Below are 143,449 nucleotides of genomic sequence, written 5' to 3' on the forward strand. Positions count from 1 at the left end.
GCGCCTTATGGTCGTGAAATTACTGTATATCTGTTTTGTTTATGAGAACTGGTGTTGGATGCTTTTTAGCCCAAATTTTTTGATTCATGCAGATATAAAAATTCAGGATCATATTCTGTAGCACATGCCTTTTTTTTTTCATTAATTTCTTATTTTAGAAGAATAAGATATAAGATTTATTACCCATCTGAATTATTTTATTTATATTTTCTCTTCATAATTATGTTTAAATAAATTCTTCAAAAATTACTTTTCACTGAGATTTTTTCACAACAATGAATGTATTTAGAGGGGCATTTCTGAACTGCCTGAAGCAACCCTCCCTTTGTAGAGGGCAGATCTGCTCTGGTGACCTCAGCAATGCAGATGAGATCCACATATCACAGCTCCAGCATGTTTTCAAGCCTGTGCTTATACATCATCCAGTACCCTGATTTTCAAGGGTGCTTCATGCCTTGCTATCAGAAAGTCAAGGGTGCTCAGCTCCTGCAGCAAATAAGCACAAAACTATACAACAAAAGTGTAATTAGTGAATGAGTCATTATTTCTCATTATTCTGTAGCAGAATCAGAGCTATTCCATCAGGGGGTAGCAGGTAGCTCTGACTGTTAGTAATGTAAAACACATCCATCACAGTCACTTCACTCCCTCGGGGCAGCATCAAGGAAAGAAAGACAAGGATGCTGGAGCAGATCAGCACTGTGATCATTCTGCAAAACACTGAAATATGGGCAATTGGTCATGCTGACTTCAGCAGGCAGGGAAAAAAGCATGGCCTTAGACAGCATCAGCAAAATGCCAATTTATTAAGATAAAAAGGCCTAAGGGAAAAAAAACCCCCTAAATTCCTTTAACTTCTTACATGTATAATCCCCTGCTGCCTTTTGGTTGTGACTGTGGTCACAACAGTCACAGTGTCATAATTCTGTGGCTTTTAATGGAGCTGGTCCTCATCCACCACGGGTGAGGTCAGGGCTAGCCCGTGAAAGGAACTCTGTGCCAACACCAGAACTTTTGCATATGGTTTCATAATCAGCTCTTTATTAATTCCTTCTTCAAGGTGCTTAGTTTAAAATAAAATGATTTTTTATTTTCTAGCACATTGAATATCAGGAGGATGAGAGATGTTTTTTCTGCTAATGCCTGGTACTAAGAGCTGATCCAACAAACATGCTGGCTCTGGGCATTTTCAAAGGCTCCAAAAATGTTTAGAAAATATTGTATCAAAATCACTCCTGTTGGTTAGGATACACACTGGCTGTGGGAAATCAGATTAATCCCTGGGTTTACTTTGGCCCTGTCAGTGGTCTAATTCCTGGAATTACTTTAATCTACTACCTTTGCTTTCATTTTCTATTCGTAAAAAAAGATCAATGGGGGGAAAATGATGCACAGATAAAGCAGACACAGAAGCAGAACTAAGAATAACCCACTGAACTGCTCTCACTGGACAGTATAAATATTCCTTTCAGGTTAAAAATATTTCTTTGAGGATATAGAGCCCTTTAACACCAGAATAGATTTTGGACAATGACACTTCCTCACAACCAAGGGAGTAACATGTTTTTGCCAGTAAAGGATATGCTCTGCTTTGCAAAGGAAACTCCTGTTGCCTAATTTCACCATGGATACTCCAGGTCTGACTATAAAAAGACCATCTTATCTCCTGATAAATATCCTTATGCTGGGAATAGCAAAAAACTAAGAGCAGCTGCTGTGAACCCCAAGCACAGGGGTAGCAGCTGATGTGGAACAACCATGGGTACATCCTGGATTAGGCTGGTCTGCCTGCAAACCAGCACAGAGCACCAGACATCTCCATGGCAAGAATAAAGCCTAGACTAAAACTGGCCTTAGTGTCCCTCTGCCCAAATCTCCCATCCCAAAAACGACTGATGCATTTCCCTTTCACTTTTGGGACAAACATGAATTGGCCAGATGTAAAAAAAAAAAAAAAAAAATCCAGAGTTTTCAGCTTCGAAGGAACCTCTGACCAAGAGGTTTCTCCTGCTGCTCCCTTGGTCAGTGACTGTCAGGCTGCTTTGTGTGGGGTGGTGGCACAGCAGTGGTGTGAGGGTCTGAGCTGGGTGCTGGAGGAGCTCTGATTTTATTGGATTCATTTGGAGAGTTTGGGGTTGCTGTTTGCTCCTGGGACAGCTGCCTGCTTTGATGCATCTTTAACACAGACATTTTAAATTCCCCCAAAAGAGCAAATATAGAATTATCTAACACAAATATAAGAATATTAATTTTAATAATAACCAATAATACACACATACATACACAACATAAATATCAAATACACTTGATGATGGTAGCTGAACAGGACCAATGTGGTCACTAGAACACTTACCATGAATCCTTTTACAGGTTTCCAGGTTTAATTATGAGCTCTGTCCTTCTGTTTCTGTCAGACTGAGCACTGTTGAGCACTGTGGGTGACAGTCTGATGGCTGATGACTGAACACACAGCTAAAATGAGTACAGGTAGGGAAAAGGCTGGTGCAAATAATCAGAAAGCAGACAAACTCGCGATAAGAGGAGACAAAAATAATTCACTGTTTTTCCTGTTTAATCACAATCACCACAGTGACTTACAGAAACCAAAGGCAGTTTTATACAGGTTTTATCTTTCTTCTCTACCAGTAGAGAATTTACATTGTAAATAGCCATGATTTTACTTCCTATTGCACCAGATGCTGCCACAACACCTCTGAATGACCTGAACAGAGACAGGATGACCAGCAGGACTAGCTGGTCTCCACCACCCCTCAGTGAAAGAAGAGGCAGCATTTAGGAAGAAGGAGGCCTGTAGCCCACAGTACTCTGCACCATTAAGCAGACAGATATATTGTACCTCTTGTTTTTATGTATCAGAAAATCCAGAAAAAAGATGCTTTTTAAAATTCTTTAAATTAAAAACCCCAAACAATCCCAAACCAAAGAAAACAAATGATTTGCAAGTGTTCAGGAGTGTTGAAAATTATTTTGGAAAGTGCTCTAGGCTCATTTTGTAAACCACAACAGAGCTGTAACGGGTACAAACACACTTTCATCTTATTTATTTCTCTCCATCTCTAAATGTTGGGTTTGTTAGGGTAAGTTTTTCTTTCAAATCTGCTCAGCATGACATACATTTTCTGGTTATGAAGTGTCTGGCCACACAAGTACAGACACAGACACGCCCAATAAGCTTATGATCTTTCTGTCCCATATTAACATTGAGCCAAATTTGGCTTCACTTTTCCGCCAAGCTTTTCCCTTCCAGTGGTGTAAAAATCAACAGGGCTGATTTTCCCTACACCTGGGACTGATTTTTTCTGTGTGCCTGTAGCAAGACAAGTAAATGCATGTCAAAATGAGGAGGAATGTGCTGTATCCAGCACAGAGGCTGGATGATACACCTGTGCTTGACTGGGCTGAGGATCACATGGGTCATCAGCATCTTTGAAAGCAGGTGAAACCCCACCTCATGCAGCTGTGGGTCTCTAATCACAGCAACCCCCTCTGTTGTGACCACCTCCAATGTCTCCTGTGAGTCCTCCTATGCCAAAGAAGCACAAGCAGGGACTTGTAACCTTTGAGGTTTCAGCCACTGTACTTTTTTTTGTGACCAAAAGTGGCCAGCAGGTTTAGAAACCTCAGCCTTTTCCCTCCTCTCCTGGTCATCCTCCCAGCTTAGAGAATTTGTGGGAATTTCTTCTGGTTCTGCCTGCAGCAGTGTGCATGCCCCTGGCTGCCTCTGTGCACGCTGCAGAGATGAGCACCTCCAGAGGGAGCATTCGCCCCATCTTAAAATCCATCCTCACCAGGGCAGGAATCTCCTCTCACAGTTTTAGCTGGTGAAAAACACGTGAAATGCTCTCACCCCAGCTTGTAAGTGCCAAGCTCTGGTTGACTTTTGCATGTCAGAGCACGCAGAATTGGGGGTGAGAAATTGCTCTTTCCATACTGCCAGAAGGGAAAGCAGTCCAGGAGGGACTGTAGACACCTGGGTGCATTTACAGGCAAGAGAAAGAGCTCAGCCCCTGCTCACCACTGACAGATTTCTCACTGTGTAACACATGAGTGGAGTTTTGAGCAGTAACCGAGTCCTGAGGTGCAGAGTGAAACACCTGAGATTCGCCTGTGTTGAGTAGCTGCTGAAGCACAGACTTGAGAAGATTTGCAGGTCCAAGAGGCAAAGGAATCCCTCCACACGAGGCATAGAGCTGCCCCACATAATCTCTTGGCATTTTGGGATGAGCTGCAGGTGGATTGCAGATGACCAGGACCCTGAGAGATACCAGCAGGAGGACAGAGGTGCTCTGCCAGATGTGAAAGCAGTTCCTCCTCAGCTGGCAGGAATTGTTTGGATGTGGTGCTCACTTAGTCCCTCATACCTGTGGCACACTGTTAAGTTTACAGTGATGCCTTACAGAGCTGTAAAACATGACCTTCAGCTTCTCACTTTAGATTGATTTATGTTCCGGGCATTTTGTGCTTTATGGGAAGTATGTCAGGAAATTGTGATTCATCATTTTACTGTTTGTCTCCAGTTGATACCATATCTTATTTTTGTACATTTATGGATGGGGGGAAAGGAAGACAAGACTGAGATTGAGTTATTTCTGCAGGTGAGCTGGAATCCTTCTTTTAGAGGGGAAGCATCTTTCTGGCCTGCTTTCTTGCTTTCCTTTGAGACCCATCTCTTCCCCTCTAAAAGACAGAACCACAAGATGCTTTACTGGGCTCAGAGCTTGCTCAGAAATCCCTGGAACATTAATTCCCTCTTTGTCAGACCACTTTTGCTAAGAGACTTCCATGGGAGAAGGGCGCTTGCACAGGGCAGCATCACATCTCTCATAAGAGCTCTGTGAAACACTTTGGGAGAATGCATTAAAACATCCCTGGGGTACTGTCACAGAACTAATAGCACCAACTCCCTTCCTTTTCCCATCATCTGCCCATCCACAAACCTTCCCTGTATTATAAAAAGAAGGTAGGTACTCCTTACAGTTTCTGATTATGTTTTATAATTTAATTGGAAGTAATATCCTTCTCCTAATAGAATCTAACAGCCTTGTTCAAAAATATCGACCCCAAAAATGTCCTACAGTAATTTCTATAAAAGTTCTGAGGCTTCTTCAATTAATCTTTAAAGAAATCCTGAAGTTCTCGTGGAGTGGGCACTTCCAGAGAATTATGGAAAAATAATCACCATCTTGTAATTGAAAGTCAAAAAGCTCACAGATGCTCATGAAACCCTCATTTGTGCCTCTATAAATTGTGTGATTCTGGGAAGTTGAGTAGAATCAGGTAGGATAGTCCTTATAGCAGGGTAGGGGCAGGAAATATGTAATTTTGGAAATTTATCAATTAATTTTCTTTTTTTTACAGAAACTGGTCCTGATCATGTTGACATTCTTTTAAAATCCCATCCTAATGCATTAGATAATGCTGATTTCCCTGCAGATTTGACCACATGTCCACTACACAGACATGTAAGTACATTATAACCTACTTTCCCATCAACTCTGCTTCTACTTAGATTACTTCTTTCTCACCCATGCTGCACACAATAATTTTCAAAACAAAGTGAATAAACTAGCATAAGCATTTAAGTGTGTTTCCACTGATTCCCATACTTAAATTAAACATGCAAATGCAAACATTAAAAGGAATGACTTATTCATGTTCTTAGGCAAAGCATACATATTAAATTAATGTATGTGTATCAAAGAAGACACTAAGTGCTGACTCTTGGAAAGCCTGTGTAAGAAACTGTACTACAGACTGTTCATTTAATATTTTTTATTGCTTAATATGAAACTTAGAAAGACTAACTGTATTGATTCTATCTTAAATATTTGTCAATATATTCTCATTTAGAGCAACCTCCTCATTTCCAAATATATATTTAATGAAGCATTATTATACTCTTAAACATTTTAAGAGTATATTTCACATTAACATCTATACAAGGGAACAACTTTGATGTAGTATGTCAGATGGGAAGTTATCAGGAATACAAAGTAGCTAGGTAGGATTGCATGTACCAAGCTTCACCAATACAGAAAAACATATTTTTAAGAATGGCAGAGATTGGTTTTAATTTTCACCTTTTTTTGAATCTCATTTTTATTTGTTGCTTTGGTAAATATTTCATGTATGTGCATTTTTAAATCTCTTTCTGCCACAAGAGAAGACTGGGAGGGGAAATCATCTGGTGATGTTTTTTGTGAAGTTACTTCTTTTGTCTGCCAAACAGGTGAAGGCTTAAGTGATCTGCAGTTTAAGTCTCAGAGTTCCTTGCAAGAAAAGGTGAAAGCTTGTCAAACTTACAAAACCAACAAATAGCTCAAGGACAGAGCTGGAAAGGATGGTTTTGGCACATTCAATTACTGGAAAGCTTTCACATGAGGAAAATTGTCTTCAGTGGCTGAACTGCCTTTGTACATGGAGAATTAAAGTGCCAAGGTTAAGGCTGGAACAGACTCAAGTTATCTCACCCAAGTTAATAGGTAGGAAACGCAAAATGGAATAAGTGAAGAAGAAGGAAAAAACCAACATAGCTAAGATAGGAATCTGCAAAGCAAGGAGAAAACACAAAGTTATATTCACAAGATGGGTGGCCAGGTAAGCAAAAGGCAGTGGAACAACTTCACTTGCAAGGAAATTGAGGGAGGTTGGGATGCAAGAGCTGATTGCTTGGACACTTGCAATGAGCCCATGCAGTGAGGTGCAGGAGCCAAATCTGGTGCAGGACCTGAAACCAGGCATTTACAACATAGTGGGAAGTTCCTTCTGGCTGGAATACAGCATTGAGAGCAAGGCAGAACTCAGGGAGGGAGGTAGGGTGTGACAGAAAAGCACTGATGTGATAGTGCGTGCAGAAGGAAAAGCACGATACGATAAAATTAATCAGAGTCAATTGGCTTCTTCAAAAGCACTATAAACCTTCATGTTACTACAGCAGTGACATAGATCCACTAAACCCTCTAGATAAAATGTGACTGTGGTTATGGGACGGTGGAATAGTGTTAGACAGTCAACAGAACTGTGGGGGACCACCTGCTCCTGGAGATGCATCAGAGCAGAATGATAACAGAAATAAAACTCGGGCTACAGGTGACGACAGCTCCGTTCTTCCTGATTCTGGACTCCTGGCAGACATTTTTAAGAACATATTTATTGAGCTTTCAGGAGGCAGTGCTAATGCAAACACAGTGAGGATGTTATTGAAGAGGTGGCTGTAGAAAAGGCCCTGATCTAGCAGATCACAGCACTTTCTGAACAGACAGAGAAAAAACCCTGTGCTTTTCTGCCTCCTTGTGCTTGGCTTTTTTTAATCTCAGAGGAGTGATGGAACTTTGAAACTTGGCTGCAAAGGAGATCCTTGAAGTCAAAAACATATAACTGTGTCTGCATTTTGGGAAGGAGAAAAAAACCATATGAAGAACTCCAGACCCAACTGGTGACAATCCAACCAGAAAGGGATATGAGGAGCAGGCAAAGAGCCTACAAGAAATGGAAAAAAGGGGCTAACATGGAAAATTGTATCTTATAGGTCAGAAAGTATGGGTGAAAAGTGAGATCTGTCAAAAGCTGGTCTGTGTTACACCTTGTAAAGGAAATTAAAACACATTGTAAAATATTCTTTAGTCATATAAACAAATAGAGAGCAAAAAGAGGAATTTGAGGCTGTTATGCAGTAAAAATTGGTGGTTGGGATAAAAGATAACCCAAGTATGGGCCAAAAAATGATATGAAAACTTTGCTTCAGTTTTTAGTCAGCACAGTGACATGCCAAGATGGTGTGACTCAGGTGAATGAGAGAGCATCTGGAGCAGAAAAAAATCCAAGGGCTTAATATTTTCCAACAAAGGCAGCAATCCCATCTCTATCCAAAACCCTGACACAACCAACACAGGAACCTGCCCAGACTAGTAAATTCAGATGTTACCTCAGGGACAGATATTGGGAGAAAAACAAGAGTATATTCTATATTTTAGAAAATATGAAAAATTTTGATCTAGCTAAACACCAACTGTGAGTTTGATTTCAATAGCTGGCAGAGATAGGCAAAAGACTCAGTTTAGCTCAGCTTAATCCAAGGTAGGTGTCTAACCTACTCTCTAATAAACTTATTCAGCTCTTAGCAGAGAAAATCCCAATGTTTCTCTCATCCTCAGTATTTCATATGATGTCACCTTAGAAACAACTAAATGAGAAAGAGACCAAAGGCATGTGAAGAAATGGCTAATATTGGAAATAGGAGCTAAAAAACTGTTAGGGTAGAAGACAACTATTTAGGGTGCTACTATCTGATCTTGGAATCAACTTTGTTTTTTATTAGTGAGCTCAACAAAAAACAATGACAATGCTAATGACAGTTGTCATTGACAAAGACAGAAGAATCAAAATACAGCTCAGAAAACCTGAAGCACTTTCAGGATTAGAAGAATAAGTAAACAATGGACTTTCAAGGACAGAGCCATGCACTAAAAATTTTTTGTGGTCTTGCTGTAAGCTTGGAATTAATCTGTTGGTGGGCAAGAAACTCTTGTGGATTAGCTGACCACTGGTGCCTTTAAGCCAGTTAACTATGGTGAAGAAAAATGCAAACTTGGTGTTTGCAAGCTTAGATTTCCCTAATAGTCAGTGAAATGAGACACTGTGAATTCTTATTATAAAAAGAGAATGGCCTGTGTATAGAACTTACCTTCAACTTAGACTACAAAGTTTGGATGTCTAAAGTTAGATTAGGTGAATGTCCCCAAGAAATATTTGGCATGAAAGCCCTACTTCATGCAGTATTTCATCCTGTGTGGTGTTGACTTTTTTTTTTTTTTAATGATTGATGGGAAGTAAGCAAAGCTGTAAAAGCCAGATGCCTAAAGTTTCAATTATTTTTTAATGGATGAAGTGCCTCAGCCCTGTCTTTGAAACATTTCTGCTGTCTGCCTGTTAAAATCAGTGGTGGTGGTGGTGGTGGTGGTGGTGAGCTCAGCCCCAGCAGTGATGCTGTGGGTGGGAACCTTCCTACAGTGACATTCCCTGGGTAAGCGTGACCGCACGGATTCAGGCCATGAACAGCAGCTGAACACTCAGCAAACACGGGGAGCCACACCAACAAGGTTTGGGGCACATTTTTATGCAGCTGTGGCTGCATTGTAAAGATGAAGGCACTGGATTTAGCTGAAGTCCAAGGAGGTGGGTTGGACACAAGCATAAATGCTCTCGTTTATTTTGTGTCCTCTTTTCCTAGAGAAAACCAAGGCAAAGAGGACACAGAACAGAGGTGCTGCCAGCTTTCCTTATCTCCATGCAAGGGGGCCCACTGGGTGTGGGGAGGTCAGTTCAGGTTGCAGGAAAAACTGGGGTACATCACCCTCCTCTGCCATTAGCAAAGATTCTGGAACTAGCAGAGGAAAGGTCTGGGCACCACTGCAGAACAAAAAAATTAGTTTCCAGGAGAAGGTTTATGGATGAGGAGGAAACACACAGCATCCTCCAGTGGAAAGCAATCATTTGGGACTGCAAGTCAGCCACAGCTGCTAGACTGAGAGGACAGAAAAACTGTTTGGCGTATACCACAGAGACTTGGGAATAAAGTCATCCTGCACCAAATTCCCCTGGCAAAGTGAAAACCCCTCCTGAAGATTGCTTTCAGGAGAGGCTGGATCTCCATTGCAGTGTTCTGGTGCCTCTTGGAGCACCTGCCCTCGTGATTAGGCACTAAATCCTGCCTTGCCATCTCTCATCAGGCCAACTAAGACCAACAGGGGCAATTAAACCCTGGAGGAAAAGATAAGGATCACTAATCAACTTGCAAATCGTCTAATCAAACCACGCTGTTCACATCCCACTGTTCCAGTGGATTTATAACTATAATTATCCTATTTTAATTTTTTCCCAATCAATTTTACATGAGTATTTATTTTTGTGCACTAAACATATTGTCCTCCATAGACTCAAGGAGTTTTTTATAGTCATGCTTCTTAAACAGCCACCTTGCGTGGCAAATCTTAACCTTGATGCATATATAGCCAGAGACAAAAAAAACATTTCTAGGGTATGGCTCTTTGCTAAACTGAAGCATTTTTTGTTGTGTGTATATATATGTCTTGCTTACATATATATATTTTCTTTTCATATGGGATTTTATAAAAAATCTGAATATTAGTAGATAATTTATCTGCACTATAAGAGACGACAGATTAAAAGACATTATTATAAAAGATTGCATTAATTTTTTTAGAGTGGTTTGATTTTCAGAACAACTAAAATCCTTACATCTTCAGTGGTTTAGTTAGATCCAGTGCAGGCCTTCCCTTTTCACATCAGCTAGACCTAATACATTACATATTGCAAGAACAGTGTTAATGAGGAGACCAGTAGCATATACTTAGGTTACCTAATATTTTATATTTTAGAAGTTTTTAGAAGGACTTTTGGAAGAGCTCTTTCATGTCGAACATCTCCAACAGCATTGCAGCAATTACCATGAGATCTCCCTTAGACCTCTGAAAAATCTCTTTTGACCTGAGGATGTTGAAAAAAAATCAAGGGCCCTTTCGTTTTGTGTGTTCCTCAGGGCAGAGCCCCTTCATGTCTCAGAGATGCCATTTCAGGTGGATCCTGTCAGGTGGGATAGTTAGAAATGGAGCCCCTTCCTCATCAATTCCACTCCCCAGCTGTGAGAGCATATTGGGTATGCAGAAAAAGTGAGGCATGTATAGGTTTTATATGTCAGCTAACTCACCCTTATAGCAGTGTGGTTTAATGACTTTTGATAGGATCTTGAAGATTACATGAGCTGTTGAATCCTGGCATGAGTTTTCTTAGGTAAGCACTGAAATTCTTGGCAAGAAATTAAGAAGATTCACAATCAAAAATGGGATGGAAGCCAGTGAGTTTCTGAATTACCCTTGTAGGAAAATGTAGTCCTGCCCATTATACTGAGCCAATGTACTAAGGACAAAAATAGAATGAAAATTATTTCTATACTTACAGCTTGTCCAAAATAATATTAATGCCAGAACACTTATCAGGCTTGCATTGTGTACAGAGGCATGGAAAATTTTAGTTGTTCTAAGCATATAGGTTTGGAGTAAAGAAAGGGAACTATTTGCCACAGCTGTAAATGAGTCTTCACCTTTATGGTGCACTATTCAACCTGCTCTGACAATTCCCCCCATGAAAGCCCTTGTATTGATCTAACAGCTTCAATCCCCAGCCAAGGCTTTCTTCATTGCAATAAGCAAAGCAAGGGTCAACATAGCAAATATCTGACACTCAGGAAATTACAGAGCTTTAGTAAAAAGGAAATAAATCCCACCTTTTAAATCAAGAACCTTTTGTGACCATTTGTGTTTTCCATATGTGCTGATACTGTATGCTGAGCCAAAAACATCTTTACATCCCCAGTCTTAGAGCTGAAGAGGTAGCTGTAACACATCAAGCACAGCTCTGTGTTGCTACTGGAATAAAACCTTCACCAGGCTGCCAAAAATAAAAATAAAACAAACCCCTACTCTAAAATGTATTTCTGTATTCCAAACGGTAGTGAGAGATGACAAATAGCTGGCAAAGGCAGCAATTCATTCGATCAATAGACAAACTACACAAATTCCAGCAGAAGCCAGGAGAATGCCATTACTGAAAAATAAAGCACAGTCACTGAGTCACCTCCTGCAGTCAATCATACCCCACGTTTAAGGCAATTCTGCTCTTCGTGGGTTCAGGGAAAGTTAACTAGGAATAAAAAAATACGTGGAAGACATACAAAACAGCAGCCTCTGCAAGCCAGATTTTGGGGCTTGACTGGGGGTTAATCCAGAGCAGTGCTTATGGGACAGAGTTTTATGGTGGGGCTCCTCTGCCGCAGCTTTACAAGCAGTAAATCCAGAAATACAAAATAAATGTGGAGACTGTGTAGCCCATAGCTCCCCATTGACTCATGGCCACAGAGTTGCCTGGTTCATGGGATTTACCATGTGTGGATTCAGCTGTCAGAGGAGGCTGAATATATTTAGGAGATGGGAGCAGGTAAACCTCCCCCAGGGACCCTGGGAACCCCCAGGGCTGGCTGCTGCGTGCTGGGCACGCTTGTTCTGGCAGCTAAAGCACACCAAGCTCCCAGGTGGATAATGGGATTTTTAAATCTGCTCAAACAGTAACAGTATGTAGTCCTGGACACATTTTAAAGAAATATTTGTTTCTCTGAGCTCCGCTTAGAAAGGAGTGTTCCAAACCTACCTGGTTGGGCAAAGTTTTTTTTCCCTGGGAGAATGATCATGGTCCCTTCTTGATGTTTGCTTCAAGAAAACAATGTGTAAACTGGAAACCATCAAAAATCCTAACACTTCCAAACTCACAAAGCAAATCAATGTAATAATAAGAAGTGGAAATCTCAGACTGATAAAAACACTGGGAAGCCAAATATATTAAAGAAGTGGCTGTTTATAGTCCAGTATTGAAACAGCAGGTACATACCCACAGTATTTAAAATGTGTGATGAATTATCTACTCTCAGTCACTGCAGTGCAATCCAGATAAACCAATGATGTGTTTAAAGGGACAGCGACATGAAAGCAATATTGGAATTCAACTAAAGAAAAAACTGGAAAGCACAGGAGAGAGTCACATTTTCATTGATACTTCATTCATCAATGATTGGGGTAGCTGCACCCCAGTAGGCCCCTGAGCTATTTATATGCCAGAAATCTGAACCCTTAGAAACACAGAATTTGAAACCCCTTTTTCTACAGAAAGGTCTTTGTTAAAGGACAAGCTACAAAATTTTCCAGAACGGGGATGTAAAACTGTACATACACCTCAAGAGGATTCTAAAATGTTTTGTCAAGTGCAAGTAACAAATTATCTAAGTACAACAAGACAAACAGGGTGTTCTGAAGACAGTGGCATTGCATTACTTAGGAGTTCAGACCAGTTTTATTATTTAGAAACATGGCAAATAATTTATTACTGTAACCATTTGCTTAGAGGCTCAATTAATAAATATTTATGCAGCTGTTTCTGCTAAATGTGGTTTATCAGTAGAATGTCTGTGAGTATGAATGATGTAATTTTAAATCATTATATATTTAATGCTCTGTTCAAGGATAAATTAATCTGTATAATACAATATATGTTACTAACATGATTTGTTGATTTTTTACTAGGAGGCATCCAGATGTATACATTTATTGGAAATGTGAGAATTTGTTTATTTGATAGTTTAACTGCCTCAGATTAAAAAGCAGGATTATTATGAAAATGCTTTGAAGAACACATTAGTACTTTGTCATCTATTAGGTGCACAATTTGATGTGAAAAAAATTTATTTCTAAAAACAATAGCCCATAAGCATCTTTATTTGCATTACTTGGAAGTAACACAGTTTATAACACATTTTATATTGAAGTGTATGCTAGGAAACCTCCACCTGCATCTCTCTTGCCAGGTGCAGCTTCCACCTCCAGAAGAGGTTCACTTTGAGAATAACCCCCATGTTATAGCCCCCACAATGTCCTGGGATCTCTCTGAGGAAGTCACTCGAGCAGAAAGGAGGACATTGCCTTTGCCATTCCCATTGGCTAAGATGCTGGAAAGGATTTTTGCAAGACCTGGAAAGGATCTGGACCCTGTTTCAAGTCTGGTTTCCTTGCTATCTGACCTTACTATCTGAACCAAAGGCAGCTGTGAAGGGAAGAACTGAAGCTCTCCTCCTGATTCAAATTTTGCACATCTTCTCCAAATGCTGCTTCTGCCCACCATATATTCCCCTGCTGAACGCTGGAATCTTACCTTAATGAGACAGCACAATTTTCTACCTAATTCATTGTCTCACCATAACACAAAGGTTCTTGTCTGCAGACTGGATCCACGTGAGATGACACAGCTCCAGCCAGCAGTAAATGCAGGAGCTGCTGCATGCACATGGCTTAGTCACTCTGTCAGTATTTCAGAAGGATAAAGGATTCTCCATAATGCAAAAATGCTGGAGTCAAAAGTTCCACCATTGCTAATAGTTGAGGCTGCAACCTTTTTTCCCAGCATGGAGAAAATACTGTATCTTATATTTATCTTATATTGCTCACATAGTAGGTGCTCACATACAGACTCTTCCTCACTGCTTCTCCCTCTCTGAATTATTTTTTATTTTTCTTACTTTTCATAAGGCAAATTCTCTGATTTCCATTTAGCTTTTGCTTCAAGAGTGTCACCACCAGACCTCCCATGGCTGTTATTTATTCAGGACACAGAAAACACAGGTTGTATTTACAGCTCTGATAGATAGCCAACAGCCAGCCTTGCAGCTCCACTCCAGGGCTGGGCACAGCTGCACAACCTCTGCAAACCAGGGCTGTATTTGAAAGCCTGAAAACTCCTTTGCACTGTTTGTATTTGTTTCAACATATTTATTGTTTCTAACTTGGCAACCAACCATGTAAATGTGTAGAAGTATTGACTTTACTGGCAGGCAATCTGTGTTAAACAAGGCAACAAAACGATACCAGCCTCGCTGCGATGCAGCAGCCAAACCTAACTTCTGCCACAGCATAGAGAGCTTCCTAGCTGTTTTATTCTTGAAAATCACTGATAAGTGGTTTAAAAGTGTGTGTCCATACCGATGCTTTATAAACTGTGATATGAGAAGATGTACCAGTGTAGGGGATGGGAAAGGGGAACAGGGTTTCCTTAGGGCAAGTTTGACAGCAGCTACTGCAGCAAGGGAAGGTGCATCAGCAACACCCTGGGCTGTAGCAAACCTCCACAGAACCTTGCTTTCATCTATCCAGCACTAAGGGTGGGTAGAAAAGGAAATGGGAACAGATATGAAAATCTTTTCCTCTTTTTTCAGACAGGAACTGCCAACTGTAGTATTTTTTTAACTATTATAGGCCCTACAGTACACACATGAACGCATGCAATTTTGGGAGTATGGGTATAGTGTTTCAGTGGCTTCTGTCACTTTGGGAGTAAGGCATATTTGTTTGTCACACTGCTCACTTCAGGTATGTAACCCAGGTATGATCCAAATGATTGAAATTAGGAGCTTTATTATAGATGCTCCTAATAAGCTGAAATTAGAGGACTGGAATGTACTTCCTGAGTGTGGGTGCTATTGGCAGCACCAAGAGCCTACACTGCAGAAACCCAAGCACGAGGGAATTTGGATAGACCTATATCACAGAATAATAGAATGTCCTGAGTTGGAAGGGACCCCCAAGGGTCATTGAAGTCCAACTCCTGGTCCTGAAAAGGACAAACCCGAGAGTCACACCATGTGCCCAAGAGCATTTTCTAAACACTTCTTGAGCTCTGTCAGGCTTGGTGTTGTGACCACTTCCCTGGGGAGCCTGTTCCAGTGCCCAACCACCCTCTGGGTGAAGAACCTTTTCCTGATATCTAACCTTAGCCTCTCCTGATACAACTTCATGCTATTCATCATGTGAGATCCTAAACACACCTGACACCTCAGTGCAGCTGGATGAGTGATTTCCTGCCTCAGCAGCCTCCATGCCAGAGCACCCACCAGAGCATCCCCAGCACTGGGATACTGGTGGCTGTCACCATTGCTTCTCAGCCACCAATAGCTTTCCCTTTCAGCAATACCTGAGATTAGATAAAAGAGTAAGAAGGTAACTGCAAAGGGTTGTCAGCTGCTCCCAAAGGGCCCTGTAGTGAAAATCCTCACTTCAGATATTGTCTCCTTCAGGTGCTTCACTTTGTGTGTTTGGGGTTAAAAGGCTACTGATAAGACAGACTAGGAGACAAAAGGAGTTAACACTCCTGAGGAGGGCAGGGAAGGTGAATGGAAAAGAGGACCCAGTTTGCCATAGACATTCTGTAAACAAGAGTTTCCTGCCCGATTGCTGTGTCCTGACCACAGCAACCACAACCCCAATGAACCCCATGCTCTCCTCATGATAAACATCCCAGACAGAGAAAACGTGACAGACCCTGAGGTTCAGTAACAATGAAATCGTGATTAATAAATAGTTTCATAAAGAAGTAGCAAATATGACTTTTTAAAATATCTTACTGCCTCAGAAAAAGACTGAGAAACATATTCCGTCTTTTCTGGTTCTAGTGGGAATGTTCTTCATTATACTACTCTGAGCTAGGCCCAGAGAATGTTTGAACTGTGTGTAAATCCATCCTCAATGCCTCCTTCTTAATACAAGACATTCCCAGAACGTGACGTTTGAGTGGAGAGCTATGACAATTGCAGCTACATATTAAATATTGAGAGATATAAATAGTTAATTTTACTTCTTCTCAGTCTCCTCACGTATTACTTTACCTTCCTTAATGATGAGCCAGGAGTGCATAGCAGCATTTGTGTGGAAAGTGCCAGGCAAACCCAGGGAGAATCAATGTCATGGCTCTGCCAGCTCAGCACACCCCAGCAGCATGTCCCCCAACACTGGGGAGTGCTCTGCAGCTGCTGGTCAGCACCTGCCTGGGACACCCAGACCATTGACCCATTGACATCAGGGGGTGCTCTGAATACCTGGATCATATTTTGCACCTTGGGCTGTTTTTTTTTTAAGAGTGATAATGTGTATAAATTTTAGCTGTTCTTTCTCTTGGTGGTTACACCCTGCCCAAGGAGTGATGAAGACATAAGGATGGAGAGTTCAGACATGGGTGCAGGTCTCTGATCTGTTTGCCAGGCTGGAAGCTCTCTGCTACCCAGCAGAGAGCACTTTTTCCTTCACAAGGATCATTCTGGGCTAGGCTGTTTTGTTTCCCTGTGTGCTACAGAGCTACTCCGCCATGTATGTTCCCCTGTGTGGGTGGAGATAATCTCTGTGCCGCTGCCAGCACATTCTTAACTCTTTTGAAGCTAAGGGTCACATACAAGTACCTTCTGTCATTGTCAGCCCATGCTTCAAAGTTATTTCAGACTTGCTTTGTGAATGGATTATTTTAACATACTTGACTATATAATTTTGTTGAAAGGACCTTCCTGCAAGTTTAGAAATAACAAAGCAAACTAGTAAACCATGTGTTGTTTTTTCTCATGGGTTTGAGAATGAGTAAGTGTGGAAAGTGGGCAGATTTTCACTTCAGATGTTATTTCTGCACCAGTTTCATGTATTCACCTTGCATATGCAGATCTTTTGTTTGCCAGGAAAAAGGTTGCACTGGGCTGCAGTAGAGAACAAAATATAGACAATTTCTCACTACCTTGGCAAAGTCTGAGGTATCTCAAAGACCATCACCCTGAAATTTCAAAGCTCGTGTGCCAGGCCCTAAGTTTCACGGAACTATCTCAAATTTCTTTGAAGATGATGTGGATTTTGAAGATGTTTCCAAGACTCTCTTGTCCTTAGGAATAGATAGGGGCAAACTGTGGTAGCCCCACATTTGGAATGTAGTTGCTGATACAGAAGTTCTCATCCTAGGTCTGTTTTCCTTTCCATTCTCCTTCCATTTCCTTACCCAGCACTGCTCTGCACACCTCTCCAGCCTCAGGTGTGCTCCTTGGCCTGAACAGGGAGACCACAAAACTCCAGAGAAGGGGGGAAAGAACACAGGCTCCCTTATCCCACCCTCCCAGGTCTGTGTTTGCACAGACAGACAAGAAGGAAGACAGATAAAGGCGACCTGAAACAGATGGGCTCTTCCGGCTGAGTTCCTATACCCGGAGGTTAACCAAGGCATGGCTCAGCAGGACTGACAGCAAGAGCAGCCTCCAGTATCCAGGCCAGCAGCACCACACAAGATGAGCCATTGCCTAATACTGTATGTTTTCACAGGAAATTGAAAAAGATTGAAATGTATATGAGCTAGGGAAAAACATTTTGACAACGCAACACGTTTACAATTTTGAACCAGATAAGTATCTCACTGTGGATTTAAAAAAAAAAAAATCACACAAAAGCTATTCTTATCTTTTTTCCCTCACCACTTCCATTGTCCAGGAGAAGAAAATTTATGAAAATAAGAAAAACATATCCCTATCATCATCTCCCAATCTATTTTTTCAAACTTTTATGTATCTACTTCAGCCTTATCTCTTCTTCCCGCATTTTCCTGCTTCTCGAGACAGAAATGCTGATCAGATGGGGTTTCCCTTCCAGACTGAGCCTTGTAGGACTTCTCTCATTTCAAAGATCAGCTCTAGTCCCAGCTAAATGCTATGAGCTACAGGGAAAAGAACCCAACCAGCTAACAAATGTTGGCGAGACCACAAAATACAGATTGTGTCTGTAGGAGGAATATATTCTCATGCTGGGGAAATACTGAATTTTCACAACATTGAAGCAGATAATCTGGAGGAGGATGGAATTTTTTCCCTAGCACTCCCTTATACAAATAAACACTGCTGAGAAAACAAACTTGTTTAGGTGAGAGAGGGTTGAATTAAACAGCGGTATCCATTTGTGGTCACCTAAAGCTGCTTCTATGCAGATTGCTTATCTGTGTTTACTGCTCTAAATTGCCTAAATGGTGTGAGCAATTCTGGGGATGGGTGGATGTTGTTTATGCAGTTGTTTAGGTTTGTTTGCCCTTGTCTTATGGACAGGGATAGACGAAAATAAGATTCCTGGTCAGACTTTGAAATCTCCTTTTTCTTCCTTTCGGATGACTGTGAAGGATGCTTAGAGAACATTAGAATTTTAAAACCAGCAAATTCTCCCTTCCCTATTTTGAATTAGCATGTAGTGCCTTATGTGCATGGCTAAAAAGCAGAAATGGAATAAAAATGGCGAAGGCACCAGTAATTTGGGCACGTGGCTTTTTGACCACACATTATATTCATGTGAGAAAGCACCATTGGGAAAAAAAAATCCCTGAGTAACGTCAAGACCCAAATCCCTACTCCATGAGGCCACATGATTCCCCACAGTACCTTCAGACTGTGAGCAGACTACTAAGCAAAGGTGACCTTATTACACAGAAATGTGCTGGATTTTCCTCTGAGCGAGGGTGGGCTTCCTAGAACATGTATGTTGGGGATTTGCATCTCACCTTCCTGTTTTCAAAGTATCTTCTGAGTAGAACTCATTTGAAGAGGTGTTTTGGGTAGGCAGTGGGGACAGGGAAAGAGAATTACTATTATTTTTAAAGCTGTATAGCCAAAGTAAAACATCTTCTGTGTGTGGACTGAACCAAGAAGGGGAGACTGTAAGGAAATTATTGCTTAAAAGTTTTTCACCTGCCATGAACAGAAAAGCAGGTATAAATAAAAACAAAACCAAAAAACAAAACAAAAAATCCCAACAACAAAGACATGGCAGGGAGTGAAATCCCTGATGCAATACTAAGCTATTGCTCCAGAATAACGTGCTCCAGGATTATGCATTGATCTGACTAAGACAACTCGTGGTGTGCAGATCTACAGATCCATCTGCAAGTGGTGACAGTGATACTTCTGTTTCCCAAGGGTGAGCTAAGGCTAAATACAATCTTCTGTGATAATTGCTGCCATGTGCATTCATACACCTAGCCTGGGTTAGTGTCCAAGTGGACATGATCAAAAATCCACTGAAATGGGTGAGAAAATTTCCACTGTCTTTTAACAAGTTTTGTGTGGGATCTTGAAGCTTATACTTTAATGAAGAGCCAAACAGCTTTATGATTAAAAACAGAAAAACAACTACTTGCAGGGATACAGTCAGTACTTTTAATGGCATTAAAAGGCCACCAGATGGACAACTTTCAATCATAATTAAATTACTGTCCTCAAGTAGAAACAACACTTTCCAAAAACCATTAAGTTTTAAGACGAAACATAAAAAGCTGAAAATATTATGACTCATCCCTAGCTTTCTTCTTCTCATCCTCATTGCACAAAAGCTCTTGAAATTTGGCTTTAGCACTTTTCTCCTAATTATAATGCATGATCCCTTTGTCACTGTGAATTGCACCCTCTTAAGCTAAAAATTTGCTAGAATTGTACTGACAAAACAGGGCTGAAACACAATTTGCAGTACTCTAACAGGTTCTCACAGAGAACAATCAGATGCATCCTGACTTTCTGTGCTTTTGATGTCGCTATCATATAATTAATAATTAAAACAAAGATGTGCAGAAATAGGTTTATATTAGAAATTAGGAAGAAATTATTTCCTGTGAGGATGTTGAGACACTGGAACAGGTTGCCCAGAGAAAGCTGCGGATACCTCATCGCTAAAAATGTTCAAAGCCAGGTTGGATGGGGCTCTGAGCAAACTGACCTAGTGAAAGGGGAAGTTGGAACTGGATGGCCTTTAAAGTCTGTTCCAACCCAAACCATTCTGTGATTCTATAATAATTTTATGATTCATCATTGAAGGAGCAAAGCTTTCCTCTGTGACCTTTCTGTGTATCTACAGAAAAAAGTTCTTTAATTATATCTAGTGGTGAGACAAAAAAAGAACCATCACAGCTCTGTCCCTTAGTCATTAAGGTCTATTTAGTAATGCCACCACCACAAACACCCTAATGCACTGGTGAGCTCAAAACAGCACTGAGTCTTGCTGAGACACAATATGTTCTAGGTCCCACAGCATGCTGTAACTTACAGACTTAATGAAGTTTTGAATAGGGATGGTGACCTTTCCTTTCTTCAGAAAGAAAGGGACAGAAAAATAGATTGTGAGAAATAGAGGGCAAAAACCATTGGGGAAATGAGACCGTAAATCAAAGCAGAGCTATGGCTCAACTTTACTGTATTTTCATTTTTATTAATAGCACCCACTACTATGTTTTATAGCCCACCCTTTAAAAAATAGTTCATGAATGTCAGGGGGGTGCTATAAATTTAATTGCAATTTTTTAAAATAGCACAGTTAAAACAGAAAATTTATCTTTCTAAACTCTACTCTTAAACTCCACTAACCTGCATATGTATTTACAATAAAACTATAATAAAAGCTGTGTATTGTGGGTGGGGAATAGAAATTGAGAAACAATATTCTATTCTTTATCTTAAGGGTGTATTAAATACTACCCTTGGTTTAATTTTCTTCACAGAAAATTCACTTTGCCAGGACCATGCCTAGTGTAGAACAGTATTTATCAAACATCCTTTGTAACCTTAACATGCATGTTGGTTTTGAAGAGTACAGCACCCTGGCTAGGGTGATCCTACTGGTTCTTCTGGATTCTCCTGAATGCTGCTATATTCCTTTCTCGACAGAGACAACTTAAAAAGTGCAGACTTGAGACCAAAGCTTGGGAACATTCTGAAAATGGCGGGTTGCGTTGTACTTATTTCTGTTTCCTCTAGATTTGGCTCTCCTTCACCTCTACTTATTATAATGTGGAATCATCTATCATAGTTATTTTGGAACAAACATTGAAAACCTGCTCCCAGTGCTCTTTGCATCCATGTACCATGGCCTCTTGGAACCATGGTGGAATGAAGTGCAACAGGAAAAGTTGCAGAGTTTTTTTTGAGATTTCCATAGTTTTGAAACCAGAAGTGGTTGACTCCTCGCCACAGCCTTGTGGTGTCTTTTTATGAATTTTCTCCTACTACCACATGTCATCTTATAAGTGGTTACATTTAAATTACTGGGGGAAAAATTAATCCAGTCTGAAGCAACCCTTAATGATACACATAGATATCTCCTGTTTACCAAAACAACATTTGAACAAAGGGGAAAACTGGACTCTATTAAGCATAAAGGATATGCTGGGTTTGTCTTTTGAGACTTGGTCTAAAAAGAATGACTTCTCAGGTTGCTTTGACATTCTACCTGTTTTGTACTGTGCTTTTGGATATTAGTGACTGTTTGGCTAACAGAGATTTTGAAAGGGGCATCTGTTCTGAAATTTAACTTAACTTTGAGCTCTGCTAGTGTGTAACTCATTTTAAAAGCTTCGGGAACTTAAAATTCACTCAGCAGAAAATGGGTAAATCACAAAGGACAGGTGTACCATGATTCAATAACCAGACCAATTATCAGTGGACTACCAACAATTTGCCTCAGTGCTGGCTTCTCCAGCACCTGGAGAATGACTTGAGCATCACAGTCCTCTTTGTTGGTTTTTTGGTGGGTTTTTTCTAAAGTTTCTTCAGATACTTAAGGTCTGCTACTCAGAGAGACGTTTAAAATTTTGTCCTTACATAAAATACATCTTTAAGGTATCATCTAATGTGCTGAGAATAAAGTTGCTGCTGCATGAAGTTCTGGGAAAAGACCAAGAATATTTGAAAAAAAGCAAGTATCTTTTTTCTTTGGCAAGATCATGTGCTGATATTCACGTATCAGTACAGACAAGCAGCTCAGAGTCCATCATGAGGAGTGATGGGAGAGAAATGGTAAATGAAACACTTCATAGTCCCTGCTGCAACCTCAGAGACTGAGAAGACTGCTCCTTACTTCTCTGAAGAAACAAGTCTCACATAAGTGACCCCATTTTGCTACTTCCCTGGTTATAGAGTATTTGAGCTCTGGCAATCCTAATTCTCTATGTTAATAAATGACTGCAGAAGAAAATAAGCCTATGACAGAAATCTACACATAATGATTCCAAAACTTATCAGCATTTTTGAGGGTTTAATTAATTATATGGTAAAAAATGCCCTGTGAGCAACACCCCACACACACCAAGGCTGTGTAGGTTATAATGAGTATGTTACTTTGCTTCCCTGATTCTGCTGCTTTCTGCATTTTTTCTGATAGTTTTACATTCCTGCCTGCCACTGCCCACAAATACATTTCTTTGCTACCCAGTCTTAGTCAGCAGAGGAGTTCTGAGCTGCACTGTGCACTGAGTATGTGCACAGCGCATGTTTCCCAGACTGGCCATCTCCAGGATCATGCTGGATCTGAATTTGTAGCAGTGAGTTGTTCCCAGCCGTATTATTTGGAACTCCTTTGTTAATATTATTTGGAACTCCTTTGTTAATCCCAGCTCCACAAGGTGGCTCTCGATTCCTTTAAAAATATCAATGCTTTTGTGGATTAAATAGACCCCAGAATGATCTTGAGAACAATCATCATGGCTCTATGGATGTACAATGCTACAGCGGAAGCCAAGATCCCCTTTAGTACGTGGCATATTTTCCTTTCAGTAAAGATGAAACTAGAATGTCTGACACTACTGAAGTATTACAATTTGAGCGAAGGTTTCATGTCAACTGCTCAATAAAATCTGAAAAACAAGAAAATAAAGACATTATAGATGCCTTTGTGGAATGGGACATTCAAATGCTCACTGCCTGCTCTGTTCTGTGTGACTTCCCTCCTACGTGTCCTTCCCCTGCTCATAACTCTGTAGGATCAGGTTAACAGAGTTACCAGGTACTGAGGGGAACAATCTCTGACAGTATGGACAGCAGGATGGCAGTGTGGTGCTCCTAAGGAAAGACATCCCGCCTTTGAAGGCCAGGACACTCCAGCCAGGACTTCGGCATCCCCAGACAGACCTCCCAAATCCCTCTGTGGCTGGCCATGTGCTAGCACGGCCTCCCAGAGTTTTACCTGCTAGAGCACCTCATCTGAATGCGAGGTCCTGCCCTGAGGGCTGTGTCTCCAAACCCCGTGGCTGGGTGACCCTGCAGCTGATTACCAGCTCTCTGTGGCAGGGAGACCACAGCTGAAACTGGGGCACCAGAGTGTAACTGCATGAGATGGGCTGGGCTGCAGCACATGGGCAAAGCAAAGGCTGATGGTGTGAACCCCAAACTTAGTGCCTAAGATTGTTTGCTCTTCCCCTTGGGTACAACATTGCTGCTTTTGTAGTCAAAAATTCAAATTTCTGTTGCTTACTTCCTAGGAAAATGTTAAGAAAACCTGAGTAAATTTTGGGAGAAAATATTATTTGCTTTCTGTTGATTTGTATGTTAGAGGTCATATTTTCAGGTTGTCCACAACAGGGATAGAAATTTATTTAACCAATAAAATTTGAAAGTTGAAGCTGTATAACAAACACTATCGCAAGGCAATGCTGGGTGTGTCTGAGCTGTAACGTTAAATTCATTCTTCTTGTCGCTTCCTTCAAAGCTCTGCTGAGCTCAGCCCCTCCCTGGTTATCCTTCCCTGCCGAGCTTGCTGTAACCCCTACGCCTTGCTGCTGTTCCCACCTTTGTCCTTGCACAACTTGCTGCACCTTTGCTTCCACTGCTGGCCCAGCTTCTCCCCCGACCCTTTCTACACAGCGTGGTCTCTAAAGATCAGTTGGAGTGAGGCCACCTGCTTCTTGTTCTCCTAATTCCTCTTTTGTTTTCCATCTGCCTTTAAACGTGTGCTCTTCCGTGGAGAGATGATGCAAAGATGAAATGTTGTGTGTTAACAACTGCGTGCATTTTCTATAAACTTGAATCTGGTAGATCTGCCCTGTGTTCATGTGCACAAACCTTGGGGCAGCTGAGGTTGCTGTTATGCTCTAACTCTTTGTAGCAGGTGTCTGACAATGGATAAAGACTCTGGGGAGAATCTCTGCTACAGAAGTTTGTATCCTGGAGCTAGCACAATTTCATGAACAATAACCCAAAGGACAGGCCAAGGGACATGTCTTTCAGTCCAATATGTAGTTTTTACATTTTCACATGCAGAAAGTCTGCAGTCAAGAACCAGAAATGTGATATCAGCAATGGAACTCAGTTCATTAAAAATTCAAATCAATGGAAACAACAGGACGTATTATTTATCTAAGCCTTGAATCAATCTGACTACTATGCATAATGATCTTAATTAGAAAAGTGAGCTGAAGCAGGAAGACAGTCTGTCTCCTGGCTTTGAAATTATCATACCCCTATCAGTATGCTTGGGTAACTTGTAATTAGGGACAAAGGTTACACATAATTTTATATGCTGAAAAACCAGTTTTATACGTGTCATTTCAAAAAATATTTAAGAAATAGTTATAAGACTTGGTAATCCTATTATACTTTGATTTTTCTTCTACAAGATTAATGGTCTGCATTAATTAATTGATGGACTTCAGAAATACCAATAGAAACTTCACATTTATAGAGCCTGAACACTAGTAAGTAACTAGCAATATCAGCATCAGTTTTTGTACAAATTCCTTTCCAAAATTTGGTACCTTTTCACATCTGTTTCACCCGCATGGAAAATACAGCTTGGAGAAGCAGTGTTGGCTGTCCAGCAGCAGAGAGTAAGGGCTTTCCTGTTCAAAAACTTTACTGGCATTTGCACCAGTATGGCCTCAATTATACCTACACAGTTCCTTGTGCAGTCCCCCACATCTTCTTTTCTTGCTTATCTCCAATTACTGCCATTGAATATGAAGTGTTCATGTTTTGACAAAATGGTTCAAGTTTTGACAAAATGGCAGTCCTGTGTAATCACTTCCTTCAATATTTTATTGACCAGCTGTAATTAGAAAACAGAAGACCTAACTCCAAGGTCCTGCCTCATCAAAGCGATCAGTTCCACACCTAATTCAAACAAATTCTTCAATTTAGTTACATCCACTGGGCAGGGCCACTGCCTGCTCACAGCGTCGAGTCACACGAGCACTGCTCTCAGCAGGAGCAATCTCTTATCTTCTGCATTGGAACACACCTCTTCCTCTCTTATCACAGGTACAGATGTCCTGATTTTTTTCTTCAAGGTAGTATTTAATCTCAAAAATACATTAGAAAAAGATCAAACCTTCTCTGTCACACAAAATGGCCTTGCTTTCCCAGAACAGTATTTCCACAAACAAACAATATGGAAATTAAAAACACAAGTAGGATCTGTTTCATCAAAGTATTAGCTACATTTCTGTGAGGTTGACAATCACCTTTTTAACATGGCAGGAATTACATGCGTAATTCTCTTTAATGGGTGTTACAAATGTTCAGCCCACACTGAAAAAAGATCACAGTTGGTATGAGTAATAACTTTTTTCTTAAACATAAACAGTTCCCCTCTAGCTCTCTACATATCCTCCAACATCAATGTAACCACAGCTGTCAAGGCAGCCTCACCTCTTTCTATGTATATTTTAACTTTAATTTTTTCCCATGCTTTCACTTAGTGGACTTTTTTTTTTTTTTAAGGGCTTAAACCTGTTCTCCAATTTTGTGGGCAAATTCACTGCAATAACAGATCTTGGTGTTTAGACATCTTTAAACGTTATTATTAGCATGCAAGAAATTAGAGACCTACATCAAGATCTGGAGGTTTGGGTGTTGTTTTTTAATTGAAAGTGGATTTTGGATTGTAGTTTCCCTCATTCAAGGATCTCCAAACACTTTTACATAGTTAAATTAGTTCTTTCGCCTCCTCCTTTTCAGGCAGCAGCAGCCCCCTTCCCACAGCTTTGGCACAGCCGTGGTGGTCACCAGCTGGGCCAGCGAGACGATCCGAGAGTGAGGATGCAGGAGCTCTGTGGAGAGGATGGCGATGGGCTGAGACTCGGAGGGCACACTTATTCTCAGTCTTAAGCTGCACATGTAGTCTTAGCCCTAAAATGTGCCAGGGGAGGTTTAGGCTGGACATCAGGAAGAATTTATTCACAGAAGTGGTGATTAGGCTTTGGAACAGGCAGCCCAGGGATCTGGCAAGTCACCATCCCTGGAGGTCTCTAAGGAAAGACTGGACATGGTCTGGTTGACATGGTGGTGGACTCCATGATCTCAGGAGATCTTTTCCAACCCAACTGATCCTGTGATTCTGCGATGAAATGTACCCTGCAGCCCTTGGGACACCCCACATCCCCTTGAAGCTGCCACGTCCCCTCTGTGGCTGAAGCACAGAAGTCACAGAACTACAGAATATTAAGGGGTGGGAAGGGACCCAGCGATCACCGACCCCGGCCCCGCTGCCGTGGGCAGGGACACCTCCCACCGGCCCAGGGCCCCATCCGACCCGGCCTCGAACACTTCCAAAGCTGGCATCCAGCCTCCCTGAACAACCTGCGGCAGTGTCTCACACCCTCACAGGAAGGAATTTCTTCCTCCCATCCGATGTCTAACACCGGATCTCTGTCCCCTCAGTGACGCAGCAGTGACCCCTGGCAGTGCCCGTGTCCCCGCGGTGCCGCAGGCCCGGAACGCAATCGCGGGGCCGCGGTTTCCAGGCGGGCCCAGCGCGCGGCGCGGTTGCCGTGGTGCTGCCCCGGGCGCGGCCGCCATGGACGAGGAGGACACGGTGGGACCGGCGGGGTTGGCTGGGCCGGGGGCGCTTCCCCGCCGGGCGGGCAGCGGCTGCGGGCGGCGGGGGGAGAGGGGGAGGCGGCGGCGGGCGCTGCCTGGCCCGGCCCGGCCCGGCCCGGCCCGGCCCGGTCCTGCCCTGCCCACCCCGGGGCCCGGAGCGGCGGGCGAGGCCGTGCCCGGCCCCTCGGCGCTGGCCGGTGCTCGGTCTCGGCCGGGATGTGCCGCCGGCCGGGCCCGGCGGAGCTGCCCCTCCCCAGCACGCACGTGGGCGTCTCTGGAAACCACTTTGTTTTAATCTGTGGGTTTCCGTCTTCTCTTTCCCTCTCCGGTGTCTCCGGGAAGCACTGCCTCGTGCGGGCTTTCTCCCAGCCCGTGTGTTTCTTTACAGTTTTAGAAACCTATTTTTCCTTTCGCCTCCCCCTCCAGTTTTTATCTTCTTTTTAATTTGTGATGGCTGGGGGTTTTTTTATTTTTTTAAAGCCTCGCCACGTGTGTGCGAGGCGTGGATCACCATTCCCTTGTTCTGACGCTCACACACACGGGAGCTGGCGCTTGACAGCTACAATTACGTGTTCAGAGTTACCTGATGGCAAGTGATGATCACTTGTTACCAACCAGAGCTGACACAAAGGGTGTAAATACTCTCCTCTAGAAATAATCTCAGAAACTGTGCAGTAGCCTAGTAATAATGCCATTTGTTTTACCTGAGCAATTGTGAAAGTCTGTTTTTTCTTCCTTTCAGAGAGATTTTAATGAGCGCTGTGCTCAGTGTTCAGAAGTGAACTGGGGTCTCACTGATGGAGGTGGATTTTATTGTAGGTCTTGTCACAACGTTATTGAGGTAAAAAGATGAGTTGCTGCCTTGGAAAAGTTTATTGTGATTGCTTCTTGACTTTAAGAAAATGACAAATCTTCCTTCTTGGCATTGAGGGCAGTATTTTTATTCTTCCTTCTTCATGCTTTAGTTGACACTGCTTAAACCTAATGTTCCTTGAAATCACAACATTTGGAATGAGCCATCTTGGCCTGCTGTGTTGCTGTAGCTGTGGTGTCGGAGTGTGCTGTAGATGCCTTAAAGCATTGCCAGGATGTTGCTGTGTTTCATTCAGTCTAGATCTGATGCATGCCACCTCTATGTCCATGATAATAATTGTCTGTTTTTGAAATTCATTAATGAAAAGTTCAGACTGTCTCATCTCCTGTTAGTGTAGGAATTTTCGGTAAATTCCTCCATTTGTTTTATGATGGGGCAATGTGTGCAAGTTAGATGTGGGTCTTTTTCTTGCTAAGATGTATTCTTGTTTTGCAGAGAACTAGAGAAGTTGTAAACACTGATTTTATCACAAATTCAAGAGTCCAAACAATCTCCAAAGGTTCAAAAAAGCAGGAAAAAAATGGTATGTATGAGTTTCTGTCTCCACTTTGCGAAACAGCCACTGTTCACCCAGGCCATTATGTCTTTGGTGAAGAGCAAAAGCGGATAGGCAGGAAAGACTGTAGGAGTGGGAGCAAAATGCACCTCCCTGATGCTGTCACAACCTTCAGAGATCACACTTGGTGACTTCCTGAGCCACAGATGACCTCTGTGAGCCCAGTGGTAGGGTTTTTTTGATTGAATAGAGCTGTGTGTTACTGCTGCTTTGATTTGTGGAGGCAAATACTCACTGAAGGTGCTGGTGGCATTCAGATGTGGTGATCCTTTGTTCCTTCCCTGTGATGGCTATCACAAAACCAGAGAGGTTGTTTACCTTGGCAGGTGAGATGTGATGGTGGTCCAGCTATTAGTGTCAGTCTGGCCTGTGTTACAGGTACCTGGCCCTGCACCCTGCGCACAAACTGCACGGGAGAGGTTTCATGCAGTTCCAATAGCTGAACCAGTGCTGCATCTTTCTTCCAGAGTCACTTTTTTACTTTTGATTTCCTGACTGTTCAGAAGAATAGTGGTCATTACATATGAGGATCTGTGCCATAAGGATGTAGTGGTAAAGCTGCTGCTAGAGCTGTTTGTGTGTTCAGTGTGGCTGGGTACATCTCTTACTGCTGTTGCCACTTTCAGAAAACAAAACTGCATTAAAATGCCAAATAAAGCAAGGGGTTATCTGTCTTTTCTGATATAATGATCCACCTTTGCTCTGCTGCAGAAGCAGTGGATTGCTACATTCTTTTGAAGAGAGCAATTATGTGGAAGTGAAGGGAGGTGTGAAAAGGACCCCTCCACTTTTCCTTGTCCTGTATTGATTCTAAAGTCTGGGCCTGTACCACTCATGCTTTTAATTTATCCTGTTGAGAAGGTCATTAGCTAACTCCCAGGCTTCTTAAGAAAGAAATCCTTATCTTCACACAGTCCCTTCTGTGAATGCAGTCATGTTACACTATTCCATGGATGTATAGGAGTAAGCTGTGTCTCTTACTTCACTGGTTAGCAGTTAAGAGCAGCATCATTATAGCAGGGCAGAAGCTTTGTGCAGATAACTTCTAAGGTGGTGAGATGCAAGGTGTGTTTCAGAGCAAAAGTAGTGAAGAACAGGTGTGGAAGGAATGAAAAGGGAGTTGAAAAATGGAGAGAAAATTTCTAAAACCAAAAGCCTGTAGAAAAGCTTAGTAGTAAATTTATAGAGGTAAGGGCGAAAAGTAATTCTAATGCAGCCTGAAGAAATAGTCAGTAGGTTTGAGCAGGCCCACTCCCTGTGAAATTCATGTTGTACTAGGATTTTTTAGAAGTTGGGATATTCTTTTATTTAAACATGTATGATTCTGTGTGAGAGAATGGTAAAGCACATGGATGCTATTGGTTGTTTTTTGCCTGACTTACTACTGTAATGTTCCAGTTTTCTGTGTCAGGGGTGGGAAAGAAATGTTCATATTTCATTTTTAATGGCAGGTTCTCAGTTATTTTTAAACTGGTGATTAAATAATGCTCTGCTCAATTACAAGTGCCACACTAGACATTATAATGAATTATATTATTCTTGGGAAATATGTGAAGTTCTTGTTTAGTAACTTTTCTTCACGTTTAAGGCTGTGAATAAATAGAAGTTAGTGGAGTGTTCAGTGTAGCTGGTTTATGCATTAGGATCTGAAATTATTAGCTAGTGATATGGGGATAAGTGTGCATAAGGTTAAAGAAACCAAAACAGTACAAACAAAAACAGCCTCCCTTTTTTTCCCTTAGAGGGAGGCTGTGAATGGTATGTTTGTGAAGGCTTTCAGCTTGTCCTCAAGAAACAGGTGGAAGCTTTAGAAGCATTAGGAGTACATCCACAAATGAAGGTATGTAGATGTCAGTATTGTACACTCTGTGTGTGTGTTACAGAAGGTGGGATTTTAAAAATTTTTAATTTTTTAAGTGAATCACACAAGTCCCCGTTTAAAATCATTAAGCATATGAAATCAAAATCTGTTTCTCTTGTAATTTCAAAATGTATTTTATAAATCACAGCTAATAAAATTAGAGATGGAATATTATTCAGATTCCTGAGTTAGAAATTATGCTCTGTTCTCTCAGCAATTTATGATCTTGTAAACACTGTACTAATTACCATCCATTTGTGTTTATCAGGATGAAATTCTGTGCAATTTTTGGAGGTGTTACCTTCAGAAGAGCAAGCAGGCATATTGCAAGAGACCAGCTGCGGAAGCTGTCAAAGCATTATCAGTAAGTGAAAGCTCAAATCCCATGAGATGTTTGGTATCTTTTTAAAAGATACCAAAAGAGAAATCTTGTTTGTTTTGACTACATATCTTACTGGTAATAACTCCAGAATGAATGGTCACTTCAGAATGAAGAAGATCAAATAAACAGGCTTGCACATGTCCATTTTATTCGGTTTTGGAGTTTTTTACTTATTTCAAGGGATGGATATTTCTGTGACTATTTGAAACTGCTTATTTAGAAGTACTGCTTTGTCTTGACATAGATAATCAGCATATATGAATCACAATGCAAAATGTATCATCAGCTACCATTCTTTCCTTCCTGTCCTCTTGAAGTTAGTGATTTGGTTGAGCTTTGATTCTGTGTTGCCAGCTTTCTGGTTGTTGTAGCAGATTAAAATATAGTCCCTACAAGTTGTTTAATCTTGAGAAATCCTTAAAAAATGCTTCCTTTTCTTTTTTTTTCCACTTGCTGGTGATTCATAGAGTAAAAATGTGAACAGTTTGGGTTTTAACTTTTACTGTTAATTTTGCATCTGTCATGCTGTATGTGGTTTGTTGAGATTGAAACCGTAAAGAAGAGTGGCTAATCCAAACATTTATTTACAAACCCCAGGTATGTGAGAGCAGTACTGATGTGGACAGTGATCCAGAGAGACCCAGCCTTCTGGACTTGCTGTCTCTCTCTGAAAGTGAGGGGGATCTGCAGACTGACTGCAGCTTTGCCTCATCAGTGAGCAAGGTCTCAGGTAGGAGCAGTGAGCTGAACTACCTGAAAACCAGTTTTTCTGTAGTTTTAAAGTATAAATAGATTTGAAGTGTATTTGTGTACAGTGAATTGAAGGAAGTGGTTTGAAGGTGTAAAGTTTTCAGTCTTGTTTGACACTTTATATTCTACCAGAAATAGAAGACTTCCTCCCCCAACCCCCACCCATGGAGATAAAAGTTGAACAGGACCTGGAAATACAGTGGGAAATGCAGGAGGAAGTTCTGTTTTATAGCAAATTTGCTCCATGCCTCCTGTTTGGAGTAGGAAAAAAATTGCTGTTACAGCTGCCAAGCTAGATGTTCACAAACACAGCAGCTTTGAAGAATAAGCACTTATTTAACCAATAGCAGAGCTGTCTTTTATGACTTTGATGTTAGAAAACATGAGTTTGTTCTTTAAGGGGGTGTATTTTTTTCTATCCCATAGATATATTTAGCATTTTAATTTTTTTTACGTTATTTTAGTATTTCTGTGTCTTTTGTCTCCACAGTCTTTTTACTGCTTTCCCAATGACCCGTTCTATGAAAAATCATATTTTAGTTTCATATATCAGTTTCTCATTTCTGCTAACAATAGCATCTGGAAAATATTTACAGAATGCTGAAGTTTTTTAATTAAAATATTGTAGAAAATTGGTGTGTAAGGTTCTACTGGGCAAGCTTAATACCAGACAATGCTGCATTGCCTGATACTGGAAATGCATTGCAAGGCCCAGTTGAAAGCTTTTGCTTCTGTTTTAAAGTTGTGATGGCTTTTTTTTTTTATTTATTCTTTGCTTGCTTTTTCCTTCTTTATCTGTTTCTGTGTTTCTTATTCCCCTGTTATGTACTCCCTTCCTTGTGTCATGTTTCAGTTCTTCTGTGATATTGCCTCTTCTGCCCTCAGAAGCATGCATTACACTATTTTGCACAGTTCAGAAGTGATAATAGAGAGAGAAATTTGATCAGCAGCAATAAGAAAACTCCAGACAGAATGAGGGAGGGGGGAAAAGGTATAAAAATGGTGATGCAATTTTTTTTTTAATATTATGGTGGAACCTTTAATCTTTATATATTAAAAGGACAACATTTTGAGGTAAAGAGTTGCTGTATGTTTGTCATATAGAATCTTGGGTGTTATACAAATATAATATGAAAAGGAAAGAATTGAATGAAGAATTTCTAGTGAAAGTATTCAATTGAATTTTTTTTCTCCTTTTTGATGTCTAGGAACTCCTTTCTTCCTTGATACTTGTGTCTTTCATAGGTCAGTTGCTTAAAGTTTTAGAACAGCCAGGTAATCCTAAATAGGTCATAATTTATTGTCTTGGCTGGTTGTTTCAGAGATTGAATTCAGCATCCAGTAGTCATCACTTTCACTGAAATCACTTGAAATTTCTTAAGAGTTCAGTGATACTTAAAGTAAATTTTGGTGAAATCAGACAAACCTAGAAGTTGTTTTGTCCATTGAAATGTAACATAAGTAAGTGTGTTCTAGTCTATCGTAAACTCTTGTGAAGATTCATAATTATTTTCTTTGGTGTCGTTTGTGCTGAGCTGTTACTGCTACAGACTAGAAACCTCAACACCCTTCTTTCCCTAAGAGACTTGTCCAGACAGCAGCTGGGTGTTTTTTGTTATTTTCGTGTAGGGTTAATAGCAAATTCCACTGAGTATAGCACTGAGATATTGCTAGAGAAGCCTATAAAACTCTTAAATTATTAGCTGCACGTAACTGTGTGTTGTCACGCCTTGCATAAACTGGAAGAAATAAAAGGAAATTGTGTGCCATCATTAAGGCCACAAATATAATGAGGATTATTTTAAATTGAGTCAAATGTGAAATTAACAATGAAGCTTCGGTCATGGAGCTGCCTTTAAGCACAGGTATCCATGTGAAAGGTGAAGCAGTTGACTTCCAGGGATTAAGCCGAGTTTCCAGCCTTTGTTCCCTGACGCACCTGTGCGTGTTGGGATGCTCTGGCAGTTCGGGCCGGCTCTGAGCGCCTGTGCCGGGGCTGTGCCGTGCCCGTGCTGGATCTGTGCCGTGCCCGTGCGGTATCTGTGCCGTGCCCGTGCCCGTGCCGTGCCCGTGCCGTGCCCGCAGCTCCGGCTCCGGTGCCGGTAGGTGGCAGCGCAGCCCGGCCCTGGGGCGCTGTGTGCGCTGTCCCATCCTGCGGGCACCGCCGCTGGGGCGGCCCCGCTGACCCTGCCCCGCTGACCCTGCACCCTCGGCCGCGGGGCTCTCGGGCTCTCGGAAAGGTCCAAATTGTTTTCAGCGGGCTTTTTGCCCTAGCCCTGCAGCTCCCAGCTGGGCAGCTGTGGATCCAGCTCTTGCCATTCCTGTCTGAGTAGGTGAACAGTTTGTGGGGAAGTGAAGTGAGGAAAGTCTCTGCAGAGTCAGTGCTGACATTTTGTGCCAGTATGCTTTAAATACATTTTCCTTCATCCTGGCTCGGTCATGATGTAGGGAAGAGAGGCTTACAGGTTTTTTTGGGTTTTGTTTTGTTTTGTTTTGTTTTTTTTTTGGTCCTCTTTCCCTGAACTTGCAGGTTTCGCTGCTGAAAAGGTTCCAAACTCATAAATCACTCTACTAAACAAAATTTTCTCTGTTTTTCTTCGTTTTTGGTGATTCACCTCAGTAAGGAAGTATGGATGTTAATTTATTTGGGTTTTTTTTCACCCTCTTCACCATTTTCCTACATTCTTGTTCTGAAGTTGTTTCTTTGACATTGAATTTATACACATTTTTTAAAGAATACCTGTGTTTCCACAGTTAGAGATTATAGGATAGATGGATTCAGGACAGACTTTTAACATTAGAGAAGTTTCCACAGTGTAATTGACTTTTTCAATAAGTCCTGCATGTTGAAATTTCAAGTTGTGTTTTGATCCCAAACTCAGTCATTGATTTAAGTACATCCAATTTTCCTTTGTTTCTTCTAGAGTTCCTTTATCTCTCAACTGGAAAACAGTATTTCCAGCTCATAAGTACTATTAGCTGTATGTTACATGGGAGTTAATGTCCTAGTCAAGTGGAATAGCACTTTATGAAACAGGTTCTCATCTCATATTATGGTAGATGAATAAATCAGGGTTAAACTATTTCATAGAAAAGTACACAAACGAGCAAAAACTCAAAGTAATTTCCTAATGTTATGAGTTGCTGAACAAGTCTTGTATGTTCCTTTATCTTGCTTTCTGTATGCCATGGTTCATGTATCTATCATATCAATTGCTTTTTTTCTTTTCTGTTTTTAACATAAACCCAAGAAAGCACCTCTGTGTGCTCTGGATCAGTAGATGGCAGCTTGTATTTAATGAAGAACCAAAAGGAGAAACTGAGGATGACAATGCCAATGACCCTTTCATTTTGTTACATGGCATTACTCTGGATGAGAGAACCAATCACATTGTCTGAGTTCTTAAGGTATGAATAGACTAATTAAGAATTCTTGCTTTTATAAATAATAATTTTTTATAAAATAGGTCTGTACTATTGCCCTCTTATGAATTTGCTCAGTTATAGTGAGTTCTTTATATTTAGTTGTCTTGTCTTTCCTTTGTCATAACCATTTGTGCAGCTGCTGTTGGAGGACAATCTCTGTTGATTGCAATGAATTTCAAAGACGTGTAATGAAGGAGGTTTTGAAGTAAGAGAAGCTTTTTATTCTTCTCCTTCAAAAATTCTTAAGATTTGCTGGAGGTGTGTATGGCCACACTTCCGTGATATTTGCTGTTGTCAGCATGTCAGAATTAAATGAGTAAACATTCTCCAGGACTTACATCAGTGTCATCCTGCAAACAATACCAGCAGTGTGCAGTGATCTGAAATGTAGCAAAATAACTTCATGCAATGGAGTTGAAATTAATATAGGAAGATCATTTTGTCTTCATATCTTTGTATCTGTAATTATCAGAGTTCAGAATAATACCTTTTAATATGGTAGAAATAAATTGTTGTAATAATAGGGTTTGATGCTAAATGGAGACTGTCAGGCTACTGCTGACAATGCAGTTCCCTTCTCTCCCCTACAACAAGGCCATGAACACTTTCTTTATTTACTTCAGGAATGAAAAATAATTCGTCATTCATATTCATCAAATAACTCTTCTTGTTGGCAATAAGTATTTAAAATCAGGCCCGAATAAGTTCAGGAATTCCTAGATTTTCCTTGGAAGACCTTTTGTATTCTGACACCCTTTTTTAAATAACTGTTGAAATACTGGGTATTTCTAAACAGATGGTAAAAAACATTACTTGGTTGAAATTTAAGGAATAGAAATGCTTAAGTATATACACTGGCAAATCAAATTGAAAACTCAGACAAAATAAGGGGAAAACTGATTAAAAATTCAGTGCTTTTATTTTTATTTTTCAAATATGTAACCTGTGGATTAAAAGGCAAGGCAGCGGGTACATTGTCCCCCACCTGTGGTGTAGCTGCTGAAAGTGTGATGAATGCAAGGGGATTTTTTCCCCCAGAGCCTGATGTTCCATCATGGCCTCTCTCCCCTGGCAGGTTCCACCTGCACGTCTCTAGCTTTGTACAAGCTTTCCAAGTGGAATGGGTATGCCAGAACACTTTCTTGCAAGTGCTTTCAAAAAGGAGAGGGTTTTATGTCTTGAAGTACAGTAGTTACTACTAGATAATCAGTTGCTATGCAAAGCAATTTGACCCTTTGATTTTGCTTTAGGAGTGGCTGTTGCCTTCATTGATCAGAATTGCACAAACCATTGTATTTTTGCGTAACTGAATATGCTATTGCATAAAAGATGCTTGTAAAATTTTCAGTAAAATGCCATAATATTCAGAACTCAAACTAGTACCCTGCAATGCAAAAGTATTTGTTGAGTAGATTAAGAAATAGTAGAACTCGAAAGTAGTGCTCAATAACAAGATTTTTACTGGCCACGTTCTTCCTTAGGAAATTTTGTACAAATCAGAATTACCATAACATACTCTGTATTTTTGTGAATGATCAGCAAATAAATAATGTAGAAACTGTCTGATAGTGTTTGTATCTGGCCAAAATCCAAGTAGTGAATTGCAATTTCTGGGACAGAGCAACTGTTTCACACTGAAGAATTATTAGTTATCCCATCTTGTTTGGAGAGAAAAGTTAATAATTACAATAACCAAAGAATATATATTTATCTTGGAAACTGTCTCTGGAAGCATTGTTGGCTCATACCAGACAAAGACATCTTCACATGTTTCTGTCTTAGTACAATGGTGTGGTTGGAAGAAAACCCAACCAAACAACAACTGTTGAAGTCAGCTGTCAAGGGGGAAGATAGATTGTTTTGTTTGCATATGAATGGTAAATTATTGTATTTGGCACTTTAAGAATTGGAAACTGCAGAAAAGATCCTGGAAAATTATTCAGAACCTGGAGACTATCCTTTGGACTAATATCCTTAAGAGATGAGCAGACTTGAACAGATTTAGAGAAAACATAAATGCAATAAAAGGGTTGGGAAAATATTTTAAAAATCAAGTAGCAAATATAGCACAGAAAGGCATAATCTGAAACTAATAATTGGAAATTGAAATGAGATTATTTGAATGAGAAGATATAATTTAATTAGATGCAATTGATGTGTGTAAGACTATAAATCATAATGATTCAGTAACTTTAAATGCACTGAACATATGAACTGGATTGAGTACAGAAAGTGAAGTTGAAAAGAATGTTATTTGTATTGCAAAGTTTTACCATGATACGATAGTTATATAAGACTGTAATTACGTTATCATGGTTCCCTCCCTACCCTTGAGGTCCTTGCCTTTCAACAAGTTTGATGAAGAAGTAGAAAGCATTTTAAATTGCATGAACTACCATAAAATACTTGTTTTCTGACTTCTGAATATTGAAGTTTAAAAAACCAGACAATGTTCGCATTTTTGCATGCATTAAGATACAAAATAACGACAGACGGAAGATGAAAACTATGCAGAGAAAGCATTAAGTATTCAGCATTACCTTTTAAGTCTTTGTAGGCAAATTGTTTTATTTAAACCAGCTGAATTAGAGTTCTGTTTAAAGTTCTGCCTTGTTTTTTCCTCAGTTTGGTTTTCTCTGTACCCTGAAGTCAGCTGACTACCACTCCTCCCTTGTGATACATGCTTAGGCACTGGGGTTGGGCAATCTGCCAGCTTTTAAAGGCTTTACAACACCAAAAATATACTCCTCTTTGCTACTTGACACACTTAGCAGAAAAACACTACAATTACCTACTCAGACAGGAACATTTTGGTTTAAAAATAACACTTTGAACAATGTTCTACTCAAGTCTATGCTACACATTAAATCCTTTTTTATTGTGAGTAGTCTTACAATACTCCATATGATGTATATTATTCATCTATGTAATAAAATAGTTGAGTTTTGGAAAAAGTTTCAAGATGCTAGACTTTTGAGATTCTGAGAAATAATGCCTTTCAAATGAGGTTATACCTACTTGTGGTGGCAAGACTAAACTTATAATCAGTTTGTGGCGTTACTGTGGCTTTAACAGATGCATCACTTCCTTGTAGCATGCTGAGGACCTAGGATTTCTTTCATACTTGGGCCCTATTAATGTATGTTACTGCTGTAATTAAAAGAACATGGACTGTGTACTGTATCTGCCAATCAAGTTTTCAAGCACCTCCCTGATAGAACATAGTCCTACAGGTGTTTTGACCATCTCTCTGTTAAATGAAAGGTTTGGAGGAACAACAGACAAAAGAAATTGTTCTAAAGTGCTATTCCAAATCTGGACTTTTGGATTAAGTGTTAAAACTTGAATCATCAGCACTTTCTATTCGTAACAGTGTATTTGTGCAATATTTTTAAATTGTAAAAACAACTTTTAACCTGAAGGAAAAGAACATTCTTTTTTTTTTTTTCTGGAGACAATAATTTTAAGCTAGAAAAGATATTATAAAAAGATATATAAAAAGATATTATTTTAGACGGTTGAAGTTCTTTGACTTGGTGCAGCCAAACTGAAAACTTTAAAAAAAAAAAAAGACGTGGTGGACACTGCTTGTCTCTTGCAGTGTAGGGATGTGGTTCCAGCATCAGTTTAAGCTGTTCCAAGTTTTTGTTGCTGTGATCTTGCATAAACATTCCTGTTCTTTCTCTTGCCATGGGTACTAGCATTCATCCAGTTTGTGGTTCATTAGTTGAAAGTAGATCTATAGATCTGTAGAAGATATATTTTGTAAAAGAAAGTTTCACTGGACATTTTAGGCTCGTTGATGTGCTTCACTGCTGTCCCTTTCTGCCTTGTGCTGACGGTGATGTTCCTGTGGTCACCTGAGTCTGTTGGAGTGAAACCCTGAAGAGTCTTGTTCCCCATCTGATCCTCTGTGACTTCTCAGAGTGCTTTTGTCAGCAGGGAGGAGTGTGTGGCAGGGGACTGAAGGAGGGTGGGATTTCCCATCTCGGAGGCAGCAAGCTGTGTGTGTGGTTTGGCTGCATCACCCCTACACCACACCCGAAACAAGGTCCTGATTGTCTGTCCTTTTCCAGCTGCTGCTGTGCTGGCTCAGGTGTTCGCTGCTCTCGGTGTCTTGGTTCCAGGCCTTCCCATCTGACAGCTCATGATGTGATTGTGCCTTAACTGTGTCAGCCAAAGCTTATCATCAGCTGAGCCAGTAATGCATCGCTGTTGCTGAAGGGGGAAGGTCCTGCTTCCCTTTTTTCTCTTCTCCTGCCTGCGTTATACACCCCCTTCCCTCTGGCAGCTTGTAGAGCCACCTGTGAGCCTCTTCACAATTTGTTAGATGATGAAAGAAACTTTGCTTGCAATAGGGTAACAGGTGGTTTTCTGCTGCTGTTGTGACTTACATTTGGGGAAGAAATGAGCAGCTCACAGCTAGATCACAGGGAGGGAGGTCCTGCTGAGCTTTTAGTTTGGCTCAATCAACTTTGTGAAACCATACCTCAAGCTTATGTTCCTCAGTTTAGTGGATGACTAAAATGAGCTGAGGAACTGAAGTGCCAGCTCCTCAGCAGGTCAGGCAGGATGGTGAGGACCAGCAATGGGGGCTGGATTTGGAGAATGGCAGCCCCCCATCTCCACTCAGGGTGGGGAAATGCTGGTAGAGGAAAGCTACTGAAATTTCATTAGCAAAATGATCATTACACAATTTGATTAGAAAAGACTGTTCACCACCTGTTACTTCTTCACTTAAAGAGCCTAATAAGGAGAGCTTTGGAGCAAAGGCTATTGGGCAATATGATTTTTAATATTGCTGTTATTTTTCAGGAACCATTATAAATTACTCTGAGACAGTTTTGATCATGAAATGTACTTTTTATTTTAATCCTGGGTTTAACTCATTTTTTTCAATTAAACTGAAAATTCAGGTAGGACTGCTTTAAAAAAGGTAGACTATAACTAAACTTTGGAGTAACTAACTTTTAAACAGAGTTTTAATCAACTTCAATAGATATGCTCTACTTACGTGGAACAAATAGTGATGAGGGTACAGAACTGGGATGTAGCAGGCGAGCTTGTGAATTGCTGTAGTCTCAGAAGGAACATGAAATGTTTGTAGACCAAGAAGTTACTAATCTATGTAGGAAGATCAGAGAGGTTCTGTGCAGATAACACTTATCAGCAGGAGAGAAAATTGTTTTCAGTCCTGATATTAGTTAAGGAACAGAGTCTTCTCTGTAATGTTCACTTATTCAGGTTTAATGTGGTCTTAACAAAATTGGTTTGGAGAAGAGGAGACAGGAAGGCGTTTCTAGCTCAGTCCTGTGGGAGACTGCCAGTGTGCCTTAGTGTGGAATGAGTGTGTTGCCTTGTGAGGATCTGTGCTTGTTCAGTGCTTGCTTGGCCTATTGTGGGTGTCTGTTAAGATGCTGGATAAGAGGAGAGGTTTGGTGTAGTGGTGGCTTTTTATTGGTATCTGTTGTTAAGTCTCATCTTTTATACATATATATATGTGTGTGTGTATTCAAGAAAAATATCAACTAATACTGTCAACCGCTTACCAAAATCAGTTTTTAACAGCAAAGGTACATTATTTCTGTGCAAATAAAAATTGAACTATTTTTATTTATTAGTATGCAAAACAATTTCTATTCATACTTCAGTAATACTTCTTTGAAAAGTATCATCATAGAGCTGTAATTAGTATGGTTTCAGTTCTGTGTATCTGCTCATCGTTCTGTGATTTTCTTCCCTATCACATTACCTGGTTCAAACTCCTCCACTAGAAGGTCTGTGTTTTAAAAGTAAAATTTACTTAAAGCTTTAGAATTTGGAAAAAAAGCATCCATATCATTCAAAGGAGGCTGAAAGTAGTTCAAGAAATGCAGTAGTTGAAGAATGTGCAGAACAAACTCTGTGTAAGCTTGTTGATTGTATACTTACTGCCGTAACGTTATCATTTGTCAGTCACATCTGAGCTTGAACTTAAAAGCTGTTAAATGATTGAACTGGTTTTTGTTCTGTGGAGCATTTTGGGTGTGTTACATCAGGTTGTATTGCTTAAGTAGCACAATACTGATATTATTTCAAATAAGAAGTTGATTTGTATATTAATTTTCTAATAAAAATACGACTTTGTCATCCTATAAATTGTTCTGATTTGGTCTTCATTTTTTTATTTAATGCAGGTTTGTTGTTGAAGGGCATATTCCATACTTGAATGTGTTTCAGCATTTTCCGGAGAAGATGAAGTTGTGTGGACTTGATCTTAAGATCTTTTGTGTAGAGGTAATTTTTTTATTAAAGGAAAAGTTAAAAAAAAAAACCCAACCAAAACGTAGTTATTTAGTGGTATTTTGATTATTTTGGTCACTGTGCTAATAAATTGATTAAATCTTATTGTTATGTAGTAAGGTTCATGTTTCACAGTATTGGAGCCTGGCAGAAACTAGTGCATGCTGTGACTTGGAGTGCTTTAATCTTTAACCAGTCTTATTAAACTGATTACCTAAGTTAGAATGAAATCAGTAAGTACTTGTGAAGAAAAGGGTATTTAGAACTGCTCTCAAAACACTCAGAAATAGGATTTAGCTTCAAGTCTAAGGGCAATATATTATTCCTTCTGGTGCTTATTTGAAATCTCTTTTGAATTTGTTTGTAATTACATATTCTTTTAATATAATATGGTTTAGATGCTCTCTCTTGTTCTGTTCCTTGCTGTAGTGATTGAAATATATCAAACCTGAAATCTGTGTAAGGGGGTACAACTTAATAGTAATGGAGTCTTGAGTAAAATTTAAATTTCCCTCATTTAAGATTCTTATGTATTGTGGTAACAATTGCCCAATGACATTTCTGTTCAAGATAAAAATTTAGTATGGATTTTTGAAGTGTGCAAATAAAATTTTAGCTTTTAAGAGTAGAAAGCAGCAATTCTTCCAAGCCCTCACTGATGATGTTGCAAGTAACATTACCATTCTCCAATGTGTTGCTTATATTCACAGGTCATAAGTTGTTCAGGAGTTGTACCTTCAGAAGTTTTAGCTTTTCTATTATTTTTGGTTTTATATTACTGCTTTCCTGTCTGGATAAATGAGAATTATGACCTCAACTTCTAAAAATCAGGAGATAAATTAATTATAAAATCTCTTGGTTTCTTTGTCTTAGATATTTCCCTAACAGAAAAGATGTTAGGTTGAAATATGAGTATAAACTTGGTTTTAAGTCTTTGTCCTTCTTTACCTCCATCTTCTGGATGAGTTTTTGTTTTATGAATTACAACTGTAAGGCTTGTACCATACCTCAGAGTGGGAGAACTGGTTTATAGAGAGGAGTTGACAGCCTCCTTTGGAGGATCCTGCTGTTTCCTTTTGGGATAGGGCTGCTCCTGTCACTTCCAAAGCATAAGTAAATATACACACTAATCAAGTAATCTCTTAACTGTGTTTTCACTGAGATATAACTGAGGTACAGTTCTGTAAGCTTACTGTACCATTTGTTTTCCAGCTACTCCAGTATTATTGCGGCTCCCTCTTTTTAGAACCATCTGCCCCTTACTCTACCTTCAATATTACTTTAGTAAGAGAGCTTCAGTTTCATTTAGCTTTAATGATTTTTTTACTACATCATGAGGCTGATAATTGCAAAATCCTTACCAGCTCTTTCCTGCATCCGTGTTTCTTGCTGCAGCACTGTGATTACCAATGACTTACTGTGTCTAGTTTTGGCATCTGAGTTTTGAGAAATTCGAGAGATGAGGTTATTGTACTGGAGCAGGAAATGAAATTGTGTTATACTCCATTCTGAAAATATAGCTTGCATTCTTTTCTGCTTTGTGCTCTGTATAGAATATTTCGTAGACAATTATCTTAAAAACCTTTATGATATTATGGCTGTTACAACCGGGTGTGTAAGTTGCTGTAATGCCATTATTTCTTGTGCTTCAAGTCTGGTGAGTACAAGCTGCAAACAGGTTCCAAAATATTGATAACTGACAGGACTATTCAGTTTTTAAATTTTGAGCAGATTTTTAGTGCATTTAGTTGTCCTATGCAGCCCAAATTTCAGTCAAGAAGTAATTATGTTACAGTAACTTGAAGGATTTGAAATCATACTAAATATATCACTTTATCAGTTAAGTGCAGATGAAGCCTAACTTGATGAAGCTTATCTTGTATATAAACATTCTCAGTGGCTTAAAGACATTTTTAGTAACAATTTCCCACATACCCAAAATATGCTTAATTTGTACAAGGTTGAAGTTGTTACAGGTGTTAGAAAAGTAAATGCAACATTATTACCTGGTGAGTCATGTCTACTTTCTGTGTAGTGGCATGTGTATGTATACATGCACAAAGGGTTTTCTATGACTTGTCATTTAGTAATGATTTTCCATATGCAAGGAGCGGTAGTTTCAGGCTTCCCAGCTGTGATAAATTTCTGTGCTGTGTAATTTAGGAATGGAGTCTGTATCACTGACAATTTTTCCCTCTGTTGCATACTATTTAGCAATTAGAGGTGATTGCAGTGTCTGCTGTACCGGGAGAGTCTGAGAGAGCTGGGGGTTTTATCACTGAGAAGGGAAGGCTGGGGAGATTTCAGTAATGTGTATAAATGTCTGTCAGGGAGGAGTGAGGATGGCATCAGGCTTTCTTCTTGGTAGTGTGCATTGGAAGGACAGGAGACAACTGAAATACCAGGCAAAAACTGAAAAACCAAGAATTCCATTTAAATATAGAACTTTTTCACTGTATAAGGGTGACTGAGTGCTGGAACAGGCAACCCTGGACCACTGTGGAGTCCCTTTCTTCAGAGGTACACAAAACCTGATGGGACACAGCAGCTTGCTGTAGTTGATCACCAGAGATCCCTTCCAACCTCAAGTATGCCTTGTATTCTGTTTCACATTTTCAGTGTAGGTAGCAGATAGGCCCTTCATATTTTGGTAATGGAACAGTTAACAAGAAGGGCATAATTCCTTGTTCTGCTGAGACTGAACTTTATTTAAAATACCTGCCACAAAGATATTGTATCTGAACACTTCTGTCCAGAGGTCTGGGAGCTCTGGGCATGACTGTCCCATAAATAAAAAGAAAAGGAGCTTCCAGCTCTCTGTATCATCTTCAGTCATTATGTGTAACTGTTAGACAGGTGTTAGGGCATAGCTGAAGACAAGTACTACTCAAAAGTGTTTTATAAAGGATAAAAGTACTTTATAGAAGATCTTTAAGAAAAATGAGTTATCTTCCATATGTATTTATCTTTCCATTGCTCCATGTCAGTTTTCTAAGCATTTACTTTGTCATCTTATTTATCCGTTCTTCTATTAAATCATGTGTGTATTAGAAATTATCCCTTGGAAAATAGGTTTTACCTAAATATGGTAGGTATATATGGTATGGTACACTGAGAGGGTTTACAGGGCAAGCAGCAGCAGCAGTAAGATGCTCCTGGTTTTTTTCAGAAGTTCTAACTTCCCAGTACAAGGAAGGAAAAGCAACATTTTCTAAAACAAGTATTCTTATTCCATTTGATTAAAATCTTTTTGTAGGTATGAAGAAAGAATAACATATATAAGTTTTTTGTTTGTTCTGTGCAGGAGGTCAAGGGGGTTTTTTTTGTATTTGCAAATTGTTTGTTTACTGCAGTAAATCTCTGCTCATCCAAAGGCATGTGTCAGTAACCAATACATCTTTGATAAGTGCAGTCATCTTTTCTCCTTTAGTTGGAAGTCATCTTTCTTCCCTTTTTAATGCACATAGGATATCTAGGATTTTTATTTCTTTTAAAATCCTTTAATGTAGGATTTAAATGTATTTGTAAATTATATATAAAGTTCACTGGATAATTTGTTTTCAGCTTGTATTATTTTATTGATATTATCTGTCCTTCAGCTGCATGCAAATTCCCTCTTTTATTTCTGCAAGAAGTAGGGATACATCTTTAAGATACACATCCTCTATTTTGCTTTTATGGATTTATCTTTATCCTTATAAAAATTGATTAAAGCATCCCTTTTGTCTTGAAATATCAACACCTTGTCTTTGCCATAGGTCTATCTTGCCATACATTCTTGACTTGGGACTGTATACCAAATTATCTTCTAAGTGTTATTTTGCTTGTGCTTAGAAGTTGTTTGTGATTTGCTGCCTCAAATTTACATTTAGCTTTCATTACTTTTTATAAAACACACTTTCTGTGTATTTTACCTTTAATGCATTATAAGTGGATTTTTTTTTAATTTGCAAAAGTAATACTTGGTTTTGATTCTCATGTTCTTCACACACACACAGATTTAAATGTATGTGTATATATAGGTAAGCAGGTCACTCCCATGGATGTTGGGCAACATGATTTACTGAAGTACTGGAGATAACAAACACGGAGTATGTGCTGTGTGCAACAGGATAGGTGTAGTCTCATAAGCATCTTTCAGATCCTGTTGTGCTGAAGAGCTTTGGAAGTAGTTGTCTCTCGATGCACAACTGTGTGGACTTGCAAGGAGTGTGATGTGTGACCTCAGACAAGTTCCCTTCTCTCAGTCTCTTCTCCAAATTTAAAAGAAAATTAGGAAGAAACTAGTTAAAAATATTTTCTTTTTTTTTCTCCACGGATGTGGGGGAGGCTGGAGAAGGTTGAGCTTGGTGTGTTAGTTGAATTCTTTTCAGACCTATCTGCTAACTTGCTCCTGAACACAAAAGGAATGGGTACTTACTGAATTATCCTTGCTACTTCTTCTGCCCTGGGGTGTGGTCAGGGAATGGCTTCTCTGTAAGCCTTTCTCCATTCCCCCTTCCCTTACTCTTAGGTAGAAATAGCTGCACAATTCTAAATCTGCATGTTTTACAAGGCCATTGAATATTTTAGTTTTGACAGTGTTGTTGATACACCTTCTAGGAAACTGTATCTTTAAAATACTTTGGTTTTTATTTTGTAATTCAATTCCATCCTCTCTTTTTTCATTATTTTTGTTTGTTTGTTTTTTATAATCCAGAGTATTGCTGCCTATAACAAGGAATGTACTTGCTTTAAAATATTTGACCTTGCCAACATGATAAAGTTACCATCTCTACTACTTCCTGATTATCTTAGTATAGCTTTTTTTTGTTTGTTTCTTTTTCTACATCCAACTTTCAACTTAGATTATTAGAAGCACTCTTTAGTTTGACTTCTGCTCTAATTTGCCTCTTTCCATCCCTGGATGTCTTGATTCTTAAATGACTCCTAGTGTTACTCCTCAGAATTTTCCATGATACAGAAGTGCTTTCCAAACTTACAGCTGAGAATGGTGTTAACATTCTTCCTTACTGTTGCCTATGGAAAATTCTTGAATACATCCTGGTAAAGCAGCAGAAATCTACTTTGCTAGTTGTAAATCACTGTTGTGGACAAGAGAGAGGAATCATGAAGCTCAAAATCACATGTAAAGATTTTATCCCTTTTATGCCACTGAACTGAAAAGCTTCTTGTTCTTACCTTCTTGCTCATACCTTGTTTCCTTCACGTTTAATGGCTTGTCTTTCTACCTTAAAATTATGTTTCTTTCTGTCTTTGTTGGATTAGGCCAGTAGCTCTGGGCAGCTCAGCTGTGTTCAGTTAAATAAGGGTTTTTAATTAGTGCTCCATTATGAACTGATGCTGGCTTTGATGGAAAATTGAAGAGTTTGTAAACAAATGTTTGCTGCTCTATAATTCATCCACAGCTTTCCTTTCCCTAAAGGTAACCTGTGATAGGTGTTGAAGTAGATGCTATAATGTATTTATAAAGTAGACTGGAAATCTTCAGCTCTTTTGAGAATATGCCACTTGAGCATGGAGTGTTTTATTCTGTATGATGCTTTGGCTTTATTTTATTTGTGTTGGAGGAGTACATACCTTGCACTTATGCATTCACACACACACCCTCCTTAGCTCAGATTAGTAGATTTCTTTCCTCTTTTATTTATGAGTGAAAGGTTTCCTTGAAAAATTGAGATGATCATTCTTCTTTATTCTGCCTGGAAACTTTCCAACTCTTTAGTTTCTTGTATTACAGTATTCTATAGTTTGTATTTTCTTTTTGTTCTTCTTCTCTGCCATTTTTTAAAAATGTTGCTTGGTTTTGTTCTTGGCAGCACTTTGATTTCCATATTTCTCTAGCACTAATCCTTCTGTCACCCATCTTTCTGTGTTGAGTCTCACTTCTGAAGATCTGAGAGATGTGATTTCTGAGATTAGTTTGCCAGGCTGCTCCTCTGCTATCAAATCAAGCATGCTTCTGTTTTGCACCTTTGTTCTTCATGCTTCACTCTACTGTGGAGCAGTTCTTGATGGATTAAATTATGAGTTACATTCTTCCAGTGAGACTTAGTGGTGATTTTGATTTGGTTCCCCTTTAACTTTCCCGTGAAAAAGGAAAAAACAGTTTTTCAGATCAGCTTCTTGTGGGAGCTGGAGCTTCAGTCCACTTTCTCCTCTCCTGACCTTACAAAGGTTGCTTGACTGACAGGATATTTTTAGATTCTGTTTTTCCCATTGCCCTAGTATTAATTTGGTCAGGATCCATGCCAAGCTAATCATTCTATAGTTCCTGAATCTCCCCTTTTACATTTTTTTAAATACTGCATATTAAAGTGGAGAGTCCTTTGATGTTTCGTATTTCTTAAGATTATTTAAAAAACAACATTTGTGTTTCAGAGAACTCGTCAGTTATTTCCTTGAAGCTTCTTGTGTGTAAATTATCTGGGCCTCTCCTTTGTGAAATACTCCATTTTATCAGATAGTGGTTTACTTTTTCACAGACATATTTTTTCTCTTCCTTACATGTGATTTTAATGCAATGGATTCATATTCTTTGTCCAGTTATAGCACAGTCTTGTTTTTCTTCCTATTTCATGACTTACCTATTTACCTATGGCATTGAAATTCAGTATTTTTTTTGCTTGTTTGGGTTTTTAAGTTTCCTTGCTGCTTACAGCTGAGCCACCTTTACATTGTTCTTCATTGCAGAATATCTATAGTTTCTTGTCCTTTATTTTTCATCTAGGAGATTGTCTCTGAGCATTGCAATCAAATGCCCCTTCCCCCTGCCATGCTTCAAAAGGGGGATAATTTTTGGTGGTTTTCCCTGTATCCAATAATCCCACAATAAAAAGAGGAATATGACAGATCTGTCTGGGAGTGTAGTGACCTACCAGGCCTGTATTTGGAGAGGTCTACTTGAGAACAAGTTTTAAACTCAGGCCTTGTATCTTTTTGCAGTACTACCCAGTATGGGACTTGTCTTCCACATTATAAATTAAATGTAATGTTAATCATTTATGTTACAATGTGATTAAATGTTTCAGAGTTTTACTGTTGCAGATGGTTTAAAATATGGAACTTGACATTTATATAATTTTTCTCATTCTCTTCATTACAGGCAATATTACAATCAGAATATAGTTGTTAATACTTGTGCCATATAAACAGTTTGTGCCTTGTGACCATCCAACAACTCAGCAGCTCAGTAAAACTGCTTTGAATTACATGGGGACGTGCCACAAAAATGTGTGTGAATCAATTCAGCTTTGTTCAGGCATAGTAAAAGCCATTTTGTTTTGTAAATTTAGCTGAAAAGGTTAAGTAATTTAAGACGCCTCCTGATTTTGATTTCCCTGTGAATGTTGGGGGCAGAAGAACTGTCAGGTAGCCTGGAGGAAAACATAAAAATGGAGGATTTCTCATGGATTAAGGACAGACAATTGCTCTGTGCCTTGACATTTACCTGCTCTGTACAGCCCAACCTGGGAATTGGTTAGTCCTTAGCTTTCGAGCATAATGGCTCAATTTTGGAAGTAATTTGGCATTGAGTCCCCAGTAATTCCTAATACTCTCTACCAGCTTGTTACAAAGTGGGAGGGGGTTCATGTAAAATAAGCTGCTTGGATTGGTTGAATAATTTATCTTTTGTATTTATCTATAATTTATCTATTTTCTGACCAGAAGTAGCATCAGTATTACAGGTTTATTGAAAACTAATTCTTCAACTTTACAGCTCTAATAAAACAAGGAAACTATCATTCCTGTATCTAAGTGTATTGCTTGGCTTATTCATATTGGAAACACTTGTTTGCATTTTGGTTTAGATACTTTGAGCTGCTTTTGTTTTGTTTTCTGTAGTTGGAAGCATGTCACAGATACTTTACTGTGTTTGAAGTATATAAACTTAGGATCTTCCCTAGGAAGCTTTGAAAAGTAGCTACTCTCACTTACTGAGAGCATTTTCATTAGATCACTTAACAGGGAAGGATAGAGATTAGCAGAGGGATTGTTATTAGAGTATTGATACTTCTCTCTTCTTGCCTACACAGTGCTTCTGGAGGTCTGTGTAAACTTGCAAAGGTTGTGAGCTGTTCTCATTCATGCTGGTAGTTCTTCCTACCTTGCACTGATAACAAAGCCTAAGGACTTTTTCATCATTCTTTTCAAAATGAAAGAATTAATATTTCCTCACATAGTAAAAGATCACTGGTGACCCTCATTGCACCACAGGGAAGAATGAGTTCTGTTTTTGAGCATGAACTGCTCAGGGAAAAGCAGAGTGTCGGTGGGGATGTTGTTACTTAGGAATGTCTGTAGAGTGTTCTGCTCATAGCTCGTGGTATAAATTCACATGAAACTGTAATACTGACCACTGGAGATCCTTGGAAATCTCACAAAGACTGTTTTTAGCATTGCTAAATGTATAGGTACTTGTCTTGCTCTTTAGGCCAATGTCTCCCTTCAGCTTTCTGGTGTAATTCTTTGATTTGCACCGTAAATTGGATGCAATGTGGCGGAGTGCTTTCATACAGCAAATGATAGTTCCTTCTTTATGAATGTTTCATATCAAAGATGCTATTTATGGTACTGTAGTTTCATCAGCTTAAAAGCAGAAGGATTAGAATTTGCTTCATTACAGAGTTTGAGTATGTGAATAGAAGTTTATAAACTTGACAGCATTTCTTAAGTGCTGATGTTTCTTTAGTTGTGGGTGTGGATTTAGTCTCCTAATTACAGTACTCTTCTAGGAGGGACAGGTGAAGTGAATCACTGTTCTAAGGCTTTATGTTTCTTGTCCCACTGTCTAAGGCGGAGTGAAATTCTCTGTGTACTTTTGTATTGTGAATATTGCGTGAGGTCATTGTACTGAAATTGTTATTGTGGAAATGATTTATACTGTTTGGTGACTGCTTTAGTGTTACTAATTTGGTAGTTGACAACAATGCTGTGCTAATAATATGTTAAATAATTTTCTAGTCTGAAGGTAGTTTTTCTAGTCTGAAGGTAGTTTTTGAAATAAAATGGTGTGCTGACCATTTTTGATTAATAAACCATATAGGAAAGAGTAAAATGCGTATCACTGATACATGCAAAGATTACTTACACTTGCAGAAGGAATTTTTAAAGCAGAATGATAATTTTGAAAGAAATTCCAGTGTAAACAAAAGTATACCGCAAATTCCTTAGTTTTCATCATTCCATTCAGTCTTTATTTTTATCACTTTTCCTCTCTTTTTTTTCCTTAATAAAATTCTGAATCCTGTGTGAGCAGTTTGGAATAAGTCAAGTATTCCCCTTTTTACATCTACTGAGATATATATAATCTTGGAGCCTCATAGTTATGAAAATGCAGATGGAGAAATACTGCTTGAAATTTCTCAAACTTCTTTCTTGTCCAACAGCTGACATGAATATCTTCATTCTAGGTGGAAAAAATATTATTAAGTAAAGAAAAATTGATTTGTAGCGTCCTCTGAAAGGTGGTGTTACCAATGCTATGTTCATGTACCAGCCTTACTTTAAATACCTGTGTCATCTTAATTATGCAAGTTTCTGTAATCCCTTTATGATGCAGTTTTTTCAACACAGTTGTTTTAACCCAACTACATTAGAGTTATTTTCTAATAACTCCTCACATCTAATGAAGAATGGAGATGAAAAACATTTTGTGTTAACATATAAATCTATAATGTACTGTATCTTATATATTATAGGGAGTTTTGATTGGGTGTTTTACTTTTCTTAGCCTTCCTTTTGTTGCAGAAGAGCTGAGAGGTATAGAGAGTTGCAACAAGGGCTATCAAACATGGGGACAATTTTCCTACAAGAAACAATATTATCTATTTATCTTTCAACCTAAAGAAGAGATTACTAAGAGGAAGATGTGGTGATAGTTTGTAGAACATGTTCAGGAGGCAGTTGTTAAATGTCTCTTCCAATTCAAGGGCTGGAGGAGTCAGCAGAGGTTGCTGGTTTGCAGTTCAGAATCAAACAACAGGAGATGTGGCTTCATACATTTTGTGGGTAAGTGGTGAAACTCCTTACCTTAAAGGATGCTCTGGACGTTAAAAGGGCCAGATGCTGAGTGTACAAATGCCATGGAGGAATAGAGATCTGGAACAAAAGAATAGAGAGATCTCACTGCTGAGTCAGCCACAAGTAGTGTGAAGCTGGACAGATGTTTGGTAGTGTTGTGACTTGTTCCTCCCTGCACATTTTGCTTGCTTGCTTCTGGATGCAAGGCTAAATAGATTTTTTTGATTTATGTGGTACAGTCTTTTTTTTTTTTTTCTGTTCTGGGGTTTCAGTTAGGTTTTTAGTTTGTGGGTTTTGTGTTCTGGGGGGGAGTGTTTTAAAGATCGTAAAACTTCATTTTTCATTAACTAGTTATCTTGGAACAACTCTTTTAAAATGATAGTTCAAGCCTTTAAGTTGGGTGACCTAAATATGGTCTGATAAAGTTTCACGTTTAGAGATCTCAGGATATTTCTTATTCAACTTGAAAAATGTTGAGGAATGATTAAATGGCAAAAGTATACAAAATCATTGCATAAAAGGGGTATGTCTAGCCTACACCAAAAAATCCTAAGCAATAAATATTACACATTTTTCTTAAGCAAAACTTCGCTATTTGAAAAAAGATTTTTCATACTTGTATTTTTCTAGTGACCTTTTGGTTTGTTTCTATGGAGGGACTATAAAGGAATTGCTGGTTTAATAACTCACAATGTAAAATTCCTTACTGTTGAGTAGTAGTGATGATCCTAATGCTTGGAGGAAGCAGGAACACTTGCGAGAAGCCTAGCCTAGAAATGTGGCAAGAAGGAAAAACATGAAAAGCCTAAGAATAAGTAAATTCTAGGTCATGGGGGAGCCATCCTGGGCTGACAGGGACTGCAGCTTAAGGGGTTTTGCACTTTACCCTTAATATTTCTAAACAGTCTTCAGTTCTTCTGGCCCTAAAAGCAAGTACAGGTTTTGATTTGTGAACGAATTCAGTTAATACTCTGTCATCTTTTCATTTCTTTGAATACCAATGAAAGTTTTGCAGTTGAGCATAGGAAATTTAGGAATTACTGAAGAGAACATGCGTTTAGCTGAGACTCTGTAAGTGCTTTAGGGTGTAGTCATTACAGTTTCATCTGATGTTGTTTCTAAACCAAGATAGTGTCTTAGTTCAGCATGCAGGAAGTAGTGAGATGCTCTGAATCTTTTCCTTTTCCTCATTTAATATGGAGTTCAAGCCTGCATTAGTACAAGCAATGTGAAACCAACTCAGTTGCAGAATATTTGGTCCTTTTTAAATGCTACAATGGTGCCTGTATTTTTTTTTTCCACATTGGCTTTTTGAAAGGATTTTATATCCCTTAATAATCTGCTACTGGCTACTTGAAGTCGTCACACAGCTCTTAGGAAACTGCTGACATATGGATTGTCTAACACTCTAGGTTTTGGTGGATTGCATATATATATTTTAGTTTGGGACTGATTCAAACAGAGTAATTTATGACTAAATCTGTTCATGAACTCATAAATGCAGGTCAAAATATTTGCTGTTTTCTCCTGGAGAGTTTGGAATGGAATGACAACAGCTTTCTGCTTCCCTGGAAAGCATATCCATCAAACTGGCTTTTAGACACATTCTTCTGTTTGCTGAAGTCTCCCTCTCAAAATATTCCAGGTCTTATGTGTAAGAGCCTCTTTTCCTGACTAAAAAAATTTGAATGACCTTAATTGCCATATGATTCTTTTTTATTTCTTATTTTCAGTGGTAAGTTTTAAAATAATTCAAATTAAGACAGAAGCCGGTCATTCTTGTTTATTTAAAAAAAAAAAAATCTTTTAAGAGGGATAAAACTGTATCTATATAAATTCTGCTGATCAGCTATGCTGCACGTACTTTCCCAAACAAGGAGGGATTCCTGCTTTGGTCTGCTGGTGTTTTGAGATACCTTGTAATCTTAAGGTTTTTAGGGTTGAGTGTGTATCTGTCAATATTGTCTGCCTAACTCTGTGTTTTTTGTGCATTTTAGCAGGTGCATGCAGTGCTTGTTGCAGTGCTTGTTGAGGATAGAAAGTAGTGCAGAATGAAAAGAAGCGAGGGTGAGGCTTTTATTTGAAAGAAAAAAGGCTGAGGAGGAAGTTCACTGCTGAAAGGGTTATTGTAATCAAGTTTATCATGAGAGCTTGCTGTTGTGTAACAGAAACTCTAGCTTGTCCATACCTGTCTTTAAGCATTACTTAATGAATAAAGAAAACAAACCTGCCATAGTATTTATGAAATTCAAAAAAATTTGTTTCCAAACTCCTAAATTTCAATACATTATGACAGTTTAGCTCCTTATTGGAATCCTCTATGTATTTTTAGAAAGACTACATTTTTTAGAAAAGTGATGTTTGACAGAGTTTGCTTGTGAGCATGAACAAACTAATGCGCAAGCACATGTCTCTCGTGGTTTAATAATATTGAAACTCATTTATTCAAAAACCACTTTAACCTGGAATCATGTAATGAAAAATACGTCTTCCTCTGAAAGTAACCTATTAAAAAGGCTGTTAGGCAGCCAAATTTTTTTTTTCCTAGTGGAGGAGTACATCTGTATTGGACATTCAGTTGGCTTTTTTCTTTATATGTAGGTTGCTGGCTCATCCTCATGCCATCTTGAATTCTTCAGTAAAGACTGCCTGTATCAGTTTAATGCAGTCTAATACCTAGCACCTATTTTTTTTCTCTCAGAAAAGCATAAGCTTTGGTTATTGAGTCATTTTCTAAAATTAATCTTTTTGCTATATAAAGACCCATCTCACTTGCTTTACAGCAATGATCAGGAGTAATTTGGGATTTTAGGATGTAGTAGTTGTTGCAGCTGAAACAGTTATTAAAAGGAGAGAGGAAGTGAGAGCCTGCCAGTGTGACTTCTGTGATTTTTCAAATGGTATCCTGACTTCTTTTTTCTTCCCTTCTACCTGTTTGTAATCAGACAGATAACTTGGGCAGCCTTCTGCCTCTCTTTCAGGCAGACAAATTAATTTCCTTTTGTTTCTTCCTTCTGCTTGATGGCAGGCTTGTAAAGGAGCAGTTTTCCTTGTGTGCTTCATCTCCTTGTCTTTTCGAATGGAAGAAGTTTCATGAGATGCGTATTTATTTGCAGCTATCTGAATGGTGTTATAGCAGTTTCACCTGTCTTCTTCTTGTCATTTGGTTCCCTTTTAATAATTCCAGGCACACCCTCTCACTGTTACATCAGCCTCTGTATGTGATTCATGGATATCAGGGTTTGGAGAAATCCATCCACTCATTTAGTCCATGTAAAAATGAGTGCACTGAGTCAGAGGCAGGGCTCATGGAGTCAGCTCTCCTGTTTGAGATGTGACCAAGGAGAGGAGGCAGGACAGGGGTTCTCTCCTGTACACCTTCACACTCACCAGCAAATCACAAGCCTGGAGTGTTTCTATACAGCAGTGGTGAGAGTGCTGACAATGCCATGGAATCTCTGGATGGTTTGGGTTTGGGGTCGAAGGGACCTTTAAAGAGTCTCTTCAAACATTGCCTATGTCTTTCCTGTACACTTCTGCTCTGGCAAAGAAGGCTTTCCTGAAAAGGCTACGCAGAATCTAACCATGAAATGAAGTTGACTACATTCGATTTTTTCAGCTAGGTTAAATGGCAAAAAAAGTTTCAGTATTTCCTATTTTTTAAAAGTTTGCATTCATCATGACACACAGCATTAAAGTATCTTAAATTTGTGTTTGTCTGTTACTTTAGTTTGTGGCTGTTCCAGGCGTGATTGTGGTTGTGCCTGAGAGGTAGGTAGAGGTAAGACAAGGGGGAAAACCAATGTTGTTTAAAAATAAATTGGCAGAATTTGTTGATGTAAGTTTATATGGAAGGTAGCCAGATTAATAGTGCTGCAAGAATACACAGAACACCTGAAAAAGAATCATTAGTGACCATACTAATGATCTTGTATGTAATGATTGGTCCACAAGGTCATTTCATTCAGTTTTAAATACTAATTTGGCTGTAAATTTCACAGTTAATACAGTTATTGTCTCTACTGTCAATTCTTTTATGCAATCTGCACGCACTGTGGCTGGTGTCATCCCACATCAGACTCATGCTGCAGATGACCAGATATATCTGAACCAGTTGAGCAGCAGAAGCAAAGTAAGGTGAGCCAGGTGCCATAGAGAACTCAAGGCAGCATTCAAAGATCTTAACACACACTAATAAGGCAGCCATTTGGTTTATTATTTTTACAATAAATATATTTTATTTTATTTGATGGGCATGCCCTACTTTACACAAGGTTTGAACCAAAATTCTGTATTGTGTTGTAAAAACCCCTTCTTCAACCCTCATAACTTATTTTCCAAACCTACAAGTTAAATTTGCTTTCTTAATCCATTTCCTGATGAGTTTAGTACACTCTTTTTCAAACTCAGTCTAAGTTGAATTTGTCACCTTAAAAATGATGAAGCCTTGCTGAGTTTTGGATTATTGCCAGCATATCCAACTCTAAACACTAGAAGATACCCCGAGATTTACGGAAAGTTGATAATGAAAAAAATGAGTCAGACCTTATTAAGTTCCAGTATTGGATGGTCATTAAAGAAATCCCTTGGGAAAAATGTCCATTGTGGAATATAAGCAGCACAGAGTAGGTAGAACTTCAGAGAATGTGCAGACATAGAGAAAAAATGGATCTCAGGATGGAAATGCACAGGTAGAAGGATGAGGAGGAAGGGAATCGTGCTGCAAAAAAAGTGCTGGAAAGAAGGGTGGAAGGGAAACATGTAAAATGAAGAATTTAGAATAACAGTATAATTACTTATTTTCAGAAATAATAGAACACTATCATGATAGCATAAGCTGAATTGTGAATATTGTGATAGGTAAGTAATGGGATATTGTCCTGATATGGGGAAGGAAATTACTTATACCGTTATCCAAGAAGAGGGTCAGTCAGACCACATTTAAAACAAGAAACCATGGAGCCTGCAAATTGTTCTAGAAAGGCAGCGAGTGCATATTGTTTTCTACTTGTTGATCAGCAACATTCTGATATTGTCCAAACAAGTAGGAGAGGCTGCAATCTTGGCTTACTCAAAACAATTACCTGTTACTGTGATCTGATTATCATGCTAATAGTTTGGCTCCTCTGCTCCTGAAAACCAGTTTGTTGTTTTCTAATACAGGTGAAAAATGCCATGTTACTTCGAAAGATAAAGACTACTGATTTAAATAGTGTAATGAATATTTATCATTAAGAAAATCCTGTTGTAGTCACTTTTTCACTGACTCAACAGCATGTATTTTGTTCTCCTGTGCTCACAGGGCAGGGGAAGGTTCTCTCAAGTAGTACTAGTCTTCTGTACTGCTTTCTGGAGAAGACCTGTAGTGACCTTATTGTCCCATGTAGGAATAAGATACAAAGATTTTAAAAACACATCTTAAGAAAAGGTCTTGGCAACCTCTGTACCCCATCTGTACAAGTTACAGACTCTGTCAGGGTTGTTGATCTGTCTTGAAGGAATCCCAGCTTGCGAAACACCTGAAAAGACTAGCAGGTGGCATAGCTTTAAAAGGGTTTTCTGTCAGTCTTCCTGGAATTATTAGGTGCCCTTAAGGGTTTGTAACTTGAGTTTTATATGTGGTTTTTATTGTGTTTCCCAGGTTCCCAAAACAAGGTGAGAGCTCAGTAACTTCACGTGGTGATGGACAGGGGAGTTGTCCTAATATATAGCACAGAAATACATCTTGAATTTTTTTATTTATGATTGGATGAGTGAAAGTTATACTTGGAGAGTGTGTGGCATGTGATCTAACACTGTCCTCTATTGTCCAAGTACTCCTCCCTTGGGGTTTAATCATGGGTTGCTGGAGGCAGAGTTTTTTTAAATGAAGGAGGGAGGCCCTGGCTGTGGGTCTTGCTTTCCTAGTGGATTTGCTGGTTGACTTCCAGTGCAACTTGTTTTATCAGGTCCTTTTTTTTTTTTTTTGCAGAGATACATAGCTAGGTAGAAGGTGGTAACTTTTATTAATTTTGAGACTGCTGGTTTGCTGCATCTTTCTTTTTCTTAATATTTTCCCAACAGTTGCTGTGTTGGTTGTGTGGAATTTGGGAATTCTGTCTCTTTTAACCCTCCCAGTATTTTTGAAATTTTGGAGAATAAAAGATTTTCTGTGTGAGCTCACAGCTTTTTCAGAGTTAAAGAGTATGAACAGGGCATGCTGTAACTGGTGAAAACAACCAGTGCTTGGTTGCTGCAGAAACTCATGAGTGTCCTTAGCCCTGACCTTACAGCCTTCAGCCCCGTGCTGTGACCCAGGCAGGTGTGATGGATGTAGCTGTGGTTTGCAGCTTCCAGTTCCAGGGGTGACTGTGCTGCTGGAAGCTGGGGTTCAGTTCAGCCTCACCATCATGGCACAGCAATGGGACTATACAGGGAATGTTTTTGAGCTTAGGGTTTAAGCAGCAGTTGATTTGGTTGATCGTAATCTTCTATGAGGATGCACATTCCAAATGTGTTCAGATTTCTTATGAACACACATCAAAGAACAGTTCTTGTCTGTTAACACTGTTTTAAATTAGCCAAGTGGTAGCTCTCAGTCTTAATTTTTATTTGTAGTTTCTATACTACTTGTTTGCCTTCATGAAAAAGAAGGCATTGGTTGTCATTGCAAAGCAAAGCATTCTCTAGCCATTTTGAAAAAGAACCAAATTGTCTTCTGTAAATTGCAAACAAAATCTTTGAACCAAAAGTAAATGTTGGGCAGAGGGAAGGAAGTTTGATTCACTAATGCCGAGGATAGGAAAGCTGTCTCCTTGCCCTAGTACAGGGAGAGAAGCTCAGGTAAAATGTGGTAAAGGTGACTGTTGGAGTCCTCCAATTAAGGTGTATATTTCTTAAAGTAGTTTAGTGCCAAATTGGACTTTGGATAGCTCCATTGGTGATAGTTTAATGTTTGAGAACAGGAATGCTTCAAATTACTAAATTCCCAATGTCTTAATTTATTTTCATATGTGATATATTATTAAGAAGCTACTGTTTCAACTGCTTTTCATTAGGGGAAAACATATTTCTTTGCTATCTATGAATAGTATTCATGTAATGTTCTTATTTGAATTATGTGGGACTTCAGTTTTTCTCCTGATACACTCAAGAGAAGTTACATATGATCCAGGTTTTGTTCCAAGATTGGTTTGGTATTTAATTGAGCACTGCTTTTTAGAAGGAACGGAAAGTACTGTGAGCTGGTCTTCTGCAGAGCTCTGGTAATGCGAGTTTTTCTTGTTTCTCAAGATAGTCCTGGAGCAGTCTAAGCCAATTTTAACACTGTTTAGAAACTATAATGAACATGATACAACTTCCTAACTGTTACAAAAAGTTACATGTGTAATAGTAGGTGACAGCAGAATTATTCATTTGCCTAAGCATGTATTCATGCAAGTCTCAACTGCAGTCTGAGGGGAGATCATTAAAAAAAAGACAGTGTAATGTTGGTAATCACGCAAAACAAAATTGGAGCATTGGCTACGGAGCTTATATTAAAATAGATGAAGGCAATTATTGAATAAAATCATATTAGGTCGCATCATGTCTTGGTGTAAACAAGGTTACTCTATTTGTAATCTGAACCAAAAAAAGAGCAGAAGCCTGAATTCACTCTTGTCAGGAAAGTTTTGAAGCTGTGCACAAAGTGTAAAGCCCTGCTAAGTTTGTTTCAAAGGAAGGTTCCATATGTACAAATTGACTTTATAAAATACAAATACATGATAAAGTGCTCTGCTGAATTAGACCCACTGACTAAAGCAGAAAAATCATTGCTTTTTATATATTTAAAATGGTAAGTAGCCTGGACAACTGAAATTGTTGCTTTTAGAGGTAAATTCAAGTAATCATTTCAACTAGAGAAAATTAAGAATGTTTAATGAAACAATTCAGGTATTGTGAAATGAGGGTCAAACCTTATATCCATACTTACGCAAACTTCAGGTCCTGCTGAGTTCATTATGAATAAACGTGTCAAAATCTTTCTGTAAGTTATATTCTCTTACAGAAGCAAACCTCAGTACAAATTGAGAGAGCTTTCTCATGCAGCCAGTGGTTTTAAAAAGAGAATTTCAGATTTATAGTCACTAATAAATATGCAAATATGGATTTTTTTTTTTTTTAACTAAATAACATGAAAGATTCTGTGGAAGGGTTCTAGAGAATGTGGGCCTGAATGTGAATATGGTCACAAACACCAAGGAGAAGGCTAAAGTAATGATTGGGTTTTTTGCCTCAGTTTTTAAGAAGTTTAGGAAATATGTGAATAACATGGACATATGAAGGTTCATGGGCTGTGATGAGATGCTGCACAAGTGTTGAGGCAGCTGGCTGGAGTCACTGCAAGGTCACTGTCAACAAGTTCTGGATGGTTCTGGTGACTGCACAAGTCCTCAAGGGAGGCAGGGCATCCTTCCTCTCTACTTGGCACTGGTGAGATATTTCAGGAGTGCTGGGTGCTGTTCTGGGCTACCCAGTGCGAAGGAGATATGGGTGCAGTGGAGTGAGTGCAGTAAAGGGCTGTCGAGATGGAGCCTGCCAAATGAGGGGAGGCTGAGAGAGAACTGTGGCTGTTCATCCTGGAGCTGGAGGATATTCAGGGCAGGTATTGGTGTGGTACCCTCAGGAGGGTGGAAAGAAGGAAAACCAGATCTTCCTTGGTGGTGTCCAGTGACTGGATGAGAAGAAATGGGCATAAATTGAAATACAAGAAATTACATTTAAATGTAAGGGAAAACAAAATCTGTTTTCCTTTGTATGGTGGGTTGGTGAAACACTGGAGCAGATTTCCCACAGCCCTTGGAAGCTGCCATCTATGGAGATGTTTAGTATCTGACTGGATGTGGTCCTGGGCAGCCTGCTCGAGCTGACCCAAGCAGGGTCAGACACAGTGGTCTCAAGCAGTCCCTGTCAGCCTCCACCTTCTGTGGTTTTCTGACCTCTTAGCTCTTTAGACAGTTCATCCTCAATTGCACCTCTACTGTTTTTTCCCAAAGCTCTCAGTTTTGGAGCATCTGGACACATAATGAGCATTTCATAAGAAAGGTGGTGGGAGATCTGAAGCAACTTTCTATTTGTTCCTTTTATATTTCATTGAATTTTAAATTAGCACACATTTCTCTTTGCAGTATTGCAATCCATATAAATAACCCTGTAGTAAACAATTCAGAATTTACCATCAGTAACTAATGTTAAAGAATTAATAAATATGGTAATCGAGGCAATGTATAACCCCCTCTAACCCTGTCTTTCAGTCGTGGCCTGTATATGAAGAAGTATTCAACAAAATGCATGAGCTTGCAGCATTTTTAGACCTGCCTCGTTTTCCAGATATAACAGAAAGCTGCTTTCTTCATCCAGACATGCTGTGCATGAAGTACTTGATGGAAGCTAATTTACCTGGTAAATATTTTCCCTTGCCCTAACTGATAAAATTTTTCTGTGGTTTATTAAACTCTAGCAAAAAAGTCTTAAATTACTACTTCAAAAGTGCCTACTCTTTTCCTTCTAATTTACTCCCATTTCAGCTTGAACTGAAAAATATTCTTTCTATAGAAAGCACCTTCATCAAACATTTAGAGTGTTGTGTTATAGGCCCAGATATTCAGGGGCACTCTGATGTTGGCTCTGTAAGGCTGTGGAGTGGATACTTCATTTTAAATCTTTCAGTGTCCATGTGAACTAAGAGGCACCTGTTGAATTCATGTGATACATTAACTTTAGCTAAATGATTCATGAAGTGGGACCCACCTGCTTAGCTCTGGAATTCTCATATGTAATAATGACTGTGTATTGTTTAACAAAAAATACATTTTAAGTATTATATAATATTGTATATTACCATTTATTTTAATATTAACTGATGGTGTGTGACAGATTAGCTGCTGTCTCACTTGATTTATTATTTAGTTCTGAAATCATATATAGCATAAGTATTGACTATTTTTGTCTATCCTAAAATTAAGTCTTGAATATTGACTTGTCAAAGAAAGACCAGTATGTCCTAGTGTGTGAACTCTCTGTTGGGTTACCATACTTTCTGTCAAATACCACTGTGACTGAAGATGAGTTACACAGACAAATGGCCTGTAAATTTTTTTTTTCTCGAAACATTCCAACAGTTCATAGTAGGGGAGGGAGTTATTGTCTTATTTTGCAGTTAGTTACAATGAATAAAAGTGGTTTTTCTCTTTATTTAATTGAATGAAGAGAAGATTACCTGACAGGTTTAGGGCTATAATTCTGGAGTAGTAATTCTGATTTTGTAGTTTTACACCAATGTTGTGATCCCATAGAGGATTATTTTACAGATGGTGAAGTATCAATTGAATTTTTAAAAAAGGCTACAAATTTGTCACTTTCAGATCTTTTACAGAGAAATGCAAAGCTAAGTACTCCTTGAAAATTACTGCGGAAGAGGAATATATTGTCCTTTTCCCTGCAACTAAGATTTTCATTATGGATAAGCATTTTTTTTAAGATTGAAAAAGGGATGCTGCTGTTGTCTAACAACTCCTAAAAAAGAAGCAATTAATTGGGAGTGGTAAAGGACACTAAATACCAACGAAGTGACTATTTTATCTATCTGAAATAAAACTAAATATGCTTTTAGTATTTATAAGAAAATTTAATTTCCACTTTTTGTTAACTTTTACTGTTATGTGCTAGAGGATTAAAAGCTAGTTCCTACTGAACTCTTTGTAAGCAGCAAGAGTATAAGTACAGCTGCATTAAGGTTGTACTTAGTCATACATTGCTAACCTTTGTGGAATCTGATGGTGATGTAATCAACTCCTGTATTTCTTGCTGAACAGGAAAGGTGAGAAATTTGGGGGATTTGTATCTGTGAAAAATAAGCAGAGGAATAAGGCTGTGTAGATAACCTGCTGTGTATCTTGTGGAGCTGCAGCTGGATCTCCCTGGCACAGCCCGCGCGTGCCACGGGGCTGCGCAGGGAGAGCCAGGCTTGACCTCAGCAGCTTCTGCTGGGGGAGCAGCCAGTGCTGCCCTGCCACCACCAAACTGCTCTCCATGCCCAGCCAGCCCCATTCCTCCTGTGTGCAGTGCTGATTCCTGCCATGGGTGTTCAGTCAACATGCAGGGAAAAAGTTTGTGACAAGTCTTTTGCTTTTGGGGATTTTTTGAAAATGTATTTATGTGGATTTGCAATAGGCTTTCCCACAAGAATGTTCGGGATGATCTCACTATGTTATTCAAGGAACATCAAAGCACTGTTAAATATGCAATTTTTTTATTCTCCATATGAATATATAATAAGTCACAAGTGTTTTCCGTGTAAGTGCAGTGAAGGTTACCCAGTATTTTTAAAAGTAACCAAAAATATTCCTCAGCCTGAAAAATATGGCTGTCAAGTGGTCCTGAAAGACCTAAGCAATGTTTTCATCAAATGGCCAGCATATTTGCACTGTATTTGCACTGAAAAATATTTCTTGCTTGTCTTAACATTTTATATTTTTATTTATATTAATCAGATGAATTGCATAATTGGACTTGCCGGGTGGTGAAAAAGATTGGTATTGGAGAAGTGGATTTCCTGACTCTTACGCCTGGAAATAAGTCAACAGGAAAAGTGAAATATGATGTTCTTGCTGCAGCAGTTATTGTAGTGGTGCTCAAGTTATTGTTTTTATTAGATGATCACTATGAATGGTAAGTGTACAGACAGATCTGTAGCAACTCCCAAATTTCAAATAGTGCCTATCTCTGATCATTCTTTCTTTAGAGTTAAATTTATACTATTGGAATTTCAGTTAAATTCAGTAGCTTAAACCATACACTTGAAGGCAGTTTAGACATGAAATATTTGTTACTTCTAAAATTTGTTGGGTTTTGTCTGGTACTTGGAATTAAATTAGAATGTAATTTTTGTCTGTTGTATTTGAGCTTCATGTGAAAAGTGTGGTATTTGGATCTATGAAACAGCCTGATTTTTAATTTTTTTTACAGGTTACTTTCAGAGTTTGCTGAAGAAAGAAATAAAAATAACACAGAAGGTACATAAATATTCTAATAGAAGCAGTGTTATGATTTTGTAAATGAAACAGTTTTGCAGTCAGGGTTAGAAAAACTTTTCTTACTGATCATGAAAATATGGGGGTTTTTTAATAATCCATTAAGGGCAAACTTTAGTTGGAGAAAAGAGTAGATCCTGTTCCTGTAAAATGGCCTGCACATTTCTTACTGTTTAGGGTAGGGGAGTTTGGTACACGTTTTGCTTGGTGCCTCTCTGCTTCTGCTTGTGCATGTTTGCCTCTTGGTTTAGAGTTTTATGTGTGGTAGGTGGAGATGTGTGGATATGCTGTGAAAAGGGAACACACTTTGATCGTAAATAGCAGATACTTACTAGGGGCATCAAACCACATTTATGATAAAATCCAAACTTGTTTAGTCTTGTTAAATAAAATTTCTTAGTGTGGAACATATTTCAGATGTAATCTAGTTTCTTAGTCCAAATAATCCTGAGAGAGTGTGGAAAAGCTAGCAGCAATTAAGATAGAGAAGATAATGGTGTGAACATGGTTCTTTGAGGGCAGAAAGACCAAATCAAAGATTAGAAATCTTCAGGAAGACGTTCCATAGCCTGATCCAAATCACAGTTGAAGATAAGATCCAAGATGTGTTACTGTGGTTTATCTGTCAGGCCTTTTATCCAGTTTTGGGTCATTTTGACCCTTCTGCTGCTTTGTTTAAAGTTTAGGTTCGTAATAAAATTATGGTATTAGTCATGTGTGAGCTCAATTACTGCTGTAACTAGGGACAGTCATCACTGTTAACTAAAACTGCTAATTTTCACATTCAGGTGGATACACAAACTTATGGAGGATTTTTTCCTTTTTACTTCCCTTGAAAACTTGAAGTACATGATAGTGACAGGTGTGGGGAGTTGTGCAACTGCTTTACAAGCTGAGGCTCAAAGCCATTAATGTCTTAATGGGGTTTCTCCCTTATTAACAAGCCTCATTGCCCTTGGGAATTAACAGCTCATTCCTTGCCCATTTTTTAACTTTAAAATCTGCTGGTGCAAATAATCCATATGCTCTGTTTTGTTGCCCCTGTGCTTAACACGTTGGGGTGATGGTGAGCAGCTGTGCAGAGAAGCTGATGCGAGAATTTCTGTTAGATGACCAATCAGTGCCAGAGCTCAAAACTACCTTTGCATTTTGCCAAAGTTAAGAGTGCTGAAATGAATAATGGTTAATACCAAGTTTTAAAGATTCAATTTGTGTTGGCTCAGTTTTCAACTTAACTATCCATTCTCTAGTCTTTTTATTTTTTTATTAAAAAGTAGTATTTCAGCTCCTACATTTCTTCAAGTCACACTGGAAGCAGTACAAGAGATAGTTGGAGTTACCTACTGTGTGTGTTCTGTGAGCTGCACACATCCACAATGCCAGGGGTTTTGTTCAAATAAAACATGATTGAGATATATACAGATGTATACATGTATGTGTGTATCAGAGCTGTGTATTTTCCAGTCAGCTCAGCTTCATGAATGTCAGGCCAGCAGCACTGGCCATGTAAAGGGTTATTAGAGTGTAGCATCATGTCTCTGACAATGGGTTTGCATGTGACAGATGCTTAATAATTCATATGAAGTTTAACATAAATTTCTACCACCTCCCACTTTGCTCTCCCAGCAATTTAGGAGTATTTACTTAAACCTCGCGGTTTAAGGAGCTGATAAAAGGAGTTGTATCCAGACCTTTGAATTTCAAGAACTACCGAGGGGTCTTTGTTCCTTTCATGTGTCTCTTGCTTTTTGAGACCATCTACGTTTTTATCATCTAGACATTCTGAGGCAGGATAATGCAAACAGCAGAAATGCAAATAATACAAAAGATATTTAAGTTTGATTGTAAGAACGGTATATTCACCTTCAGGAGAGTTTAAACAGCTGGCTGGCAAAGCTGAGCATGACGCAAGCATTGCATGCAGTGCAGCTGGGGCAATGGGGAAATGCAAAGTCTGGTTAATTCACAATGCAGATATTCCACCCACGGGGAATAAGAGTTGATTATTTTTAAATATATAAATCTACACCATGTTTCTGTTTGGAAGTCTTATCCTTACTGTACCAAATTGTCTGCATCAGTCTTGTGCCTCTTTGGAGGATCCTTGATAAAGGTGCTGCTAAATGTCCTATGTCTTCATGTTTTTGCCTGTGCTGGTAACTACTTGTTCACATATCAACAAGTGAAGTTCCTGTGCTCCAAACCATGAGAGGCAGATATGAAGACCATTGTCTAGTTTATCTTTCCAACCCTGTAAGATTTCATGGGCAGTAGGATAGACAGTTGCTGAGCTATCAGTGGTCTGTCATGAAACTGTGAAATTTTGCATCTGAGCTTCTTTAGGTTTTATGTATTTAAATTTAAGCTTGATGCATAGTTTCATTAATCCCTTGAGATCAGCTTTGAAACAGTTGAAGGCCACTCTAAACAGTGGAGAACAAGTTGATTTCGTAGAGAGAGGAGGTAGTTTCTAGGCTTACCTTTCCAGAAAAGAGGGAAAAGGTTTGATTTGTGCTAAATCTATGAAATCTAAGATACAGGGCTACTTTGCACTTCTTATGATGTGCTGTTCTTTCACTCCATTTCTGCATTTCTTTTTCTTACAGAATTATTAGATCAAGTATGTTTTCTTTAGGCACTTAGCAAACGGGGTAGTAGTTTGTATACAGGTGCAAGGGGCAGGGTCTAACTCCTTGGACACCTTTCTGTCATTTCTTTAATTTCTTCCCAAACTGAAGTGTGTATGTTTTATTCAGGTGGCCCTTATTTTGAGTTCAAGAGATGGTATGAGGTGGTAAAACATTCCTTGGATGTGAAGCAGAAGAAATTGGATGAAGAAAGAGCCAAGTAAGAGGTTTTTAAGTACTTCTTTTTTAAGATAGACAGTTCTACATGAACTCTTGATTCCTACAGAAATAAAAAAATAAATTAGAAGTTTGCTCCACATATCTGTCCACCAAGCTTGAGTGAATAGAATGATTAAATCACTCTCTTAATTTTCTATTTACACTCATAATGTTTATCCAGGTTATTAATTAAATGCTCACTTACTGTGAAAAATAGCTGATACAGCTGAACAATTAACTGATTACAGTAGATCTAGGCTAACATGCCTTGGTTTGCCTACTCAGAAAAAGATTTCCTTTATATGTTGGAAGGACAGTGGCTTTTAATAGCACTAAACATTAGATTATTTTGATTTTAATTTAAAACTCTAGCAGTATTTGTAATAAGTTATTTTTCTTTTATTATTTCAGCTTTCTTTTTGTTAACAATTGTTATGTCTCTTACTGATAGGTATCTGTGGAGATGTGAAAAACCATTGTTTTATTCAATCAATAAAAAATCTAAAGTTCTAAAAAGAAGACGTGAGTAAATTTTGCTTCTTCCCAACAACACAGAAATCTGCTCCAGCTTTTCCCATCATGGAAAATCTTCAGCTATGACTGATATCTTTTACATCTTAAAATATTTTGTCTCCTCTCTTTCATCTCTGGGTACAATTAATGTAGTACTGTTTTAGAACCCGTGTCTGGAATTCTTTAAACATGCACAACTGAAACTGCCTTTGCTAGTCTTCCTAATAGCCTACTGAGCCATGTCTCAGAATAAGTGCTCTTGTCTTCATCTTCTGTAGTTCACCTTTATATCACTGTCACTTGTGAGTTATTGATCTTCCATAGCTTTCCTGTCTGTTTCCTCCTTTAGTTTCTTGTAGGCTTTGGTAGATTTTTCATGTCCCTCTTCTCTCCCACTTCTTCTTGTAACCTTCTACAGAAAGCAAGGAAGGCTTTACTTGCATAGCCAGCTGTTTGTGCTTGGAGTGCAGGTGCAACTACTGTATTTTAGTAGCTCTGGAAGTACTTGTGAGAAGTTTCTGGGGTTTGTGTTGACATAAAAGCAAAGAAATAAAACAACAAAACCCCAGTTGTCTGTAGAAATAAAACCAGAATTTTATTCAACCAGATCAGATTTGGAGTTCTTCATTCTACATTTTATGTTATCCAGAAAGCAGGAGGTATTTGGAGAGAGATACAATAAGTGTGGCAAGTGGTATTTTTCCTTTTATATGCTCTTTCAGTTTCTGGAAGCAACTAGTTCGAGGACTTCTGAACAAGTTGTATAATCCTATTTGGTTTGAATTTCACATGTTGGATTTCTCCTTCAAGAATGCGGTGGGGTTTTTTTAAGTACTTACTCTTCAAAATTCAGCTGGGGTGACCCTGCAGTCAAGGCATGTTCCATGGAAAACCATGTTTGATATATTTATTTCAAGCTTGATTATTTACTCAGATGCCCTTTGATTCCTGCATTTATTGGAAAAGAAATTCCTCTTCTGGCTCTGCTTCTCCTGGAGCTAGAAGACGATTGCTTGTATTACAGAAGTTCATCATAATGTTGTGAGCAGGAATATCACGTTATTGTAACTGGGCAGGATTCATCTTAAAACAAATGTACCATAATAGAGACAAACAGTGCTCTAGAACACTTATGTGCCAGGTACAGATTTTCAGAAACTGTCTTAGACCTTTGATTTTGATCATAGATTTTAGTGTCATCTTGAAAAATAAACTTCCCTTTGGAGATTTTTTCCTGTTTTTTTTTCTTCCTTCAATATATGAATGAGTTTATTTAAAAACAGCTCATAAAAAGAAGTTTAAGCTCCAGCAATGTTTTTTAGCCTGCTTTTTATCCTAGATAAACAAGTCACAGGCAGTCATACAGTGTTTGCTGATCTAACAAGATACCTTCTTTCCCTTCTCAGCCTCAGTAACTTAGGAAAGCTTGTCATTCATACACTAGCAGTGGGCAAACATGGAGTGGGTTTTTTTTGTTGTTGGGGTTTTTTACCAGTTGAAATTTGCACCATGAAAAGCTTAACCTTGAATGTGTATGAATGTGCTTTCTATCAGCCTAAGAATCCCAGCAGTATCAAACGGATTTTACAAGTTTTACTTGCAGGAATGTTTTAGAGTGCCCCACTACTAATACCATTAGGTATACAAGACTTGGGATTTTGAATTATGTTTCAAAATGTTTCACCAAAGCCTGTAAAGAGGGTGGCAGAGAGAACCTAGAGACATCAAGGATTTCTCAGTCTTTTATGCAGAGGTTTAAAGAAAAAACAAAACTTTAAAATGCACAAACAGCCCATTTTCTTCTTGTATTAATCACCTCTAAACAGTATTCTGTTAATTGTTTCTTTTGTTTCTCTTTGCGTAGAAATGGTTGTGAACTTACAAAATCAGTTTGGCAAGCTGTCTGGTTCAGTGCAACGTGCTAAAAAGCCAAATCCTTCAAGTTTTCAGTTAAGTTGGTCTGAAGAAAACACAGATGGGAGTTGTTTTCACGGGCATAGCCTGAAGGGAGTCTTGCAAGAAAAACGTGGTTTCCTGACACCCATGAACCCTGACTATTGGCTGTGTACAGTTAAACTATGTAGTGAGAGGTAAGTATTCACATTTTTGCTAAATACATTTTGGAAAGCTCTCCTGAAAGTAAAGTCCCGTACATATATTTTTGCAAACAACAAATACAGGGTGTGTGCACAGCTATGTGTTCACATATGGTTACAATCATTTCTAAAAAGGGGTGTGTGAGGAATGGGCAGTCTTGGACTGTGAGTAGACAAACTGTAACATGAAGAGTGATCCAAGTGAACTTACGAGAAGAGAGGAGATGAGACAAAATCAACAACTGGAGTCACATGACAAGAGTAGCAGCTAGGTGCAAATACTCACTTCATTTCTTCATGTTTTATAAAAATACTTGTGATACAGCTCTCCAGAGAATGGAAACACAGTTCCATTCCTTTCCTCCCTAGTCTCTAAAAAAACCCACAGAAAATTAATCACTATATCTGAATCACTATAATGATTTTGTGATGGCCATAATCACAATGATTTCTGGATCATATGCCCGACTTTGCTTCTGCCATTGGTTGTATTATGAAACTCTAATCCAGAAGAGGAATGCACTGTTGAGTATCAATGAAAAAGATCAACTGTGTAGCTGGCTTGGATTCTCCTGAATTTCTCATGTATGCTATTGGAAAGTGGTGTTTTGGAAAGGAGGTTGAGTTACATTCATGTGAAATGAGATTTCATTTGTCTCTTGAATAACATGTGAAATCTTTATATGGTATATCATTTGAAATGGTATTCAGAGATCAATAGCCCCTATGCAGTCTTAGTGATACGGTCCTGATTTTTAAAGCATTAAATTCCCCTTGGAAATAACTGGGTTTTACAAGTATGCAGTCTTCGCTGTCCTTCTGTGGATTTATTTGTTTATCTTTATTTTCCTTTTCACGTTACTTTTCACATACCCACCGTGACAGAAATGGGTTGGAATAATGCAAGCACAGCATTACATTTCAAGAGGTTTGCTTATATGGATTCCTTCTTTTGTGTAAGAAACTTTTTTTTTTTTAAGGGGAGTAGAAGTAATAATCCTGTTACCACAAATTTGCGTAAATCTTATGTACACATTGAATGAGTGGATATTTCAGTGTATGTTTGTGTGAATAATCTTCCATGCAAAGTCTGTTTTTAAGCCTACATTTTCATATGTAATATACTAAAATGTTAATGGCAAACTGTCATAGCCTTCATGAAACAAGATTTAAATTTGAATTCTTACCGGTTAAATTTCCCATTATATCATTTGCAATGCAAGTAGTTAAGTATACACATCTGACACTTACTTAACATTGGAAAACAACATCTACTCCCTCAGATATGAGGGTTTATCCTCTGTGTATGTAGAAAAAAAAATTACAAATACTCTTTCTTTAAAAATCAGCATAGCCAAACTGGGCTGCTAAAATGCTTTATTCCTGGGACTAAAGTGAGATTACACTGTCAACAAAGCTGAGATCAGTTAAATGGTTGGTGAAATGCTTTTACATTTTATTTTAAAACTTTCTGTTTTAAACTGGATTCTACACTGATTTGATATGGAAGTCTTTAGGTGGCAGGAGTTGTACTCAGTGTTCTTAAAGGTCTATTCCAACCTGAAGGACTGTGTGACTTTATATGTGATGAGGCATTACAGTGTGTGAAAATGTGGTAATGCTTTTGGGGAGTGTGAGGCAGGGCAGAGGAGGGGATGCTTGGCATGAGAGATCTAGTTCCAGATTTCCAGTGTGCCAGACTTCGGGAGGCTTTGAGCAGATTGCGCTCCCTGAAGTGTGGCTTGCCTGGCACCCAGGACGGGTCTGGCTGTTCCTCCAGTTTGAGGTAAAATGTAAATGTTTGCTGGGCCAGAGGGAGCAAGCAAATGACTTTATAGTCTAGCAATTAGCACACTTACCCGTAAATTGGGACAGACAGATCCCAGTTGTTGTTCTGGTGAATATTTAAGACAGTTGTTCTGAATCAGACACAGGGAACATTTTAAACTGCTTCTCTACATCCCAAGGCAATACCTAGTAAGTTAGAAGATGTGTAGGATTTATAGGTGAATATAGCATCTGATGCCCCATGTCAATGTACAGTATTTTTATTTAGAAATTGAAACTTTGTAGTATTTTAAACTAAATTTGAGGCTTATTATCCAGTTTGGTGTTTTTCCAACCTAAATTGTTGAACTTAATGTTTACAGAGCTATCTCTGCAGCTCGTCCTCTGCAGCTCATCTTTTGTTCCTTCTGACACTTGTTACCAGCAAGTTTAGTTCTGCTGTTTTCATTATGTACTTATATATCAATCACCTCATCATTTTCATTAACATTTTCACCATGAAAGCTACAAAATAATGAAGCAGAAGACTGCTACACCACTAATTACTTTCTGTTGACCTCATCAGTGTTTGCTCCAATGTTTCCTGTGTTACTCCATTGACTTAGCTTTCCTCTCGTTTTCTAGACATGTAATTTGTATTTAGCACACAAAGGCAATTGACAATAAATGAATGGGTTATTATCCCATGACATAGTGTCAGGAAAAATGAGATGGGAGCCCTGTGGAGAGAGAAGACTGAGTAAAAAGCCTAAGGTGTCTGAATTGGATAGTCTTAGAAATTTAAAAAATAGGGTGAGGTCGTCTTTTTAATACTCTGCTACATTTGCTAAAAGCTGGAAGAACAAACATTGATTCCATTCAGTCCTGAAAGGCAAAGAATGTATTCTTTGCCTGAGTGAGATCCTGATTCATAGAGCAAGAAGCTCTAGTGGCTTTTTTTTTCTTACTGTGACTGCACCAGCTCTGAAGATATCTTGGTTCAGTCCTATACTTCAGTCTTGCAGGAGTGGATCATTTCACAGGAATCAACGGTGTAAACTAGAATCGTGATTTATGCTGTTGGTAAAATGTAGAGTTGGTCTCTAATTACAGTTTAATATATAAATGCTAAACACTAAATACAGTTGTAATTTAGGGTTTTTGTTTTCTCCTCGTTTCTTTTCAGATTGTGTGGTCATCTGGCTCATTACAGAGAAGTGGAGTTTCCCCAGACGTACCATTTTGTGCTAGGGTTGTTCTCCTTTCTTCTGAGGATTCAGCCCTCTTGTATCCATGAAGAAGTGTGTATGATAGAACACAAACTTTTTAATAAAAAACTCTACAAAAAACTAAAATACAACACAGTCCTACGTAAGTAAAAAAGGCCTAAAACTACCAGTATTAAACCATATAAATTACTTAGTTGGATTCCAAACCATGGTATTACGTCTAAACTTGCACTAAATCTTTTGTCTCGTGGAAATTTTTTGTTGAGATAGTAGTGATGAGATCTACTACTGTACTTCAGTTTTAGTGTCATTTTATCTATAATTTGTCACTGATACTGAGAAAGGAAACTGCCAAGGAAACTGTTAATTACCATTTACTTCATAAATTTGCATCAGAGACAACAGGAAGCTGTGAAATTACCATTTTTTGGGGAATAATTGTACATATTTTGAATGTACTGGACATGACAGCATTTTATTACATTGTGAGATTTTGCAATTAAAATATCTATTTTTTTACCTACCATTGTATGACAGTAAATATATTTCTAGAAAATAATGTTTATTATGTTTTTAAATACTATGTTAACAAATAAAAGAGGCAGTTTGTTAATGTTGTCATTGCAGTGAGTTTTTTCTTTTTTTATTTCTAAACAGCATTCCAGTTGTTCTGGAACAACTCCTGCACATTTCTACATTTGCTTGCATACTGTATATTTCCCAGTCTTTTGTTATGCCAGAGCCTCTCAATTAGGTTAATACCTTTCAGGTCCACATTCCACTTCAGGCTTCACAGATTTTGCAGGTGCTTTTGTACCTGGTATAAAATCTGATACTATTTATTGTGCACTAGTATCTAGTATCTACCAGGTTCTCCTATCATTCTTCTTTTGCAAGGCCACTGTTAAAGCCTTGAATTTCTTCTGACCACTTCATAATCCAGTATCTTCAACAGCTTGTGCCCTGGCCATTCCAACAGTTTCTCATGCTCAATTTTATTTATGTACCATGTTTTTATACTGTCCCAGATGACATGTGAATGAAGTTGGGTGCTGCCACTCCATGAAAGACACTGTAACAATATACATACATGTGTTGAACCTAGATGCTGTGTAGATACCCAGATGAACAATGCTGCTATCAGCTGAATGAAATTAAATTCATCATTTCTAACCATCAGTACAGAGTACAGAACTTACCAAATCTGTTTGTTCGAATCCAAAACCAACAGCTGTTTCTAAACATTATTTTAACTAAGAAAAATGGTGCCTGCAGACTTGACAAAGAGTAATGACTTCCTCCCTGAGCAAGTGCTTCAGTGAGATTTAATCTGGGAGGGTTATCAGTTCAGTGAGTAGATTGCAAAGGGTTTAAACCATGAAGTTGTTTAAGAATTGAGAATGATATTTAAAAAAAGGTGAATGATAGGAGAAGTGATGTGCCCTACCCGTCTGGAGCAAGTGAAAAAGTGGTATTTCACATACAGGTAGGGCAGACAGGACTATTAAAAGTGAGTGTAAATAGTTCACACGGAAATACTGGCAAACCAGGAGGCTTTGCTGGCTCAGTAGAGGCAGGAGGTAATACGGTGTCCTGATTTGGGGTCACACAGAATACACAGTTTGGGTGAAAGTTATACTTTTTCGGGTATTTTAATTAGCAGTTGTAGCACAGGGATTTAAAGCAATGGTCCTATAAAGTGACTAACATGCAAATGAACAGGCAGAGTTTTAGCCGTACAGAACTAAAGTGCTTGATGTGGGAAGAGGAAAGAGACTGAATTATTACTTGGTGTATGTGTTAAGAGATTTCGTAAGCGGCACAGTGTAGTATGTCTAAATCTATTGCCATGCTGTGCTAGATACCTCAGACTTCTGCTGAGGTGTGTCTGAACTGATGTTTACATTAATGGATTTGGAACATACCAGTATAAATCTCCTCTTGTGTCTGGTGTTTGTGTTTTAAAATTAGCCATTACCTATTATGTTTGACCTCACCTGAGTGAATTACTAATTTTGTAAGTATTTGGTGAAATTATTTTTTGTACTTTTCTGGATGAGTATTTGTATCAGTTTAAAATCTACAAAAGTGTAATACACATTATCACTCTTTTCAATGCTGGCTTAAATGACTGAAAGCATCTCATTCCTTTTACTGTAATATCTGTTAAAGTCTTGAATTAATTATCCAAAAGACACCTTGGATTAATTGAATTCAGAAATCTTTATTTGAAGGACTTACACACTTAATTATAGGTATAGTTTTCTCCTAAAACTACTGTAGTAGTAAAATCTGAGCTTCATAAATTAAAAATACTGTGCTCATTGTTACAAACATAAGAAAGCTTCCTTAGATGTTAGACTAAATTAAAGCTGTACTTTAATGAACTGGCATAAAGCTTGCAGTTAATCATCAAGAGCCACGTACCTTCTGGACACATAGGCTAAGAGTCAGATTTAAAATAAAGGGTGTGTCCCAAAAATACTTTTTGTTAGTTCTATCCAGTTTAATCAATCAACACTTGTGTTGGAGTAATGGTGTTTAAGAAGCTGACGAGCCCCAGGAGTGCCTTATCTTCGGTGAAGTGTGGTTGAGCTCTGCTGGGACTGACTGCAGTGAGTAGAACCCGGAGGCGGAGCCCAACAGACACCTGCGGGCATAGCCCAAGGGCAGGGTGTCTGCACAGCCCAGCGCTTCCAATCATCTCTCTCGGCTTGGAAATGCAGCTCCTTTCTGTGACTATTTGCTGAAAGCACCCAGGTAAAGTTCAGCTAGTTTTTTGTACTTAATCCCGTGTAAATTTTGAGTAAAAGAGGCTCCCCTTGTTTAGTTTCTTTAAAATTTGAATTACTGTTCTGAAGTATATAGATAAAGGCAAGTGGGGGTTTTGAGAATAAACTTCTTAAACAATATATACTAAGAAGACTTAATTAATTATTAACTTAGACAATAGCAAATTAGTTATTCTTAGACCTTTATGTACCTCCTAAAGTGAATTTTCACTTTTACCTACTTTGTGTGTTAGGAAAAAAGTGTGTTTAAATGGGCAAAAGTAATTTTGCTTTATGAATTCTCTTAAATGCAGCCTTTCTGGTTTTTTGGTGGAGAAATATGATAGATGTCTAATTTTCTTTTGAAAGGCACAACCTTCAGCAGTGTTGGTATATTACCCTTACTAGTTTTTCACTACCTCAGTGTGTGTGTCTGTATTCTCAGTATCAGCTTAGTCAAATACATTTTTCTTTAAGAAGTTTTTGCTGTTGTCTGGACAGGAAGAAGTGTCTGGCTTACACAGAGTGAAGGCCCTGAACCTGATTTAACCAGAGAATGAGAATCGGCAAGGCCCAATGCCTGTAAGCAATGCTAGTCTAATTTATTTGCCATAGTGTATTGCATGGGCTTCACTGCAAATACGTCTTTTCTTAGCCATTTTTAGCACAACCTCTGAAACAATGATGTGTAGAAGATTTAAGAAAGCTTTGTGCAGTATTGTAGGCGAGGCAATGAGTATCTTGCTTTCTCATCATGTCTTAGAAATCTCAAAAGTCCCTCAAATTACTTTTCTCCTGTCTTGGATAAATAAGACTTCTGCTTGTTCTGAATAAAAATTCAGGACATTTTAGTAAGTTGTCAAGATGATGCTCTTGCAGGTTTGGGAGCAAAAGAGCCAGGACCCACAGGGCTTTTGGGACAGGTAAAGTCTGGATATGTTAAATCCTCAAATAAGGTGTCTGCCCCCTAGATCATCTGTCCTTTCCCCATGTCAGGTTGAGTAAGTTTTATTCTTCCCATGCAGAGAGAAGTCAGGATAACTCTGTGTAATGAGTCTTCTATTTTGACCCAGAATGGAATGGGCTTCCCAGCACATACGGTTGTACATATTTCCTGGCTGAGCATGTTCGTGTGTGGGTTGGTTACCGCAGTGTCTCTCACTGCAGTTGTCCTTGTGCTAAATGCAGGGTGCTTGCTTTCCAGCATCTCCTTCACAGTTACTGGTCCTGTTGCTCCTCATGTGCGAAGCTCTTTGTTCCTGGCCAGGTTACATGAGGGACAGCATAAAAGGGATGCCAAGATGTGGAAACAGGCATGTGTGAAAGATCTCTCACTGCTCCTTTTGCTAGGATGCTGCTGAAACGGTGAACAAGAGTGAGTAAGGATTACCAGGACAGGAGATGGAAGCTGGTGTCCTCACATGAGGTTATTTATTGCTGCCCTTGTACAACTGCTAATGGCAGCATTTCCAGAGCCAGAACACACCTCCCCCGCCCTCGGCATCTACATTCTGCCTCCAGCAGTACATCAGGTGGTTTTAGAAGAAAATACAAGCACTTTTCTCTGGTAATCTTATATGGCTGCTCTCTGCTGTAGAAGCTGTGTGTGCTCATAGACCACCCCATTGTCCCAGCAGTGGCTTTGCTCTCCAACTGCAGCCCCTGCTGTTGCATCATGACAATGCCACCAGGCATGTTCACTGCCTATGTTGTGATCCTGGGATGCTTCTGTCATGCTGTGTTGATATAAAACTGTGGCAGACTGTTGTTTCCTGAACAGAGACCTGGGGCTTTTAAGAGTATTTACGTTATCTTTAGGGATAAATACAGAATAAAAAAGGGGAATCTTTAATGAATATTTGCAAGATTGCATATAGGGATATGGCTGAAGTGGAAAGCAAACTGTTTCTGGTTTTGATATTTCACACTTTGGGCTTTTGTTTATTACTATACCTTTTGCCCCTCAGCTTTTGCCATCTCTTCTTTGCAAGGCATTTCCACTGTCATTTGTCTCTTTCTTTCCACTGTGCCTTCTTTTGCTTCAGTTTCCAGTGAGTTTGTGAAAACTGTCTGGACTTCCCTTTTTTTTTTCTTTTTTCTTTTTAAGCTCTTTGTTATCTTCAGGCTTATTCTGCAAGGGTCAGTGATCAGCTTTGGGCTACTTTTCCAGGTCTATCCTTAGCGAGAGAGGCCAGTTGCCTAGTATGCTGTGTAATGGAAAGCATAGGAGCTTCTCTGCTCTTTACATCCAGCCCAGCTGTTGTATCTGAGGGTTTCAGATTAAGCAAAAAGTTTCTTGTTTTGACTCCCTGCCGTGTTTTGTGAAATCAAAAGTACTGCCACAAACCTGATGCAACTTGTTTGTTTATTACACAGGTGTGAATGACCAGAGCATGTAGATGATAATTATCAGGCATGAGATTTTAAACCCATATTTGTTAGGTAAGTCATAACAGTAGCTAATTCTTGTCCAGAATAAATCCCAGTTTCTCTATACAGCAGTGTCAAAAGACAGACTGGGAAGAGGGGCAGGCATGATGGGACAGCACTCAGCCTGATGGGTGCCGATGATGTATGAGCGTGGTGGGGGTCTTTGTGTGCTTTGAGTGGGATTCATTTAAAAGGAAATGAATGCATGAAGAGGGGAAGGAGAATGCTGAAGGAAGGACTGAGGCAGAGGGAGAGGTTAGGGGAAGTGCATGAGAGGTGGAGGAGTGAATTTGAGGTGAAAGGGCTGAGAGAAGGAAGAAGGTGGAGGGAAGGCCAGCCAGCACAAGGCAAGGGAAGTCCTGCCAGAGCACTGCCCCACCAGGCTGGCATGGCTTTATGCCCCAGCCAAAGCTCTGCTAAATCCCTTTGTGCTTCTTGCCTGATTTTACTTGGTGGTGATGCAACCCAGTTAGTGACATCACATAAATACACCTACAAGTGGTGTTGCAGAGTCTAGATTGTGACCGGCAGATTAGTCAGTGGTGTCACAACCCGGTGTTTATATCATTGTCTCCTGGATGTGGAAGCGATTGCTATGGTGATAACCAAGTTTTCATCAGTTGATCAGGCTGTTAAGAAAAGGCATCCCTTTTGCAGAGACAAACAGCTTTGCGTTATTTGCAATAAAATCATAGTAAACTCAAGTTAAGTAGAAATATCAAGTGTGGCACATCACTAAGATTTTAGCAGTTGGGGTGCAATATAAACATGTAACTGAACTCCAGCACGAACTGCATCTGGGTCACCTATGGCTACAGGGCAGTATTGTATTTTATTGTAAATGAAAAGTGTGCACCTGTGCCACAAAGCAGCAGTTGCGTCTGCACATCCCAGAATTCTACAAACAGAAGCAGGGAGGATGAGGATTGAATGACACCTGAAAAAGTCAGCAGTCCTTCCCAGTACTTGTGATTTTGAGCTGGTTTTGTAATTTGTATCAGAAACCAAGCAAGTTATACTTGTTTGGAAAAAATGTGACTTTCCAACCTTTTAATCAGATGACAGTATTTTTTCATATGTGAGATCAGATAAGAAATTTTTTCTATCTAATCTTGAATGAGATTTTAAAGATGGGTTCAAAATACAGAATACTTTTTACTGCATGTCGTATAAGAACAATTTATATCAGTTCATTTCACTTTGTGGAGCAAGATCCTACTTCAGTAATGATATTTACCTTTTGCCATCCTAAATGGCAATGTTTGCAGATCCAAACAAAGCATTTTGTTTTTAGAACACCAACTGTAATCCAGTCAGAGGATATTAAGCAACTTCCAGGATTAGACCCTTAGTTAAAGTTTGTCTTCAGTTTCATATTTCCTTCGGTTGGCTGGCTGAATTGTTCTATAGTTTTGCATTGGAGTATATCCTGTACAAATAGGGAAGAGATTTTGACCTAGAAGGAGAGCCCTCTTATTAGTGAGCATACTTTTAAATTACAGTAGCTATCTGAAGCATCTTGACATATGATAGATAGCACTGTTGCTATATGGGTTTGATTCAACTTGTTACTTAGACAAGCAACCTCCCACCCTTATTTCTCAAGGAGAAACTCAAGATCTTTCTGATTTAACTTCATGAATGCCAACTTGGGGATAAATCTGATGTTTGTGATGCTGCTGCTGGTGTTGCACTGGAGCATTTTGATGCAGTTTCAGCACTAACCACATTGTAAGTGTCCCTTGCTCCCCAAACCCGGTTCATCTGAGAGGCAGCGAGTAATGCATGGATCTGCTGCCCTTTAGCAGCTGGTGCAGCGCTTGTGCAAAGTCTCAGAATCAATTAGGTTGGAGAAGAGACCTGAGATCATCGAGTCCAAGCTATGACCAAACACCTCCCAGTCAGCTGGACCAGGGCATTGGGTGCCACATCCTGTCTTTTGGTAAAATCCGCCGGGACAAGGCGGCCACCACCTTTCGGGGCACCGCATTGTACTGTCTAATCGCTCTTTCTGCAAATAAATTCCTCCTAATTTTCAACCGAAACCTTTCGGGGACCAGTTTAAGACTATAGCAAAGACAACTCATTTGATTGCGGCGAGTTTAGATTTTCCTGAAAGTGGGTGTAGTACACGAAAAATAAATGAAGTTACATGGGAGGGGAGAGAGGGAGAAGGAAAATCGCATTTTCAGCGCGAGAAGGATCCCGGTGCTCCCCGCGCACGGCCGCTCCCGGGCTGTCCTGTCCCCTCGCTCGCTCGGGGCTCCGGCCCGGCCCGCGGAGCCCTCACAGCGCCGGCCCCGCCCCCCGAGCCCGTCCGACCAATGGGGGCGCGGCGGCCCCGCCCCTCGGGCCGCGGCAGCCAATGGGAGGCGCGGCGCGGCGCGCGTCCACCTGCGGCTGCGGGAGCATCTGAGCAGGTGAGAGGAGCCGACAAAACTCGTCGGAGCGGCGGGTGCGCGGCGCTGCTCCTCCCGACCCGCCCGGCCAGTCCTGCCGCCCGCTGCCTCCGCCAGACATGACACAGGACTACGACAAGTGAGTGAGCCGGGCGCGGGGAGAAGTACCGCGTCCGGTCCGACCGGTGCTGCCGCCCCGCCGGGGGGCTGCGGCGAGAGGGGCTCGCCGCGCGGGGGCCGGGCCGGAGAAGCCGCTCTCGCGGAGTCCGCCCCCCTCGTTCCTCTCTCTCGGAGGAGTACCCGGAGGCTGCGGCGGGGCGGTGCGGAATGGCGGGGGCAGCGGGGGCTGAGCCCCGGGGGGAGGCCCGGCGGGGCAGCGGGGCGACCCCGGCGGCCACCCCGCCCCGCGGGGCGAGCGGTGGGGCTGGGCCGGCTTTGAAACCCGACACCCGCAGCGAGGCGTGGGGCCGCCCCCCGCCCCGGCGGGCCGCGCCTTAAATGCGGGCGGCGGCGGCGGCGGCCGCGCCGTCGGGAGGAGCTGCCGGGCCGAGGGAGCCGGGCTGAGCCCCCGCGCCGCTGCCCGGCGGCCGCAGCGGCCCCATGGATTTCTACGAGGCGCATCCCTCCGGCAAGGTGGACTTCGGCAGGTAAGGGCGGCTGCCGCCGGCTCGGCTGCGGCGAGCCCGGAGTAGCCGAAACTGGGTCCGGAAAGAGTTAAACTGAGCTCGAGGTGCGTTCTGTAACTTCGTGGTGTCGAATACGAGGCGTCGCCTTCAAGCGGATCCCAGGCTGTGTTTAAGACCTCGGGTCTGTTGCTGCACTTGTCACCGTGTCCATCTGCTGACGGTGGCTGTGGACGGCTGAGTGCCAGAAAATGGGGTAGTTCTGAAGTGATTTGATTTCAAGAACCGATTATAAAATTTCTATACTTTGAACGATCAGAGTGACTCAAACGCGCTCCTTTCCTAGGGAATGTGTAGGATTTTAAACCCAACTTTTTGTTTCAACATGCTTCTTTCTAGGAAGTGGACTCCAATGCAGCAGCTCGCTAACTCATGCCTCTGACTAGGATTTTTCATAGGTGTTTTTATTCCCAGTGACACTTAGTAGACGAGGCCGTAGCAGTTCGGGTCCGTGCACTTTGCTTTTCCTCGGTGCTGCCTCAGCATTCATTGCAGGTGTGCTCTGTGGAGGGCAGGCACAGCGTGCTGGGCAGCTCTGAACGTCAGCGGGATAACTGAGGGACAGGATGGTCCTGGCCACTGAAGGGAGGAGGAATAGTTTCTGTGGTCTGAACACAGAACATCGCAGGCTGGGGCAGCCTCGCAGGCAGAGAGAGTGTCTGCTTTTTGTAGTATTCCTCTGCTTCCACTGTGCTCACGTGGAAAGTAAAGTTGGGAAATTATTAGAGGTACTGTATGGAACTTAATTTTCAGCCTCTGCTGGTATTCTACTACTCTGTGAGCAGATCAGCGTGCTAGGTATCTCCTAAAACTTAGGAAAAAAGATGTGTTTGCCTTCTCTTATTAATATGGTCTCATTTTCCTGAAAGAAACTGCAGCTCTAAAGGAGTGAGTTCCTGCCAAACACTGCGCTTTTCTTGATAATTCTGCAGATAATTTTTTCTGTGTTTTTTTAGGTGGCTGAGTTACCTGTAGGGCAATGTGCATCGAATTTGGGTGTTTCAGTGACAAAGAAATCACACAAAAATACATAGGTCTTGCATTCACTGTGCTTCCAATTGGTTGGTGCTTTTGTTCTCAGTATTTTTGGTTTTCGGATGATTTTCCTTTCCCGTGTGAGTATTGTGTTGCTGGAAGGAATCAGCTTAGTGGTCTTGTGAGTTCAGCAAGGCTGACTTAGCCCTTCAGCTTGGCAGGGATGGATCAAGGGAACTGCAACCAGGTTACTGCAGTTGCCTTTTTCTCTGTGAGTTTAACTGGAAGGTTTTCCCATTTGCTATGGATGTTTTGAGGGTTTTTTTACCATATTGTATAAGAATAGGAGCTTGTACCATGTCTCTAAAGGAAATTCTGCTTTATTTTCTGTTGGTTGCCTCACTTTGATAGAAAGTAGCTGTCCTCAATACCAGAGGTATCTGCATTTGGGTGTCTGTGTCAGTGTGTACACAAATACGTATGAAGACCTAAAGAAAGGACTTAGTGCAAGAACTTGTCTCTTGTCATTTTTGTTTGCTCTTCTTCCAAGCACATAATACTGATTTATAGCCACCAAGTGCGCTTACAAGTCCTGGAAACTCCCACTTGCTTTCAGTGCCTTCAGCTCAGCCAGGCTGTCCGATGGCAGCTCAGCAGGGTGACTTGTGTAACTGATAAAGCATCGAATGCGTAATTTGCTTTGCAATCTTTTTGGTAGAAGGTGGTGATAAATGTAGGATACTGTTAAGCTGATTATAGTGATTAGAGTATTTCACAACTTTCTATTTCACAACTTTTTGTATTTGTAGTATATTTCAGTCTCTGAGTGTATCTGGGTAAATAGACAAAAAGAAGGATTCCCTACTAGGGAGAGGATGTGAAGGTGGTGGGGGGCTTTTTGTGGAGTTAGTTGTTCTTAAATAATTACTTTTCTATTTTACCTGCGGCAAATTTCCTAAAAATGTCAAGTTTGGGATTATTAAAGAAAATAAAAAAAGCCTTTCCTTTTCTCGCAGCCCATCTGCAGTAAACTGATGTTAAACTTGCACTGGAAAGAAAACTGAACTGGTTTAAAGGTCAGGTTTAAACTTCAGCTTGAGCTGACTTAAAAGGTGAAGCAGATTTTGTACCAATAGAACCAAAAAATACTGATTTGTATAGGCTGGCAGAACATTTTCTACACATCTTACTTTTGTCTGTAGGCAGAATGTCCAAGTCATTTTGGAGTTTGTTGGTTCCCAGCAATCTCCAAATGTTCTGAGTAAATATATATTTTTTTATATACATACACTATAGCACAAAGGGAATAACTCAGATTTTTCCTTTTTCTTCACTCGTATGAGTGTCTTTCAAACTAGTGTGCTGGATTATTCCAACAGTAATCAGCCACCAAGTCTTGGTTTTTTCCCCTTGTCCGAAAAAAACATGGCCAAATGGTTTTGAACTCCCCTTTATCAATTTCCCTGTGTCATCTAATTTATCAGTAGCTTCTAGGAGTGCTTTTAGATATATTCTGACAGTGAAGACACTTGAAAGCACTGGAAAAAAGAGATGTTTCATTAATGCACATTTTCTGGTTCCACATGGGACCTGGATCAGGTTGTATCTTAGCAGTATTACATAGGGTGTGCTGGAGGCTTTGTAGGTGGTTGGCTAGAAAGCATGTAACTCTTTCTGAGCTGGATTCAGAGCATGAGCAGGTCAGTTGTGCTCTTAACAGGGCTTTGTCTTTTTATAGAGGCTGATGTAATCCATCTGAGTTTGGTCAAATTAATCCTGATTTACTCTGAGCATGGGCGAGATCAGAATTAAGTTTCTGGGCTTTTTGTGTGAACTAATCCTTGCAGTACACTGAATCAGAATATGAACCCCATGAAGCTGGGGCAGCTAATTTTGAAGAGCTTTTGGAATGTTTCTCATGTGTTCTAACAGGTGGCTTTTTTTTATTTCTTCTTTTTTATGATTCAAGTAAAAGACCCGTGTTGGTTCTTCAGAATGACTCTCTCTACTCTCAAAGACGTCCTTACACCAATGAAGATGAGGCCTGGAAAACTTTTCTTGAAAATCCCCTCACAGCAGCTACCAAAGCTATGATGAGCATCAATGGGGACGAAGACAGTGCAGCTGCTCTCGGATTGCTCTATGATTACTACAAGGTACATTGGCATGGGTCATGTTCCACCTGTGGAAAAGGTGTCATTTGCTAGAGGATTTTACAGAAGCTGTGAGCAGATCACAAGGACTTTAAACAATGTGGGTTTTAAACTGAAAAAACCCTATGTCTCTCATTCTGAAAATTTGTTTTATTTTTACCTCTGTAAAATCAGATCCCCTAGATCTTGATGTAAAAGTTAAGTAGCACTTTGCTACTTTTCAACTTGAGTAATGCTTTTTCTGTTGATCCCAGGTTCTTCAAGAGGCAATGTATTATAGAAATAGTCATAAAGTATGACACTTTAGGACCATATCCGGGTGTGAATATAAATATACATGGAGAAATGTACGTTGTTCACATGATCCCTTTTCTGGTGGACCTTTGGGTTTTGTTGGGGCTTTGTTGTGTTACTTTAGGCTCAGCTGATACTGAGATAGAATGACAGGTTTTTGGTGGTATGTGGGGCAGAAGTGTCCACCTGAAAGAGTTGCTGTCTGTTTCCCTCTAACCCTCAGTGAGCTTCAGCTGCTGTAACCTGTTAATCCTTTGATAGCAGTGATTGCCATCCCCAGAGTTTGTGGTCTTCTCAGAAACACGTGCCTTCCTAGATGCTCACGGCCGAACTGAGCAGTCAGAGAACGTTTTGATCTGCATGGGGTGCATTTTGCTGAGCTTTGTTTCCCAAATACCAAAAGTGTAAGCTAGGATAGTTATCTCTAGCCAGGTCAGTGGAGACCAGCAGGCATTTCCAGGCAGGGAGGGGTCCTGCTTGTGTTGAGACGCCTGTGTTATGGTGGCCTGCCTCACCAGGTGGAGATGCCTGTTTTTTCTTTGCTGAGCATGCAGGAAGGCCAGGAGGCTGACTTGGCTCTCCTGCCTGGCACTTTGGCTTGTGTCTTTTAACAGTAATGAGTGCAGTTGCCAGCCTCAGTTATGTTCTTCAAGCACTAAGAGAGATTGGCTGGTGCAGACAAAACCCTTGCCTACCCTTTTAAGAGTTGAACATGTCTTAGATATCAAAATATTCTTGTAATGCTTAATATGGAGATTAACACTCCACACACACGACAAAATGCCACAGGCTCACTGATGTGAATGTTATTCAGCTAGTTTTGTGAGAGTACAGCCTTTCTGCTTTGTGCTTGTGCTTGGTATGCTTTTGGGGGAAAAAAAACCAAACCAACAACAACAATATGCTTTCACCAGAACAATTTTAATCCACAAGATAATTTTGATTTCTAAATCTGTAGATTACAAAAAGAATGTTGCTGTTGATCCTTCATGCTCAGCAAAGCACAAACAATTTGCTGTACATTCAAACCTAATTCAGGGTTCCCTCTTACATTTGGGTATTAGTGGGTGTACAGAAAAAAATATGAGAGAACAGGTATGCTGTGCACTTGGGTAAAGCAGAATGGCTGGGGGTTGAAAGATTTATTGAGGGCTGTTATGGAGTAATGTTATAGAGGGATGACATCGAGGCATTCTACGCCCCTTCTGCATATTAAAGGCAGCTGATGAGATCACCTTCCTATAAAAAACCCAAAGCAGTAAAGCCAAGAAACTTTTGTTTTCTTCCATTTGACTCCTGGGCTTGCTCAACTGTGGTTAATAAGACCTTATAGGAAACAAATTTTTGATGAAAGTTCTTTTGGGAGTGTTGGCCTAATGCAGCTTGGAAAATCCTTGGTTTTCGGTGACTAGTTAGTGTTGACCTCCCAGCAGCCTCTAGCTAGAGGTTCTCCAAATTTTGCTGGTTACTGTGGGAAATCCAACAGCTCTAGTGTTTCTGGGGGTTCCAGGTTATGTGTAAGAACCAGGATATAGTTTTCAGTCGAGGCTGTGTAGAGAACACTGTTTGTGCTGGTGTGCCCTCAGCCTTGGTGTTGTGCTGAAGTGGTGGTTCCTCATCCTGGACCCAGGCTGGCAAATGAAGGCAGGATCTGAGCAGGCTTTGGTGGAGGAGAGTGCTGGGAGTTCACTCCTCCATATATACACCAGGTGATGTTTGCTTTGCTCCTTCAGGAGGCGTGATGAGGGTGACAAAAGTCCTGGGCCTTATATGTGGGTTGGCAGGAGAGCTTGTGTGGACTTGCTGTGTGGCTGAGGGGACCTGAGCACCATGGGCTTGTGCCAGCAGCTGCAAGAGCTGTTTGGGTTGCTGGGGTGTTGATTATGTGCTCCATGCAAGGAACTGAGCCACCAGAGCTCCAAGAGTTCACCTTCTCCTGTGTGCCTCAGCCTTGCAGTGCAGCCAGGCAAATGGCTTGTGTGTGTGGCAAGGTCACTTGTTGATTGATGTTGTATTTTCAGGGCGAATTCTGTCCGTGGCATAAAACACAAGGAGCAATACTGAACTGTCTTAAAACCAGAGTACTGGTTGCACTTTTTATAAAAAAGGTTTAATATTGTTTGAGCCAGTGTGTTTTGTGTGACTATGCACAAATATGAACTGTAGTATCTCAATATGCTTATTGGATGTGGTGCTCCCCAGTTTCTGATTGATGAGGAGAAAGGAGAGCTTCAAATGGTCTTAGAGAAAATGGCTTAGAGAGCACGTGGCCTTGGGGAAGTGGCTGTGCAAGAGCATCCTTTCACAAGCTTTGAGCTCGTCCAGCAACCTGAGCTCTGCCAGCCTGCAGAGGAAAGAACCTGCACTGCCGGCAGACCTTGGGGAATCTCCTCTTGGTCCTGGTGCTCCTGCCATGGATGGATGGTTTTCTGCCCTGGTGTTCTCACCACCTGGTGCTGGCAAGAGCTCAGGGCTGACACAGGTGACTGGGTTGGCTACATGGGGATTTGTGGGGCATCTCCTGGGCTTGACCTGGCATCCCAAGCCGTGTGAACATGAGTTAAACTGTAATGTAAATAATGACTGGTATCTGAAGCAAGGCTTCCTTAATTTCACCAAATTTTAAGGAGCTATTTTTTTTTTTGTATGGAAGGAAGAATTGAATTATAGTTTGTCTATTTCCCAGGTTCCAAGGGAGAGGAGATCTTCAACAGCTAAGCCTGAGGTAGAACATCCTGAACAAGACCATAGCAAAAGGTATTATTTTTTATTAATGCTTCTGTTTCCTTCCTTCCCTCCTAGACCATCAAAGCTGCTGAAATAAAGTAACTTGGTGCACTGTGGTGATCTGCTGGAAGAGAGAAGTTGTTAGCTTTTACTCTGTGCCTCCGATTCCTGTGTTGCCCCAGGAACAGGGTAGGGATTGAACCATGGTGTGGAGAGTTGAGGCTCAAACTGCTGCTCAGTGCCATCTATCTGCTTATAGTATGCTGATGGCATATAGCAAAAGCTGCTCTCTAACATTAGGCATGGCCTGGTAGTGCAGGCCCCCCCCCAGGCTGCAGTCACTGGGGACACTTTTCATTTTTCATGCAGTTACTTCAGTTGTTCTCTGCTGAATTTTGTTCTCAGCTGCCAGCAGCATTGCTGTTTCATGTATGGGCCAGTTGGGAAGGACTTCAAAGTGCTTGTGATTAGGTTTTATATTGTTTAGGAACTTCTTTCTTCCCCTACCTGCCTTCCCTCTCTTGTGCCTCCCAAGCAGATGATACTGGTTAGGTGAATATAACAAATGGGAGGTTCGCTCAAGCCAGGTTTCCACACCTACCATCCTCTTCCTTTGCACAGACTAGAATGCTTTAAGGACCCAAGGTGAGATTTTGTGGTCTGGCTGAGCTGATGGAGTGACTTCTCAAGAAGAGCAGGCTGGTTCTCAGCGATGTGTTCCCACTGCTCCCCTTGAACTAGATTGTGTCCTACATGGATCCATCACCAAACAGGGAAAGAAAAGGTGGCTAGTTTTCTGTCAGCCAGGCAAGCTGAACTGGCTCACCCAAGGAGGCAGGGGAATGTCAGAATTGGTGTAAAGGAGAGGGCAGGACCACTTTATGGGGAGGGAGAAAGGGAGGGCAGGCTGACTTAGTGAGCTATGAGATGAGCTCAGCCACAGATCTCAGTGTTGTCCTGGCAGAAATGAGTGTGATGGGGTGGAAAGTGGTAAGCTGCGCATACCACTCCCAGGAGTCTTGGTGCAGTTTTTCTTGGGGGGTTGTGCATGAAATGAGGGCTGTGATTTCTCTGCTGGTGCTGCCCAGGTGGTGTGCAGTCCTGGGGCAGAGGAGCAGCAACCTTGCTGTCCGTCCTTTTCCCTCTGCCAGAGCTTTGCAGAGCCTGCCTGTGCCAATGTGTGGTGGGAAGTGCTTAGTTTTGGACTGCTGTTTTCCAGCAGTGACGATCTGGGCTGTGAACTCTCACCCTTTGCTCCAGGGTAATTCATCTCCAATAACCATCCAAGGTGGGATGGTTAACAGTGGGACAGGAATTATGAGGGGGTTTTTTTTAATGAGTTTCTCAGCTTTTCAGGTTAGGATTGAGCTGTTCTGCACAAGCAGGGGAGTTTGTGTCAGGTGTTGTTGTCCAAAAAGGCTGAAAAGCTTTTCTAGCTCTTGTTTAATAAGAAAATGAGCTGTATAATTTATGCCTGATTTCTTTTTGCCCTTTTAAGGAACAGCATCCCAAACGTTTCAGAACAGTCGCTCATTTCTGCTGGAGAAAACAGAGTCCAGGTTCTGAAAAATGTGCCTTTCAATATTGTCCTTCCACACACCCCCCAGATGGGCATGGACAAGCGGGGCCACCTCACAACCCCTGACACGACAGTTACGGTTTCCATTGCCACGATGCCCACCCATTCCATCAAAACGGAGACGCAGCCCCATGGCTTTGCCGTGGGCATCCCGCCGAGCGTGTACCACCCCGAGCCGCCCGAGCGCGTGGTGGTCTTCGACAGGAACCTCAATCCCGACCAGTTCAGCTCCAACACCCAGCCTCAGAACTCCCAGAGGCGAACGCCAGACTCCACCTTCTCAGAGACTTTCAAGGAGGGCGTGCAAGAGGTACCAGGAGAGGCAGTTGCTCTGTGTGTGTGTGTGTCTTGATCTGGATGGAGAGATCCAGTTCTGTCTTAAACTGTTCTTGTTACAGGAGCCAGAAATCCGTCCAGTGGCTTAGAAATAAAAGACTTTGTCAGAAAGGTGCATAATTAAAACTTTCGTAAATAAAACCTTCACAACACGAAATCATTATCAAAAGCAAATGACTAATCTTACAGTGGCAGAGTGACAGAGGCTTTGGCTTGCAGAGTGTGGAAATAGTTATCTCGATCCGTAGAGCCAGGTTTTGCAAGAGTTCGGCACTCCGTGGTGCCTTTGCAGGTACCAAACTGAAGTGACTGTATCTAAGCTTCCTCACTGCCAGTTTCTAGGTGTGGTGTGTGTCCATAGAAAACAGTTGGATTATGTAGGGCCCTTGAGTGAGAAAATCTGTGGGTTTTGTTTTATGATACCAACTGAAAATCGCACCGTAACCGCGTTTTGATTTTTAAGCCAAACCTCAAGGAGCTGTGTAGCTGTGCCCTTTGAGAGTTGGGAAAGCATTAAAATTTTGCCTTAAGCTGACTTGGAAGGCTTATGAAATGTTGTGCTTAGTTGACACCCAAAAGTGTTGGATTAAAACACTGTTCAAGTGTCCTATTTGTTCAAACCAAAAATCAGTTGTTATCTGGTGAACAATTTGCCTGACAGAAGTTCTGTGGAAATTTAATAATTGACTTTTCTTGTTGTTGCAGTGTTAACTGTTGTTTTGTCTGCTTCAGGTTTTCTTTCCTACTGAACTGAATCTCCGAATGGCCAATATGAATTCAGAAGATTATGTTTTTGACAGCATTTCTGGGTAATGATTTGAGGTCCCCATTTTGCCCATATCCTCCTGTTCTCTTTGTTGTCCATGAGCAAGCAGTAAAACTCATGCCTATTTGCACTGAATCATAGTTGGATTTTGGGGGGGCCTGTGGATCTCAAACCTACAATTACATCTGCTTATTTGAATTTCAGTTGAAAAAATAATTTAAGGAAAACTCCCTGGAGTATTGGAAATACCACCCAGCTTCATTTATAGTCCTTGCACCAAATCTGTGTCCCGTGGGAAGGGGCAGTGCTGTCTGGGAGTGGTTTGGGGATTTGCTTCCAGCTGTGCCCCCCTCCCTGGTCTGCTTGACTTGCTCTTGGTCTGCTGGAAATCTACAGCAAGAATAGGAAAAATAAAACTTACCTGCGCTCCAGAGGAGGGGAGCAAATTAGTTGCTTGATATAGTTGCAGTTGACCAAGAGGGCGATGGCCACTGAGTAGCTTATTTGCTTGTGGATTTAATTAAACTGCTAATAGATACTTTTCCGTTCCATGGGAGCAGCTTGCTGCGCTCAGCCGGAGTAGGGACCTTCCCATCTTGCCTGCTGATGTGTCTTAGGATTTAGCTTGCCAAGAACTATTCTTGAATGTTCATTCATGAAGGAAATGGTTGAAAAAGGGGCTCATCCTGTTTTCCAACTTCTTTGCCTGTTGATGGCTTAATGAGTCAACTAACGACTTTGGAATTTCTCCAAATTAAATGTGGAACGTTTAATCAGCTTTCCAGGAAAATGCCTTAGCAATCACTACCCTCTTCACTCTATAGGAATAACTTTGAGTACACTCTGGAAGCCTCCAAGTCCCTCCGACAGAAGCCTGGGGACAGCACAATGACTTACCTGAATAAAGGTCAATTTTACCCAATCACACTGAAAGAAGTCAGCAGCACTGAAGGAATCCATCACCCCATCAGTAAAGTCCGAGTGAGTGGCAGCACCTGTGGTTTCTTGGGAAGGAGGGTGTGTACCATGGTAACCTTAAACTCTCCCAAAGTGCAGTTAATCTAGACCAGAGCATCAGCACAAAGGCCAGCTTACCTGTGCTCTTACGTCAGTGTTCGTTCTTTTGCTGTCCACCTACTGCCAGACCAGCCCATCCTGGCTCAGACTGTTAAGAAGTGCTGTCAGCACTTGTGTAAAGGTGATGCAACACCTGGAATGAGATCCTTGAATTCTAGTTAGGAGAGCAGTTCTGCTCATCTCTGTTTATGACCCAGAAAGTGCTGTTGTCTGCCTTCCTGTTTGGCAGTGGTGTGCCAGGTATGCTGTAGTGCCTCAAGTGGAAAAGCCTAAAGCTCCAAAGCAAATATACTCTCTGGCCTTTTCTCTATTTCTCTTTCATTTTTTTGTTTGGTTTATTTTTGAATTTTGTTTTGTTTTGTTTTTTGTTTTTTAAGTCTTTCCCTCTCTCCTTTCAGAGTGTCATTATGGTTGTGTTTGCTGAAGACAAAACAAGGGAAGATCAGCTCAGGCACTGGAAGTACTGGCACTCAAGACAGCACACAGCCAAACAAAGATGCATTGACATAGGTAAGGAACACTCTCATTGCTGATGTCAAACTTCAGACTTAATTCCTTGGCAAGGTTCAGCTTTCTGCTAAAGTTTTGTTATTTTAAGGAACTTCTGGATCACTCTCTCTGCTATCCATAACTTTGCTGAAAGCCCAGATATAGTTTGTGATTGCTTGGAGCTAATGCTGTAGTTTTTAGGACTTATTAAAAAGGCTGATTTTTTTTTTTTTTTGAAAATTTTGATTGGTAGGGTTTACAGTTTTGTATTGGGAGGTCCAACAGTCCCCTGCAGGCAACAGGTTGTTTGTTTTTTTTTAAATATCCTGTTGTTTGTAGCTAAATCACAGCTTGTAGACCCAGTGGCTGTCCTAAATATTGAGTTTCTTCAGAGGACAAGATCCTTGTAGAAATACCTCAAGACTAATGATCCTCCTTCCCGCAGCTTTGCTCACAACTTGTCTTTGGTACATGTAAAAAAAGAAAACACTGCAAATTTCCACTTGCCTCCAGACAAGGCTGGGGCTGGCTGAGTTCCAGCCTTCTCTGGCTGAAGGCTGGGCTGTTCCCCTCGTCCCTTCCTTCTGTGAATCAAAGCAGGGATTAATCACTTGGCACTTAAAGCAGACGCGCATGCAAATCTTTGTTTGTTATTGAAGGAGTTTTATTGAGAGCTTATGTCCTTGCCGTACAGGGTAGAGTTTCCCGCACATAGCAGGTTATGGCACAGAACACCTCATATCTAGGATCTGCCTTTCTCACTGGAGTTTGCAGTTTAATCCCATTTTGCTCCTTCCTCCTGTTTGTTGATGGCTTTTTTGTGTGTGAGAACCATTTCCAGCTTCTTTAAAGATCCATCCCTAAAGTGTACTGTTCAGCTTTTTTTGCACCCAAGGGGCTACTAAAGAATTACAGTTTCTGGGTGCTTCATGTGATTAAAGTCTCAGGTGATATCTCCTCTTCCTCTCCCTCATGAACCCTTCTTTCTAACAGCTGACTACAAGGAGAGCTTCAACACCATCAGCAACATTGAGGAGATTGCGTACAATGCCATATCCTTCACCTGGGACATCAACGAGGAAGCAAAGGTATGTGACCACGATTATATTTCCTGTCCTTTTAGCAGATTCAGGGGCTGGGGGAAGGGAAGGGTGTGTGGCCTACCTGGTGATTAGCATGTAACAAGTTTGTTTACGCTCTTACATTAGGCAAAACCTTCTGGCTATTTCTTAAGAGGGTTTGCATGTGCAACTGGGAGAGCTTTGCAACTGCTCTAGGGTTCTTGGCAGAAGTGCCTACCTGAGAGACAAGTACTGACAGAAGGAAGCACGGAGCGTTTCCGAGCAGATGAAGTGGTGCAGGAGGTGTGATGAGCGGAGCTGGGCTTGGCACCGAGGATCCCCATGGGAGGGGAGCAGGGGGCAGCTGCTGGGGAGCTGAGGCTCCAGCCATAGCCTTGCCTTCCACCAAAGAGGGAGCAGCTGTGGCCTCTGAGCTCCCAAAGTATGCGTTGCTTAAACCGCAGATCCCAACACCCAGTGACCTATTTCAAACTAGAACAACCTCCTGGTGAACTCTGGTTTGATCTTTCCTTAGAACTGTGGGCGCTTTTGTAGGTGTGTCAGGACAGGAAGCTTCCCCAGTTAGTAGCTAGCTGCAGCTGTTTGAGCCACTCTGCCTTCTGGAAAAGGCTTGTGCATCTTCTGGGTTCAAGAAAAGCAGGTCAAAGTGTGGAGCCAACTTAGTTCTAAAGGCATTCCTCACTGCTTAGTTGCTGGAGTCAAAGTGAAGGAGTTTTCTTTTGAGAATTTCATTACTGCCTGGGTTGTCTTTAAAAACCGAGAACCATTTCTTGTCCATTTTTGGAGGCTGGCTCTTTCCTTGGCAGTACTAGTCACTGATACCAGCAAACAGTACCAGTAGTCACCAGCATCATGGGGAAAACCACTGATGGCTGCAGAGTGCCATGTCTAGGGAGAACCTGGCTTGGGGGGACATGGGAACTCTCAGCAAAGAACACAGGTCCTTCTCTGGAGCTGTGTGCGCTCCTGCTCTGCAGGAGGAGCAAGGGCTGGTGTCACTGCACAGAGCTTGCTGTCACCGCAAACTCTGCTCTGTCCTGCACAAGGGCTGGGGAGAAAATGTTGTATGGGGCCTGCTGTTAGGTATCAGCTGTGTGGGAGAAGTTTGGGATGCTTAGCAAACAGCAGTGAGGAGCTGTGTGTGCTGCTGCTGAAAGTGCTTCTTTGCAGCATGTGGAACATTACTTGTGAGGCTGGTGTTGGGTGCCAAGATTGCCTTTTCACCAGATTTGGGTTCAGTCAGGTTGAGAGGGCTGGCAGGGAGGGCCTTATCTGCTGGAGGATGCTGAAAGGCTGACATGATTTCTAAAACATGAAGCACTTTGTGAACAAATAAGAGCTGTCAAAAGGAGTCAGTAAATATTATCCTGCTGCCATAGCCAGTCAAACATTTAACAAACCCAAGCAGTCGGTGTCTACGAGGTATGCAAACGTTTAGAATTTGCACACAGGGGTGGATTATGCAGACAGAGCAATGCAAGTCCTCAAGGAGCTGGAAGCACTTTCTGCAGCTGCCTCTCTGCTGACTGAGCCACTCTGCAGCAGCAGGGATGGCTTACTAGCCCAGGAGCAGGGCTCACAGCTGGTGCTGAGGACTTGGTGGCTGTCCCTTCCTACCGGGTGACTATTGCCAAGCTAACTCTAAAGACCCCTGAATTAATAGTTTCAGTCTGTAATGAAATGGCCAATAGCATTTTGAAAAGATCTAAGGACCCTCATGGTGTTATTTCACTCAGTGCTGAATTTCATGGGAGGATGTGGTGTGGGGAGCTGTGAGACAGACTGGTTTTTTAGCTACAGAGGCAAATTTGCTTCCAGATTCACAATCTTAGTATGTGAGATCCATATACTGTGAGTCCTGGTTTATATGAACTTTCAGAGGGGGCTATTGATACCAAATGTGCAAGCCTTGACTCTTAGGATCAGAATCATATTAAGAAAAAATACTTTTGGCTTCAGTATTTAAAGAATTGGTGTTTTTAACAAGCACTCCATGTGCTTAAGTGTCTGTTTAAGTTCATTTTTGCCCTGAGTGGATGTGTTTTGTCAATGACTGAATTTCTCAGCAAAAGAGCTGCAGTTCTTTCTCAACTTCTGTGATCTTATCAGGAGATGTCTGAGCCAATTTCAACAATTTTTATTGCATGGTTCATTTACCTTGTATGCTCTTGCTCTCTCTTTTCCTTTCCCTCCCTGCCCCCCAACCCCTGACAACAGTCTTAAAGTATATGAGGAAAGCAGGGAATAGATGGAGCTGAGTTTCTGGTGGTACAGAAATTCCTTTACAGTAATAAATAATGTTTTATATTTAATAAGAGCAGAAGTGCTGCATAGACAGTATGTTTAACCAGCCAGCAAGCCTTGATCATTAGGAATTTGCTTCCTGAGCCCTGGAGTTACCTGGACCAGAGCCAGGTGATTCTTCTGGGCTTGCTGCTTCTCCCATTTCCCTCTTTCTTTTGCTTCCAGTTTGCTGTGGAAATGATTTGATCCTGTGTAGCCCTGTCAAATGGGAGGTAATGAGGCTCTGTGTCTGGGCTTTCTGATGAGTAGTTACTCATTTGGACACGCAGGGTGTGTGTCAGATTTAAGGCAGAAATAGCATATTATCCCAAGGAGTTGCCCTTAGCAGCTCTGGGACCAGGTACTTGTTGTGGAGATGTACAGGAATATTGCACCTCTGCCACTGTGTCTGTTTAGGAGGGTGTCACCTGCTTGAGAGTGCTTTGCCAGGGCCCTTGGGGCCCTAAGGGGCTTTAGTAAACAGCACCTTTCTGCTGAAGAAATGCTCTTTTCATATAGCACAAGTCATGTGCTCCTTCTGTAGCAAGGAAAATTGTGTGGATTTCACAGCTGTAGGAGGGAAAAAGGATGTTTGAGATGCCCTCAGTAACCAGTATTTCACATTTCCCAGTTGTGCTGGGAGAGCTGAGAGCAAGGCCAGGGCTCTGGTCACTGGACACATCAGACACGCCTGGCTCTGCGTGGCTGGGGCTGTCCCACACTGCCTGCGTTGGTGTGCTGTTCCTGAGCCCTTGGGTGCAGAAACCAGGAGTATTTCATGCATGACAGACACTTCCCACTCTGGGACCAGACCTTGGCCGTGGATTTCAGAGCAAATGTGCTTCTCTCTGGCAGCTCCTCTCTGCCCTCTTCTGTTGTTTTGGGACATGACAGGAGCTGCTGGAAGCAGCTGCTTCGTAGCAGAGGCTGGTTTAAGTATTCTTTGGTCTTTGTAAGTGTGTTCTCAAGCTGGAAAAGGGCCCAGGAACCAAAACCTCCTTGCTCTGAGACAGTAAAGGGAGAGAAGGGTGGGGAGGAAGGCCAGGCTTCGAAAGAGGCAACCTGCCCTGAGGTGGTGCTGTTGAGATTTGAAGGACAGTAAGGTCAGGATTTGAAAGATTGTCAGGAGACTTGGCAGAGTGGGGAAGCAGTGGTTTAGGTGGGCTTTCAGATGTCTGTGTTAGAGGTGAAGTCTGATCCCATCACCTGACAGAGCAAGGGAAGGGAATAGTTGAATGAGGAGACAATCATGCTTTGTGAGAAGAAAACGGAAGAGGGTGGACTAGAAAATCAGTTGATGAACTGGTGAGTTGTTGAATGGGGTATTTAAGAAAGCCAGTGCAGCTACTCGATCCGGAGCCATCCTGCTTGAGTGGAAGCATGATCTGATGAGTCTGGTGAGATGTGTAGCTGATACTCACTTGCATGCAATAGGTAATGCTGGAGTTACCCTGAGGCTTGTGGAGACTTCAAACAGTTTCCCACCCTATGATGGATGTCTGCCGTGGGCAGACAGTCGAGGTGGGGTTCTTCTCCTGCAAAGAAGCTTTTAGATGTCTGAGCACAAGCTCATCATCTTTTGTGTCTGGCTTCATTAGGGACAGGGTGTCTAGAGTTAGGATGCAGCTTTCTCTAGAGGTGTCTGCCCCCTTCTTGGTGACTGAGCAGGCTTGGCTTTGAAATGTGGGGATGTTAGAAGTAGGGAATAGGAATCCTTGCAGCCGTTTTTGTGTCTTTGTCCCCCATGTCAGTCAGAAGTGGTTGTAGGTTCATGAGTTTTTGAGGCTGGGATCCATCTCTTCCCAGGTTTGTGCAACATGCTAGGCTCTCCTTTTCTTGATTGGTACCCAATAAGATCTTTTAAAGAAAATTGCCACTATGTGTGTGGTTGAATGCACATTTCATTCTGCTCTTCTTAAAGTTGGCTGTTGTCCTGTTATCTCTGCTATGTTGCCCGTTAGGCTGTGAAATAAATTCTGTCCCTTAACTCTGGCCTGGGGACATGGCCTGCTCTCAGGTCAGTGGCAGTTGAACAATCTGGACAGATTGGTTTCCCCAGGGTTAACTGGCTTTGCTGGATCCTGCTTTGCTCAAATCCTGTCTGAGCTCTTGCCTTGTGGAATGGGAGGGTTGAGGCCTCTTGTCTGAACAGGGTGAGTTGTTGTCTGCACAGTGACTGCAAGAGCCTCCCTGTTTCTGTAGTTCTAACAGGGCAAGATCCTGTTAGACCCCTTCTGTGCTTCCCAGTGGGTCCCTTCTGAAAAGCAGCATTGCTTGCAGCAGCTCCCAGAGAAGGGCCCCGTGGAGGTCTTTGGTCTGGCTTGCTTTAGGCTGGGTAATGGGACCATAGCCAAAAATGATGTCACTGCACATTAAGGGTTCTATTGTCCTCCTACTCCTTCCCTCAGAAAAAAAAAAAAGGGCATTGTAAGCCAGATTCTGTGTGAAAAGACCCTTTCTACTAAAAGAGAATACATGGAGAGAGTGTAGCAGGCATTTTGAGCTCAAGAATATCATGACACAGCTTTTTACTACCTTTTCACCAAAGGGAAGATGCTGTGGTGTCTCTTGGTTGATGCCCTGAACGACAAAACAGTGCTTGTTTATTACCTTTTTTTTTGGTCCAAAAAGAGTGGAATGGTCCTAATATTAATTAATGGTCCTAATATAATTTGGTATAGCCTTTTGAAATAGAAAATTAGGCAATGAGGGTGGTCTGCTTGGCAGATCCTCTCATGTGTTGGCAAGATTATTTTGTTTAGAGGAGTTCAATTTTTGGAGAGGGTGGATCTCCTGCTACAACTTGAAGTGAAGCTGGGTGGTACACTTTTAATTTATTTTAAGAGTTTATTCTAGCATAATCCTCACTTGGTGTTCTCTATAGGAAGAATTTCATCTTTTCTGATTGATGAATATTGCATATGTTTATATGGATGCCATTGTAATGAAGCAGCAGTCATATGCCTCATTAAAGAAGGTGTTGCCACCTTCAGCAGCATTGAGGAGGTACAGGTTTGACGAGTTGGAAATGAAACTATGAAATGTGATGAGTCAAACATACTTAAAGGAAAGAGATTGGTGTGAAGCCAAGGCTGCAGACCACAAATACTTTGAGGCACAGGTACACACAGCCTTTGGAGCAGTGACATAGGAAAGTCATAGCAAGTATTGCTTACCTGCCTCTTAACACTGACCTCTCCCTACTCTGTCCTGGGTTTTCTGGAAAACAAGCATATGCTGCCCTTGTTTTTAAACATTGCCAGCTAGAAGCAAGTTTTCAACTCAGTATTTCGTCTAAGCTTGGTGTCCCAAGCCTCTGCCTCTGTCTGGTCTTCCAAGTACGAGTTCACAGGGTATTTCCCAAAGCTGGAAGGAAAGTCACTTGAGATTAGCTTTTCTATAGAGAAAACTAGGAGGTGATTTTTTTCTTTCCCCTTTTCTCTATTCCTTTTTTACCTGACGGCAGCTCTTTCTTTTCAGCCATTTTTTGTGGCTTTATGGACTTAATTCTCAGTTTTGTGTTGTTTTGTCGTGTTTCAGCTTTTTGTCACTGTTTTTAGAGACTTGTGTTGTTGTTGATGTGGGGGGTGTATTACGGTTTTTTTGTGGGTTTGGGGGTGTTTTATGTTTGTTTGGATTTTTTTTCAATATATTGTCACTGTTTTTGCCAAACTGCTGTTTTTACTTTCTTCCCAACTAACCTAACAAAACCTGGCCCAACAGCTTTATCTTATCGAAGTGTGGGGTGGGAGGAAGCATCAGTAGACTGGGAACTATTATCCCCAGGTTTCCCAGGTGTTGGGAGCGGAGACATTCCTATATTTCCTTGCCTTGGAACAGGTTGGAATAACAATCAGCATTGCTCTTTGTGAGCAGGAATATGTATTTTCCTTTCATTACCATTCCTTTTTGTTTTGCTGATGGAGTAAACTTGCTAGGAGGATGCTCTTTATCTGGAGGTAGATCGTATTTCCCACTTGTCTTTCCTTGATGAGGTGTGGGACCCATGATGGCCTCTGTGTCAGTCACCCAAATTGGGATTGGTGGGTTTGAATGCAAACCAACTCCCCTGGGCTGCAAGCAGGATGGTGCTGGGTCTGCCTGGGCAGAGCTGGAGCGGATGCAGCCCTATCACCCATCTGCCAGACAAGCCTTTTTTGGAGCATCCGATCCCAAAGGCAGGAGGAGGCTGAAGAGCCCACAGGTGCATGAATTGCCCAATTTTTTTATCTCTTTCCTGGCTCACCTCCTGCTGATGCAAAACCTGTGGTGCGTGTGGGAGGTGAAGAAACGCATGTGAGAGCAGTAAGATTAGCCACCTCTCAGGTGATCTTACCAAAGTGTGGGTTTGGGGTTTTTTTTTCTTTTAAATACAGAAGAGTCTTCCCAGCACTGCTTGCTTAGTACATGCCATTGTGGATGTGTGCAGGCAGACCTGTGCTTGCCCTGCCTGCACTCGAAGCTGCTTGGTTCTCACCCAGAGCCAATTTTGGAAGCCACACTGGCACAAAGCAGTCTCCAGGCTGACAACTCTGCCTCTCAGAAGGGCTTGGAACTCTTCTGGTGTACTTCATAAGGCTTTTGGACTGGAGATGTTTTGCGTCCAACCAGGTTGCAGCATAGAGGAAATACACAGGGACAAATCTTTAGAAAATACTTTTTTTTTCCCCCTCTTTGCTATTTGTATTTGTCCAAGCCTTTAGAGAAACCATATTATTTCAGCTATCAGCATTGTTCAAACTTCCAGGTAATTTTTCTTTATGGGAGAGGGGAGATGCTGCCTTTGTGTCTCCAGACCCACTGGAACCCCTTTGCCTACTGTATTTTGGGCATAACATCGAAACTGTTTAGCCAAGGCAAAGAAAAGCAGTATCGAGCTACATTCCCTGGAAAGCAGCTCATTGCAGTTTAACTTGTCTTTGGTTGTTGTGTTGTAGGCTCCAAACTCTGTATTCTGTACAAACAGTCATCCAAAATCAAGAACATCCTGACAGTTTGATGTTGATTATAACATAGACTGAATATAACGTAGCCTGGAATGTCTCCTGTGAAGATAGGCTGAAGAGTTGGGGTTGTACAGCCTGGAGAAGAGATTGCTCTGGAGAGGCCTTAGAACACCTTCCAGTACCAAAAGGAGGATTAAAAGAAAGCTGGAGAGGGACTTTTTACAAGGGCTTATAGTGATACAGATCAAGGGTGAAGGACTTTAATTCAGATTGGGTATTAGGAGGAAATTCTTCACTGTGAAGGTGCTAAGGCACTGTAACAGGCTGCCCAAAGAAGCTGTGGATGCCTCGTCTCTAGAAGTATTTAAGGCCAGGTTGGATGGGATTTTGAGCCTTCTGGTCTGGTGAAATGTGCCCCTGCCCATAACAGGGGGGGCTGGACTAGATGATCTTTAAGGTTCCTCCCAACCCAAACTGTTCGGAGGTTAAAATGAGAGGCTTTTGTGTAACTAGTGTGACAAAAGAGCTAAAGTTTTTGTCTGAATTCTCAATAGAGATAGAAGTATCTAGTGGACTTGGATTGTTGAGTAATGTCTTAATCCTTTGGACACAGAAAGGATCATAAATAGGAGGAGATAATGCCATTTACCTGCCTTCTCTTGAAATGAAATAAATGTGAAGCAAGGTGATCAGCCTGGAAAAGTCCCAAGTTTGCCTGTGTAGGTCCTTAACCAGACTTTGCAGGATGGTGTTACCCATGCCTGTGTTTGCTCTGACTGGTCAGACAGAGTTCATGGTGGGCTAACCCAAGTTGTTCCCCATTGTCTGTGGCAGCCATGGGTGAGAACTTACACTGCTGCTTTCTAGCTGTGCAGATGAGCCTGCACGAGGTGACATTTCATCTAAGGCTGCTGCATACATAGCCTTTGGACTCATCAGAATTGCCAGTAGGTTTTGTGTGACAAAAGAGTACAGTGTCCAAGATAAACCAAGGAGAGGAGATCTGGGTATGCAAGCCTTCATTTAAAAAAGGCATCTTTCATCTCGCTGACAGAGAGGTTCCTGCAGTGCTTTGATTGCCCTTTAATTATGTCTGTTTTTCCTGGTTTGTTTGAAAGGCAGATCTTGTTAAAAAAAAGGTGCTGTGTGGAAAGAACTTGGCTGTCTCTGCTGCCCTTCCTTGAGGGCACGCAGCAGAGCTGTCGGATTAATTTTTTTCTGCATTATTAAAATGGAAGATTGTTTCTTGTGGATTTGAATGTGTTCCTCCCACCTTAGGTGAGGAGGGGCACGAGGGGTCGGATGGTTAAAGCAGACAGAGAAGTCATGAGGTCTGACTTCTTCCCACACTGACTTCAGGCATGATCCCAGAAGAGAGGTGCTTTAATCCTTCTACCTTCAGTCTTTTGTTGTGTGCAGCTGGGCTGCCCCAAAGGCTGCAGGAAACCCAGCATGGTGTTGAGGAAAGAAGGCTCTAGAGTGTTGAGGTGAATGCCAGGTATGGGAGGTTAGCAGTTTGTAGCTGCTCACAGTTTTCTTGCTGTTTGATTTTTATCTGAGATGCCGCCATTGTGGAGCCATTTGCCTCAATGAATATCTCAACTTTTGTTAAAAGGAGTTAGAAGAAGCATGGAAAAATCAACAGGAAAAAAAAGGGAAAATAAAACCTGTCTTTGGTTAGAGAGAAAAACCTGGATATCTGATAGCCTAGCTATATGTAGTCAAATATAGACTAGAGACTCAACTGCTAAGCAAGCAAAATAACTCAAGAACAGGTTTCTAATCCCTTTACAGATCTCCGTTTTAAAGAAAATCTGCGTAACTTTGGAGGGCTTGACTCATGTTCGTAAGTGCCCAGGCTTGACAGTGCTCTATTTTTAAGTGCTGTCTTTATGTTGAATCTTGGGAGGTGAGATGAAAATGTTTTTTTTAAAAGTAACAACAAATCTTAATATAGCTGAGAATGCGGAACTGCCCTTAGAAAAATGGGTTGGACACATGAAAAGGAATCTTGCTCAGCAGGCTGAAGACGCAGAGCAACTTCTGCGGTTACGTTTTTCTTTCTGCTGGCAATTTTGGGGTGGGGATGTAGCTGATGCAGTCACTTGGCCTTACATTTCATTTCTAATGTAAGTCAAATACTCCTGTACATAAATAATCTGGGTGAAACTCTATTAGCCCAAACTGGAAAAGCTGTTTGTTAAAATTCTGTTTTGTGAATCTTGAGGCAACCTGAAATTGCTCAAAAATAGGAGTTACAAATGGTAGGGAAAAGTAGATGCTCCTTCTGAACTGGAATGGTTTAGTACAAACAGAAGACAGGCTGGCTCTCTGTTGCTTCAGAGACATGATTGGGTTTTAGTTGTCATCTTCTGCCTAGAGTCCTGAAGATTTAAATGGCATGAAAATGAAGTCAGCTGCTTAAAGCCAAAGCTAATCAAATGAGGAGACTCTAAAGTGGGAGGATAATCTTTGTCATCTGACAGGCAATCCTAAATTCCCATGGGATGCCTGTGCAGCTCTGCTGTAGTAATATGTGTCTGTTGTGCTGAGATCAAGTCTTCTACCTTCAGCCCAGCGGGCTTTGTGTGGCTGGTAAGCCATAAAAACTGAAAACATGAACTTGAAGTCTCAGAAAAGAAGTGACACCATGTGCTAGAGAACTGCTGACTGATGCTCACGCTGAATCTTCTGATGTCCAGTGGTGTGAAACTTATTTGAGGGATTTCACAGAAATTTCGAGGTGGTGGTGGACTTGCTGATGTGGCTGCTTGGGCATGTTTTTCTTAAAGAACATAGTCATTTTTTCATACAGAAATGAGTTGAGTGAATATTCAGTGTAGGTAAATTTAAAATTAAAATTTCAAATGTAAAAACATGCAAACACCAGAGTTGAGGGTCTTTTAAAAAGCAAAACCCCTGCTCAGGGAATGCAATTATTCAGGCTCTGCATACATCTGATTACCAAGCTCCCAAGCTGGTGAGAGCAGCTCTTCAAACTCCTTGAAGCTTTCCCCAGGGGTGTACCAGCACTGCAGGCAAAATGCCCTTGTAAAGCCAAAGGTAACAGAAAGGGAAGCGGGGTGGATGAGAGCAGTCAAAAGCCGTTCTCTGCGTTAGTTTGGGGAAGACTGCAAACAGCTTATTTTAAAATAATTTTCCTGACTTGAGGATTTGATGTATTTATGATTTGAGATGTATTTAATGCTTTCACAAAAAGTTGTCTTGGAACAACTTAGGTTTGGGGTGCTGGGACACAGGCTGGAGGGTGAGCAGGCACTGAGCACCAGCTCACCTTGGGTCCTGGGCTTGTTCGTGGCTTGAGTCCCTGCAGAGGCAGCAGCGTGGGTCAGCTGGGGCTCTGCTGATGCTGTGCTGTGTTTTACACATGGCATGTCCCTTGGCACAACAGGACTTGGTGGGGACACTGGAATTGGAATCTCTGGGATGGCGTGTGCACACGAGGGAATAGGGGGACTGTTTGCCGAGCAGGGCAACAGGGGCTGCAGGAAGCGGCATGTGAATTCCCAATATTCACACAAGTTATTGTGAGAGAAGTCCCTCACCTGCACTATTTTTCAGTTTTTATGTGTCTATATTATTCATGGCAGGAGAAAAACAATGGCTATAAACTGTCACTAGATCAGGGGTTTGTGTTTCCATTTCCCATCATTGTTAAAAACCAGCAAGGGATGTTGCAGAACCTGCATGAAGAGGACCTTGATAAGCAGCACTTAGCAAAACCAAAGGCTGTAGCTTTTCCAAGGCTGTGCGAGCCCCTGCAGCTCCGGGAGGTGGCACCAGCTCACTGCCGAGACTCCAGCACCACCTAAGTGTGCAGTCGGGTCCTGGGATGGTGCTCCTGCAAAATCTCTGGGAAGGTGCTTCTGGCTCTCAAGGCTTTCATTATTTTTTAAGCAGTGAGTTCCCAGCCTTTATTCTTCAGGCAGAGAGCAGAGAAGCCGTTGCAGGTCTTGGTGGCTCATAAATTCCTGGTAGCTAATCCTTACAGCTTCTGTGATGTGCCCATAATGGGCATTGTGTCTGTAGCAAAGCCTGGCACACTGCAAGCCCATTATCTAGATACAAACTACTCTGGTCTATCTGCTCATATCCACTTAAGGACATTTCTTTATTCTAGTAAGCAGCAGTATAGGACTTGTTCTCTGGTTGTGTGTGATTTGTGTTTTTGAGAGGGTTTTTTGGTTGTGTTTTTCAAGCAGTTATGAAAATGAAATTAGATATGTTCAAACATGCAATCAATTTTCCCTGTAATTAATTTTTTTGTAAGAATAATGGAAATATTTCTCTTACCCTTTCCATCTGAATGTTAACAGGGTATTGCAGGTCTTACTAAGGAATATTCAAAGTAGTGTTCAACTTAGTGCAAAGCCCAGAAACCTTCACTGGAATAATGGTGTTATTTCTGTGTTTAAAGATTACATGCTGCCAAGTATTTTTTAAAAAGCTTTTAATAGCCTTTGAGGTTTTTTTCTAACCAAGTGCTTTCAGACATAAGCTGTACTCATGTAAAACTCATGGAAAGATTTAACTTGCCCAGAGTAACATTAATTTTTTGGAACATGGTTTTTGTTCTTACCAAGATGCAATGCTGAGCAGTGAGGATTGATTGTAGGAGCATTCCTTGTGCTAGAAGTTTGATAGGGACATTTGAGAGTTTTTGGGTGGAAAGATGGGTGGAGTCTTCCTAAAGTTTGGAGGGTTTGTTGAAACCTGTTTTGGACAAAGTGGTTTTGTCCCCTCCAATGGCTTATATAAAGACTTAAAAATGTTATATTGCTTCTTGGGGATTTTTACCTGGTGTCTCAAAAGAAATAAGGTGCTGCTTGTAGTAGCAAGGACCAACATTTGGGCCTTAGCACTCTCTGAGTATCCCTCACTCAGTGGTCAGCCAGGACTCTGTTTCACTATTGACAGCTGTTGCTTTCCTCTTCTGCAGGTTTTCATTTCTGTGAACTGCCTCAGCACAGACTTTTCCTCTCAGAAGGGAGTTAAAGGTCTGCCCCTGAATCTTCAGATTGACACTTACAGCTACAATAACAGGAGTAACAAACCTGTCCACAGAGCCTACTGCCAAATTAAAGTCTTCTGTGACAAGGTAAGGTTGGATCAATGTGCCAATGACTGTTTTGGAAAGGCTGCTCCACAGCTACCAGGTTCCTCCCCCTCCCCTCCTAATTGTGTCACCTGCTATTTTGGCTCACTGAAAAGTCTTGCCTGTGTTTAAAAAATTCCAACCCCTTCCACTTGGCTCATAGATGTTATGATGACCTCAAATAAATTTGCTGCTCTCAAAATGCTGGAGTGCTAAGTGTCTCTGAGCATTGCCTTTAGAGAAAGGTCAGTCAGTGGCAGACTAACACTGGGAAGAGCTTTCAGCAGGAGAAATAATTGCTGTTGACTGGAGCAAGTGCAGACTTGTCTTTTTGCCCAAGTTCTGTTGTATTGGTCCTTCTAAATTTCTTCATGTTTTCATACTGCGTTTGTTACAGAAAAAAGCCTCAAACCAATAACTTGCAGAGCTTGTGAACAAAAGATGTGCCAAAAGAGATACAGCAGCATAAAAAAGCCCATTTACAAGCTGGATGGGTGCTGTAATTTGACTGTTCTGCCTAATGTATTTAGCACACAGAATTAATGCCTTCCCCAAAGCCAGTATTCAGCAGAAGCTGTGAAAGAAACAGCAGAAGCTGAGTTGAAAACAGCTGTAAAAGCTCAACTGAGTTTGCAAAGAAAGGAAATTTCCCCGTCTTCATACCGTGTTCCTACCTGAGCAGTCTTTTAAAGGTCCAAGGAAAGTAATGTGTAACATTGTTATTTCCAGAGTGACCAAAATTGTTCTAGGCTGTGATAAATGCTTCCTGGACTTCCCCAGTCCTTTTGATTGCTGTGAACTATGTAGACTTCCTATTTTGCTGATGTTCTGCTTGATTTGGACCTCTTATTCTTTGAATCCAGACTCTGTCTTCACAGGGCAGACTGCCTGGCTTCCCCCTTCTGCACTGACCTTGGGATCTTCAGAGCTGTTTATTTCACATATTCTCACTTTGCTTCTGACTGTTGCTGCAGAACATGGTTTTTTTCCTTTCTTAAATAGACCCAGAGGCACTGCCACCATTGCCGATGGGCCTTGGCTATCTTAAGCTGGCTGGCATTGGCTCTGTTGGGCATGAGGGAAGCTGGTTCTTAGAATGAACATGCCCTCAGAGAATCCATCCCTGCACCCCTGCATGCTGTATCATACACAAACCCCATTTACTCACGGACCCCGATGCTGGCTGCTTGCTCCAGGCTCCTGTAAGAACATTGGCATTTCAGAAGGAGTACCTGTTTTTGCCCTGTATTGAATTATATGTTATCAGCTAACTGCTTTTGAATGTTTATAGGACATACCTGTTACAACCTGGTATGTATTTGTCCTTGTGTGACCACTCTTACCTGCAGAAATTCTGTTACCCATATTTGTGGCCACCTAACACAGGTGTCTCCTCTGTTCCTTTGTCAAAGCTGTGCTTGCACTGCCCCAAATATTTGGTTTTTATCTAGTCCTGTGTGTTTTCAGGACCTGAATAAAGCAGTATGGGTATAATGGTGTCATCCTGTAGAATGTTATGGCACAAGCTTCCTTCAGGCTTGGCCCAGGAATATTTGGGCTGAGCAGGGATGGGGCTGACCTGTCCCAGCAGAAGACCTGCTCTATTCTGAATGGTACCTCAGTTATGCATCCACATGAGGAGAATTAAATACAGGGTTTCACAGACTGGAGCTCGTGCTGCTCTCTGGGATCTGCTGTTACTCTGGTAGCAATGGGCAATGGTGTGGGAAGGCTTTCATAGGATGTTAGGAACAAATGAATGAGATGCTGTTGATAGGAAAAGAGTGGGTGCAAGGCTGCTGGAGCATTGATGTGAATGGGCAGCAGCATGGAAACTGTTCTTTCAGTTGCAAAGTACCTTTAGGGGTCATTTAGTCTAGATCTCTGCCGTGGTCAGGGATACCTTCCACTAGACCAGCTTACTCAAAGCTCCATCCAACCTGGCCTAGAACACTTCCAGGGATGGGGCATCCATAGCTTCTCTGGCCAACCTCTTCCAGACCCTCGCCACCCTCATCAGAAAAAAATTCTCCTTATGTCCAGTGTAAAACTGTCCTCTTTCAGTTTGAAACCACTGCTCCCTGAGCTCTGCTGGCAGGGCAGAAAAACCTATTATCAAGACATAACTTGGTTTTTTTTAATGTGGGTTGTGAGATGCATTTACGTGGGCCCCAGTAGCCTGCATCAAGCTGACTTTCAAGCAGGGAACAGGAGGGCAGAGGTTTTATCAAAATGTGTGCTCTTGCTGAATCAGCATATTCTCCACAAGGGAGCAGATGCTGTTCTGTAGCAGTGTTTGAGTAGCACAACTTTATTATTTCCATACAAAAGGTAAAAATCAGATCTGGAACCAAATCTACTGTTTCTACTGTCCAGCTGAGATGTTGTGACTGCTCTGGTAGGGGATGACACAGAGGTGCTCAGGTCCAGCTGTGCTGAGGTTTAGGTGGGATGTCTTCACTGCAGTGGTCTATATCAGCTTTATTGGGTCAAGCAAAGCTGGCAATGCCTGTGTCTTCATGTGTAATTTTTTCTCCTTTTCACCACAGCTACCTGAAGCTGCTTTTTTTTCCCTCTCACTGGGTGGAAGGAAAGATATGTGTTAATGTGTATCAAATATCTTGGTTAATTTTCGTTTTTATTGCTGGTGCAGATAAAGCCCAGTGGTAGGAGCAGGTATAGGCAGCCTGACATCTATAGAACAGTGATTTACTGGGAAGGAAGGAGGGCTGTTCCCCTTCTCCCATGCACCATTAGGCACAGAGTCCCACCCCTTGGCCACAGGAGTTTTGACACCTCATTTGCTGTAGCTAATCAAGTCTTCCTCCGGTGTGCACGGATGTGGGTGTGTTTTGGCAGCTTTGCAGAAGGAGAGGGAAGGAGAAATAATGGCTTGGTGTGGCCAGGTAACTGTTACCTTTTGCCCTGCTTTGCAGGAGGGTATTGGGAGACAGGTAGAACTTGTGTATACCAGTTTTGATGGAGTAGTGGTAGCACCAGGATGGAGTGTCAGGGATCTCCTGTGGGCTTATCACTTCATGCAGTTGGCAATGTGACATCCCTGACTTAACCCACAGTCATATATGAGGTCTGGGCAGAGCTGAAGGAATGAACACTATTCCAAAGCTTCTTCATTCCTTCTCTTTCTCCATCATAGCTGTCTGCACCTTGCAGAAAAAAATGGCAACATAGCACTGTCCCCACTGCTGCTTGTTTTGGAAGGCCAGGAGCAGTGCAGGCATGAACTCGGGGAATCTGTGGATCTGCCTAGCCCTGATAAAAAGAGGAGAAATAATCCCTGCTTTAAAGCAGTGCATGAGTGCATGTCTGCAGCTTGAGCTCAGTGAAGGCTGGTGCAACTGCTGTGAAATGTGTGTGTGAAATGTGCAGGAGATATCTTGCACTTGGTGATCCCATTATGGTGTGACTTGTGTAGATTTTAATGACAATCAAAGGAACCCCTAAACTGGGTGAACCTGCAATTCTTTATTGTTTTAAACACTTCAACTATATTTTTTATCTAATGCCTTACACAGTCATTACAGATGTGGGTATCTTTTGTCACTGTAGCTCCATCTGACTTGAAAGAAAAGGAAGTGTTTGCATCTTGGATATGGTTGTTGGATTTCATTAGATGATTGTACTCAAAAGGAAGCAGATCTCAAAGTTGGCACACTTTGGCAAACCTGCAGCTCGGCTACTGTGAAAGTGACCTCCACAAAAATAGCTGTGGAAGAACTGGTGTTCTTGCCTCTGCAACTCAAAAACTTAAAAATATCTTCTCTTTCTCTCTCCCCTCCTCCCCTTTTCTTCACTCCCCTATTCCTTTCCCTTAATCTCTTGTCTGACAGGGAGCAGAGAGGAAGATCAGGGATGAAGAGCGAAAGCAAAGCAAAAGAAAAGGCAAGTGCACTGATCCCAGCTCTCAGTTGAACGCCTGTAAGTAGAACTTTTTCCTTCACTATTTTAAATGTTGGATCTAATTTTGGCTACAGATAGCTTGTGCAGTATAACTCAAGTAAATTTTTATCCTCTGTGGACCAGTTCCTTATGGAACAGTCACTGTATTTTACAGCACACAGAGTCATTTAGGGCTTCATTCTGTATAGTTCTTTCTGGCCAAGATGGGGTCCTGCTGTGTATTCAGTCAGGTATGGGTTGTAGCAGCTGAAGTGGTGGGGTGAGAGTGGGATTTTTGGCCAGTGCTGGAGCCCCTCCCAATCCAGGTGGCAGTGAGAATGATCAGTGCCAAGTATTTTCAGTTTGATCCTAAAGTTAGGTTTTAACTTCCATTAAAAATGTGTTTGCAACTCCTCAGCAAAGCCATGGCACCCTTGAAGCTGAGCCTTCAGCCTCTCAGCCCTGTGCTCACTCTTGTAGAGCAAAGTGGTCCTTAGCAAGTAATTTCAGTTTCTGCATGCGTGGAGCATGTGGAGACCTCAGCGCTGTAGTACATAAAGGATGAAGAGTTTCTCCCTGCTGAGCATCTTTAGCTGCTGCAGATGACAGATCCTGTGTTTGAATGACTGACTGGCTGTTCACCAGCAGAGCTGCTTAGAGGAAGATGTTCTCCTGTTCTTTGCTGGCACGGGGCAGGCGCGTGCGCTCGCTCTCTGTTAACAGCCCGACTGGTTCAGCCAGCGCGCGCCTCTCAGCTCGCCAGGCAGGATTTTCCTGACACAGCAGGTACAGGCTGCTGGAGCAGCTTCAGAAGATAATGCTGAAGGGAACCCATTTGCTCAAGGGAAGTTGTGGAAAGGGCTGGGTGTTTGGCTTCTTTCGAAACACGTCACAAGAGGCAGGTTTAGTGCACTGTTAGCGTTTCACAGATGTAGTATCTCCAGCGGCTCCCAAAAGATTACTGCATGCAGCCCTTTGCACCATGGCTGGAAAGGGAAGGAAGTTTCAGTACACATTTCCCAGGACCTTATGATTTTACAAAAGCTGCTTTCCAGTGTTAATTTTCTAGGCTTGGGCTTAGCCTGATGTGATCCTTATTTTCCTGGAAAGTACGATCTTTGGCTTTTTAGTTCTTATGTGGGTAGTTTCTGATTCCTTGAAGCCATAAGCTGTTACACTCACCTTCAGGATCACATGTACATGAACTCTTCAACAGCAGAAACAGTTGGTGACTTTTGGTCAAAGTTATTTTTACAGAAATTCAGCAATCTTTTAAAAAGGAGAAAATAGTGCATTTCCTACTGAGGACATGAGAAATGGTTTTGTTTGAAAAACATTTGTTTTGTTTGCACTTGGTTTGACCTCAGATGGATATATTTCCACTTGGTAAAATAAAGTTTTTAACTGTGGTAGTTTGACATGAATGTGTCTGAAATGCAATTTAAGGCACCTCCTGCCTCGCTTTCTCCTCAGAGGGTCTTTGTGGATGAAGTCTGTCCCCTTGGTGGGTTGTGTCACATCAGATGGTACACTGAGAGCCAGAGGGCTCTGTGGGAGACAGTGCTGACCCTAGAGGGATGGACTAGGGGCTGGCACCCTGAGGTGACCAGGATGAGCAATGAGAGGAACCAGAATGTGAAACCTGGAAAAGTGGAATCAAAATGTAGCTTTAAATATAATGACTTGCACAAACTAGTATTTGTACTACCTCTGTAGTATAGTGCTACTGTGGTGCTGTCTCTTTAAGATGCTCCCAGTTGGGAACATGCATGTTGTCCCTTTGTCTTCCTTGTATCCTCCTGGCATAGGAGCACCAGCAAGCTTTTGAGGGAATGGAGAGGGAGAAGGTGGGGCAGGGATTAGTTTTTGCCCTCTGTTTGGATGGCTTACTTGGTACATGGAAGGCCTTGGTTCCTCTCTTGGGCTGAGTACCAGGTTATTGTCTATCCTGATTAATATCCAAACAAAACTGAGCTGCTCAGTTGGAGAGGTGGAGAAAGCTTGGAGTACTCTGTGAAACAAGCCCTCAGGGCCCAGGCCCTCAGTTGAGAGGCAGACAACCAGAGTTCAAATTCCTTTAGCACAGGAACTTCTCACTTTGACCCTGACTGCAGAATACCCTTGTTCAGCAGTGTATGTACCTTTTAAAAGATGTAGGGCCCCATCAGGACCTTCAGTATCCTGTATCCCCATGTTTGTCTCCACAGTTTCTGATGTTAAAGTGCCCATGCTTCCCTCACACAAGCGTACAGACATCACCATCTTCAAGCCCTTCATGGACCTGGACACTCAGCCTGTCCTGTTCATCCCTGATGTTCACTTTGCAAACCTGCAGCGTGGGGCTCATGTGAGTAAAGCTCATGGCTCTGGGGATCAAGAGGCTCTGAGATGTATTTGCAAAAGGCCTGGAATGCTGTGTGTGTATGTACATGTGAAATGTCAGACTGCATCAGTGCTGTAATCAAATACAGGCTGCATCTCGTGTGTGCAAGAAATGTTGCTCCAAGATACATTGGCTGGAGTTAACTGGGAGTGTTTCACCATCATTGAAAATTATTTCCTATCAAGTCCAATTTCTCTGAACCTGAAAGGATTTTTCCATAGCATTTTCATTGCATGAACTGCAGGGTGGTTTTCTCTTGTAGCATCCCGTGGGATCCTGGTGTGCTGTTGTACAGCAGATTCCTCCAGGTGCTGCTGCAGGATGAAAATTTATCCTGTGCAACTGGCATGAGTGTCAGCTCTGATCCACTGCTAGGGCACCCTGCCTCAGTGTTCCTGGAAAGTTCCAGCTCACAAGAAACTGGAAGGGAAAAAATTAGTGTGCAACCAGGTTTCAAAATCTTGAACTTTGTTGTGCCAGGAGTTCTACCATGCTCTAACATAATCTAAACCTTACTTTTTAAGAGCATTGCCTGAACTCCTAGCAAGGATGGAGAATAAACTTTCTGCATCTGCCATTCTGCATATTTTTCTACAAAGGCCTTAGTGCTGAGTTTTGTCAGAAGACTCTACACCAGTCCAAGTAGAAAGCTGGTTAGCTGCTCTTTGTTTTTGTCTCCCATTTGAGAGACACTTTATTACTTTTTATGAAAAAAGGTGAAGATGATGTTTACGGACTTTTGGAGCCAAAGTGTCATTTGATGTAGTGTTGAAAGATTATAAGAGAAAATTAATTCTAACTCTGGATGAAATATTCACAAAATCTCCCCTTTGTTTTCAAAGGTCCTTCCTGTTGCTTCAGAAGAACTAGAGGGTGAAAGGTAAGAGCTGCCCTTCAAGCTCTTGACACCTTGCCCTCAGACAGAGGGATAAGTCACTGTAATTATACCACTGCTAACTTTTTGTTCTCTCAATGACAGCTCCAACCTGAAGAGAGGAGCTTATATTGGTGAAGAGGACTTTATTGCTACTCCAAATAAGATGGCAAGAATAGAAGAGCCAAAAAGAGGTATTTTTCTTCTTTCAGAGACTGAATTTTTGGAGTATTCATGTAGGATGATAGAGAGATGCATCTGAGGTTAAAGATTTTTTTAGTTCATATTCATGTATACTTCAGACTGATTTTTCTGGCTTTGAGTAGTTACAGTTCATGTATCAAGATGCGATTCAGGTGTGCAAATATTTTGCATTGGGAGAATTTCTGCGGGCTTCTGCCAACTTAGACAGTCATGGACTCTGAACCTATAAGGAAAGAGTCGAGGTGAGCAGAGTATCCCTAATGGACTGGGGCAGAGAATTCTGCTACAAAATACTCTGGAAATTTCCTCCAGGACTTCAAGCAAATGAACACCAAGAACTGGTTCTGGGTATAAAACTGTTGCATCTTTAATGGTGCCAGGAAATGGGACATTCACCTCTGAAAGCCAAGAGAATATTCTGCAATTTTTTAAACTGAGTTTCGTCTTTGCAATTTCACATTGCTGTGGTGTTGTGGAAGGAGATGAGAGGTTCCTTTGGGTGTTGGAGGTGGTGTACCTGCTTGATGATAGCTGTGTTTGGAAGGACTGCAACACAGCTTGAAGTATTAAACCTATGAAGCAACAAATGCTAAGTCTAGCAAGTCTGACCATAATGGGGCTGCACTTCTGCAGTCTGGATAAACTAGTAAGGAAGGATGGATTTTATAGAAGGAAATCAGACTTCTTGTTTTTTCATGTTGCTGTATGCTGTAAAACAAGCCCCATGGGATTCTCTCTCCTTTGGCTGACTCTCATCTGACTTTATGCTGTAACTGAGAGTATGTGTCCTGTCTTCCTTTTTCAAATCTACAGTCCTCTCTTTTCAAACCTGCCTTTAGCAGGCAAATTGCAAAACGCATCAAGATGCTGTGCTGTCCTGAGTTCACCTTGGTCTATTAGAAATGCCAATAATTGCTCCATGTTGCAGGCGTGTCAAAGCTGTGGCTGAGGAACCCTTGCAAACAATCCAGTCATTAGGCTTGCAATACCTAGTCATTAGAAGATGGATTAAAGACAGCAAAGCTGTTAAAGTCCAAGCTCTTTCTTGCTCTCCTGGCTTATTCCTCAGCCTCAATGCAGTTTTTAATGAGACTGACGTTACATGCAAAGAGTCTGTGCTAGCTTGAGAACGCTAGGGATGCTCACCTAATTGGAGTTCTTGCTCTTTGGTTCCCCTCCTAGCAGGAGACCAAGCCTGCATTGGATGGCAGCTTTGGTGGTGAGAGCATTACTGGAACACAGCAAGGGGTAGGAAGATAGATGAGACAGTGTAGGAGGAGCACAGAACTGTACAAATAAATTATTTAAAAATGGGGAGGTGGCCAGGATTGTTTCACCTGCTGTGATAGCATCTGTCCAGTCATTTGTAAAAAGTCTTATGGCAAATGACTGTAAGATACAGTGGAGCTGAAGAGTCTCAAAGATTTGTGTTTTGTGTTCCTCCTTTCTTTTTTTCAAATATGACCGTTTTTCTTTCTAATAATAGAGAAAATAAAGAAAATACAAAAGTATTTTGACAATAAAGATGCTTGAGCATACAATGGCTTTATGTGCAAGAAGTAAGTTTTGAGCTACCCTAGCTGTGTTTGTGCTACAGTGTTAAATGTATATTGAATGTATGTATGTATATCTCTTCATAAGATCTTCAGTGGATGTTCCTATGTGCTGAGCCACTGTGGGATACAGATTTTTCCTGAGGAGCAATTGCACAGTTAATTCCTCTCCAAATTGCTTTCCAGTGCTGCTGTATGTCCGAAAAGAGTCAGAGGAAGTCTTTGATGCCCTGATGTTAAAGACACCATCCCTGAAAGGCCTAATGGAAGCAGTAAGTAATAAGGTTGCTTTATAGTCCTCAAGAAAAAGCCCTGGCTACCCAGTCCTTACACACTGGATAGTCATAGGAGACTTTGTTACAGCTTGTATCAACATACTTCTGCTCTTCTGGATAAGAATATTAAGGAATATTAATGCAAATAATGCTGTAATTTATTATTAAGGAAATTTGAGAAGCTTGTATTTTAAGTACCTTACCCCGCATCTGTGGGGTCTGGGTGTAAGAAGCCTTCCTGAAGATTCAGGTGTGTCAAACTTGATGATTGGAAGTTCCTCTTGCCAGAGGGGGTACTTTTGTTAGGAGATGGAGTGTTTTCAGAAACTGTCCAGTGGCTTGGGTTTGTTTCAACCTTTCAAAGCCATGTTTGGGGTCCTCCACTGCCCTTTCACCAGCTGGTAATCCAGAGCTCCAAGTCCCAGCTTCTGTGTGCTGCTGAAGACTTTTATATATCTGTGCACACAGATGTGTGAAATTGCTCTCTGATGCTTGACTTCCAAAACAGCCTTCCACTCTCTCTGCTGCAGAGCAAGGGAAGTACAGAGCTTAAGTCCAAGGAATGGTGTAATGTTTGGCATGAGCTCAAAACTGACGTTTCTGTCTGTCTCTTTCTGTGACTAATGCCTGTGCTCAGGGAACAGGAGCTTTGGGGATGTACAGGCAGGTCTGGTTAACTTTCAGTTGTAGAGATAGCTCTGTAACTAGAATCTATCTCACCCTGGCTGTGAGACTGTGCCAGCTGGAGGGAGGGCTGTGAAGTCCTCCCTTAGCCCATAGTCCCGAAGTGAAGCTGCACCTTTGTTGTTTCGCTCGGATTTCTTAAAGTGAGGAACTAAGTGCTCGCAGATGTAGCTTGGGGAAAATTCCCTGTACATTTGCATGTCAAAGCAGTGTATTGGTTTGGTACTTACGGTCTGTGTGATAGAGCAGTTTGCCAAAGTAAACCAGGCTTAGGTTACTGACCTCCCACTTCCTGGAGGCTGTACAGTGAAGGGCCTTGGACAGTGGCTCCACACTGATGTCACTGAGCTGGGGAAGGAGAAAGTTTCTGATCAAGTCATGTTCTTAGCAGCAGAGGTCCTCTCTCTGTTGCTATTTTCTTCTTTCAGCCACTGTCATAACTAGTTTTCACTTGATCCTTCTGACACTAAGAGTATGCTAAGAGAACAGAGAGCTGAGAGAGAATGAGTCAGGGTGTGGAGTGGGCTTTTAATGGGTGGGCATTTGAGTGTAGGGGCAGGAGATTCCTGTATGAGAAGTAAGTAGCCAGGTTTCAAACCTGATTCAAGCATGATTAAATTTTTTGCACAGAAGTTAGCTAAATGCAGAGAATGTGTTCTGATCTGTAGATTTACACTATAGTTTGGGATTTATATTGCCTTTATAGGGCAAAGCAGTTGTTGTCATTTGAAGACTCTTTGTTGTTGTTCCTTTCTGTAAAATAGGAAGTGAAAGACAATGACAGCAGTCTCCTTGCTTCACCAACCGTTGCTTTCTTTTGTTCTAGATATCTGACAAGTATGAAGTTCCTTTTGATAAAATAGGAAAAATCTTCAAAAAATGTAAAAAAGGGTGAGTATGTATTTATGCAACAGCTGCCTGTGAATGCCATTTGTTGTTATGTGTGTGTGCACACAAGTACACACATTCCAACATCATCCACAGAGCTGTAGACTGCAAGACTATAGGAAAGGTCCTATAGAAATATGTAGTCTGGCTTCCCAAGTAAATACAAGTCACCTCTCTGAGCTAATTGTTATTTGAACCAGAGTTGATCGTGTCAGAGGAAGAAGAGTTCTGTTTGCTGAAAGACTCCCAAAGATGAAGAGCCTCCTTCAACCTATGTTAAATTGTTCCAGTGGTGACTGGGCTCACTATATCTTCATTTGGCTACAACTACTAAACCCTGGTTGTCTTTTTGTGGGCTAAATTGAACTTAGTTGTGAAGTGTCTGTTTCTTCCAAAGGCCATACTTTATCATCTCTTTATTTTGCAGCATAAGTAATTGAGTTTCTGAACATTGTCTACTTTTGTTTTATCTTTTAATTTCTCAGTAATTTTCTTGGGTTGTCTGTAAGTCAGTTTGGTGTCTCAGCTCCTTCTCCTTCTAGCCAGAAAATTGCACCCTTCCGGGGTTGTGCTTTCATAGCAGAATTACCCCACCAGAACAGCTGCAAAAGCTTAGAATCTGTGATATCTAAACCACTGCTAAGCACAGCTTGGTGGGTGTGTGTGTGCACACAAACACACAGGTATTGACCTTTCTGGCAAATGAAAGAAGTGGCCAAGCTTGGGTGGTTTCTTCCCTGCGAGCTCTGTAGGGTTTTATGCTGATAGTTTATAACTGGCAAGCAAGAAAACCCATTCAGAGCCCAGGTGCCTGCAGCTTCAGAAAGATTCTGCCAGTTCCAAGATCTCTCTCCCTCCCTGGCCCAGGAGCCAGATTTAATCCTTCCATTCTGACCCTGAGAACTGTGGCTGCCAGTCTTGATGGCAGGTTTGGGTCAGAACAGACAGATCTGCTATGAGAAGCAATGAGTCGGATAGAGATGAGCAGGGATCTTGTGTTATCCTTGGGTAGTCCAGGGTTTTTTAGGTTTGAGAGTGCCTTTGCTCTCTTTGGCATTTAGAACTGTAAAATACCTGATCTATTTTGTTTTTCCAGAATTCTGGTCAACATGGATGATAACATTGTGAAACACTATTCCAATGAAGATACCTTCCAACTGCAGATTGAAGAGGTTGGAGGATCTTACAAGCTTACTTTGACTGAGATCTAAGATCACAGATCACTGTGGATTTTAAACAAAGGTCTCAAGTGAACATTTTCCCATAATTCAGTATGTTGGGCAAAACACTAATCCCCTCCAGAAGAAAGCCAGATGTTTGACTTGTTCTGGGGAGCAGAGCAGTGGTTTTGCTTAATACATTTGTATTTGTCTTCTTGCTCATGACCTTATTTGCACTTGAAATGGGCAAGCAAAGATCAGCAATTAAATGGAGAGCATGTATATATTTTTACTAGTGTATAAACCACTAGTAGGTATGGGAGGGGAAATCTCCTGGAAGGTGGCCTTTTAGACTGGTGATGTCTTATTTATCTATTCAGTAACCATGTTTGAGCCTGTTATCACCTACTACCATTTTACTGGACTGTTTTCTGCTAGGGAGAGCTGCAAAACTACTAATTGATACTAGTAGGAGTTGCATGCAGGTTGGAGAAAAGTCTATAATGTTTACTTGTGACCAGGGCAGACTGTTGAAATCACTTGTGTCATTTGGGGGGAATGTAAAACTGCCTTGCTTATGAAGAACTCGCCTTAGTAACTGTGTGAACTCTCATCAGATGAAGCTATATTGTATATAAGTGCAATATATTTTTGAAGGTTTGTAAATGTGTACATATAAGCAATATATAATATATATAAAATATGGTGTTCTGTATATACCGTGAATATATGCAATGAAGCCCATCTAAAAGGATGCCATATACAGAGAAAACATATTTAACTAGATATTTAAAAATGGACAAACCCTTATCATGCACCAAAGGTGAGCACACGTTTGTACATTCATAGAAGGCACAAGAGACCTGCTTGTTAAACATGGATCTTCCTATGTAGAAGGAAAAATATACCAGCTCTCTCCTAGATCCTCACACACAGACAGGTGATGGAAGTCCTGGTTTCTGTCATGAACTGCCACTAAGTCCTGAACCCGCTGTGTACTGCTGTCCTGGGAGGCAGTTTGGGCCAAGTCTGAGAGCTGGTTCACAGGAGGAGCTGCGTAGATGCAGTTCTCTGGAAGTCTCGTGTTGGGGGTCAGACAAAAGGTCTCCTGGAGGCTGGATGTTTTTTCTGTAGCAGTGTACTTAAGGCTCAGCTGGATGCTGCCTGCACCAGCAGCTCAGGCTGGATGAACCCATGGACTAGATGGGTTCTAGCTTGCAAGGCCTAGGATGTCAACAACTGGAAATGCACAGGCAAGGCTTATGAGCGAGGAAGGTGGCTCAGCAGGCCAAGTATTATCAGGGAGTAGGGCCTCCAAGTAGGTTATGCATTTTTGGTGCCTGTACATACCATGGGCCTGCTGCTGAGCTGGAGAGACCCAATGGGCACAGCAGGCATCCTGAGTCCCAGCTGGGAGTGCTAGACACCTCCAAAAAGTACTGCCCTGTGCTATTTACTCATCATGTGCTTGTGAAGGAAAGGCACTCTTTGGTTAATAGCGAGTGAGAAAGGGCAGCACTAAGGCAAAAACCTCCGTTACATAGTGAGCAGATGAACATGAGTGACAGGTCCAGTGTCAGAGCTTTAGTGAGGGATCTGGGTTATGCAAGAGGTTTATAACATTTTCAGACAGTACAAAGCTGTACATACCTCACCTAGAACATGAAGGTCAACCTGGAAAGACTGGAGAAATAGTCCAGAAAAGTAGCATGTGATCTTACTTAAAAATTAATTATTCTACTTAATGGTTAACAAATTGTTTAGCTCTGTCACAGTGCTGTTTGGAAGAGGGAGGCAAATGCCACGTTGAGTTGATCAACAGGAGCATGACCTGCAAGAAATAGGAGACCTCCCCCTTTGACTCTGCTTGGCATCACTGTGGCCTCCACTGGAGCACAGGCCAGACCATGTGGTCCTTCAGCCAGAGCTCATGACTTCTGAGGAGGAAGGCCAGCATGATTTGGCTGGTGAGGGGTCATGTTCAGATGGGATGATTGATGGGAGCAGCCTCCCAACCCATGGACATGTCCTCCCTATCCATGGCAAGCACAGGGAGCAGTGGGTGTAAATCACAGAAATTCAGGCTGGCTGTTGAGGCAGTTCTCTCTAGTGAGAAGAGCAGGTATCTCTGGACTGTTACAGGTATAATTCATTCTCCCTTGGTGGTCAGTCGAGGTGACCACTTGAAGTTCCCTCCCCACCTTCTTTTTTAATGATTTCTCTAAAATACAGTATTTTGGAATTTGTATTTGGATCAATCCTGAGCTGGTTCATTCCATTCCCCCCCCTATTCCTCCCTCCTTCCTTCTCCTCCTTCGTTGATGGGCCCCAGCAGAGAGTTGGTGATGCTCTGGGCACTGCATGCTCCCCTCTTTGCTCTGTGGCTGGAGGTGAGCAAACTGCACACAGACTGTGGGCATGTGGCCAGAACAGGTGGGCTTGAGGCCGAAGGAGAGAGGCTGATGTGCAGCATGATGCTGAAGAGACTTGGCCAACACCTGCCCCCTGCACAGGAATGCGCTGCTGGCACAGCACCATGGGACTCGAGCCCAGCCAGCACCAGCCTCCTGCCTGGGCCTCCCTTCAGCAGTCACAGGAATCATTTTATTACGGCAAGGGAAGTTTTTATAAAAACCTGATATATAGAATACATATATATATATACACATTTTTATTGAAAATGGAAGTTTTATTACGGAAACTTGGTCTAGGGTCAGGGAAGTAGATTTAGAGTCTCCATAGAGGTAAGATTGACATGAATGTTATTTCTTTTTACTGCTTAATGAAGTATGTGAACGAAATCTGACGATTGTTTTCCATTCTAAGATATTCTGGGACACGGGTCTTATAACAGTAGCAGCAATGTCATGTATGTTTTATGAAACTGATTTTTTTTTGTTTTGCCTGCTGTTTTTTAATTGAAAATGTATTTTAAACCAAGCTATTAAATTTTATATGTTCATTTCTAATAATGAGTCTTCTATGTAACAAATGCATCTCCTCTTATCCCTTCAATTTTGCTCTGACATGGAATCTATTAAACCCTGGTGATTGTTTCCTAGCTTTTCCTTGCAAAAGAAAATAATCCCAGTACCAGCCTTGCTGTTGTTATTCCCACATAAGAAATGGCCAGCCCCATTCTCATTCTCTGCTTTATTCCAGCTGACCTCATTCAGTTCAGTGTGTGGGGAAGCTGCAGCATTTGCTTCCATAGGATCCTTTCCTTTGGCAGGAGAGCAGAACATCCATGGGTAAGATCAGGTGTGTAGGGGGACCAGCAGTGAAGCTGCAGGTATTGACTTGGCCTAGCTGAAAACAAAATTCATGCTAACATCTCCAGGATAATCCTAGAGCCATGGTATCTGGAGCGGTGTTCACCTCATGTGTTTCACTGTCAGAAAATGTCTCAACAAGCTTTTGCTGCAGCTGGCTCCCAGCCCCTGCAGCAGTTGCTGTCCTGGAGCAGCTCCTGTGCCGGCGTCTTCCCAACCACCAGGCTTGTGTCAACATGCTGGGGCTGGGTGGGGAGCAGCGAGGGTGGCAGAAGATTGCTGGGCTAGGAAAAGGCCAAGAAAACTTTTACTTATTTCCTTATTTATTTGTAGTTCTTGTGCAGGTTCTGCTCACAGGGTTTGTCCCAGATGCAGGAAGATGCTGCAGTGTGTCATGACTGGGGATGCCCTGTGTCATCTGCACCTGAGTTTGTTCTTGCTGGCAGACTGGGCACAACCCTTACAGTTGGTGTGTGGCCATCTCGCAGCAAACCTCAGCATGATACGGAATCGGCTGCAGGGCTGGCTGACCAACAGCTGCTGCTTCCTCTTCCCTGGTGTGATACCCCCATTTTCCTTGGCCTTCATATGGGGGGGGTGTCTGTCTGTGCCAGCACTCCCTCCTCCTCCTCCTGACACCTCTCAGCCCTTTTCTATTCAAGTGAGTTTAAAGGAAGTGAAGGTGAACCCCCAAAGATGCAACTCTGAGCTCCCAAGGCAGAGAGCCTTAGATGGAACTCCATGCTTCTTCCTGGGGTGTGACTTGGGGCTCTAATACTGAAAACATTTAGTTAGGATTTTAAGATCTGACCTCTTTTTATATGGGAAAGTTGAATTCTGAATCAGTCTCCAGCTTCTTGATGGAACTTCATCAAACAAGGGTTTGTAAAAGCACAAGCTTCGATGCTCCTCTATTTGGTTTGTGGTTTAGATCACTGGAGCCATTATTACAATTGAATTATTAAATATTAGCCAATATTTAGATGACACCTCAACTAGATTAATTGATCTAATATATGAGTTCTAAGAACTTGTTTAGTTGCTTGTCCTTGGACTATCCTGCCATACCACTGAAGCCTTTGCATAGTTCATAATGCTACAGAAGGAATATTTGGCCTTTTTTCCCCCTTGGCAGTGTCAGTAGCTGCTGTGCCTGGGGCAGTTGTGGGGGTTTTGTCACATCCTGCAGATTCTTGTTCCCACAGGGCAGTGCTGCCCTGCCCTATCTGTCTGCGTGCCTGTGCAGGCAGCTCATGGATGACTGCTGTGCCCTCTGGCAGGCACAGGATCTATTTTCTTGTGTCTCCAGTGTGGCCACCCTGCAAACTCAAGTGTCAATAGCAGCTGGTGACCAGTATCAACCACACTGCACTTGTGTCCCTGCTGCAGAACTGGTCACCTCGGGTGGCATCCCAAGCCTAGAGCTGGCCTGCAGGTCAGCCACCACCACTGCAGTTTGGGAAGCATGCAGCAGGCAGAGGAAAGGTGCATGGCTGAGCCTGGCAGCCACTCATGACTGGGAACACGATGGAAAAGTGTTCGGATGTCTTGGGAATTGGATACCTGGAGGAGATTCAGCCCTAGGCTCAGGGATGATGGAGCATACTGTGCAGGTGGCTGCTGCCACCAGGCTGAAAAAGACAGTGTGAATTGGAGTGAAATTTGTAAAGGGTGAAGTGACATGGGGAAAATTAGATGGAGTCCCATGGTTCCTCAGCACCAGGGAAATCAAGTCCCTTGATTCCTCGGTGTCCAGCAGGAGAGGAGAGCTGGATGGAGCCCCAGCCAGGCAGTGCTGGCCCTGCCAACCTGTTGAATCTGCTCTTCCAGCTTCTGAGGTCGCTGGTTTGGGTCCTGCTGCCACTGCCCAGGAGTTTGGATTGAACCAATCTGCCTGCACCAGCCATCGGAATGTCAGACAGAGCCCAGTTCCTGGCCTGGAGAGATACAGCTGGAGCAGCTGGGAGCTCTCTGGGACCACTCTGGGAGCAATGCTCAGTCCTGCTCAGGGGTGGCAGGTGTCTGTGCTAAGGGCACAGGTGTGCAGGGATTGGCACTGGCTCTGCCAGGCAGCGCTGCCAGTGCCATTGGGGTTGTTGACAGTGCTTGGCTTGATGATGCTTCTAATCTTGTCATGATAAGGCTTGCTTGATATTTTTTTTTCCCCCTAAATAATTATGTGAGCTATTAATAAGTAAATAATGGAAAAGTGATCACACGGTGGTCATCTTCACAGGTCACGTCCCCACAGCTTCTTCTCACTTGAAATGCTTTGAGCCTGGTGACCCAGTGCTGACCAAGGGCTTTTGGGGAGCAGCAGGGCTGGGTCCCTCATCTTGTGGATATCCTAAAGGGCCCTAAACCAGCTCTTGCTCTCCCACTTGCCTCTGCTTTGCATGCTTATAAAAGAGCCCAGGCTGTAGGCAAAGAGGCTGGTCAAGACTTGCTGTCTACAAAGCCTCAGGTCAGGGTAGTGCCTGATACAAAAGGAAGCAGTTACAAAATCAGTGATGGGAGATTAAAAAACCCCATTCTACCTGGATCACCCTCTGCTGTGCTAAGTGGCCATTCCCAAATGAGCTGGCACCTCATGGCAGTCCTGTCCAGAGCTTTGCCTAAGAGTGACCCCCAGCCCTGGGGCCATCTGAGCTCTGCCTGTGGGGACTCTGCAATGCCTTGGGCTGCCTGGCCTCAACAGGGGTGAGGGTTTTGAAGAGAGGAGGGCCCCAATCCACCTCATTTCTGTAGAGGCACAGCTTTCCTTGCTCCTCTGTACATGCTGCAGGGCGAGGGACCACAATGCTGCCCCATTTATGGCCAGCAGCACCCCAAGACCCCATTCTGACTTCCACTGTTTTTTTCAAAGGCAAATTTTGAGCCCTCCTTCAGGACTGAAGATAAAATTTGAAAGATACCTCAAGAGAAAGAAAAATTAAGATGATGATTTTGACCCTAAATCACTCTCCTTCACACTTTTTCTTTAGGTCCATCTTTCAATTCCCAAGTGCTGGGAGTTAATGATGCTCTTCAACACCATCAAATTGTGCAAAATTTAATTTCTTGGAGGAATTTCCCCCCATCAATGTGCTTTGAAAACCCTCTCTGATCCTCGAGGTTTTTTCACGCTGCATTACATCTACCCATTAGCCTGCTGTTATTTTGCTCTAAAGGTACATCTTGAGGCTTTTATGAACCATATTTGAGCTCCCTGACAACAGCACTGGGGCGGATGTAATCCAGCGTGACAGAGCGTGTGAATGCCACGAAGTGCAGGGAGAGCAGGTGGAAATCTGGCCAGCAGGGACCTGGCTGGCTGCTGCAGCACTGGGATTTCATGCCCTGATGAAGGGAGAAGGATGACTTTTGCTGAGCTGGGGCAGAAAATAAGCTGCCAGCCAGGTAAATCTGAATGGAAGCCCAAACAATCAGGTTAAGGTGTTCAGGCAGGGTATTCCCAGCTCTGCTTGCTTCAGTCAATGGCTCTGGAGAAAAGGAGGGGTGGTGCTTGTGGAGCACAGGAGCTGCGGCCAGGGCTCCGTTTGACTGTAAGACTGGAAGTTACTGGGTGTGGGGAAGATTTTTGGGTAAAAGCAATGTTTCTCCCCAATCCAGGGCCTTTCCCATCCAGCTGAACTATGAATGTTCAGCCTCAGACTGCTCTTCACGGGTCACTGCATGGTTGGGGTTGAAAGGATCCAATCCTGGGCACCTGATCCTCCTCCTTTGCTCAAGGACTGCCACCCTCAGTCAGCTGCCCTGCACCCTGTCCAGAGGGCTTCTGAGTATCCCTAGGGACAGAGACCCCACAGCCTCTCTGGGCAACCCAGTACTGAGTCACCCTCACAGTGAAGTATTGCCCCATGCTCTGAAACTCCTCCTGTGTTTGGGTTTGTGCCTTTTGTCCCCTGAAGCTGTGTGCTGGGTCTCCTGGAGGAGACAATACCGAGATCAGAGATGAAGAGGTGATTTGGGACTGCTTCAGGTGAGAGCTGCAGCCATGGGGAAGAGAACTGCAGCAGCCCAGAGTGGGGTGTGCAGCTGGGGGAATCCCTGGACATCATCCACCCCTTGGAAAAGCACTGCAAGACGTGGTGCTCAGCCCTCTGCTCTGCTGGCACTGTGGAAGGATGCCCAAGGGGAAAGAAACTGAGTGTAAACAGTGTTGCCTGTACTCAGGAAGGGAAAATAGCACGGCCACGCAGCACAAGAGCTGCAGCACAGAACTGGAACCTGAGTATTTCACATTAGTCATCTTGTTGCACCTCTTAACATCCTGAAGCACTGCAGTAGTGAAGGGGAAGTGCACACCCAAGGCTGATGTAAGGATTTACCAATGCTGGGAAAAAAATAGGGACTCCTTGTCCTTTTTATGTAAATAGTGTAAAACTAAGTGGGAAAGTTCTTTTAAAGGGAGATGCTGGGATCTCCACTGTGCAAGGGGAGTTGCAGTGAGTAAGTCCAAGTAAGCACTAGTTATGAGAAAAAGCGTCAAGCTGGCTGGATACTTGATCCAAACAACAGGCAGGGTCTGCTGTGCAGCTGAGTGAGTGAATGGAGCTGACTGAGTCATGTATGACTAGCAGTGCTGCCAAGGAAGTATCACAACAACAGGAATTGCAGTTTTCCAGCTCCTCAGCTGGGGCAGGGTTGGGATGTGGCCATTGCTGGAGTAATAGACATCCCTTTAAATGCTAGAACAGGGATTTAAACTATCAAGCAACTCAATTGCCACTGACGCTTCCCCCCTGCAAAAAAGCTTCAAGGCAGCTTTTTAATTTATTTACCTATTAATAGAAAATGTATTTTTCAGCAATAAAATCCTATACTTGACCACGTCCTTCAATATAGAGTTAATTCAGCATTTTATGCTCAGGATATAAAATCATTGGTGGCACAGTTTGAGTGCAAGCACTGGGTGGGGGGAGGGATTACCCTTACAAGCAATCTCCTCAGCTCATGCCCTCCTTTGCTTTGGCTGTCATTTGGCTGTCAAGGATGTGTCCTTGTCCCTGGATTTGGTATTTGTCCTGCCAGCTGCAGCCTTTCTCTGGACCCCAGCATTTGGCATTGTGACACCCAATGAGACTGAGGTGGCACTGGAGAGGGAAACAGAAACCCTGTCACCCATGAGGGAGCACGGGCTGACTCAGCTGGAGACAAGGTGTCTGTACGAGCACAGCTCTCCTGCCCACTGGAGGTGTTTGGGGAGGCAAAGGAAGGTGTCAGGTGAGCAGGATGCAGACCCTGCAACCAGGAGCAGAGATGGGAGTGGGCACAGCACAGCCCAAGGAAACTGGAAGGCGATGGTGTAGCCAGAGTGGTTGGTGAGGAGTTTATTTATAAACCTGCTGATGGGTTAGCAATCACACCTTTGCATGTGTGTGGTGTGACAGCTGGCTGCCACAGGGAGCACTTTAGGAGCAAAATTCACTGTGCACTCGCTCTGACATAATTTAATACGTGTATGCTGTTGTAGGAAGCAGCAAGCAAAGCTGAGCACGCTCAGCTTCTGTCTCTTGCTCATCTATTGCAGACCCTGTGCAGCTGTGAGCAGCAAGGGGAGGCAGACCATGCTCCCAGTGCACTGGTGGCTCCATAGCCAGGTTCTTCACTCCTGGCCAGAAGACATCCAGGGCAAGCAGGGCTGAGCCTTGGTGTCCATGGGACATCCATGTGCAGGAGAGCAGCAGAAGAGGCATGTTTGATGGCAAGGACAGTAGTTTGAAAGTGGCCTTCTCACCTGTCTCATTTTCTTCCCCACAAGCTGTGTGCTTCCTTCTGTTCAGAGTTGCCCTGGCTGGTCTCCTGCCCCTGCTTAGTCCCCTCATTTGTCTGACTTTCAGTGATGGTCAATAACTGCAACCCCTGATGGTGACATTTTAACAGGGACGTTCCTTATTCTTAATATTTTACCAGGAGAAGGCCAAGAAGGGAGAGGGAGAGGCTTGTTCTGCAGGGCTGGGGAAGGAAAGCAGAGGAGATGCAGCTCCAGGGAGGAGCAGATGGAAAACCTGCAGACAGGATGAAGTGGAGCAGGGATATGTGTGATTAATTCCCCGGGAAGTGCAGGGTCAGGAGTCACCTTGGAAGTGGGTGGGAGGAGGATGGCAGGGATACAGATAAGGCACTAGACCAGAAGTAACATGGACTCTTATTTTAGTGCCTGTTTAGAAACATGACCTCAAGCAGCAGTAAGCTTTTATCACACAACCAGGTCTGGGATGTCTCAGCCATTCCCAGGCACATAAGAAGGGCCCATTCCCAGAAAGGGGTGTTGGGAGAAGCTTTTGAAGGTGCTCAGTAGTGTCTCACATTATCCAAAGAGAAGGAGGACAGAGGTTGTGAGGTTGTGAGCCATGCAGAAAGCCCCTCTGATATCAGCTGGGTAATCCAGAACCAGTGTGAAGAATGGGGAAAAGCAGGACCTTAAACAAGCCCCATCTGATGTCAAAAAAGGTGACACTTGACAGGACAGCAGGACACCTGTGATCAGCCACACCCCCCACCACCACCCAGAGCCCTCCCTGGGGCTTGGTACCATTCTGTTCCTGGTGCTGCACAACACCTGGGTGCCAGTGGACAGTGTCCCACGGGAGATGCCAGTGTTGGTACTGGGGGAGCCATTGGCAGGCCACTGCTGGTCCTGTTTCCCACTAGGAATGATGTCCAGTGGTCCAGAAGTCAGTCTCTGGTCACACAGGATGTCTGCCAGCACCTGAGTGCTGCATGAGAACGCTGCAGGGCTGTTAACATGTAGAAGACAACTCAGGATGAAACACATGTTTTCACATAGGCTTGATAGCTGCCCCAGCAAGTCCTGAGATGACCAAAAGAGGGGAACATCCATCAGCATTGCTAATGCTTTAATATACTGTGTGTCAGAAAATACCTGTGGGATTAGCTAACAGTAATGCTGAGGTCAAGGGAAGAGTGAAAAGAATGAAGACATCCTCTTAAGCAGAACAATAAATAAATAGCATGTAATTCTAATTTTTGCTGTTTTTTAAATCCATCTCCTGGTGCCACTAAAATAGGATCAGGGTACAAATAACAGCAGTAGAAAAACCAGATGGTGCACTTGAGCAAGCAGATGGTGCACTAGTATGTCACACTTATCACTGTCACTTACTTTTATATTTCTATTACAGTGGACCTGTGGACAGTCCACACCTGCAATCAATACTTGTAGGTTGGATTCTTTTAGTTCAGTAAACACTATGTTTCACATACTCATAACAAATCTGTTTGAGTGATGATTTCTCCCTGTAGTACTGCCAGGGCTCATGAAGTCTTTGATGCAGTTAATATTTTTTGGTGTAGAAAGAGATTTTTGGGAGTGAAGCAAAAAAAATTGGCAGTGTGTGTTTATTCTATCAGGACACTAGGTCCAAAATAAAGTGAGAAACAGTTTTTGTGGCTCTTCTCTTAAAGCCTTTCCTTTTGTTGTAACCTGGCTATGTTTCCCTACGCTGTTCTGGCTGCTTCCCCACTCCTCGGATGCTGACCCATGCACCAAAAGCTCAATCTGCTTTGGAAAGCGAATACCAAAGATGCAGGCGAGGAAGAATTTGACTTTTGACTGCAGCCGTTTGGGGACAGCACGTGAGGCCCGTGTTTCCGTGCTCGCTGGGGCAGAGGCTGCTGTCCCCGCTGTCCCCGCTGTCCCTGCTGTCCCCGCTGTCCCTGCTGTCCCCGCTGTCCCTGCTGGCAGACACGTCGGCAGATCCGGGCGGGCGGCGGCACCGCTGCGCTCCGAGCCCGCGGCCGCAGGAGATGTCCTGGGGCAGCTGTGACAGCGAGGGGCACGGCACGTCTGCACTGCCCTGCCCTGCCCTTCCCCCGAATCACTGCCCAGCGCTGCCCTTGGCTCCGCCGGCACGCCGGGAGGGAGTGTGTCCCTGTGCCTGTCCTGTCCCTCTCCTGTCCCATCCCTGTCCTGTCCTATCCCTATCCCTATCCCTGTCCCTGTCCCTTCACCCCGCCGGGCTCGGGGACAGCGCCAGGAGCCGCAGGCTGAACGGGCCGGACCCGCTGCACAGCAGAGACAAAACCCCCCTCGCACACACATGGGATGTCAGCCATGTAACAGCCCGAGGATCTATAATCACTTTTACATTCAGAAATTATTCTACCAAGAAATATTCCTTGTTGGTCTGCCTGCTTTCTTTTATTCTTCTTCTTCCCACCTCTATTCCTCGTGGTTATCCCTTAAATCCCTTCCCCCCGCTATTTTTCAGAGATACCCTGCATATAACTCTGACCAAAAATACCTTCTGTATCTCTGCTGTTTCCCGGGGTGAATCCCTCTGCTCCTGCCCTTGGCCAGGGGCTGCTGCAGTCGTTTCCATCAGTGCTGACAGACACCACCTGGCAGAGCTCCTGAGTTTCCTCCCTGGCGGGGCGTTCCCCCTCTGCCTGCTGCTGTCTGCCCAGCAAGTGCTGGGACAATCTGGGGTTGTGGCAGCTCTGACTGCTCTGTCCTTCACAACAGAGAAGGGAAAGGGGACAGAGATGCATCCTATCACAGCCTTCCATTTCTTCCCATCTATCTTCTCACAGCCCCTGCACGGCAGCTCTGATTATAATTATCTATATTTATTTAGTGCTCTCCCATTTGCTAGGCTCTGTGTGTTTGCTACAGTAGCCTGCTGCTGTATGGAACCAGACCAGATGCTGCTGCCAAAATGCAGTAACTGTAGAGCAGCGCCCCAGACAACTGCTTTGGTCTATTTTTAACTACTGGTGAATATTAGGAAAACTGTCTGAGCCCATAATATTCTCCCCTCAGTCTCTTTTGAATGGTTTACGGTATAATTAGCTCCAAGAAGGGAATGGGGAGAGCTGTCTGCATGACCTTTTGTTGTTTTCAGTCTCCAGTATTAATTATTTTCCCTGCTACTCACACAGGATGTTTGATTCCTTCTTGTCATCGCAGCCGAAAGGACAAGAACCAGAGCAGAGCCTTCTCAACCCTCCACTGCAGCCACTTACATCTGCTCCTTCCTGCCTCGGAACAAAGGCATTGTCCATCTCCAACAAAGAAAGCTTTTCTCTGAAGTGTTTGCCAGTGGTCTGAGTTAAACAGGCCTTTATAAAACCACATGGTCCTCGGAGAGCCCGATCCAGAGAGCACCGGAGCAGCAGCAGCATTGGAGGGGGCTGGTGCAGGATGGCTCTGCTGGCAGGGAGAGAGATCACAGTGGCACAGCCAGGCAGGGCAGGGACACCGGCATCCTGCAGCCACTGGCACGGGTAGGCTGCTCTGAGCTCCCTGGAATGGAGCACTGAGGATACCTGGGCTTTGTTCCAGGTCACTGCCTCCAAGGAGGGACACTGCAGCCAGCGTGGATCATCCCGAGGATCCCACTCGTGCGTTCCTCAGGAAGCTGTGCTGCTGGGTGAAACCCATGGGGAAATCAGTGGGTGTAGGCACAAGTATAAAGAAGCAGGAAATATTAACTGCTTTATTATTCACCCTGGTGCAGCCTTGGGAAGAGAAAGTAAGCAGGGAGAAGTAGGAGTCGGGAGAGAGGGAGAAGCTCTAAGGCTGCCAGGGCTGGGGGCTCAGGTTTTGTGGGGTTCAGACCCCTGATACTTGATGTGAGGATCAAGGTGCTCCTTCCTCATCTAACACTGCCTCAGCTGGCAGCAGCAGAAAAAGGCAAAACAGGTGACTTTGGAAGGAGTTCCAAGGATTCATTTAAAAAACTTTAATTGCCATTTTTAGCTCAGCAAGGGGAAGATAATCAAACACATTTTCTCTATAGCACAAGTCACAGTACAGACCTGTAACATCACTTCTTTTAACTGGTCTTGCATCCATGAGCTGTAGCGAGGACTCTTGGGGAACTTGGAACATGTAGGCAGAGGCTGTGGTGTGAGACATGGGAAACGCCCTGTTGGGTCAGGAGAAATGATTCCACTCCACTTCCCTGTGACTGCTTCTTCCCTGGCGAGGCTGCTGTGCTGCCTCCAGATGCTTTTACTCAATTAAAAGTCTCTGCTGTCAATGACGAAGGCTGTGCGAGTAAGTGCTTTGAGCAGGAGCTGCATGTGTCACAAGCAGCAAGGAGACAAACACGAGTCACTTCCCAACTACAGCAGAACTGGCAAACATGCAAAATAGAACAGTAAAGTCCTAAAAAAACCCCAAAGGTTTTTCTTGAAAAGGATTCATGCAATTGAGAGGCACAAATCCCATGGCCCACTGTATCACCTCAGTTGTGCTTTTTAGTCACCAATTGTATTTTCACAAATTTTTTTTCATTCTCTGTCACACAGCTGATTCCTTTTTGTGAACTCTTCAATGTTAGAACTTGATTTGCAGTTTGAATTATCAGTATTTTCCTCACCATGATACAGCAGAGGCCAGGGCTCCAGCCCAGCAGGTCCCATGCAAACACGCAGAGAAAGCTGCTGGTAACCAATGCACTGCACAGAGAGCTGGCCAGGGAGATCCTTGTAATTTATTGTTTGATGGGCTGGGAAGTGACAGTGCTGGGGAAACTGAAAGACATGAAGTGTGCAGTAATGGAGAGCAGGGATGAGAACAGTGCAGTGAAGCTTCAGAAACTACATGGACAGCAGGGAAGGATGGGGATTCGGAAGAGCTGTAATGGAAAAAACAAACCCCAGGGGCAAAATGAAGCTGACAGCAGAAGGAGCCCAGAGCTTCAAGATGGACAGTTGAGAGTGTAAGGTCTTGAGAAACCAGGGAAGGAACAAATACAGATAATTCAGCAGGATAAAATGCTTTTTGCTGTCCACATTCTGTGTCAGGGAGGGATAAGGGAGGGTGGGTTGGGATAGTGCTGGCATGGCCTGCAGCCATCAGAGGCCTGCAGGACCCTGTCCTGTCCCTGGGCACACAGGTCCTTTCCTGTCCCATCGCAGGCTTTGAGATGCAGAGCTGCCCTAGCTGTGGTCAGTGCCAGCACTGCCAGCTCTTGGTGCTGCTCAGTACAACCACAAATCCTGCTGGGAATCACAGGGCCAACACACTTCAGCTGCCATGGAAAATGAAAGCAAGGGCTGGGAACAGGAAAAAACGAACAACACACATTTTTAAATAGAATACACGTTGAAGGCTTTTAAGGGGCGCATGCTAGACTGGCCCAGGGAGGCCTTCCAACACCAGTGGATCCAGTGATCCATAACACTGGCCTTTCCTGGATTTTGGGAGGCAGTTTAGGCTATTTGTAATTCCAAATCCTCCATCCGGCAAAGCAGTGCCACGGCCGGGCAGGCACCCGACCCCTTCCCTATCGCATGTGCCAGGCAGGACTCGACGGGAAAACTGGGGCGGGTGCCGGGAAGCGGCGGGAAAGGGGGCGCTTTCCCTAAAACAGGAAAACCGGCGGCGGGAACGGGGGCGCTTTCCCCAAACGGGGAAACCGGCGGCGGGAACGGGGGCGCTTTCCCCAAACGGGGAAACCGGCGGCGGGAACGGGGGCGCTTTCCCCAAACGGGGAAACCGGCGGCGGGAACGGGGGCGCTTTCCCCAAACGGGGAAACCGGCGGCGGGAACGGGGGCGCTTTCCCCAAACGGGGAAACCGGCGGCGGGAACGGGGACTCTCCGCGCGCACGTGGGCGGCGGTTGGCGGGAGCGCTCGTGCCGCGCCGCACGCACCGCGGGGGGGTGGAGGGAAGAGCGGCGGCCCCGCCCCCCGGCGCGCGGGCATTCCCGGCCGCCGCCCGCCCCCGACCTTTCCCCCAGTTTCCAGCGCGCGCTCCCCCGCCCCTGCAGGCCCCGCCCCCTCCCCGCCTTCCCGCCGGCCGTGCCCACGCACCGCCCTTCCCGCCGGCACGCCGCGATCACGCCGCCCGCCGCCGCTGATTGGCCGGGCGCGGGCCGCGGCGGGCGCTGATTGGCCGGGCTGTCCCCCCCGCGCTGGCTGGCGCAGGCTGCGCTCGCAGCGCTCCCCCAGCGCGCGGCCGCGCCGCTCCCGGCGGGCGGGGCGGGAGGAGGCGGCGCTGCCGGGTGCCGCTCCCGCCGCTGTGTGCGCGCCGCTGCCGCTCCCCGGGCGCACCGCCGCCAACGCCGCCCGCCCGAGCCGCGCCGCGCCATGCACGGATCGCCCTGCTCGGACATGGGAGATGCTCCCGCGGTGAGCACCGGGAGCACGGAGGGTGGGAGGGAAGAAGGGTTGGTGGGGACAGGCAGCGCCAGTACACCCGGGGCACGTGCTCGGTGGCGGGCAGAGTGCGGGGACCGTCGCCGCCTTGGCAGGGACCGCTGCTCACCCGGCGGGGAGCGGCTTGGTTGGGCAGCGGGGTCGGGTTGGTTGTGCCGGGGCAGAGCCCTCAGAAGCGGGTGCTGCTCGGGTCACCTGCAGGGAACGGGGGCGGCAGGGTGGGAGCTGCCCTCCGCCCCTTCTCCTCCTCCTCCCTGCGCGCCATCCTCCTCCGGGTGGCACCGCCCGGCCGGGGCAGCGCCGTGGGGCGGGGAGCGGGCGGGGGCACCCGCTGCCCTTTGGGGACCCGCTCTGCCCCCCACGGCTCTGCCCTCCACGGCTCTGCCCCCCACGGCTCTGCCCCCCGCTCCCCTGCAGCCCGCACTCCCCGCTCCTCCCTGCCCGCCGCCCCCATCCTGCCCGGGAGCGACCCGCATCTCGCTCCCCGCCCACCATGCTCCGTGCCCGTGCCCCATCCTTCCCGCCCTGCCCGCGCTGCCCGCAGCCCGCGCTGCCCGCAGTCCCGCCCGTCCCCATGCTGCCTGCGCCCCGCGCACGTACTTCCCGGCGGGGTGATGTGAGGACAGGCGCCCGGCGCGGTTTGCATTTCCCTGGCAGCGCCCGGGGAGCCCGATCTGCAGCGCTTGTCTGTAGAAAGAGCCTTTTTTTTTTTTCATTTTTCATTTTTTTTTTTTTTTTTTTTAGGAAGCGAGACACCTTTTTTCATGTTTCTTTAGGGACAGCTGCTCTTGGAAAAAATAAACCTGCTGTCTTGGCTGCTTGCAGGCGCACCTGGAGGAGCAGTGGCAGGCACTGTGCTCGGTGCACAGCCTCGCCTGGCGTGGCCCCGCTGTGACAGGCGGCTGAGGTCCAGGCTTGCAGGCACACATCGTGTTTTCCTCTCATTGTTTTTCAGCGGAAATTATAGAAGTCTCTCTCCAAGGTGTTAACCGCTTTTATCCCTTTCAGTCCCCGAATCATGACCTCTCCAAGCCTGGTACCTCATGTTTTAGGTGAAAGTCCTCTGTGAGTGCAGTACCAACATTTTTGATCCATTATGTTTAGCATGTTTGCCTGCACATCCCTAGAATGCAAACACAGCTTTACATCTTTGTGACACTGTTGAATAAGGATCATCCTGCTTTACTTAACTCAGTAACAAAACCCATTTATTAAGTGTACATGCTGTCACCCAATGAGTAGAATCCCTTCCAGGGCTTCAGGCCATGCTAATGGTGTGGTGTTGAGTTAAAACCTTTTGTCCTGCAATATATAAACACTCTGTGTAACAGCAGTAGGCTCCAGGGGCTAGGTCCACACTTCTGAATCCCAGCCTTCAAGTTAGTTGGTGTATCTAAAGACTGGAAGAGTCTGGGTGCCTAGTTGGGACTGAGCTGGCATGTGAGTAGTAACCCATCAGCCTAGCTTTTGGAGCCACTGCCAAACACTGTGAGAGCTTTGTGAAGTTTGGACATCCTTTTGCAGAGAAGTCAAGAGTTTTGCATGCATACACACGCACACACAAATATTCTGTGATGCTTGCAATTGGGAACAAATCAGTATGATTGCATTTGTCTTCATGTTACTCAGAGTGCATTTTAGATACCGAGCACCTATGTAGTATCAGACTTTTCAAAAGTACAATGCAGACAGTTCCAACTGCGCTTTCAAGGCTATTTTCCTTCCATCTTTTCCCCATTAAAAATAAGATTTAAATTCTTTTGTGATGTGCAGTATTCTAGATCAAGGATCATACTTCAACGTATCTTACCAGTAGCTGAAATTTATCAATTTATCTTCCAAATGTTTCCAGGTTGACATTATATTCTGGATATTCTTTTGGATTCAGGAAACAGCCTTGTCTAAACAAGGTTGGAAATCAGGATTTTCCTCTTTTTTACTTGTATGCAAGCATAGGATGTGTTTGTTCAGAGCAATGTGATCCAGGAAAGTAAGCTTGCAAATGTGAGCCACACACATATCTGTTCTTTTCCTGCAAAATCACACATCTTTTTTTTTTTTTTTTTTTTAGAGAAGGGAGTGTGGAGACAAGCTGCTGGGGGGAGAGTGAGAGTTGAGCCAGTTGGTAAAAGTCTTGCCACGGGCATGGGATCTGTTTCAGTTGACCTTCATTGTGAGCAGACTGTGTGGGTGGTGTCAGCCTTGTATTCTGACCTGTCTAACAGCCAGTAATCCGATTGCACTCAGGTTGACATTGTGGACATCTATGAGTCCATCCGTGAGCGGCAGCGTCATGACAGCGAAAGGTCCACCTGCAGCACCTTGGAGCAGAATGACATTGAAGCTGTTGAAGCCCTTGTTTGCATGAGCTCCTGGGGTCAAAGATCACAGAAAGGTGACATATTAAAGATAAGGCCCCTCACGCCCTTCTCGGATTCTGGGGATTTCACAATGCACGCCGAGGCTGCGGCTGAATTACCAAAGGACTACCTGTCGACGCTGGTAAGGAAAACATGAGCACAAAATAAATGTGTCCAACACCTGGATGTCACATCCCTGCAATGCTTTAACTTGCCTGCAAAAGACAGGCTGCTGAGGTGTCCCTTTGTCACAGCCTGTGCTGTGTGTATGCACAGAGTAGGGAGGGTGAGCATGTTAAGCTTAGGGGTTTTTTGCTGTCTCTGGTTTAGCAAATGCAGAGGCTTTTGTTAAATTTAGGTGTGAAAGCCCTTGCTGACAGGTTATTGGATTTGAGAGGGATGTCGAGATGGCTGTGGTAATTTTCTTGGGGCACTTTGAGTAAGAATGGCAGAGTGAACCTTAGTGATTTGGCGTCAATAAGCACTGTATAAAAAAAGACTCTTGATGACATTAAGCTTCACTGGTCATTGTAAGAGAAAATACACGTTACCGTTATGAAATAGGCAATTTAATTAGTTTCTGTACTATGTGTTTGTACATGTAGTCTGTTATTTCTCCAGACATTGGTCTATTCCAGCTGACTAATGTTGATTGAGTCCAATTTTTTTTCTTTTGTTTCAATTTATGTTGCAACAAGAGTAGGTATTAAGAAAGGGCTTGGTTGCCATTATGGTTTTAGGTGGTTAAGGCCCATTTCAACCAATAGGCTTGTAGTATGCAGTTTCCAGGAAAAAGGGCAATAATAGAGGAAAGAGGCTGAGATAAGAGTAGCCTGACAAGCAACTGCTATAATATCTCCTGCTGCTCAGTGTTGACACTGTCTCTTGAGTAGCACGAGATGCCTTTCAGTGGTAGAGGAAGAAGGCGAGGAGATGCAGAAAGACAGCATATAAAGAAATGGATGAATAAGAAGGGACAGAGCAGTTTCATTTGTCTTTATCTAAAAAGTAGCCATGAGATGGAGAGGTAATCATTGAGAAAGGATCTAGGGCTTGCTAGATTGAAATGGAAAGGTAGAGTATTGCTGTCTATTGTTGGTCTGTTTATTCTGCTCATAGCCTCACAGCTGTGCCCACTGCTGAGGAGAAAAGAATGAAAGACTTTTGTGGTGCAGTGAGTATACTCGCAGTGTTTTATGCAGGTTTACAACTACCTCACTGCCTTCCTCTTATTAATATGCTTTTGAGCATAATTGGAATGGCCATGAGATATTGCAGTGTAGTGTCCTGGTGTTGGTTAGGATAGAGTTAATTTTCTTCCTAGTAGCAGGCACAGTGCTGTGTTTGTGATTTAGAATGAGAATAATGCTGGTAACACACTGATGCTCCAGTTGTTGCTGAGCAGTGCTTGCCCCAGGTCAAGGACTTTTCAGATTCCCATGCTCTGCCAGTGAGGAGGTGCACAGGAAGCTGGGAAGTAGCATGGCCAGGGCAGGTGGTCCAAACTGACCAGAGGGATATTCCATACCATAGAGTGACAGGCCCAGCATAAATACTGGAATGACCAGTGATGTTGGGAACGACCTGGGCATTGGTCAGTGGGTGGTGAGCAGTTGTACTGTGCACCACTTGTTCCTCTTGGGTTTTATTGCTCTCTCCTCTTGGTATTTCCCTGTAATAATAATTACAATTGTTGTTATTATATTTTACTTTATTTTAATTATTAACTTGTTCTTATGTCAACACATGAGTTTTATCTTGCTGATTCTCTTCCATTACAGATCTGACCAGACCATATTGAAATAAATTTATCAGGATTCATCTTATTAGTTGTTAATCCCAGTGTCGAAGTATTTGCTATCAGAGTTGTTGTGTTATGTAATAATTTACTCGCTGTGTATGTTCCCCCTCATGTTGTGGTATCATCTCTGGTGGCTGGGCTAACGTTATCATGTCACTGTACTTTGTAACACTGGATGATGATAGCACAGAACTGCTGACCTTGAAACTAATGTGGTTTTCCATACTCTCAGTCCCTCTGTCATCTCCTCTGTACTTGGGGAACCATCTACTAGAAACTGCTAATAGTGGCACCATTTGCCTTTTTGCCTCAGAGAGCCAACCTGTGTAGAAGATGCACAATCTTCTCCTTCTACTCCAAGCATGTGAATTTTGGAAATTTTGAATATCCTTGGGATGCTGAAACCATGGTCTGTGAATGACCAGGAGCTGTGAACGTGGTTCAGGTCTTGTTTAGGGTTAAGCAGCTGTTTGTGGCTGCTCAAACCCTGACATCATGTAGTGTGACTACTCAGACCCCAGCAAGGGATGATGCAGCTGAGTCAGAGGATGAGTTTGTACCTTTATCAGTTGTCTTTGTACACAAGAAGAAATGGACATGAAAACTCATTTTGTAAAGGATGATGAAGCAGGGCCATCAAAAAAACTGGATGGAGAAAGAGGCAGAATGAGAAGTAATCACTCAGTCCCTGTCCATGAGGGATCTGTGGGATGTGTGAAGAGGTTTCAGCTGCTGTCCAAGTGTGCACACTCTCACCTGACTGCTCCAGTGGGACTAGTGGCCTGGAATTAGGAGATGGGGAAGCCAAGCAGTTGGGATGACTTCCTAGGGAAGAGAGCATTGACAAGGTGATTGGAAAAATGGCACAAGTCTTCAATCTCTGGGAGCAACTCGGTCAAGTGTGAAGGAAAGGTATTCCCTTCAGGAAAGAGATTGTGTCACCCAGGCAGGTGGGCTACTGTAGAGAGACATCTGGTACCTCAGGGAATTAACTGTACTAAAAGGGGTTTATTATGACATTAGGAAGGCACAGTCACCCACAGATCCAGATGAAGTCAGTGTGCCCAACCCACATGGCAAAAATTTGAACCATTTGCCGTGGACTGATCCAGTTCTGGAACACCTGCAATATACTGATGATACCATTGTGGGCAGTACAGCAGCAGAAGTTTTTGAGAAAAGGAAGAAAATAGTCCACATCTCTCTGAAAACTGTCATAAAATAAAGTAAGGTCCAGGAACCTGCACAGGCAATCCAGTTTTTAAGAATAAAAGGGCAAGGTGGTCATCAGATCCCAATGGATTTGATTAGCAAAATAATTAGTAAGAAAACTGCAAGCTTTCGTAGGCATGTGGGGGTTTTGGAGAATGCACATTCCAAATTACAGTCTGATTGTCAGCCTTCTCTGTCAAGTGACCCAGAAGAAGAATGATTTCAAATGGGGCCCTGAACAACAACAAGCCTTTGAACAAATTAAACAGGAGATAATTCAGGCAGAAAATTAATGCTCCCCCAGCCCATGGGCCAGTCCGGGCAGGACAAGATACAAAAAATGTGTTCCACACTGAAGCCAAGGAAAATGGCCCTACCTGGAACCTCTGGCAGAGTGCACCAGGGGAGAATTGGGTCAGCTTCTAGGGTTTTGGAGTTGGGGGTACAGAGGATCTGAAGCCCACTGTATTCCAGATGTAAAAGTGATACTGGAAGCTTACAAAGAGGTTCCAGCTGCTTTGGGAGTGATTGGTACTGAATCACAGCTCTCCTTGGCATCGTGATTTCCAGTGCTGGGCTGGATGTGCAAAGGATGGGTCTCCTACACATCACATTGCTGATGCTGTGTGGGATAAGTGGGTCTTGCTGCTCACACTAGCTGCTCAAATAGGAAACCTTGGTCATTGTCATACTTTCAAGACTCCTGGGACCGGCGAGGGAAGAGATTCCTGGGTGCCACCTGATGAGGAGGGGACATGTGCTGAAGAGACTCTATTGTATAATAAGTTACCAAAAAATGAGAAACCATGCTGTGTTTGATCATCCCTGCTGTATTGTAGGAAAGCATTGAAGATGGAAAGTGACTGTGGCATATCCTACAAAAAATTACAGAAACTGCTGAAGGAGAAGACGAATTGAGTTACTTTGCGGAGGTGAAAATTTACTTTAGACACTGCTGGACAAGAAAAACAGCCAGTGCTTTATCTCTGTACTGATTCATGGGTGGTGGCAAATGCCCTGTGATGGTGGTTACAAGTGATGGAAGCAGAGCAGAGGTGAGCTCATCTGGGCTGCTGCCTTGTGGCAAGATACTGCTGCCTGGGTGGAGACCCTGGTTGTGAAGGTACATCGCATGGATGCTCATGCACCCAAGAGTTGGCCACCGAGGAACATGAAAACAACCAACATGTGGATCAGGCTCCTAAGATTGAAGTGGATCTGGATTGACAAGATTCACAAGAGTGAATTATTTATTGCTTGGTGAGCCCAGGACATCTGAGACCATCAAGGAAGAAATGCAACATTGTAGATGGGGTGATGGTCGAGGGGTGGACTTGACCATGGACACTTGTAGGGCTGTCCATAATTGTGAAACATAAATTTCGGTTATTCAGGCTGAGCAGTTAAAGCCTCTTTGGTGTAGAGGACAATGGCTGAAATACAAATATGGGAACACCTGGCAGATGGACTTTATCAGACTCCCACAAACTCAACAAGTCAAGCACCATGTGCTTATGATGATGAAGCAACCACCAGATAACTGGAAACCTATTCCATGTCCCATGCCACCACCTGGAGCAGTGTCCTGGGCCTTGGAAAGCAAGTCCATGGCAACATGGCACCCCAGAAAGAACTGAGCCAGGCAAGGGGACTCATTTCCAAAACAACCTCACAGACACCTGGGCTGAAGAGCATGGCATTGTGTGGGTTTATCACATGCCCTATCATGTGCCAGTCTCCAGGAAAATGGAATGATAGAACAGACTGTTACTGAGAGCAATGGGTGTTGGGACCTTCAAACAATGGGATACACATTTAGCAAAGGCCACCTGGGCATCAGCACTAGAGGATCTGCCAGCTGGGCTAGCTGTGCTCAAGCAAAACTTTCACATAGTGTAGAAGGGGATAAAGTCCCTGTAGGGCACACAAGAAAGATGCTGGGGAAACCAATCTGAGTTATTCCTGCATCAGGCAATGGCAAACACATCCATGGCATTGCTTTTGCTCAGGGACCTGGGTGCACTTGGTGGGTAATGTGGGAGGATAGGGAAATCCAGAGTTTGCTCCCAGGGGATCTGGTTCTGTGTGAGAACAGCCAGTGACTTGGATTGTGTGATATTATTTGCCATCTAACACTCATGTCACCACAGCTGAGCTGGCTATGTGCAACATCAAGGCTATTACAGTAGGAATCACCCAGATTAATGAAGAACAAACTTTGATGAAACTGGTACAAACACAGCAGTGATGGAATGAGAGCTGACTTCAGCAGCCATCAATCCAACCAACACCACACACCAGCTCTGCTGCCCTGAAGAACTGCTATGAATTGGATCCCAAAGCAATGCATGAATGAACTCAACAGATGTTTTAGAGGGATGGCCTACAGACTGAGGGAATGATACCTGTACAAAAGACAGGAAAAGTGATGATGGTTAATTGGGATGTATTGAAAAGTGTGGGCATGATGTAAATGTATAGAATGTGGGGTGGATAATGTCCAGTTTTCAGCTGGGATAGAGTTCATTTTCATCCTAGTAGCTGGTACAGTACTGTGTTTGGGATTTAAGATGAGAATATTGATAACACACAGATGTTTTAGAGCAAGCACTGCTCATCAACAGTTAAGCCAAGAACTTCTCAGCACCTCCTGCTCTGCCAGTGAGGAGAAGAAGCTGTGAGAGAGCATGGCTAGGACCCTGCTGACCAAACTGGCCAAAGGGATGTTCCATACCATAGAGCATCATGTTCAGTGTATAAACATGGGCGAGTTGGCCAGAAGGGGCCAGTCACTGCTTGGGGTCAGGCCAGGTGGGTGGTGAGCAGTTGTACTGTGCATCATTTGTTTCTCGTGGCCTTTATTTCTCTCTGTGTTTTTGTCTGCCTTTTTATTACAGTTAATATTTTTATTATTATATTTTCCTGTAATTTAATTAATAATTTGTTCTTACTTCAACTCATAGGTTTAACCTTTTTCTGATTCCCCTTCCCATCCGTCTGGGGTTGGAGGATGAGTGAGCTTCATGGGACTTGGTTGCCATCTGGGATTAAACCACAGCAGTATGCTGTATTCGTTTGTCCTAAGAGCCCATTCTGAGCTGCTGGGAGAGAGCATGTAATTTTATTTTTCAGAGTAAAGATAGGGGAAAACTGTGCTATGGAATTACACTGATCCACACTGGTATGGTTTTTTTTTTGCAGTGCATGACGCCTCCGCACAGCCCTGACTTTGTTGAGATGTCAGCAGCTACGCTCCTGTCCTCACAAGTCACTTACTCCAAGCCAAGGACTGTCATGGCCAGTACAGCTGCCTGCTCAGTCACGTCAGTGACCAGTGCCTCTCCCATAACCAAGCCATCTGTTCTCAGCGTGGGGCAGCAGTGTGGGCAGAAGCCAGCGATCTCTGAGTCCTCCACGCCTCAGCCTTGCAGGGCCATGGCAACAAGTGTCATACGTCACACAGGTGATAGTTCTGCTTACCACCACATTCCTGCCCTGCAAGAGACAACAAAGGTAACTTCAGGCTACAGCCCTTCCAGAGACTGGTGTGGAGCGGATGACCGAGAACATTCCAGACTGCCACAGGACACGTGTGTTGCGGATGATTTAATCAGCAAAACCTCTCCAGTACATCAGCCTTGTGCACATGACTCCAGTGATGTTGTGACCAATAAAGGGCAACTACCAGTCCGGCCTGTTTCACCGCAAACCCACGTACCAAAGAATTGTGAGAATGACTTGCAAAAAAGAGCTACCCCAGTGACCCCAGTGACACCTGCCCCCGTCCCAAACCCCCAAGTCCTGTGTCAGATGATCCCTTTAAATGGACAAAGCAGCATGATTAATGCCTATGTCAAGCCTTCAACTCCAGCACTCTCAACTCCCATGAAACCTATTTTACCGCAGACAGCCCCTCTCTCCCAGCCCGTGCTCATGGGACCCTCTGTGCCTCAGGGGACTGTCATGCTGGTTCTTCCCCAGCCTGCTGTCACACAGACACCGCAGTGCCCGCAGGCTGTGGTCACTGTTGGCAGCACCAAGTTACTGCCCCTGGCCCCTGCTCCTGTGTTCATCGCTTCTGGTCAGGCCTGTGCCCCCCAGATGGACTTCTCCAGGCGGAGGAACTACGTCTGTGACTTCCCTGGCTGCAAGAAAACCTATTTCAAAAGTTCCCACCTCAAAGCCCACCTTCGCACCCACACTGGTGCGTACGAGAGGGCGCGTGCTGGCTTGTGTTGGGGTGCTGGAATGCATGTTTTTTGTGGGGAGAGGGGTGGGAAGGGGAAGAAGTAGGTGATGGGGGAGCTTTTGCTCATCTCAGGGATGGAAGGAATGTTCATTCTCCATGGACAAGCAAAACAAGACATACTTTGTTCTGAGACCTCAGCTGACCCTGCAGTGTTGGTTGAATTTCACAGGCTTTAGTTGGAGTGCAGCTTTGCTGTCTGTGTATGTGTGTTTAGCTCTAAGTGGAATCCTGCCATCTGGTCTAGGTTGAAATGAATTGTGCAAGTCCCTTGTTTTGGAGCATGGGGAGGTCTGGAGTAAGCAAAGCATAGTACAGGTAGTTGGTCTTAATTGTTGCATGAGTAAAAGAAAAGAGAAACTCAGAAACTGATTTTTTGTTGTTGTTTGGTTTGGTTTTTTGGTCCCCCAGAGTTTTTTTTTGGCTAAATGGGAATGCATTGAGATTTTGGGCTGTTCTGTTAGGAAGTAGAGCTCCTGCAGGAAATGTAACAGTGTATTCAGAAGGGGAATTTTAGAGGTAAATGAAAACTAATTGTAATTAATATGGACTGATTTGCTTCACAAATTGGGCCAGTATGGAAACAGTCTACATGTGTTGTACTTATCCTTTTCCCAGGATCCAGGATCTTGTTAAATTAAAACTAACTTTGAGTTCTCAGGGATTATTTTTGATGTTGAAGGATAGGCATAGTGGGAGATTGGTATAGAATATTTCTGTCTATTTTTGGTTTTCTTTGACTTTTTTCCCCTACTGTTACCCAACACTCACTGGTTTATTGGATGCCAGCTTGAATGGCAGGATTTGCGTTAGTTTGGCAGCTTGTCTTTTACAGCTCCTTTGGGGAAAGAGCTTAATCTCTACATGGAGCTGATAATTCTTGTAAACCAGAGATAGAATGATGCTTCTGGCTTGAGAGGCTGCTGAATTAAACCTGGTGCTGCAGGATGAACAGACTATCAGCAAGTGCCTGGCTCTGTGCATGTGGCTGCTGATCCATAGGGAGAGCCTGTGTGTCCCTGTATTGGGATTAGGACATCAGTGACAGGTGAAACAAACACACTGACCCCTCACTAGCCAGTTCCTATTACAGGATCAGGAGGAAGAGTAGTTCAGATTTCTTTTTCTGCCTTTTCCCTGCACGCTGACTAGCTGATAGCACATGCAGCAGACAGACTTTACTCCCAGTAGCTGAAGTAAGAGCACTCCTGTGGGGCTTCCTTCCTGCGGGGCCCTTCTCTCGGCTCCAGAGTGTCCCCATAAACATCTGCCACATGGCCCAAAGTTATCTGGAGCTCTGTGGGAGTTGCAGGCAGTAGTTGTTCAGGACAGGTGGGATGTTCAGCAGTGGCCCAGGATGAGCAGCAGCTGATGTGGGCAGCCTTGCTGACTGCTGCCATTCCTGGTCTGTGGGGGGCTGGCAGGACAGGCATTGCCTCCGCAGTGTGTGCGTGTGGGACTGGACCACTGGAGCAGCAGGGCCCCGAGGCTCCATTCCAGGCTTCCTGTTTTCCCACAGTATTTGTGGATGACATGCTGCAGCCAGAGACATGTGGATACACAGGGATGGGGGCAGGGGCTTGCTTCTAGTTCAGTCAGCAGATGAGGCAGCTTTATGAAGGCTCTATTTCTTTAAACTGGGATTTTGGACAACTGAGAAACCATACTTGATTAAAGAACACTTTGAAAGATACAAGGAGATAAGTAGGAATGATACCTATTATTTTTCTCTGGAACAGAACTTTAGTTTAATCTTATGTTGACTGCACAGGTGAGCATTTTTGTGGAACTCACTGGTTTTTGCCAGACAGATTTTAAGTTAGTTCTTTGATCAGACTGCAACACAGCTTCTCAAAAGTAACATACTTCCTTTATGTCCTGCAGGAGAAAAACCTTTCAGCTGCAGCTGGGAGGGCTGTGACAAGAAGTTTGCCCGCTCGGATGAACTGTCCCGGCACCGCAGGACGCACACGGGGGAGAAGAAGTTCTCGTGCCCAGTGTGCGAGCGCCGCTTCATGCGCAGCGACCACCTGACCAAGCACACCCGCCGGCACATGACCACCAAGAAAACCCCCAGCTGGCAGACAGAGGTGGGCAAACTCAGCAGAATTGCCACAGCAGAGAAGCCCAAGAGCAGCAGTGCTCTGAGCATGCTCATCCCCATGCCATCGCCTGTCTGCCAGGGCTAGGGAGAAGAACCTTCCTGCAAACTTCCGAAGATCAGGAAGAGCTCCGATGGCAACAACAGAACGGGCAATGGCTTTTGTTTCCCCATGTTTGTGTGTACTTTAGTTTCCTGCAGTTTAGGTCCTCTGTTGATAGTGCTATGTGAGAAATCTATCATATTTCCTTGTCCCTTCCCTGTTTTTTTGGTTTTTTGTTTTTTGTTTTTTCCAGTACTTGGGCAATTGCAATCACCAGCACTTCAGGAAAGTAGAACTCTTTGGAAATGATTTTGGCAATAGGTTAAAAAAAGTTACTTGTAATGCTTGCTGTTAATATTTTGATGGACAGTAAAACAGGGTGGTTTTTAATTTTTATAGTACTATTTTCTATACCAAATATATTTTGTATTTGTTCATTTTGGTCTTGTTATGCAAGCAAATAGCTTGCATTAGTAGGGCTGTGCTGTATGAGACCCAGAGTTTTAGGAACTCCATTTCAGTAAACCTAGACTATTGCATTCAGA

General features: G+C 42.5%; 3 protein-coding genes across 4 annotated transcripts in view; all 3 read left to right on the forward strand.

Moving 5' to 3' along the window:
* The first annotated feature begins 26,979 nt into the window (after positions 1 to 26,979).
* Positions 26,980 to 72,328, forward strand: TAF1B (TATA-box binding protein associated factor, RNA polymerase I subunit B). Of its 2 annotated transcripts, XM_033056102.1 has the most exons (15): positions 26,980 to 27,044; positions 27,792 to 27,890; positions 28,359 to 28,446; positions 30,222 to 30,319; positions 30,609 to 30,704; positions 31,320 to 31,452; positions 34,724 to 34,880; positions 41,075 to 41,174; positions 60,479 to 60,626; positions 62,717 to 62,894; positions 63,192 to 63,238; positions 66,013 to 66,103; positions 66,554 to 66,624; positions 68,480 to 68,705; positions 71,665 to 72,328. In XM_033056102.1, exons 1-15 carry the CDS (start codon positions 27,027 to 27,029, stop codon positions 71,855 to 71,857), a joined length of 1,743 nt encoding a protein of 580 aa, XP_032911993.1. In that variant the 5' UTR covers positions 26,980 to 27,026; the 3' UTR covers positions 71,858 to 72,328. The 2 variants fall into 2 exon arrangements, with proteins under 2 accessions (XP_032911993.1, XP_032911994.1); XM_033056103.1 differs by lacking the exons at positions 26,980 to 27,044; positions 27,792 to 27,890; positions 30,222 to 30,319 and having other exon boundaries at positions 28,364 to 28,446.
* A 7,565-nt stretch (positions 72,329 to 79,893) lies between these two features.
* GRHL1 (grainyhead like transcription factor 1) lies at positions 79,894 to 118,597 on the forward strand. Its single transcript, XM_033055493.1, has 16 exons — positions 79,894 to 79,954; positions 82,935 to 83,121; positions 86,099 to 86,169; positions 87,638 to 88,028; positions 88,787 to 88,863; positions 89,645 to 89,801; positions 90,296 to 90,407; positions 91,380 to 91,474; positions 103,658 to 103,816; positions 107,665 to 107,752; positions 109,921 to 110,060; positions 110,939 to 110,976; positions 111,076 to 111,164; positions 112,914 to 112,999; positions 114,513 to 114,577; positions 115,671 to 118,597. The coding sequence occupies exons 1-16, from the start codon at positions 79,908 to 79,910 to the stop codon at positions 115,783 to 115,785; spliced, it is 1,917 nt and encodes a 638-aa protein (XP_032911384.1). The 5' UTR covers positions 79,894 to 79,907; the 3' UTR covers positions 115,786 to 118,597.
* Positions 118,598 to 131,023: 12,426 nt separating this feature from the next.
* Positions 131,024 to 143,449, forward strand: part of KLF11 (Kruppel like factor 11) — a 14,554-nt gene continuing 2,128 nt past the window's right edge. The window contains exons 1-4 of the mRNA XM_033056528.1: positions 131,024 to 131,114; positions 133,389 to 133,643; positions 139,716 to 140,718; positions 142,645 to 143,449. The exon at positions 142,645 to 143,449 is cut by the window's right edge and continues 2,128 nt beyond it. Coding sequence (XP_032912419.1) covers positions 131,073 to 131,114; positions 133,389 to 133,643; positions 139,716 to 140,718; positions 142,645 to 142,949 — 1,605 coding nt within the window. The 5' untranslated portion in view covers positions 131,024 to 131,072 and the 3' untranslated portion in view covers positions 142,950 to 143,449. The remainder of the gene's footprint in view (positions 131,115 to 133,388; positions 133,644 to 139,715; positions 140,719 to 142,644) is intronic.

This window comes from Catharus ustulatus, chromosome 3, assembly GCF_009819885.2.
Source record: "Catharus ustulatus isolate bCatUst1 chromosome 3, bCatUst1.pri.v2, whole genome shotgun sequence".
NCBI classification, from domain to species: domain Eukaryota; kingdom Metazoa; phylum Chordata; class Aves; order Passeriformes; family Turdidae; genus Catharus; species Catharus ustulatus.

Bases quoted from the DNA above. Each gene is read 5' to 3' on its own strand.
- TAF1B (XM_033056102.1), top strand. The intron at 34,881-41,074 runs GTATGAATAGAC...TATTTAATGCAG, and splicing joins ACATTGTCTGAGTTCTTAAG to GTTTGTTGTTGAAGGGCATA. The intron at 66,625-68,479 runs GTGAGTAAATTT...CTCTTTGCGTAG, and splicing joins TAAAGTTCTAAAAAGAAGAC to AAATGGTTGTGAACTTACAA.
- GRHL1 (XM_033055493.1), top strand. From the start codon at position 79,908: ATGGATTTCTACGAGGCGCATCCCTCCGGCAAGGTGGACTTCGGCAG. The intron at 103,817-107,664 runs GTAAGGTTGGAT...CTTGTCTGACAG, and splicing joins TTAAAGTCTTCTGTGACAAG to GGAGCAGAGAGGAAGATCAG. The intron at 110,977-111,075 runs GTAAGAGCTGCC...TCTCAATGACAG, and splicing joins GAAGAACTAGAGGGTGAAAG to CTCCAACCTGAAGAGAGGAG.